Source organism: Pan paniscus, chromosome 5 (genome assembly GCF_029289425.2).
Source record: "Pan paniscus chromosome 5, NHGRI_mPanPan1-v2.0_pri, whole genome shotgun sequence".
Classification (NCBI taxonomy): domain Eukaryota; kingdom Metazoa; phylum Chordata; class Mammalia; order Primates; family Hominidae; genus Pan; species Pan paniscus.
In genome coordinates, this window is record NC_073254.2 from 29,396,497 (window position 1) to 29,540,675 (window position 144,179).

The following is a 144,179-nucleotide window of genomic DNA, read 5'->3' on the forward strand; positions in this document are numbered from 1 at the left end:
AGAGTGGGCAGCCAGATCCAAAAGAACTCCACTTGCTGAGCTGAAGGGTCTGGATTTTGTCTTGGAAATCAGGGCAAAGTTAGAGAAGGATTTTCAATACTGTTTATAAAATTATTTTCTAATTTATATTCATAAAGTTTGGGAGTACAATTAAGCACAAGGAGAAAATAAAATACACCTATAATCCCACCACCCCAAGATAACCATAATTAATATTTTGATGGTTTCCTTTCTGGTATTTTTCTATTTATAGAGATACATATCTAGGCAGAGAGAGAAAGGTTTTCAAACAATCGGACAGAGATTTTACCATATACTTTGTATGTTGCTTTTCTGGTTTATATCATAAGCATCTTCATGTCATTTGTTTCCAGATCTTTGTCTACAATTCTTATTGTATCACTGAGATAAATTCCCAAAAAGAAACACATCAGGCCAAAAGATAGAAACATATTAAGACTGAGAACACCGATATCAAAGGTTTAAGAGATAAAGCTGGATACATGGAAATGTATTTTATTTCCTTTATTTCTTGTTAACTCGCCTCTGTCTTCACTGGAGAACATAGGGAGAAATTCAAGCAAGTAACGGGTATTCCAGTTCATCCAGGGTCTGTCATGATGGCTTATGAGGTCATGACACAGACCCACAGGGATTGCACAGAAATGCTGAGACCGAACAGCATTGCAAAGATCATGTCAGGTAATACCTATGTGCCACATCCAAAACTTGGTCTGTCTTGACCCTCACTCAATTGGAGTATTCAGATCTCATTTTTTTCCTTCCCCTTGGAAACGATCCAAAAGTACAAGGCCTAGCATCAGATGACCTTTAAGACCCCTTCTCCTCCCGAAATTCTCTGATAGTTATCTCTGTGAATGTTCCTCACAAGTGAGCTACATTGTATTGGCAGCGCTTTCAACATAATGCTCCTTCCCCTAAGGCAGAGGGAAGAACCTATAAGCCTTCTATTGACATAACAGAAATTGCCCCAAATGCTCTTGAATTTATCTTTATTTGTGCTGCTGCCTATATATTACTTTCTCATGGGATACGGCTTGAATTATAGAAACAATCCACTCCTTCCTCCATTGGTTGCCAGCCCTTCCCCAGGGTCCCGGAATACTTCTTTTTGATGTTCATTCCTAATTTTAATCCAAGTGTTATGTTCTGTTGATAGTCCCTGGAGCCTACATCAGATATAATTCTCTCGCAACAGGAAGTTAGGTTCCGGTAATGTGACCAGCTCTGTTCGTTAGAACCCTTCTGACAACAAGCTCTCTCTCTTCGGTCTTCCTGACATGTGTTTATAATTACTTGGAGTTATCTCTATGGCAGCCTGAGTTGCCTTCCATCTGAAGTGGTCCTTGGGGTGGTGCTCATTAGGTTAGCCTGCTCCTGGGCTCTGTTGTTTTTTTAAAATCTGGCATCTCAGGAGGCAAAATGGTCTCATGAAAAGAAGAGCAAATCAGTATCAAAAGGTCTAGATTCTTGGCAAAGTTCTGCCAGTAACAATCTACATGACAGGGGAAAATTTGCTTCCCATCTACTCATCTCTCTGAGTTGTCATAAGGATAAAACAAAATAATACTCATCAAGACACAAAACAGCATGCACAGTTGCACAGATGAAGACGACATTTTATTGCTGCAATCTTGTTGATATGAAAAGGTGAGAAATACTGTAGTCCATAAAACAAGTGTATTCATTCACAAAATATTTATTAATCCTACCTGAGAAAACAACAGGCACTTGGAGAACAAAGAAAAATGGGATATAGTCGGTATACAGTCAAGGGTTCAGCCACCAGAAGGAAAACGGACACACAAACAAACACTTAGTCGCAGCGAATAGCACTGTAATGGACTTATATAATCGATGTGGGAGCACAGAGGAGGAAGCAGCTAGCCCTGCCTAGGGAGGTCAACAAAACAACAGGCAACAGGTAATCTTCCAACAGAATCTTGAAGGATAGAAAAGGCCCAGGCAGATGCATCAGGAAAGAAAACATCACTTATAAAATCTCCACAGCAAGTACAGAAAACCAAAAGTCCATCAGCGTGCAGGAGTACCGTGGGTGTGTCAGGAAATACTAAGTCTGGAAGCAAGGCCAGAGCCTTGTTCCCCAGCATGGGCTAATGCATTTGCCCTCTGGGCAAGACGGAGCCAGTGACATGCTTTAAGCATGGACGTATTAGTCATGGTCCAGTCAAGAAACATATGGCACATTGAAATTGGTAATTTAAGACAAGTTTTGTTTGTTTTTGGTTTTTTTGAGACACAGTCTCGCTCTGTTGCCCAGGCTGGAGTGCAATGGTGTAATCTCGGCTCACTACAATCTCCGCCTCCCAGGTTCAAGCGATTCTCCTGCCTCAGCCTCCCGAGTAGCTGGGATTACAGGTGCACACTGCCACACCCGGCTAATTTTTTATATTTTTAGTAGAGATGGGCTTTCACTGCGTTCCCCAGGCCCGTCTCGAACTCCTGAGCTCAGGCAATCCACCCACCTAGGCCTCCCAAAGTGCTAGCACTTTGTACAGGCGTGAGCCACCACACCAAGAAGAGTTTATAAAGGAATTATGTTTAAAGGTGTGGGCAAGGTAGGGAAACCACAGAGGGCACTGTTGCCATCCTTAGGTTTGGAAGGGTAAAGAAAGAAATGGGTACAAAAGCTTGGAGGAGAAAGACATGTGAAGAAGGCATCTGATGAAAGCTGTCAGCATCAGTTGAGAGATGCAGCCAGCCAGCAGGGACCCCCAGGGAAAACGTTAGGGAGGTAAATGCCCCCCCTTCACCGCTCCATCTTTCCCATCTCACCAATGCTCCCCATTGACCAAACCCAGCCAGAAGCCACAGGGCAATAGAGCTTTGGAAGAAGACGACAGAGTGGAGAAGGATGGGCCTGGAGGCACAAGGGAAAGCTACCGAGCACTAGGCAGGTAACACCAGATTACAACATCTGCCAGAAAGCAATGTGGAGAAAGGGAGCTGAAGAGAAGGCAGGGGAAATGTAAAGGCATAATCCAGGGGAGAAATGATGGGGATTCAATAAAGCAGTGGTGGTGGCAATGAAGGGTACGATGGACTCAGAGATTTAGAAGATACAATCTAAGGAACTTGGTGGCTACTCACTGGGATCTCACAAAAGTTATTTCTTGTGCATGTACAGCTCTCCAGGTGATAACTAAAACAACAAGGAAACAAGACGATTATGAGGGATACAGCCTGCCATTTTGGATGTTTGAGACTCACCTTCCTTGAAGCAGCTCTTCTGAGCGGTGGCACCGATCCTTGGATTTGGAAGCCACGAACCGTGCTGAATGTCTCAATAGTCATGATCTCAGGAGAAGCATGGCAACTCTAGTGAGTTTCATCATGGCCCCAAAAATATAGGTCCACATCCTGGAACCTGTATATGTGACCTTATTTGGGTAAATGGTCTTTACAGACGTAATTAAGAGATGAGATGAGATTACCCTGGATTATTGAGGTGGGCCCTAAATCCAGTGTCCATAAGTGTCTTTATGAGAGACAGAAGAAGGAGAAACAGAGAAGGTTATGTGAAGATGGAGGCTGAAAATAGAATAGTCTCAGGAACACGGGAGCCACCAGAAGCTGGAAAATGATGAAAGGATCCTCCCTCAGAACCTTTGGAGGGAGCGTGATTTCAGACTTCCAGCCTCCAGAACTGTGGCACAATAAATTTCTGTTGTTTAAGCCATCAGTTTTTAGTAATTTGTTATGGCAGCCCTAGGGAATTAATACAGCAATAAACAGCAACCAAGAAAAACCAAAAGCATATTCTGAGGGTCTATGTTATGGTCTGTAAGTAAATTGAGGCCAAACTTACACTTCATTCATTTTTTTTTCCCTGTGGCAAACCTGTCTGGTGAGCCGGGGTAGTGCCTGGCTAAAAAAGTCCATGTTTTAGGTTGACTAAAGCCAGATAGCAAAGTTTTAAAATTCCACATTTACATCCAGAGATGTGCACAACACTGTGTGGCACTCACAGCACAACCAGGCAAAATCAGTTACAACTACAGAAAATTTCTGAAGTTTGGCCAACACTCACCACCACCTGCCCCCAAAGTGATCTTGCTACCACCAGGTGAAACTCTTGCTCCTGTTCAGCATGCAGCCAGGCGTGTGCCTTTAACTTTAGCTGTCTCTCTCACAGGCACAGGTTAGCCCCAGAAGAAAAATGCAAGGACTAAACTTGCTTACTTGAGGTCATGTGTTCTAGATGCTGCAGTTGGCCCAAATAAAATAAAATCTGCATAAAAGACAGGTAGTCGTAGACACGTTGAAACATGCTTGAAGGTGATTCCAAATATGTTGATATCAGCATTGGCTTTGCCAACTAGGCTTTGTCCCTTTATGACAAATAACTTCAGAGACACCCTGGCATATCCGGGTATAAGAGTTTGGCAGAAAGGGTTTTAATTTGTTGCTTGGGTGTCTATGCTTGGGTGGTGTCATTGAACAAACCAGAGAACCCAGTAGGAAGAGCACATTTGATGAGGTGGAACAAAGAGGTGACGGCTGCCATCTTGGATTTGTCGTATTTAAAATGCATAAGGTTACCAAATATATCTGGAGCTTAGGAGTGAAATTTAAGTGAACAACCCAGGTAATTGTTGTTTTCCCCTGTAAAAGCAGAAATTGTTTACATCTTTTTGATGAATTTCTTTCTAAATATCATTGCATAGAACCTGATTTCACTTCTGTATAGCTCAGGGCTTGCTCCTTCTTACCAAAAGCAAGATTTCCATTTGAATACACCTTGCTTCCAAGTTGCCCACTGACCCCACTCTTAACTCCCAGAGTACCCCCTTGGTAGTCTAAACCTGTAAAGGTAATTCCATCCTCCTTATTAGAGTTGAAGATTGGCCGTGTCACCCAGTTCTAGGCAACAAGATGGGATGGCTAAGAGGCTTCTAGGAAGGAGGTACGTTGCTTTTCCGGAAGAAGTACTAGAAACCAGCTCTCTCTCACTCACTGGCACTCTCTGGACACAGATAAGGGAGCACTAGCATTAATGTGCTGGCAACCATTCTATGCTCAGAAAGACAGCAAGCCCCAGGAGCGAGTGAACACTCATAGGCAGAGATAGAGGTAACCTGGGGGCTTACCAGCATCAATAAACCACTGGCCTCTCCTCTCCTGAGCCAACAAGTGTCCTTATCACTTAGGAAAGTTTTTACATTTTCTATGAATTGCCAGTGTAAGCACCCTAACCCATACTGGTTTCTTCTGAAACCACATTACCTGAGACCTTTTCTGGTGAGGATTCTGTCACTGGTCAGTTGTCATTTCTCAGTGACAAATGAGACCACATGCACTAAAGCCCGTAGCCCAATACTTAGCACTCACTAGATGCTCAATAGATGTTAGTTCCTGTCACTTTGTCTTGCTTCTCAGCTTTGATCACTTGCTCTCCCAGATCTTCACCACTGCTTCAATGTTTTGTACACTAATGGCCAGGTCCCAGCAGGCCTCCAGATGGCTCAATGGTTAGAAGTCTCACTGCCTAGGAAGTACTGGAACTGGGAACTCCATGATCCGCAAACACCAGCAAATGAGACACGTTGTTTATTAGACTGCTACCATGGCTAGTCACATCATGGGGGTTCTCACTTTTCCCAGGATTAGCATGAACACCAACACCCAGTAAAATCTGGATTTCAATCATCCAGAGCCAGTTGAAAATGTTTCACTCCTGAGTCATCATTGGCAGTAATCAGTTGTCACATAGCAGATGTTCAAAATAGACTGATTAATAAAGAATTCTGATTATTAGATGATAGTAATAGTGAGAGGAGAGTGAGATGAGAGTGGGCTCATGGTATTGCTAAAGAAGGCCAAGAATGTTGACCAGTAACTTCTCTTGAAAACAGAGCTACTGTACTTCCCCACTTCGTCTCCCTAAATGGCCTCGTTCCAGGATTGGGCCCATCAGAAATTGAGAAAGAAAGGAGAGAAGGGGGAAGGAAAGAGAAAGAAGGAAGGTGCATAAAAAGAGTTGTGTCTCAAAGTTTCCTGAGCTACAACACTGCCCTAGAATGATCTGTTCTCTAAGGTGTCCTAAGAAATCCTCCCCAAATGGTTGTGGTTTTGTCTTTTTGCTTTGTTGTTTCGCGTTCATTCTGATTTGATTGTGAGATACATGAATCTTACAGTAACCTCATGAAACACTTGTGGAGACCTTGGGATATTGTGAAAACATTCTGAGAGCGCTAGCCTGAGAACGCTAGCCTGGGTGGACCACTCCCTCCCGCCTCACCAGTGACTCACTTGGTGACTCAGTGCTTGTCACGCAGAGATCCACTGGGCCCATGTGCAGCTCACCTTCCTCCGCCTACCTTGAGGAAAACTAGGGACTCATTAGACAAAGTGTTCAAACTGTTTTCTGTTCCTCCAGGCATAAGTTATATGTATACAAGGCATTATCATCTCCCACACATTAAGGAGCAGTGGAAATCGGAAGTGGGGAATAGGAGGCTGGGGGCATTGGAGGGGGAATCTTACTTTCACAAAGATGTTAATTGAATGTTACCAGCAAAGCAAAGACCTAGAAATTTCATAAAATAGAAAAGATTCTGATTATTGTTTTCATTATCAAAATTTCTAATTTCTTGAGGACTTTAAAAAAAAAGAAGGCGGCCAGGGGCAGTGCCTCACACCTGTAAACCCAGCACTTTGGGAGGCCAAGGAGGGAGGATTGCTTGAGCCCAGGAGTTTGAGACCAGCTTGGCCAACATGGCGAAACCCCATCTCTACTAAAAATGCAAAAATTAGCCGGGCGTGGTGGCATGTGCCTGTAAACACAGCTACTCGGGAGACTGAGGCAGGAGAATTGCTTGAACCCAGGAGGTGGAGGTTGCAGTGAGCCAAGATCGTGCCACTGCACTCCAGTCTGGGCAACAGAGAGAGACTCTATCTCAAAAAAAAAAAAAAAAAAAAAAAAATTTAACCATACGCAGTGGTGCATGCCTGTAGTCCCAGTACGGGGGATGCTGAGGCAGAAGGATCCCTTGAGCCGGGGAAGTTGAGGCTGCAGTGAGCCATGATCATGCCACTGTATTCCAGTCTGGGCGAGGGAGAGAGAGAGAGAAAGTCTTAATGTGCCAGTGCAAACTTCCATTTCACATATATTAAATCCCTTTTTTACCCTAAAAGACTGTAAAATATCCTGTAATATTTAAATATTTGCACTTTTATTTCTCTCCCATATAATCACCTCAACTTCAGTTTATGCAAATATGTGAAATCTTCAAACATAATAGGAAGCCAAGTTGCTCACAGAAAGGAAACCTATGACAACCTTCATTACTGCATGCCAAAAATGTCAGGCCAATCTACTAATTTACTAGAACCAAGATAAAACCAGCTCAGCCAGCCAGCGCTCAGGAGTTCCCTCTCAAACATATGCAGGGTTAACAAAATATTGAGCCTACACTCATTTGGAAAATGAGCATGTGTTTTTTTTTTTTTTTTTTAAGCAGAGGCTGCTTGCTGACCCAGCCTTCCAGTCAAACAGCTAAAACTCAGCTTGTCCTGTTTCCCTTGAGCTCTGAGTTCTAAAGTCCCCTAGTTTCAATACATTTTGCCAGAAATAACTTTAAGGATCTCCTGAACAGGCACCAAAGCTCTTGTAACAATGTAGTCACTTTAAATTAACAACCTAACTTAAAATAACTAAACCTGATTTTTGTTCGTGATCAAAATTTATATTGGAACACCTCCACAGAGGTCAAATTTAACGTATTCACTGACAAACAAGACAAGCAGGGAGGGCATTTACTGACAACCAAGAATTGGAACAGGATGTCAAAAGCAAGGCTGTTTCTGAAAAGAAAATATTAATAGTTTATTTACATTGCCAATCACTGTGGGTTGAACCTAACCCTTAATTAGGCAAAACAACCAATGGGTAAATCCTCCTCTCCCAAAAGTTTTTCTTTTCCTGAAAGTTCCTGTTAGAAAGCAGCAACCTAGAGGAAAAAGATCTTTAAAAAGGAAAAAGATTATGTGTGTGCCGAAACCTGGAAACAACCAAAATGTCCTTCAATAGGTAAATGGTGGCTCATCCATACTATGAAATACTACTCAGCAATAAAAAGGAGTGAATTATTGATACACAAAATAACTTGGGTAGAATTCAAGGGCATTATGCTGAATTTTATAAAGCCAGTCTCAATGTATCATATACTATACAATACCAATTAGATAGCATTCTCCAAATGACAAATTATAGACTGCAGAACAGATTAATGGTTGCCATGGGGCTAGGAATGGTGAGCAGAATATGATTATAAAGGGGTTACAATGAGGGAGATCTTTGCGGTGATTAAATAGTTCTGTATCTTGTTGCATCTACACATGCAATAAAATGGCATAGAACTATGCACATGCATTGTACCAATGTCAATTTCCTGACTCAGATACAGGACAACAATTATGTAAGATGTGATCATTGGGGGAAACTGGGTGAAGGGCACACAGGACCACTCCACACTATTTTTGCTATCATTGCAACTTTTTGCAAATCTATCATTTATTCAAAATTAAAAAGTCAGGAGAAAGCAAGCAAAAAAGGATGAGGGAGGAAGTAACAGAAAGAAAGAAAGAAAAATAAACAACTTGGGATAGATACTGACAACTCCAGAGATGAAAGATGACAGGAAAGTTTGGAGGAGGGGACAGCAGGGTAAATATTAAAGGTTACAGTCAGGCAAGCTGACAACCAGAAACTGTTTGGATTGTAAATTGTAAATGAACTCAGTGGACAGAGAAGGGGAAAGATCATTGAACTGTTACCCCTGAATGACAAGGATAGAAGTGAAGCACTGTGAGCCCAAGACATGGAGTAAATGTGGCAGGAGCAGCTCCAGGAAAGCCCGGTGGGGACGGAAGAGAAAAGGAGGGGGCAGATGTAGTAGCTGATGCTTCCTAGGATGTGACATGCATCAAGCGAGAGAAGGGATGACTGGGGGAAATGTCCGACCTAGGAAGAAATACTGAGAAAAAAAGACATGCCATAGAAATCAGTAAGCTGAGGAAGAAGAGGCAAAATTCTTGGGCGTGAGCAGAATTACTGATAAAATAATGACATGATAAAAGAATATCACAGGCAGGGGAGTTGGAAGGAGAAAAGAACTCACTCAGATTTGGAAAGTGACAAAACAAAACAAAACAGTTCTTCAGGGAAGAAAAATAATGAGCAGCAAAATACAAAACACAATGACCTCTGGAAAGGTGTTCCCTGCACAGGTCTAGAAACTCAACAACAGACATCCTGAATTTTCCAGATGCATTTAACAAATATCTTTGAAATATCCCAATACATATCAAGTCTACATCAAGCCTGATTTTCACATCAAAAGACCCCCATGATCATAATGAGCACTATTAATGCACAAATTACATGAAGCTGCAGGAAGCTGAAGTGCCAAAAGGGAGCAAAACGCTGATAAGCCAACTTTTGAGCAAACATCTTGAATTCCCCCAGGGATACGGACCACCAGGATCACCAAACTCTGGTGTCCCCATGAGAATAAGCAATCAATAATATTAAAACCTTAAAATTTAGGTAGTAATTCTAACATCTTAGAATCTGGATTTTAATGTATTTATTTATTTGAGACAGGGTCTCACGCTGTGCCCAGGCTGGAGTGCAATGGCGTGATCTTGGCTAACTGCAACCTCCACCTCCCCTACTCAAGCAATCCTCCCACCTCAGCCTACCGAGTAGCTAAGACTACAAGCTTGTGCCACCATGAACAGCAGATTTTTGTAGAGATGGGGTTTTGTCATGTTGCCCAGACTGGTCTCGAACTCCTAGGCTAGAGGGATTCGCCTGCCTCAGCCTCCCGAAGTGCTGGGATTTCAGGCATGAGCCACAGCGCCCAGCCAGAATCTGAGATTCAGTGTGGGCATAAAGGAATTGTTATCACACAGTGACAGCCCAAGTTCATGGTCTTTACAAGAAATACTGTGAAACCCCCAAGAGGGTAGCCCCTACATAAAGAGAAGGAATAAAGATGGCTGGCCACTCCTCACAGATGGAGAAGTTAAAAAAACAAAATCCCAGTTTCTCTCTCAGCTACTGGGTAAATAGCCATTCAGAATGCTTTGGAAACATTCACTTAAAAATGGGAGAAGAATTGATGTCATTCTGAAAATGTGGTTAGACAAGAATTCAATTATCTCCACTGCCACCAAACCCAACCTCCAAGCTTGGATAAGAAGATAGCAAATATTCTAAAAATTAAGAAACCCAAAGCATATGGTAAACTTTGCAAGATATCATTCCCCAATGAATTATGTTCTTGTGGTAATACAAAAACATCTCATTTTTCTTAGCAGTTGTTTCATGAATGCCTTGCAAAAGAAAGTGTGAGTTTTTAGGGGGAATCCTCTGCTAAACCATAGTGAATGCTGGGCTTCCAGGTCTGTGGGTGGGCTGGTGCCAATGACTGAGAGAGGTGAGAAGTGAAATTTTTCTGCAAAAGAACCATGGCTGAAGGGGAAGATTTCTCTAAAACAGAGAATTTGAGAAGCTACTTGGTGGAAGATTTTAAAGACCCAAAGAACAACAGCTGAGAATAGAATTAGGGAGGGACTTCTCATGGTGATTTGGGAAATTAAACTCTGAGCATCACGAGGTGTAAATCCCCTCTTCGGTCTTCCTTATAAAATGTTCAGTAAAGTTTGCATTCTCACTTTTTGAGAGTGAACTTCCTTTGAGAGAAAAACACAGAAGTATAGAGCCCTGCTTCAAGTTTGGCACAAGGGCAAAAGCATAGTTGTACAGTGACCCTTTTATTAAATATTAATTATTTGAGAAGAACCTGAGGAAAACCAAGCACAAAGGAAGAGGGAGGGGAAGGGAGGTGGTGAGATGATTACCTTCTTCTTTTACTAAAATTTAGAATAGTTGAGTCACTTACTCTTTCCTGGTTTCCAAACAGGCTCTGTGGAGACGTGTGAGAGCCTAAGGTTTATTACTCGGGTGTCAGCTCATTCATTCCCCACCGCAAACCTCAAGTAGCTTTTAGTATCACAAAGATCATTCTCAGCTCTAATATCTTTTTCCCTTCTCAGTATCTCGAAAGCCTCCTCATCCTCCTCAGAAACAAATCTAGGTGTCTTTAAAAAGATAATATGTTATTTTCTTTGCTCTGTTGCTGCTTCTTCCTGTGGTTATCATCTGATTATAGTTCTTTCCATAAAATGTTACGCTTAACTCTTTTACCAAATCGCCAGATAATCTCATTGCTACTACCTGAAATAGTTTTTTTCCAGAAGGGTTGGCCATTGTAGGAAGTGAAAAATTGATGTGAGTTCATATATTTATCCCTTTGCAATTACACTCTATCACCGAGGTAGACTAAATCTTCATTTTCCTTTATCCCCAATCCAGACTGTAAGTTTCTTTTTATTTCAAATAGCAAAATAGAATTCAGCACACACAACTGACAGCAATGGATGGGTAGATGTCTGTGTTAGTCTCATTAGCATGCACTTCTGTGAGACTGAAGGAGCAGTTTGCAGAGCCCCTTTTCACAGGGAGCCTGGGCAGCCTTCAGACGTGGAACCAGAACTCGTCTTGGAGCAAGAAAGACCTGTCCTCCAATCCTGGCTCTGCCCTTGCCACTCAACACTCTTGACAAAGTTTCCTAACTGCTTGAAAAGTCATTAAAACAAGGATAAAGTTTTCCTTACAGATAACAGGAATGGAAGTTCAAGGCATACAGTGGAGGCTGAATTCCAGGTTGTTCCTTAACCCCAACCACCCAAAGATTAATTGATCAGAAAGAAGTTTTAATGACTCCCTACTTTCCCAGCCAATCTGCTTTCTAATTCACTTTTCTCAACGCTGTCCTCTCTCTGCCGTTAATCTGCCCTCTTGTTTGTTCTACACCCTCACCCACAGAGTGTATAATTATCCTCCCAGTTTTCGGAAGAAATGGCACCACAATACTTGCTATAATAGCCATGGTTGTTTGAAGTCCCTGAACAACTGGACAGCAAGTTGTTGATGTGATTGGAGGAGGAAGAATGACAGTGTTAGGTGATGTTCAGTGCAGGACAGTGACCCATTAGGGTAGATGGCTGATTTTTCCCCAGTTAGTAAAACGGATTTGTATCCTTCATGTTTTCTCCCACAACACCTCCAAGATAGTCTTACTAAAATATCCTTCCTCATGCTCTTCCTGCTCAAAAATTTGTCAGTCATCCAACCCACAAATGCCTATTGATTGTTACTGCCATACCGTCCCTCAGTTGTCAATCAAGATGCTGTTTGCTTTATCCCAGCAATAAAGGACTAGGGTACATGCTATGCCCACAAGCCTCCTGCCTTGTCAGAAAGCTTTGTTTTCCAGCCTCTCCAGCCTTCTCCTGTGACGCACACAGCCTTCTCCTGTGACGCGGAAGCTCCCATTACAAGAAGCCATCATAAAAGGTTGGAGGTAAAACTACTGGAAACAATCTTTTTTTAAATGCCATTTTGCTTTTCTGTAGTCCTTGAGCCAGGCTTTTGTGCTAGCACCACGGTCTCTCTCTGGCCTGTGGCCATTCCTCTCCTCTACTGTTTTCTCACCAAGTCTGACACTGTTTTGCATCTCCCACAGCTGTGAACACAGCACTCTGCAAATACTTTGGTTCAGTGTAGACATATTGTCTTGATTTGATTTCTCCTAGGATCTCAGTAGCTTTGTTGGCTGAATTCTTAGGCCTTTGAGTCACCTGATGGGTAGGGCTGGCAGATTTAGCAAATAAAAATACAGGACGCCCAGTTAAAGTTGAATCTCAGATAGACGATGAATAATTTTTATATGTCCTATACAATATTTAGTAAATATATGCAAACAATTCATTTTTTATCTGAAATTCAAATATAACAGTATACTCTATACTTATCTGGAAAGCTTACTGGTATGTCACCCAAAACCAACCAAGAGATTAATCTCTATGTTTAGTTAGTGACTTCTAGGCAACAGAGATGACCTCTGTGTGGCAAAACTCTGATAATCCCTGATTACGAGAGAGAAGGGGAAGAGTGAATATGGGAACTCTGGCAACAGCATATTCAAATCGTCTGTCTGGCAAAAAAAGGGCTTTGCCCCATTCTACTGAGTCAAGGTGGCTGATTGCATTTCAAGGGATGGGGCAAGTCGGGGGGGCCATGGAGGCCTGGAGCGAGGAATTGTTGCAAAGCAGTGGTATGCAATAACTGCTGCCCTTCTAAGAAAGTGAATTCTTGCCAGGCCTAGTGTCTCGTGCCCGTAATCCCAGCACTTTGGGAGGCCGAGGTGGGCGGATCACGAGGCCAGGAGATCAAGACTATCCTGGCTAACATGGTGAAACCCCGTCTCTACTAAAAATACAAAAAATTAGCCGGGCTTGGTGGCAGGCTCCTGTAGTCCCAGCTACCACTCAGGAGGCTGAGGCAGGAGCATGGCGTGAACCCGGGAGGCGGAGCTTGCAGTGAGCCAAGATCGCGCCACTGCACTCCAGCCTGGGTGACAGAGCGAGACTCCGTCTCAAAAAAAAAAAGAAAAAGAAAGAAAGAAAGTGAATTCCCCCACAAGGGTCCCCACCAACCCTGCCTTGTAAACGTGTTCTAAATCAAGGCTGAATAGAGGTGGAAAGTGTGGTCAGGTATGCGTCTTGGAAAGTCATCCCTGCCCACTAAGCCACTCCAGTCTGTAGAGTCACAGTCTTGAATATTTTTGGACAACAGAAAAATAAACACCCATGCCCAGAAGTCAGGAGCATCCCCAGGGATTTGGGCAACTCCCACATTATCCAACCAAGAGAGTTGGCAGCATATTTTCTACCCAGAGAATGAGGGTACTTTTTCCTTTGTAATATGATTTCTTGGCTGAAGAGGAACTATTAGGCACCCTGAGATGCTCTGTAGAAATGCAAGATGATATTGTATTGTATTAATGTCACTTAATGGTAGCTGTCAATGATGGTGATGGAATAAATATGGAAAAGGAAATTACTGTAATTGATTGACAGTCTGGAATCTTCCATATTCGACCTAATGAGAGAAACCTATGAGCAGCAGCTTCCAGTGCAGGCTATTAATGCAAATCATATGCACCGTACTGGCATGCTGAATTATGCAATGCCATGTGAATGTCTAATCCATTTCACCAGACTTGTCTTTATCCAGAAAAAATATATATATATTTCGCTGACATGCTGATTAGTATATTAGGAGAGTTTAAGAAGTTTGGTGCTAAAGTAGGTGCCATCGTAGTGTTATTAATTTAGTTCTGAACAAGACAAACAGCTCTGTGCAGCCATCAAAATCACTACACAGGTCTACAAGATAACTTTGTCAAGACTGATAGGAATTTACAGAAAAGTCTTGTGATATGTGGAAGGAATTAGCAAATAGATAAGAGCACACAATTTTTCTAGAAAACCACTGTCAAGGACTCGGTACCCATGCACAACCAGACACGTGCCAAGACATCTACCATGCCTGCACAGTTCTGTTTTGCAGTGGTTCCGAAACTTGTGGAAAGTTCTAATAGAACCAGATGTAAAAAGTCAAGGGAATAACAGGTAAAAATAAGATTTAGGCCCTGCTTTGGGGACCCCATGGAGATGTAAGTACTGGCCAGATATCATCTTCAAGAAGAGCAAAACACTCCCTGTGGGAATATGCTTTATATGGGAAGAAGTCTTTGTGATAGAAAAATAAGTTGCCAATTACCCACTAATTACTCATCCCCAAAACTCACAGCTTTGAGAAGTCCATGGCCCTAACTAAGCCTTCACTCTCTGTACATATCAATACTTAAAATTTGGACCACTAGAGGAAGTGACTAGAATTCTAACTATGTGTCCCCCAGCTCCTAGGAGTAAGCTCTGACCTGGCTGCTCAGAGGTACCACAAATGTCCCCAGATTGGCAAGCACTGGACTGAAAGACAGAGAAAGAGAAGGTGTCATGCACTGCAATTTCCCACTAATGGTCTACAGAAAGTCCTAAGTTGGTGCAGATTTTTTTTGTTTGTTTGTTTTTGAGACGGAGTATCTCTCTTGTTGCCCAGGCTGGAATGCAATGGTGCAATCTCACTCCGCCTCTTAAGTTCAAGTGATTCTCCTGCCTCATCCTCCCAAGTGGCTGGAATTACAGGCATCCACCACCACACCCAGCTAATTTTTGTATTTTTAGTATAAATGGGGTTTCACTATGTTGGCCAGGCTTGCCTTGAACCCCTGACCTCAGGTGATCCACCCGCTTCAGCCTCCCAAAGTGCCGGGATTATAGGCATGAGCCACCGCACCCAGCCAGAGATGAATTTTTTATTTAATTCCACACAAATGTTTTGAACACCTTTTATGTGCCAGGTGCTGTGCTAGACCCTGGATATACAAGCTTACATTCTAACGGAAGAGGCAGTAGGAGATGATAATTACAGGAGGATGTGAAGAGTGTCACAAAAGAGGAAAAAGCACAGGTATATAAGGGGGACTGAAGTAGCCTGGAGGCTCGGGAAGCTGTCGTTGAGGAAGAAGTCCTTAAGCCAGGACTCCACAGATACTGAATTTTTAAATTGATAAATATAACAAGAATTGTATATTTTTATGGTGTACAACATGATGTTTTCACATATGCATACACTGGCATTCCAACTAGCTAAATCAAGCTAATTAACATATCCAATATCTCACATACCTATCATTTGTTGTAATACGAACATTTAAAATCTATCTTAGCAATTTTCAAGTATATAATACATTATTATTAACTATAGTCACTATGTTGTACAATTAATCTCCTGAGCTTATTCTATCTAACTAAAATTTTATATTCTTTGACCAGCATCTCTACAACCCTGGCCCATCCACCAGGCCAGCCTCTGCCAACCACCATTCTACTCTCTGCTTCTGTGAGTTCAGCTTTCTGAGATTCCACACATAAGTGAGATCACACAGTATTTGTCTTTCTCTGCCTGGCTTGTTTCACTTAGCATAATCTCCTCCGGGTCCATTTATTTGTTGCAAATAACAGGATTTCCTTCTTTTTTAATGGCTGAATAATATTCCATTTTATATATGTAAAGCATTTCATTATATGTAGTATCATGGAATATTCTTTATTTATGTGACATATATATGCATATACATACATATTGCATTTTCCTTATCCATTCATTCATGGATGGACGTTTGAGTTGTTTCCATATCTCGGCTAGCGTGAACAGTGCTGCAGTGAACCTGAGGGTGCAGAGATCTCCCTAACATACTAATTTCATTTATTTTAGCTGTATACCCAGATGCAGGATTGCTGGATCATAGGGTAGTCCTATTTTTAATTTTTTGAGGAAATTTCACACTGTTTTCCATAATGACTATGCTAGAGAGTGGGGTGCATTTTCATTTTAATAATCGTGTAGTAATACAAATGTGTATTAGGAAAAATATATACTCGACAAACTTATGATTTCATTGTCATTATATATACTGACATAAATTTTCCCTTTTAATTAATTAACTTATTTATTGAAGACATGGTCTTACTCTGTCCCCCAGGCTGAGTGCAGTGCTATGATCACAGCTCACTGTGGCCTTGAACTCTTGGGCTCAAGCGATCCTCTCGCCTCAGCCTCTCAAGTAGTTCGAACTGCAAGGGTGTGCCACCATGCCTGGCTTTTTTTTTTTTTTTTTTTTTTTTTTTTTTTTTTTTTTTTTTTTTTTTTTTTAGAGACAGGGGTCTCACTATGTTGCCCAGGCTGGTTTTGAACTCCTGAACTCAAGAAAATCCTCACTTTGGCCTCCCAAAGTGCTGGGATTACAGGCATGAGCCACTGTGCCCAGTCAAATTTTCCCTTTTTAAATAAACCAACTTAATTTTTAAAGTGAGTTAACACAATATTAAGCAAACAACAGTGGAATTAGTCCTCACATATACTGCAGACTGTGAATTTGGTGGTGAGTGACGTTTCGGAAACCCATATGAGGGAGAGGTGGCAGGGAGGTGAAGAGGGGCTGCCCCGAGGACAGGGCCCTGCAGGGAGAGTTGAAATAACAAAACTAAGACAGAGAAAGTCGACTCAGAAAGTTCCTCCATGAGCTCTCACATATATTGGATTCTTCCTTCACCATCACCAGTCCCCTGTGGTGTAACGTATTCTCGTCGAATTTTCTATAGAATAATTGAGGCCCTCACGAGGTTAACTAAAACACTAAGGTCACCCAGCAAGTTAGCAGCGCAAAGAGAATTAACAAAACGGCCGCCCTCGCCCAGTTGCGAACATCGGCATCTCTCACCTCCGAAGTTCCGAGGGTGCCGCAAGATGGAAAATGAAACTTTCTGTAAAGCAAACTGAGTAAAATAGAGGACTTCGGAGGAAAAAATAAGGGCTGCGGCTGGCTTGGAAAACATTACATTGTTTTCATTACCGTATGTACTTTGAGATGACCCAATTTGAAGATGCTTGAAGAAGCTTGCTGAATATATGTTCTGTCTCTTTTCCTCTTTCCAAATAAGGCTACATTCACAGGTGCTTGCAACTTCAGCAACTTGTGATGGGGCAGACACAGTTCAACCCATAATACACAATACAGAATGTGGATTTTATTCTAAATGTAATCTCTTGGAGAATTTTAAGCAGGTGAATGATATGATCTGATTTCTGCTTTTTAAAGGTCACTCAGGGCCGGGCGCAGTGGCTCACGCCTGTAATCCCAGCACTTTGGGAGGCTGAGGTGGGCAGATCACGAGGTCAGGAGATCGAGACCAGCCTGGCCAACATGGTGAAACCCCATCTCTACTGAAAATACAAAAAACAACTAGCCAGGCGTGGTGGCCTGTGGTCTCAGCTACTCGGGAGGCTGAGGCAGGAGAATGGCGTGAACCCGGGAGGCGAGCTTGCAGTGAGCCGAGATCGCACCACTGCTCTCCAGCCTGGGCAACAGAGCAAGACTCTGTCTCAAAAAAAAAAAAAAAACAAAAAAAAACAAGGTCACTCAGGTTGCTGTGTGGAGAATGGATTATTAGGGCCAAAACCAGAGGCAGGGACACCAGTTAGTGCAAAAATTCGGGCAGGAGATGCTGGTGGCTTGGAAGAAGGTGTTCTGGTAACTGTAACCGGGTATATGCAGCACTTAGTCAGGTGGGGCCTCTCAAAGAATTGAACCAGGAAATGAGCTAACACTCAATCCAGAGAACTCCTAGTCCCTAAAAAGCCAGGTTGGCCACACTGGAGAGTCCACATCCTATCTAGCACAATGTCCGGCTCTTGCAAAGACAAGAAAGGGCGTTCCATAAAAGATGAATGAGTCCTTCTCAACATCAACTTTGTAGTTGAGTTTTCCACCTGGCCCCCAATTATCCAGATAACTTATTAAAAGAAAACTTGTCATCCATGAGTTTCTCTACACCAAGGGAAGATGGTTCCATTTCCCAGTCTCCACCATCGTAGGGATAATGAGTTCCATAAGCCTATCCCTGTTGTATGAGAAGGAGAGGGTACTCGACCCAGAGCTCTTCCAGGAATCCTTACACTGGCTGCATTCTCAGTCTGGGAAGGCCAATTGTGTTCAATCCATTGCCCTGGCTAGTGCTTCCTCAGCCCTGCCACCACGATTCACCAATTCCTTCTTTGTCCCTGCCCTGCCTCTTGCCCCATCTCTTTCCTTCCTCTGTCCCTGACCCCCAAGGCTCTCCTAGGCTTCCAGCTTCAGAGCTCATGATTCACTCACTCACTCAGCATTTACATGAGAGCACCTACTGTGTGCCAGGCTCTGCTCTAGATCCTGGGCATCCGGGCACCATGCTTGCTCTCATGAAGCTTATATTCTAGTCAGAAGAGACAAGCAAATAGAAGAATCAGTTTGGCCAGGTACAGTGGCTCAGGCCTGTAATCCTAGCACTTTGGGAGGCCAAGGCGGATGGATCACCTGAGGTCAGGAGTTTGAGACCAGCCTGGCCAATGTGGCAAAACCCCATCTTTACTAAAAATACAAAAATTACCTGGGCGTAGTGGTGGGCGCCTATAATCCCAGCTACTTGGGAGGCTGAGGCAGGAGAATTTCTCGAACCCAGGGGGCGGAGGTGGCAGTGAGCCAAGATCACACCACTTCACTCCAGCCTGGGTGGAAGAGCAAAACTCCGTCTCAAAAACAAAACAAAACAAAACAAAAGAAGAATCGATTTAAAAACATCAAATAGTGATAGTGCTCTCTATGCAGGAGTATTTAAAAACAAAACAAAACACTAATGTGAAAGAAAGTGAACAAGTGAGTACAGTCTGAGAAAGCCTCTCTGAGAAGATCATGTTTGTCAGGCTATCTAAACCATGTGAAGAGTAAGCGAACAGCAGTCCAGGTAGATGAATAGCTCGTGCAAAGGCCCTGGGGTAGGGTGAAAGGGAAGGTTCACAGAGCTGAATGAAGGCCAGTGTGCAGTAATACTCAATGGGGCTTCAGTCACAATATGATGTGTGACTGTTCCATGCACTTGGGGATTTGTAGCATCCCTGGCCTCCCTCCCACTAAATGCTGGTCAAGCCCCTAGTCCTAACTACTGAAAACTAGACACATACACTTTTTCCAGTGGCATTTGGGCAGCTGTAATGCTGCCCTAGTCAAGAAGCACAGCAGGCAGGAATGAGCACAGTTTAAGGGGGACAAAGAGGAAGGTGGGCCTGCATCACACCAGCCTTTGTAGGCAGGTGTATTATTTTCCTAGGACTACTGTAATGAAGTACCACAAATTGGGTGGCTGAGATAACACAACTTTATTAACTCACCATTCTGCAGACTGGAAGTCTAAAATCAAGATGTCAGCATTTCTAGTTCCTTCTGAGGTCTGCAAGGGAGGATCTGTCCCATGCCTTTCTTCTAACTTCTCGTGGGCTCAAGCATTTTGCTTTGTAGACACTGTGCTCCCTGTGCCTTCACATTGTCTTCCCTCTGTACATGTCTGTCTCTGGGTCTAAATTGCCTTTTTCATAAGGGCATCAGTCATATTGGTTTAGGGCCCACCTACCAACCCCATCTTACCTTAATCATCTGCAAAGAACCTATTTCCAAATAAGGTTACATTCACAGGTACTTGGGACTTCAGCATCTTTTGGGCGAGACACAGTTCAACCCATAATACAGGATATGGGATTTGGATTTTATTCTAAATATAATCTCTTGGAGAATTTTAAGGAGGTGAGTGATATGATCTGATTTCTGTTTTTAAAAGGTCGCTCAGGTTGCTGTGTGGAGAATGGATTATTGGCGGCAAGACCAGAAGCAGGGATACCAGTTAATGCAAAAATTCAGGCAGGAGATGCTGGTGGCTTGGAAGAAGGTGTCCTGGTAACTGTGGTCAGGTATATTCAGCACTTAGGCAGGTGGGGCCTCTCAAAGAACTGAAGAAGTAGGCTAACACATCCAATGCTCTGCTAGGGAAAGCTGTCTGGGGACAGCCCACCCAAGTACAAACTGTGGGACCTGAAGGCAGGCAGCCTTCAAGTAGAGACCAGAAGATGACCTAGACAAGTTTCTGAGTGCAGAGGACAGAATTAGGAGATCTTCCAAGTGCCCTTCCAACTGCAGGGGTATATAGTGCTAACAATATCCACACTGTAAGTCAAGACAAGAATCTGCCTCTGCCATGTTGGGCAACTCAGGCCGAGCATTTACATGAGAGGGCAATGGCCTCGTTACCTCACTCTTGCTCCATCCCTCTCTCCAGCTGACAATGGCATACACCAGGGCCACACACTGCCACTTCCTTTTCAGAGCTGTACCAATACACATCCCTTCCAATCAATTAATATTTCCATCTCAGTGAACAAGAACAAGTTAACACGCTGACAGTGTGGGCTACCTTCCAGGGTTTGTCTGCTGACAGATTAAAAAGTATGTCAACATGGCTTGATATTAACAAATATTGCAAAGCAGGAGCCTTTGTTTGTTTTGTTTTGTTTTGTTTTCCTAGTTTATTGGTAGTGCTGGTGAACCCACGCCTGCATTCATCCAAAGGTAGACCGACCAGGTGATGTCAGCCCAGCCAAGACCTCAGTATGTGAAAGTGCTGCTGAACTGCAGCAGCCAGTCAGTTGCTCACTCCTGCTGGGTGAATCAGCCAGGAGAAGAGCAGCCAGCGAGTAGGTGTGCAGCTTCTTTATTATGCAATTGGAGGGGATGACATGGTTGTCATAAGATGCACTTTTAAGTGACTGAGTTTTCAATATCGAAGGTGAAAGCAATAGAAGATTTTTGCAACTTTTAAAGAAAAGGTTTTTTTTTTTAATGGTGTCTTTTACTTTTTTAAATAAAGCACTAACTCTGAACCTTTTCTCACTCTCCATCCTCTCTGGCTGCCTGCTCACAAATAGTGATTAAGGGCTGTCTGACATCCAAGGTCACTGGACTGGCAGGGATACAGAGCCCCTCTAGAAGACGGTTTGCCAACTATGGCCCAACCACTCCATTCCAGCCCACCATCTGCTTCTGTGCACCCCATGAGCAAAGCCTGGCTTTCACATTTTTAAATGGTTAAAAAAAAATCAAAAACGCCATATTTCATAACACACGACTCACATTTCATCACACATGAAAATTAAAATTACGGGAAATTCAAGTTTCAACATCCATAAAGAAAGGTGTATTGAAACATGGCCACGCTCATTTGTTTACATATTATCTATGACCGCTTTCATGAAATAACAGCAAGGTTGAACAGTTTTCAGAGACTGTGTGGCCTATAAAGTCTAAAATGTTGACTGATTCTTTAGAGGAAAAAGTTTGATGACTCCTACTATAGAGTTTGAGGAAGAAGCATACTGGATCCTGTTATTTGGTCTCTATGCATTTTCTTTTTTCTTTTTTTTTTTTTTCTTTTTTTTTTTCTTGAGATGGAGTCTTGCTCTGTCACCCAGGCTGGAGTGTAGTGGTGCGATCTCGGCTCACTGCAACCTTCACCTCCCGGATTCAAGCAATTCTCCCTGCCTTAGCCTCCCGAGTAGCTGGGATTACAGGCGTGCACCACAACGCCCAGCTCATTTTTATGTATTTAATTGAGAGGGGGTTTTGCCATGTTGGCCAGGCTGGTCTCAAACTCCTGACCTCAGGTGATCCACCTGCCTTGGCCTCCCAAAGTGTTGGGATTACAGGTGTGAGCCACTGCATCTGGCCTCTAGGCATTTTCAATTACTCTCCTAACTGTTTTAGATTACTTTTATTCATTTAAAAATCTACATTGAGCTCCTAACTAGGCAGGCAACATGCTGGGTCCTGGAGGTACAACTGAGAACAATGAGGGACAGTCCCTGTTCTCAGAGCTGAAAGTCCAGTAGAAGAGCAGGTGTTCATCACACCATGCAAATGCAGTCTACCAAAAAACAATAACCTTGGCAAGTGTTCAGACGGGAGGTCCATAGAGCTATAAAAGCACAACATAGGTGAATTGACCTCCTGTTCTGGGATATCAAGGAAGATATGCCAAAGTGTAGATTAATGATTGATCTGGAATTTGTAGGAAATGTTGAAGCTAGGAAGGGAAGAAGGAAGACAAGGAGTATTTCAATTTCTTGACCATATCCTTCTTACTTTCTTCCAGTCCTTACTGTACTGGGATGGGGTGAAACACAGAAAAGGAAGGGAACAAGGATGAGGCAAAGGTGGAGGGTTAGGTAGGATCCAAGCTATGCAGATAAGAATGGTGGGAAGTTGTGCAAGATGTTCTCAGCAGCACTATGCCATTAGCAAAACTCTGGAAGCAACCAAAAGACCAGAGGAGAATCGATAAATAAAAACTGTTGTATTCACACAATGGAATATTAAAAAGCAGTGAAAGCAAATCCACTACAACCACATGCAACAACATGGGTGAGTCTTAGCAACACGTTATGAAATAAACAAAGCAGGTCCCAGTAGATAACACATAATACGACAAACTTTTCAAAAATTTAAAGGTAACTAAAATTTAACAAGACATATTTTAGGAATATACTACTGTAATAAAACCATGTTTCAATAAAGCAAAGAAATAGTCAAGTACAAGGCTTAGAGTTGTGAGTTGACAGTGTTAGGGGTTGGGGAGCAGCACTCAGGTAGATAAATGTTGTTAATGTTCCATTTTTTGTGGGCAATAGATTCATAGGTATTTATTATACTAAAAATTCGAGGCCAGGCATGGTGGCTCACACTTGTATTATAATATCAGCACTTTAGGAGGCTAGGGCAAGAGCACTGCTTGAGCCCAGGCTTCAGTGAGCTAGGACTGCACCACTACACTCCACCTTGGGCGTCAGAGCAAAACCCTGTCTCGAGAAAAAAACAAAAAATCAAAATAGCCATGAGCCTGATGTAACTATTACACATTGTATGCCGGTATCAAAACATCTCATGTATCTCATAAATATACAAACCTACTAGGTACTCACAAAAATTAAAAATTAAAAAAAAATGAAAACAAAACAAAATGGCTGTGAGATGATATGGCAATTTATAACAGAGGGTGGCATGTTCAACATGCTCATTTGCAGTTCAACATAATCTCTCTGGCTGAATTCTGGAGAATTCTTTGGAATGGGGCAAGAGTGGAAGCAGGTAGCCCCGTGAAGAGGCTACTGTCAATGTACAGCCAGAGATGAGGGAGGCTTAGACTTGGGGAAGGTGGCAGAGGCAGAGAGAATCGCACCTTTGCTCAGACTGACTTGCTATCCATGCTTACATTTAGGGCATCGGTATTAAAGAAACATCAACTCAACACTCTATTAAGTAGATGCTAGGAAATAAAATGAATCAGGTGGGAGCTAAATGATGAGAACTTATGAACACAAAGAAGGGAACAGCAGACACTGGGGCCTACTGGAGGGGGGAAGGTGGGAGGAGGGAGAGGAGCAGAGAAGGTAACTATTGGGTACTGGGCTTAATACCTGGATGATGAAATAATATGTACAACAAACCCCCATGACATGTGTTTACCTATGTAACAAACCTTTACGTGTGCCCCCGAACATAAAATAAAAATTAAACTGTAAAAAAAAAGGAAATTAATCAGGACAGTGCCTTTGACAATAGATTTCCAAGTCATCCCATTAGAAAAGGTGTTATCAGGTGAATCAACATAGACTCCATCTGAATGATGATTTGGAGACAATCTGAGCATTATCATCCAGGGTAGCTAGCATAAGAGAGCTCCAGAAAATCCTCTTATCTCCTAGAAAAGTAAGAGAAAAATCACAACAAAACTATAACTGGACAATGTCACCCCCATCCTCCCAGGGAGGTTTTCTCCCCTCACTTTTATTGTACCTGTCTTCTACCTCCACAAATGTACCTGTCTCCTACCTCCACAATTTACTACTTCTCTGAAGTAACAATTCTGGGAAACTGATTTCCCAACCGTCATGTTTAGTTTGGCCAACTGCTCACTCGTGACTGCAATTTTAGGTACAAGGGTCAAGGCTAAAGTCCGGCAAAGACGAGTGATGATTCTGTGACCCATTCTCACAGGAAGGCTTGGAGTCATTCATGGGTGGCTGCCGTCTTCTCTTCACTAGGCAGGCAGCTGGTGGTACGTCAGAAGGCAACTCGTTGTAGGCCTACCAGGTTCGGGCTGCTTGGTCTCTCACCAGTTCTCTACTATGAGGTTGCCCAGTGAAGTGAAGCTTAGGATTCGGGGCTGTTATCTTAGCTCCACCCTTACTAGCTAAGGGACCTTGGGGCGGGGTGGGGTGGGCCATGGACCTGTGTATCTGTGACAACACAGATGTAGGCACTCTGCAAATGTTAGTCACCATCCCCAGGAAGCAATCTCAAAACACCCCTCCTCCCTTCCATAGATGCTGCTGGGTTTCTCTGCATCATTATCAAATGGTCCAGTATAACTTCAACTTCTCTCCAACCAGTCTGATTTTCCCCACAGACACAGGACAGGAGAACAAGGAGCAGAAGCTGGCTGATGCTGTTCTTGGTGGTCATAGATCTTTTTGTCCACCCTCGTGGGCAGGCTTTATCCTCTGCAGTGCCCAGAGGCTTCTTTCTTTCATTTTCGGCTCTTTTTTTAAATCCAGTCGCTTGTTGGTTATCATACTTGCAAAACAAACAATTGGGGGGTGGAGGGGAAGAAGAAAAAACATAATGGGCCAACCACACTTTCCTCCATCACACCCCATCTCCTGAGCCAACAGGTCTACTTGTCTTCTTCCAGTTCCCTTCCCCAAGAAATAACAATGCATGACATTATTTACAAAATGAGTTTCACAGTTCCAAGTTTTGAAGCCTTTCAACTGAGTTTTCCGACTCTGGGGATATTAGATAAGAATCTGCTGTCAAATGATATGAATAATAATAATGATAATCTTTTACAAGGGCTGTGAAACCCCTAAAGAACAACAGATTTTTAATTCTGAGAAATCCAGAGGGTGGCTCTCTCAGACAGCCTCACACAGGGGAGCTCCGATGGCACTGGGGGTCGGGGCGGAGGCAGGATGCTCACCCAAGAGCATCCTCAGCATGCATTCACATGCCCAGTGGACTTGGGAATTATGCACTCCAGTAACCCTGACGAGATCACAGTTCACTCATTTACATTGCATATTGAACAGACTTGCCCCGAGTAACAGATAAACATATTTACATGGATTATGAGTCATAGCCCTGAAGAGCTGGAAAAGGTCTAGAAATCATCAAACCAAACTTGCTCATGTTACAGAAAAGGACACTGAGGCCTGGAGACCGCAAGTTACTGGTCCAGTCACACTCAGTAGCAGGGCTGGGGCTCAGATATTGCTTTCCAAGTGCCCAGTGTCTCTGAACTTTAGTGGAATTATTCTGTTATCTTACAACAGACAGAAAAGCAGTGAGGAAAACAAGATGGAGAAAAATGAAATTGAAACAGAGAAAAGGATGGAAGAGATAGTGACAGAAATTACAGGAGAGACTGTCTGCCCCATCCATCTTTATCTTTCTCTGTATCTGCTTGATCTCATTCTTTTCTGTAACCTGTCTCTACCCTGTCTCCCACAGGCTGGCTCGTAAAACAGCACAGCATTATTTAGTTTATTCCAAATACAGTTGATCCTCAAACAACATGGGTTTGGGCTACAGAGTCCACTTATTCATGGATTTGTTTCTGCCTCTGCCACCCCTGAGACAGCAAAACCAATCCCTCCTCTCCCTCCTCCTCCTCAGCCAACTCAACCTGAAGACAATGAGGGTAAAGATCTTGATGATGATCCACTTCCATTTAATGAATAGTAAACATATTTTCTCTAATTTTTTTTTCTTTTTTTTTTTTTAAATGGAGTCTCAAATAGGTACACTTGTGGAGTACATTGTGGAGGTAGGAGACAGGTACACAGGCTGGAATGCAATGGCGCATCTCGGCTCACTACAACCTCTACCTCCTGGGTTCAAGCGATTCTCCTGCCTCAGCTTCCTGAGTAGCTGGGATTACAGGAATATACCACCACATCTGGCTAATTTTTGTATTTTTAGTAAAGACAGAGTTTCACCATATGGGTCAGGCTGGTCTCAAACTCCTGATCTCAGGTAATCCACCTGCCTTGGCCTCCCAGAGTGCTGGGATTAAAGGCATGAGCCACCGTTCCTGGCCTCTATCATTTCCTTAATGACATTTTTTCTCTAGCTAACTTTATTGTAAGAATACCATATATAATACACATATAACATACAAAATATGTGTTGATCAATTGTTCCTATTATCCACAAAATTTCTGGTCAACAGTAGACTATTAGTAGTTAAGTTTGGGGGAGATCAGATTTTCCACCACACAAAGAGTCAGCACCCCAACCCCCTAGTGGTTCAAGGTCAACTGCACTTTTAAAGAGGGGCTGCAATGAGTAGAACATTAGTGGGGTTGAGAAGAGTCAGGGCAAATTTTTCAGTATCTTTGCACCATGCCCACCCAGGCCCATTCCCCCACCACTGCCAGTGAGGATGTGAGACCTGATCATTTAGGCCTAAAAGTGCAGCTCACAAGCATCATCTGGCACTGACAAAAAGACAGAGTCATGGCCGGGAGTGGTGGCTCACACATGTAATACCAGAGGTTTGAGAGGCTGAGGCGGGAGGATTGCTTGAGGCCAGGAGTTCAAGACCAGCCTCGGTAACATAATGAGATCCCTGTCCAAACAAAAAGTTTAAAAATTAGCCAGCTGTGGTGGTACATGCCTGTAGTCCCACCTACTCAGGAGGCTGAGGTGGAAGGATCACGTGAACTCAGGAGTTAGAGGTTGCAGAGACCTATGATCCTGCCACTGCACTCCAGCCTGGGCCACAGAGTGAAGCCCTGTCTCAATAAATAAATACATAAATAGATTCTTGGGTACCGCCCCAAACCTAAGGGATCAGAACCTGCCTGTTAACAAGATGCCTAGATGACTCGTATGCACATTGAAGTGTGAAGCAATGATGTGGAGGACATTAGAAATGGCTCTTCACCTACATGCCTCTTTCAGCCACAAACTTGCTTCCAGGCCCCGGGAAGAAGACAGCTCAGAGATTTCAAAGATTGAGTAAAATGTACAGTCTTTAAAATGCTAAAATCTGGCCAGGCATGGTGACTCACGCCTGTAATCCCAGCACTTTGGGAGGCTGAGGTGGGTGGATCATTTGAGGTCAGGAGATCGAGACCAGCCTGATCAACATGGTGAAACCCTGCCTCTGCTAAAAGTACAAACATTAGCCAGTGGTGGTGGTGGGCACCTGTAATCCCAGCTACTTGGGACAGTGAGGCAGGAGAATTGCTTGAACCTGGGAGGTGGAGGCTGCAGTGAGCTGAGATCATGCCACTGCATTCCAGCCTAGGCGACAGAGCAAGACTCCATCTCAAAAAAAAAAAAAAAGCTAAAATCCATCCTGGGATATATGTCAGGAACAGAGAAATCCATTGAAAATAGGATGCCCCACAGCACTCCAGTGTGGTTTGGCCTTTCCTCTTCAGGCCAGGTGTCATCCTGTGACAAAGTCTCAAGAATCCCTATGACAAGTGGAGTTTTGAGAAATCTGAAGGGATGTAGATTTCCAATATTTCCAGCCACTCCTGAATCAGAAAAGTATAAAGAGCAGAAAATATTTAATATTTTGAACTTGCCCAATTATGAGGCAAAGCTCATCTGTTTCCATCCCTTGCTGGAAAAGGGGAACTGCGGTGGGGTGGTGTAGGAAGATGTGGCTAGTCCTGCTGCTTCAAAGAGGCAACTTTGCAGCCAAGGTTTTCTAATGAGGAGCCTGGTGGCAAAATCAAAATAAAAAATTAGCAAGAGAAAATTTTCAGTTGTCAGTTCCACTTAGGGAGTAACAGACAAAGAATAAAAAGCATCGTATGGAAAAACAGTTCCAACATTGAAGCTGGTGAGGGAATATTGACTTATATCCTTATTTTTCCCAAGTGCCATGTCATCCCATGTGTCACACTGATACCAATGAGGATTTCTTGTTACATAATCCCTTTGCCAACATCAGGAAATAGTCCTGCCTTTGATCTAAACAGATGTGATCTTGAGAGTTACCCTCCTTACAAATCTCCAGTTAGGCTACTCGAAATAAGATTTCTGAAAGGGGAGAGAAGAGGAGAAAAGTACACATCAACATAGAATGAGTAAGCTTAAAAAAAAAAAAAAAAAAAAAAAGAGCAAATTCTACAATGTGCATCCTATGAATAGACACTGCCAATATGTGATGTATATAAAGCATTCTACACCCTTCAGAGGTTTTACGTAATCTGCAGATTTTGCCAATCATGTTCATATTTATAGCCACATGCAACTCTTCGTGACACAAAAGCTAAAACAAAGGCCAAAACTTCTACCCTGTAGAATCTGAATTCTGTTGCTTTCCACCTTCTGTCTACACACACATACATACAAACACACACGCACACACAAGCCATTACCATAATACAGCCCTCCCATGCCCATCACAACCGTGGAACATCATGTTGTTATTCAACGAAGACCTCCACGCAAAGGTCTCAGCCACCAAGAATGAAAGCGAGCCTCACTCCCACATCGGATTGCCCTTGTCATATGGAGAGAAGATGTGCAACTTGGCTTCTGAATTGGAAATGCTCAGGGAAAAAAAAAAAAAAAGACTTCAGGATCTCAGCAAAACTCCGAAGTTACCACCTCACTCATTCAACACGATCATAAAATAACACACGTGTGTATACTTTCATGCCCCCATATGCTTTCTAGGCCTTCAAAAGATATTTTTCTCTATTTTTATTGAACTTTGAATGCAGCCCCGCAACAATGAAACTCTGAGCCTGTTCCAATCTGCTTTATATTTGAGCTGGCTCTGAGCAAGACAAGTAAATTGTAGTTCAGTTCCATCCTGCTATAAAAATCAGCAAACCTGAGCTCTGTTTTCTTCTCGTCATGGGCAGGTTGTTCATAGCCAGGACCCAGTTCAAATAACTTGAGATATTTTGCCTCTTCACAAAAAGTTGGGGGGCTGGGACACAGAGGAAAAAAAATCCTTTAAATCAGTCATAAGCCCTCCGAAATGGAAGGCACTGAGAGGAAGGGAGTGTTTGGCTCACTGCCATTTTGCAAATGTGTTTTCAAAACCAATTACGATGCAGTGATCAAGCAGTATATCTGTTCCTACACCAAAATCCTTAGACCAATCAGCGGGGTGGGGCTTTCTTGGACTCCCTGGTTCTTGGGAATGGGGGAACAGTTCTCTGTAGAAGCCTCTTGATATAAGAAAGGATTTCTTTTTCAAAAGGACATCTTTTATTCCTCCATCTGTTTCCTCTCACAGTACAATTTGGGGTCAACTCAGGTCTTAGAACTTTTCGAGGGATAATTTGGCACTTTCTTTCCATAAATGTGAATATGTCAACTGCAAAGGGCTTACTTTTCCTGCCTCTTTCACCACAGAGAAGTACGGGGTGAAGGGAACACTCCCCAACTTGCCTCTATCTGAGGATATGTTATCAATAGACAGGGAGTGAATGACTTTTGAAGGGCAAAAAAAGGACACCCCCAAAGAAAAAGGTGGTAATTGAATTTGTTTTCAAAAACTGCAAATCCCTGTATCTGCTTAAAGCAAATGAGGCGCTAATGCTGCAAAGACCATTGTTCCTCTCAGGCAGTATCTCCCCAAGTGGAAGAAGACTGGACAGCCTTTGACATAGCCACTGTGTCTCTTCAAATGGTGAGCTTTGTCTCCTCAAGTTCAAACTACTGGGATGCAGCATGGAGTCAGTGGACACTCAGTGACAAATGGCTTACAAGTTTTATAGGAATCCAAGAAAAAAGGAGGAGAAAGCAAAAACAAAGCAACTTTTTTTCTTTTTCTTTCTTTTGAGATACTGTTTTACTCTGTCACCCAGGCTGGAGTGCAGTGGCACGATCTTGGCTCACTGCAACCTCCCCCTCCCGGGGTCAAGCAATTCTTGTGCCTCAGCCTCCCCAGTAGCTGGGATTACAGGCATGCACTACCACACCCAGCTAATTTTTGTATTTTTAGTACAGACAGCGTTTCGTCATGTTTGCCAGGCTGGTCTGGAACTCCTGCCTGGCCTCAAGTGATCTGCCCACTTTGGACTCCCAAAGTGCTGGGATTACAGGCATAAGCCACTGCACCCAGTCAACAAAGAGATTTTTAATTCTGCTACTGAAAGACTAAACTGTCACTGCTCCTAAGCTTCTTGCCCTCTTCAGTGCGGTGAGCTCCCTGAATGTAGAGGTAATCAAGCTGATGGTGTGATGGCTGCCACAGAGTACAAGCCACGCAATCTCTATCACCACCATATCAGGTGCCCTGGCTACTTCCCCAGCATCAGGGATCCTCTCCTCCTCCCTCTCCGCATAACTCAAGAGTACAGGAACCAACACCCACTTCCAGTATAATCCAGTATTTTATTTTCAAATATAGTGCTAAAGAGAAATTGAAAATAAAATCGTTTACAATAAAATGACCCTTGTGAAAGAATAACTAATTTTATACAATGCTCTGTACCACCAGGGAAAGAAGAAGGGGAAATGAATACAAAAGAGAAATAAGAACTTGCTTAAATGGATAGGTAAGTTTTTCAGATGGTGTCAAGATAAATACCTTGATAAAATAAAAAGATTATATTTTTAAAATTAAAATATGAAAATTTTTCTAAAAATGAATACCAGGGCGGACGCGCTCATGCCTGTAATCCCAGCACTTTGGGAGGCCAAGGCAGAAGGATCGCTTGAGGCCAGGAGTTCGAGACCAACCTGGCCAATGTGGTGAAACCCCATCTCTAGTAAAATTACTAAAATTAGCTGGGCGTGGTGGTGCTCACCTGTAATCCCACCTACTTGGGGGGCTGAGGCATGAGAATTGCTTGAACTGGGGAGGCAGAGGTTGCAGTGAGCAGAGATCGCACCACTACACTCCAGCTTGGGCAACAGAGTTAGACTCTGCTCAAAAAAAAAAAAAAAAATTAATACTAGACATCATAATTAGATGTAACAGTTATTAATTTAAAAAGTTTTATTAAAACTTTTTTTAAGTTATAAGTGCAGTTTTTTTATTTTGGTAGTTGTTGCGGTTGGGTTTTTTGTTTGTTTTGGTTTTGGCAGATGCATTCTTATAGAATAGTAGAGCCCTGCTCTAGATTTCTTAAAAAGTACTTCTGTCTCTCTCCTCATTCAGCCCCAGGACTATCACACTCCCCACCAAGGAGGGGAGCATCACAAGGAAGGGAGTTGATATGGTGAGGCTGGCCCTGAACAGGAACGAGCAGCTGCTGGGAAGCTGGATGCTAAGACCCTCCCAGCCTACCAGGATGCTATGGGCAGAATGTTTGTGTCCTCCCACAATTCCTACGTTGAAGCATTAACCCCCATGATGGCATTTGGAGGTGGGGCTTTAAGAGGTAATTCGTTTTAAATGAGGCTGTAAGGGTGGGACCCTCAAGATGGGATCAGTGTCTGCTGTCGTCTGAATGTTGGTGTTCCCCCAGAATTTATATGTTGAAACTTAACCTTCAAGGTAATGGTATTAGAAGGTAGGGCCTTTGGGAGGTGATTGGATCAGAGGGGTGGAGGCTTCACAAATGGGATTAGTGTCCTTAAAAAAGAGGCTGTAGAGAAACTGCTTCCCCCTCATGTGAGGACGCAATAAGAAGACACCATCTTTGAAGCAGAAAGTAGCCCTCACCAGACACTGAATCTGTTGACACCTTGATCTTGGACTTCCCAGCCTGCAGAACTATAAGCAGTACATTTCTGTTGTTTATAAATTACCCAAGCTCAGGTATTTTGTTACAGCAGCCAAAACAGACTAGGACAGTACCCTTATAAGAAAAGGAAGGCAGAAATCTCCCCCTCTTTCCACGAGCACACACCAACAAAAGGCCATGTGAACACACGGTGAGAAGGCAGCTGTCTACAAACCAGGAAGAGAGCTCCCACCAGAACCCCACCATGCTGGCACCTTGATCTCAGACTTCCAGTCTCCAAAACTGGGAGAGATAAATTTCTGTGGTTTAAACCACCCCATCTGTGGTACTTTGTTAGGGCAGCCTGCACTGACTGAGACACAGGGTAAACCCCCATTTAACTCCATCCTTCCCCTCAAGGAGAGCAAGCTTGTCCCTCAGGTCACCTTCCTCCCGCTGCTAAAAATAATCCCACCTTAGCCAGGCCCAAGTGATCTTCACTTCTTTCCTTCCTTCCTTCCTTCTACAGATCATGGGACTAAGCTTCTGACTTCTGGAAGTCAGGGAGAAGATACAGAAACCAAACATATGTTTCTGCACACACCGGGCATGGGACATCCTCTCTTTCAAAGACCAACTAGAAAAATCTGACGGCTCCAGGAGGGTTTGCACCAACATCATTCCAGGGAGAGGTGTTCTGTCTGCTGCTTTCCAACTGTGATTGGCCTTGTCCAACATTCTCTCTCCAACATGCGCGCTGTGTCTGGTTTTTATAAATATCCTCTGGAAGGAGGTGAAAAGGTCATCCTGACTCACATCAGCAAAAGTAAGAGGGCATTGGTGGAGCTTGTCTCCATCAATGATATATTTTAGAAATCTCCTAGCAACAACAAGCCTCTTTGTTATTGAAGTGAAATGTTTTTGAAACATGAAGACACAAAAAATACACAAAGTCTGGGTACACCCAGACACCCAAAACTCTTGCACTCGGCAATGCAGTTATATTTTGCTGAAGTTAGTGTGGTAAGGGTCAGGAGGGCAGACAGCAGGACAGGGGCCAAACAGAGGTGCAATTTCCACACAAAGTTTACCTCTGCCTGTCCCTAAATACCCTATTTCCACTCCACCTGGAGATTTCAGCTGTGAACTATGCAAGGGTGAGAAGGTTTGGTTTTCCCAAGCTTTGCCAAGGTCAAAAGCATTATGAAGAATGTTATTGTAATTAAACGTCATGAAAGCATCATGGAGGATGCTGTTGTAATTAAACCAACAGTTCTCATCTCCCCCACATGCTGCAGTGGAACGTAAGTGTATTTAAAAAAAAAAAAAAAGAGCTGGGGGAATTGTGTAAAGGAGGAGGTTCAGAAAAGAGGAGAATTCCGGAGGAGAGTTAAGTACTAAGGAATGGGGGTGGGTGTAGCCCAGTCCAGCGGCCCTCCAAGGAAAGAAAGGAGCAGGCTTTCTGAAGAGATGGGGAGCCTGGGGGAAAGATAAAAAAGAAAAAAACAAAACAAACAAACAAAAAAAACAGTAGATTGGATCATCAGATGTTTCCTGAATGTACTCAGGAGGAGACCAAAGAGAAGGTGTAATTCCACATAGGCAGGAACATTTGCTGCATTCTTCCAGACAGAACCCAAGGGACACGGGGCCCCATGGGCTATGTCCTGCTGTCCACACAGGCTTTAAGAGTGTCCAGACAGGACATTCAGAGATGGCATTTCTCAGGTCAGAACCACTAAGAATTGCTGTTGTGTTGTGTAACAGAAAGGTGAAAACAGGGCAAAGAATTCGGCCGGGCGCGGTGGTTCACGCGTGTAATCCCAGCACTTTGGGAGGCCGAGGCGGGCGGATCACCTGAGGTCGGGAGTTTGAGATCAGCCTGATCAACATGCAGAAACCCCGTCTCTACTACAAATACAAAATTAGCCGGGCGTGGTAGCTACACGCCTGTAATCCCAGCTACTTGGGAGGCTGAGGCAAGAGAATCGCTTGAACCTGGGAGGCGGAGGTTGCGGTGAGCTGAGATCACGCCATTGCACTCCAGCCTGGGCAACAGAATGAAACTCTGTCTCAAAAAAAAAAAAAAAAAAAAAAAAAAAAAAAAAAATTCAAGGGCACAGACTGCGCCCTGCTGGCTCTACACCTACAGCATCTCGTCCTGCCCTTCCCGAGTCTGTGGCTCTTGGGAGTCTCATTCCCTCCTTTCCAGGGTGTGCTTCCCCCGTGGGTGGTCTCACGATGCAGTGTACACCCCGCATCGCGGAGTCCTCCAGTAGCTTCCCCTGTCCAGTCTCCTCCACCTCCTGCTTCCGCTCAAGACCTTCAGGAGTTCATACTTCCTGCCCTCTTCCCCATTCTAATTTTTTAAACCATGCTATGCAAACTATGCAAGGTCCCTTGTTTCTGCCTCAAAGACACGCCCCAGTTAAACATGGGGAGCACTCAGGGAATTCACTCTGCCTGCCTTTTGTGCCTGGAGTGAGTTATCCTCTGCTACTGTCCTAACCCATGGTGAATCCACCCACTAATCCGTGGAGAGGCTGGTGCCCACCTGCTTCCCTTATCCCAGACCCATCTCTCTTTGCTTCTGAAGATGACTTACTGGCCAGTTAGTTACACCATTCTTTAACATTAACCTTAGACGTGGAGAGCATTGGTGGATATAATTACACTTGATAGTTCTTGCCACAATATCGTCTTTGGTCCTTATGGGGGCCCTTTTCTTGTCTATTTGTTTTATCTATCCCCTTTGTCCCCATTTATAATCCTCATTAACTGCCCCCCCCCAAGTAATTATTCTAATGTATTTAACGTCCATCTTTTTGTATGTTTTCTTACATAATGTTTATTGCTCTTTGGTGTATGTGTATTTTTAGTTTGTGGAAATGATTTATGTTGCACATTTTTTCTGTTTTTTAATCAGCATTATGTTTTTTAAGAAAATCCACATTGCTATTGTATATTGAACCCATTGCTTCTTGTTACTGCAGAGTATTTCCATAGATGATGTATATCTACCATGTTTCACTTAGTAACTCTCCTGGTACTGTAACTCTCCATCAACATAAATATATCAACATATTAATATGAACATCCTTATATGTTTCTCCCTACAGACCAGCGTGAAAACTCTTTGGGATACGTATCTAGTTATGAAATAGCGGGGTCATGGTTTATGCAGGTATTTAATTTACCTGAGTAGTACCAGATTACTCATGAAAATGGCTACGTGTCAGTACTAGACTCTTACCCACAGTGCATGAGGAGCCCTAGATAAGACAAACCCCTTTCTCCATCGTCAATTGACATTACCCCGCTTTCTAATTGTTTCCTGTCTAAATTGGTATAAAGTGAATTCTAATTTGCATTTCTCTGGTTATTCCTATATATAAGCATTCCTTTATATTTATTGTCTTTTGGATTCTTTTCTAAAATGCCTGTTCATACCTTTTGTTCATTTTTCTATTAGAGCTACTTTTCAGGCTTTCTTTGAATATTCTACTTACTAACCCTTTGTCAGATTTAAACATTGCAAATAATCTTCTTCCACTCTGACATTTCTCTATGAATTTTGTCTATAATATCCTTCCATGAAATAAAATTCTTAATTATGATGTAAACAAATTTATCAATTTTTTTGCCTTCTGGTTTGTACTTCTGGAATTTTATTTAAGAAGTCCTTTCTTACCTTTCTGCTGAAGACATTCTCCTAATATTTTCTTTTATTAACTTTATAGCTTTAGTTCTTACCATCAGCAGACCTGTTCTCTAGAGTAAGCTTTTGATCTATCTGGAGGTAGAGTCTACTTTTGCATGCTGTGTAAAGTGGGGATCTCATTTTTACCTTTTCTGTGCAGAGCTTTTCTGGCAGTCATTCAAGCAATTTCCCAGTAATGTGTGGTGTCTCATCATTGTTTCTAATATGCTTTGGTCTGTCTTTGAGCTTCCTATCGTGTTCCATTGGTCTATATATATGTTAATGCATATGATTTGTATTACTATGGCTTTGTTGCAAGTTTTAATATCTCGATAAGTTCCCCTTTTTATTTTTGTTTTCTTTTTAAAATTGACTTACCAACCGGGCGCAGTGGCTCACGCCTGTAATCCCAGCACTTTGGGAGGCCGAGGCGGGCGGATCACCTGAGGTTGGGAGTTCGAGACCTGCCTTGACCAACATGGAGAAACCCCGTCTCTACTAAAAACACAAAAATTAGCCAGGCGTGGTGGCGCATGCCTGTAATCCCAGCTACTCAAGAGGTTTAGGCAAGAGAATCGCTTGAACCCGGGAGGCGGAGGTTGCGGTGAGCCGAGATCACGCCATTGCATTCCAGCCTGGGCAACAAAAGCAAAACTCCGTCTCAAAACAAACAAACAAAAAATTGACTTACCTATTTGTCAATCTTTATTCCTTCCAAAATTTCTGTAGTTCTTGGGGAAAAAAAATCCAACTAGACTTTTGATTTGAGAGTGCATTGAGATGATAAACTAATTTGGGAAGAGCTGCAATCTTTATAACATTGAATTATTCATCCAAGGACACAATATTTATTGATATCATGTTCTATGCCTCCTATAAGTTTTAAAATATTTTTCCAGAGAAGTCTGATATAATCTTGATCAAAGAAATTCCTAAATATTATATAGTTTTTGTTACTATTAGGGAAGTTATTTTTTATTATGTATTCTGGATAATTTTATTGTAAAAAGAGCAGTATGGCAGAGCAGGAACTGAAATTTTCATTTTGTCTAAGTTAATTATTCCTTCCCGCTAACAAGAGAAGAAGGTCTTCCTGAGCTGAGCTCTGCCAGGAGAAGAAAAGTTGACTTTTCTCCCTGCCTTTCCCCTTCCTTCAGTCAGTGATCCCCACCTAAACTTCAATGTTTAAAACCATTCCTGGCCGGGCGCGGTGACTCACGGCTGTAATCCCAGCACTTTCGGAGGCCGAGACAGGCGGATCACCTGAGGTCGTGAGTTCGAAACCAGCCTGACCAACATGGAGAAACCCCCATCTCTACTAAAAATACAAAAAATTAGCCAGGCATGGTGGTGCATGCCTGTAATCCCAGCTACTCGGGAGACTGAGGCAGGAGAATCACTTGAACCTGGGAGGCAGAAGTTGCAATGAGCAAGATCACACCATTGCACTCCAGCCTGGGCAACAAGAGTGAGACTCCGTCTCAAAAACAAACACAAAAACAAAACAAAACAACAACATAAAACCATTCCTGATTGAGAACCGTTAGGTTAGAAACATAACATCAAACTGTAAAATTTACAGTGACATTCAGCTGGATTTTAAAAACCAACTGCTTCATTCATATTTCTCACTCTCACTTCGATTTCCCCCCTTTTATTCCATAGTCCTTTTTACTAAGTCTCAGTGCATGGAGTACCCTCTCCTGCCCTCTGCAAATTCCACCCCTCTTAACCAGGAAAGGAGTTCTGCACCTTGGATTCCCACTTGCTTCTTACAAATGCCTCAACTTTGGTGGGACTGAGTGGAGGTTTGAGGCATGAGCAGAGTAGGGATGAGCTCCAGTTCTGTAAATGAAAACAACATTGGGTGCCCAATTCCAATTTAATATCTTAATTTACTCTAAGAGCACTCTGGCTAACTCCCAACTGGTTTATTTGGAAATTGCAAAGAACACCTTGCCAAGTCAAGCATTAATTTCCCCTGGAAACACCACAATGTAATCTCATGTGAAGAAAGAATATCCCTAGAGTCTCTGTGACTTTGACCTTCCCCCTTTCATGAGCTGTGGCATGATAGTATGACGGAGCTGTTTACTCTTTCCTGGGCCTGATACATCCTGTGACAGTCATCACACTAGCTATAAGTGACTCTCTTTCTGCCATCTCCAGCTCTCATTAAGTTTTTTTCTGGTTTGTTTTGTATAGATGCCAAAAAGTCTTTGAATAGATAGGGTGAGTGTGAAGAAGCAAGGACTGTTTATCCTACCAGGATCCCTTTCCTGACCCTTGGATCACAATTGAAACTTGTGATTGTCTTAGTCCATTTTCTGCTGCTATTAAAATATACCACAAACTGCATAATTTACAAAGAAAATAGACTTATTTCTCAGAGTTCTTAAGACTGGTAAGTCCAAGAGCATGGTGCTGACATCTGGTAGGGATCATTCTATTGTGAAAAGCATCACATGATGAACAAGCATATGAGATGGGAGAGAGGAAATCAGGCCAAGCTCATCCTTTTCTCCGGAGCCACTCCCACAATAACTAACCCAGTCTTATGATACCTGCACCAACCCACTGATGAAGACAGAGCCCTCATGAGCGAATCACCTCTTAGAGACCTCACCTCCCAATAATGTTACATTGACAACTAAATTTCAACAAGAGTTTTGACAGGGACATTCAAACCACAGCAGTGATCCAAACCTTTCTTTCTCCCTGCCAGTCCAAGATCAACCTAAAAAAGACTACCTGTCCTGTAGATACATTTCGTTGGGTTTAGAGAGCTGGTGGTGGGAGTACAAACCACTGCACAGTCCGAGTTATCAAAATGAGGTTTAGTTGTAGGGGAAGTGGATTGTTGACAGTCTTATCAAATTCCCAGGCATTTGCCTGTAAAATGAGATCACTCTAAACCTGGAGAACATTTCACTTGCAGAAGACATTACTCCCCCATTCATTTGTAACTATTTTGTGTCCTGTGCCTTCTATTGGAACTTTTCTCCCTGCCTTTCCCCTTCCTTCAATCAGTGATTCCCACCTAACCTTCAATATTCAAAACCATTCCTGATTGAGAACCACTGTTAGAAACACAACATCAAACTGTAAAATTTACAGTGACATTCAGCTGGATTTTAAAAACCAACTCCTTCAGGGCCCTTTCTATGTCCCTGTTTTCACAACAGAATTTATCACTTTCTTCCCTAAATCTCTGTGTGGTGTTCCTGGGCAAACACATCCATCATACCCAATTAGGCAAAAACAGACAAGAAAATCCAATTCTCTCCTCTTTCCTTCCTCCTTTATACTGAACTGCGACTAAAAGCAGCACTCACTATTAGTGATACTAATTTGGTACTTAATTATCCTCAGGCTTCTGTCTTCCCCTAAATCTGTTCACCCTTTACCTCTGCACTTTGTCACCAATAACTGACTGTAAGCTCCATATGAAAGACCCGTACCTGGGCCAGGCGCAGTGGCTCACGCCTGTAATCCCAGCACTTTGGGAGGCCGAGGCGGGTGGATCACCTGAGGTCGGGAGTTTGAGACCAGCCTGACCAACATGGAGAAACCCCATCTCTACTAAAAATACAAAATTAGCCGGGCATGGTGGTGCATGCCTGTAATCCCAGCTACTCAGAAGGCTGAGGCAGGGGAATCGCTTGAACCCGGAGGCGGAGGCTGCGGTGAGCCGAGATCGTGCCACTGCACTCCAGCCTGGGCAACAAGGGCAAAATTCCATCTAAAAAAAGAAAAAAAGAAAGACCTATACCTGCTCGATTCCTCCTGGTCTCTCCCGACACAGTGGTACAGACTTAATAGCTCTCAGTACCTATTGGGGTGAACTAACTAGCTGACTCCACTTCTGAAACTTCCATACAGATCTGGGGTGTGACGGCAAACCTCCACTTCAAACCTGGTTTCTTGAGCAAGCCATTTTATTTATGGACAGGACACCAGGGGCACAGTGAGTGTTTACATGTGTATTTTAAGTCAGCATGACTGTGCGATTCCTGTATCTCCTGGGTGTTGCCTTTTCTCTTTAAAGACGGCATTCCTGCTTCACATTTTACTGTCACGTAAGACATACTCTAGCCTCTATAATGGGTGCCGAGAAGTGGATATTGTAGCCCCAAGGGTTTTTAAGCCCCCTGATGAACACATCATTACGCATTCACAACGGTAAGGTGCATTGTTAGGTTTTCAGCAGCCTGCAAGAGAGACCCTGCTGAGCAGGATGGAGAAAGTTGCGGCAATTAATTGGTAGAGTTGAATTGTTAACATTCTCTCAGTGTTCCCAGCACAGGGCTCTTGACTAGCTTGCTGGAGAAAATAACTGGGGGTGGGAGAGAATGAAGGGTAGAGTAGAGGAGAAACAAACTCTCATTAAAACCCCAATCAAGCCATTTTAGCACTTTTTTTTTCCACAAGGCATTTCCTTTGAATCTAGAATGTTATACTTGTTGAACACTATTATCATAACAAATCGCTGCTCTTTCCTAAAACTTGAAATTATTTGCTTTCCTTGGGAGATTTTTGTGTAGGGTGTGTATTGGGAAGCTCATATGCTGGATTCCCAAGAGGATATATGTTTGCACTACAGTCTCTGACAATATGCAATTCTGTACAGGTACACACATATGTAGGTATATTGTGATACCAAGACAAGTGTGCTATAACAGAACAGGGACTCCTATCATAACATGTTCCAAGTTGTGTCCATTTCTTTCTCCTCTTTGGGGTATTGGGCTGAAAGAGAAATGGGTATTTCTCAAAAATGATCTGGCGAGTGCTCAGAAAACCTTTTCACATATAAAGGTTGCTGTCATAGTGGACGCTGGTGACAGTGCGTGCACAGGTCTTCTTTCCAGAGCTCCCTTCCACTCCTGCCTTGGTCACAGGGAGCTCCCGGTAGCCATGCCTGTTCAACATGGCCCCATACTCCGAGCCATGTTGACTGGGACCAGAGTGAGCACCAGACGCGTGCCAGACCAGTGAGAATCTCAAATTCCAGACCCCAGGACTTTGGAATAGGAAGAGGTAGACACTAAGGTGTGTGTTTTCTATCAGGTAGACTGAGGGGCAGATAAAGTCAGCCAGCTAAGAGAAGAAAGGAGAATAATACAAAAACAGATAGAAAAGGGAGATGGAGAGAGAGTGCTGCCTGCGTGCCCAATGGAGCATCCTGTCTCTAGGGCTGACCTGTCCAGCTGACGTCCGCATTCATGGATTAAGGACCTTTCCGCTGATGTTCAGGAATGAAAAAGAAAAGCCAGGAAAGAAAATCCCCACTGAGAATCCTAAGAAGTAAATCTTCACCTTGAAGAGAAACATTCCTATGCCTCCTACATTATTTCTACCTCCTCCAGCAGCAAATTTCTAGCAACAAAACGTATCATCAAACACATCTTATTCAGGGACAAGTGTCAGTGTGTTGTTGTCATGATTAAATTTGACTCATAGGTACTCAAAGATTTCATGTGCTATATATTTATCTACTGTTATTGAGAAACTTGGAGGAAAAGACTAACTCTGTGTACAAACTCAATGCATCCCTAAATATCGATATTTTGTAGAGGTGGGGTAATTTTTATGGCATTGAAAGAACTGCCTACCCCCAAACATCCCCTACCCTTCCTAGTCAACGTGTTGCTATTTATAAATTCCATTGTTATAGTCATTCTTCTATATTAATGAGTCCTCTGTTTTCAAAAATTTCCTTTTAAGACGTAAATATCATGTAGAAGATTTTACACACTAAACCCTTAACACAATAGCATGAATTCACTCATCAGATTAGTTAGTTGGTATTTTAAAAGCCTGAGGATCAAGGTTAACAGATGGTAATCTTTAATGGGCAAGAAAACAGATTTCTCTCACGTTGGAGAGAATTACTGGGTCTCTGCTGTATGTGTGAGGGTCTATTGGTGCCGCATAGTGAACACGACCCTATTCCTCCCTCAAGAAGCTCAAAGTTAAGTGGAACTGGGGCAGCCAGATGTATAATAACTGCAATACCTTGCAGTATCTGCACTAATTGAGCTGTGTACTTCATACAGTAGTAGCATGTGGATGGCACAAGGGGAAGGGTATGGAGTTTCATAGATGAGATGCAGCTTAAGCTGGGCCTTGAGCATGGGGAAAAGTCCATGAAGTGGATGTTCCTTCCAGGCAGAGACACCAGCCTGGGCACACAGGTGGCACGCTAAGGGGAACTGCAATATAGGATTTGATGTGGCTTTCCATCAAACAGAAGGGAGGAGGGCCTGGAAGGATTGAATTAAATTGTTATTGGGACTGGATCATAAAGGCCTTGCTATGGTTTGAATGTTTGTCTTCTCTGAAATTCATATTGAAACTTAATCCCCAATGTAACAGTATTAAGAGGCGGGGACTTTAAGAGATGATTGGATCATGAGACCTCCCAATCTTGGACTTCCCAGATTCTAGGACTGTAAGAAATAAACCTCTTTGCTTTAGAAATTACACAGTCTCAAGCATTCTGTGATAGCAACAGAAAATGAACTAAGACATGCTCTTGACACATATCAAGATATTATGTTTTTTAAAAAATACAATCCTTGGAAGCTTTGCTAACTAACAGGCTACCTGCTGGCCAAGATCAAATACACAGAGCCAATAGGAACTACCAAGGAGGTTGCTTCTGAATTCTCACAAAGAGTGTAAGCAGAAGCCTGCCCAAGGGAAAACCAATATGGCTCTTTCTCTCAGCCTTTCTGAGACCTGGTCCCTGAGCCCCAGGGTGACAAATGCTTTCTCAAGAGTATTCCTTTATTTTGTTTTGATGATTTACAGGGCTTATCAAAAATGTGCATGACTTCCTATTTACAACACTTGTAACCCTATCTCCAAAACAGACTGACATTTAGATAGTTTTAAGATTAATACTTAAAGATTTCTCTGCATTTAAACTCTACTCATTAACTCATTCAGGCATGCTAAGGTCCACATGTGTGCAATGCTATCTATGCCTATGTCTCGAAACACAGCAAAATTTATGTTAGTTAAGGTAAAAAGCTCCCTGGTTTTGCTCATAATCAAAGGATCATTTAGGGCCATTCCAAATCAATCTCTGTCATGCATTTTTAAAAATAAAAAAAATCAAAGGATTTTTTTTTAAAGCAAGGGACACCATAAACAAAGCGAACAAACAACATATTGGAAGAAGATATCTGCAATGTGAAAACTGACAAGGGACTACGACCTAGAATACATACAAGGAACTCCTGCCAGCCTACAAGATTGGGGCAGCCATTCTGGAAAGAATCTGGCAGCACTCAGCCAACATAAGGATGGACGTATACTATGACCCAGCAATCCTGTCCCTGAGACACAGGGCATCCCTGTATGCCGCTAATTCCTAGGGATTCTCCCATAAGTCAAGGGAACATGTATAAGGATGTTCATGGCAGCACTTGTGTAATGGGGAGTTGGAGGCAGTCCAGGGCCTCATCACTGCAGAAGCAGATGAGACAGCAGAGGAGCACAGGCTGGAGTACTATACAGCAGCGAGAAGACACCACCTCCTCCCCACACGTAGCAACACACATCACGACAACAGGCTGGGCAGAAAAACTGAGAAGCAGGAGGAGGTTGTTTGTGTACCATGTTCGTAAATGCAAAACACGTTTACAATACATCTTACAAGAATACAGGCAAATAAAATACTACAAACAAACGTGTTAAACTGGTTACCTACAAAGAGGACAAAAATAGGGGTGCGGATGAGAATAAAAGCAAAGCCTGAAAACAAAGGAGGGCCTTGAAGAAATCAAAGGTTAGAGTGTGCTGTGGCCTGGACTTCTGCATCTGAGGGTTAAAAACAAACACAACAGGAACAGGGAAGCCACTAGCCATAAGGTCCTTGAGAGAAGGGTGCAATGAGCTCCTCTCTAAATCCCTAACAGGACCCAGTACTCTGTCCCATCTTTAGGCAATGCCTACTTTTTGAACAATGGATATTTGATTGGTCAATATTTAACAAATGCATGAATAAGAGGAACAATTAATCTAACAGAGGGTGGCCAGGACACATGGAGTCATTCTCCATAAACAAATAATCACAGATGCCCTCTTGGGTGCCAGGCACCCTGATAGATCCTGCGAGTGAAATAAGAGATGAGAGACAGTCTCTTTCCTCTTGGATGTAGGCTGAGGAAGGGCAATGGCTGAGTCAAGAGGCAATTATGACACACACTGTTGACGGCAGTGACACAGATAAGAACAGGGCGCCCAGAGACCCTGACGTGGGGCTCCTAACCTGACTGTTCAGGAAGAGCATCCCAGAAGAGACTGATGCCCAAAAGAAAAGAAGTTACACAAGTAAGGAGGAGGAAGGGAATGGAGCATAAGAGGCAAGAAAAACTGCATGTGCAGTGGAGCCTGGGTCTGAATGTCGCTGTCGTAGCTCTGACGCCTGCTGCAGGCGGGCCCATCTTCCCAGCCTTCAGATACAACATAGCGGTTACTTTAACAGGTGGAGCCATACCACATTCTTAGTGTTCTCAAGCCGACTTTATCAAACAAAAACTGATCCCTGGGTAAGGGAAAAAAAAACAAAACGACCTTTTTCAGAGCAAGCAAATGTGCACATCCAAGTGGATGGTGCCTAGAGCAGTGTAACAGGAGTCAAGTACTTACCATTGTCCTGCAAAATCATTTCAGTGCAACGTGAGAGGAATATAGTATTCTGAAAGGAAAGGCTTTTAGCTAGCCGAGCTGGTTCAGGTTTCCACAGTTTTCCTTTGATCCCATGATTCTAATTCTTCAGTTGTTTATCAGCACGGATGCTCACAGCTGATACACTTGACAAGTCTCTCTGGAAAATGTTATCACGTGTGTAGAGCTTTGGATTCGAACTGGCTTGATGAACTGAAACTAAATCATTAGAAATACCAGTGCTGGCCGAGCGCAGTGGCTCACACCTGTAATCCCAACACTTTGGGAGGCCGTGGCAGGCTGACCATTCAGGAGATGGAGACCATCTTGCTTAATATGGTGCAACCCCATCTCTACTAAAAATGAGTCCAGAATTGGTGGGTTCTTAGTCTCACTGACTTCTAGAATAAAGCCGCGGACCCTCGCAGTGAGCGTTACAGTTCTTAAAGGCGGCGTGGCCAGAGTTTGTTCCTTCTGACGTTCGGATGCGTTCGGAGTTTCTTCCTTTAGGCGGGTTCATGGTCTCGCGGGATCAGGAGTGAAGCTGCAGACCTTCACGGTGAGTGTTACAGCTTTTAAAGTGGCGCGTCTGGAGTTGTTCGTTCCTCATGGTGGGTTCATCATCTACACTGGCCTCAGGAGTGAAGCTGTAGACCTTTGCGGTGCGTGTTACAGCTCATAAACGCAGTGTGGACCCAAACAACGAGCAGCAGCAAGATTTCTTACAAAGAGCAAAAGAAGAAAGCTTCGAAAGCTTCCACACAGTGGAAAGGCCTGCAAACAGGTGGCCACTTCTGGCGCTGGCAGCCTGCTTTTATTCTCTTACCTGGCCCCACCCACATCCTGCTGATTGGTCCATTTTACAGATAGCTGATTGGTCCGTTTTGACAGGGTGCTGATTGGTGCATTTACAATCCCTGAGCTAGACACAAAAGTTCTCCATGTCCCTCCCCTCCATGTCCCCACTAGATTAGCTAGATACAGAGTGTCCATTGGTGTATTTACAAACCCTGAGCTAGACACAGAGTGCTGATTGGTGCATTTACAAACCTTGAGCTAGATACAGAGTGTCGATTGGTGCATTCACAATCCCTTAGCTAGACATAAAGATTCTCCAAGTCCCCGCCAGACTCAGGAACCCAGCTGGCTTCACCCAGTGGATCCCACACCAGGGCCGCAGGTGGAGCTGCCTGCTAGTCCCGCGCCGTGCGCCCGCACTCTTCGGCCCTTGGGTGGTCGATGGGACTGGGCGCCGTGGAGCAGGGGGCGGCGCTCGTCGGGGAGGCTCTGGCTGCGCAGGAGCCCAGGGAGGTGGGCGGGGGGAGGCTCAGGCATGGCGGGCTGCAGGTCCCGAGCCCTGCCCCGCGGGGAGGCAGCTAAGGCTCCGCGAGAAATCGAGCACAACAGCTGCTGGCCCAGGTGCTAAGCCCCTCACTGCCCGGGGCTTGCGGGCCGGCCGGCTTGCCGTTCCGAGTGCGGGGCCACTGAGTCCACGCCCACCCGGAACTCGCGCCGGCCGGCAAGCACCTGGCGCAGCGTCGGTTCCTGCCCGCGCCTCTCCCTCCACACCTCCCTGCAAGCTGAGGGAGCCGGCTCCTGCCTTGGCCAGCCCACAAAGGGGCTCCCACAGTGCAGCGGTGGGCCGAAGGGCTCCTCAAGCGCGGCCAGAGTAGGCGCCAAGGCCGAGGAGGCGCGGAGAGCGAGGGAGGGCTGCAAGGGCTGCCGGCACGCTGTCACCTCTCAAAAATACAAAAAAAAAATTAACCGGGCGTGGTGGCGGGCGCCTGCAGTCCCAACTAATCGGGAGGCCGAAGCAGGAGAATGGCGTGAACCCAGGAGAGGAGCTTGCAGTGAGCCGAGATCGCGCCACTGCACTCCAGCCTGGGCGACAGAGAGAGACTCCGTCTCAAAAAAACAAAAAAAAGAAACAAAAGAAAAGAAAAAAGAAATGCCAGTGCTAGAAAGAATGCACAAGATCATCTATTTCAGGCGGTCTCAAACTTGAGCCTGCAACAGCATTCCCTAAAGGGCTGGTTAAAACTACACAGATAGCTAGACTTCACCCAGCGTGGCCCATTCAGTAGGTCTCTGTTGGGGTTTAAGAATTTTGCATTTCTAACAACTTCCCTGAGAATGCTGTTCCAGAGACCACACTTTGAGAACTACTCTAATTTTACTGATGAAGATATTGAAACCCAGAGCATGTTAGTGATTCATGTAAGATCGCACAAATTCTAGGTGACCAAACCCAAGTCTTAGGAGAATGTGGTGGTTGGGAAATAAAAAGCTATGAAGATTTTTTAACTAAAGCCCTTGGTATTAGTGCATCTTATCTGGTTTTTACAACTATCTGCCTTCTCTTTCCACCCAAGCCTGAGAAGTACTGCCAATTATGGTGTGGGGTTGTAACAGCAGCAGAGGAGGTGGGGGCGGGCACGGAGCATCCACAAAGCCCTGGATGTTCTTGCCGGTCTTAACACCCTATCTCCAAGCTCTCTGCACAGTTTTCAGGGCATAAGTCAGAACTGTGAGAACTAGCAAGGACTCAGCGAGAGCTTCTTACCCGTGCTTCACGACATATTAAAAGGCAAAAACGTGTTCCTGCAGATCAACCCGGAAGAGCCTGCTGCTTACCGGCTGGCGCCCAGTACCTACACGGCAATAGCTGCCGCAGCCTGACAAATTCGTTGAAACTCTCTGAAACACAAAGGAATCACCGCCAGCCTCCCTCTCCCATTGTAACCCTGCCATTGTGCAGGTTATAGTCTGGGAGAATGATGGCCACAGCAATTGTAGGACTTTCAATGCTTTAAACAAATGGGGGAAGGGAGGAGAACTAAACAAAACTAAACAAAAGCAACCACAGGCCTGTTTACCAGAGAGAAGTCTTAATGGGTTGCAAGAGAAAGAGCAGGAAGTCTGTGCTTTCACTCTCATTTGTCTGCTCAGTGGTGAAGAGCCTGGAATGGACAAAGATTTGGGCTTGCCACCCTTGTTTTGTTGTTCAACCCTCCCTCTTTTTTATGAGGAAATTGATGGAGGAAGCCAAGTAAGTCATCAGTGGGGGCCCTTGCCATCATCAATGTCAGTTATTGAGTTGAGGGCGCATTGTTTAGGCATTAAGAATTCAGAGGCCAAGTTTCTCTATCATATCTAGGGCCCTGAAAGCTATGGACGACTCACACTATTAACTGATATTTGTTGTTTAGAGCAATCTAATCATTACAAGATACTTTTTGGATGGACTGTCTCATGATGTATTATTACAAAAATGGAAATGTCCTGCTTTGCAAGAAGCATAATTCTGAATGCCACCAAAAAATAGCGATAATCTTTCTGCCCATTGAACAGTTTTGTTCAATGAAGTGTCACAATTACACCACAGCTGTTAAACAAGTTGTGTTACTAGTTCTAAATTTGCTTCCATTCTCTTTAGAGCTACATAGGTATGTGATTTTTTTTCTCCTCTGGAGATTTTTGATCATGGTGTGACTTAAAGGGAGGGTTTATGCATTTTATTCCAATGAATCCTAGTTTTAGTTAACTAGCTGGTAGTTGAACAAGTCATATAATAACAATTTTCTTTCATCTTAATGCAGATTTTAAATAAAATATTCATAGCCTTTTTTTTTTTTAATATATACAGAGTTTCACTCTGTCACCCAAGCTGGAGTGCAGTGGCACTATCAGAGCTCACTGCAGCTCAACCTCCCATGCCAAAACAATCCTCCCACTTCAACCTCCTGAGTAGCTGGAACTACCAGCATGCACCACCACACATGCCTAATTTTTCTTTTAAATTTTTTGTAGAGACAGGGTCTCACTATGTTGCCCAGGCTGTTCTCAAACTCCTGGGCTCAAGCGATCCTCCCAAAGTGCTGAGGTTATAGGCGTGATACACCATGCCCGACCCACATAGCATATTATTTAAAACAATTATCTACTTAATTTTGAGAGCAAATTACTAACAGACAATCATAGCCATCTGACCACCAGCCTGAGCTACAGCTCATCTGACCTCCTATGGCCACAACTGAAAAGGCTGAAGGAATCAGCCAGAACTCCATCTACTCAACCCACAAAGGTCTTGTTTAGAAAGGTGTTACAAGCTAGGGCTTCCAAGGTTGGGAAGCGCAAATTCTCTTTATGTTGCCTTTAATTTTTTCTTAATAACCTAGTTCAGATTTTTGAAAAGTAGAGGCTCCCAGAACAGCAGAACACACCACGCTGAGCTAGCACCTCGTGCTGTGCTATAAAGAGAGTTAACACCTCCCTCCAAAACTAAGTCCACTCTTGTGGTTTGCATCATTTCCCCTGCCCTCCCCACACCCAACTCCACACAGGTGCAACTCTGATGTAGTTTTAGGGTTCCCAGAGTCATCACCTCACCATCTAAGACTTGTGTTAAAATGCTCCCTGTAAAATTCTTTACACGTTGGTTTTTTAATTGCAGAAATGCCTGATTTACTCCCAAAGAATGTTTGAAGATCCTCAGGGCTGTGCAAAGATCCATCATTATCAACAATTGCTAAGGCAGCTTAACCCTTATGTAAAATATTATGCATACAAATGGCTTTATTTTGAACCAGTTCACACTATTAAAACTTGAGTCTGGTACAGGCTTCATCCCAAGGCTGTGCTCAATAACAGCACAGTAGCAAACACCTTGGCTATGTGTCTTCCTGTTTGGTTGGCTCATTTTATATCTTTGCACGTTTAAAAAGGCAATGGGAGTGCTAATTAAAATGCAATCATGCAGATAAATTATATCATGTTCCTAAAAGGTAAAATGAAAACCCTTTTTATTTCAAAATCCTTGTGATACCCAAGGCAAAACACACAGTGATCCTGAAAACAGAGAAAACCTTTCATGATTATTGCATGTTTAAAACCCAGATTTATTTCTAGATTTGTTTGCATATTGTTTATGGAATGTATAACACTTTAATTGTGAGTAATTTCTTGGGAGAGTCAAGACTTAGGGCTTTTAGTGCAAATGTTCAAGTTTCGGTAACTCTGAGTAATTTGTATTTTCTGCATTCTAGCTGTCAAATGGGGAGTACAATGCGTATCTTAAAGCCTACTCCAGTTCAGGGGTGAGGACAACCTCAAAACCCATGGTCAAGGTTCACTCAGCAGATTCTTTATTGTACCTACAGGTTACCAGCTCTCAGGGGAACTCTCCTGCCAGCAACCAAAGATCAAAGTCATCATGCTGACATCCAGCAAACTGTTTTATCTCTCTGAGCCTCAGTTTCTTTCCCTGTAAAATAAGCCTCAGTAAGGCATTGCTGACTGCTTTGGGGATTAGACGCCCATTTGAGAATTTGCTGAAAGCCATTTACACTGTTCCCCTAGAAACAGCGGACGGGCACATCCTCACAAAACTGAGCACATGAATCCACTGATCCTCTGATGCACATCCAGGGACCTCAAGTTAGAACTCCAGGTCCCTTCCAGCACAGACATTCCATGTCTTCACCCAAGACCCAGTTCTCAGCTCTAGCCTGCCCCCTTTACTCACACTGCAAAATTGATCTTTGCAAAAAAAATAAATAAAAGCATATAAAAATGAGTCAGTGTGAGGATGTTCTGCTGTGGATACCATTTACAGCCCAGGATAACACGAAACCATATAAGCAACACAACTAATTTGGAATCATTGAAAGTATGAGACAGTCAAAGAGTAGTTTACCCACTCCCTCCTTTTAAAAGCCATGTACTTCATTGTAAGCCTTCACTTCAAGGTCACTGTCTCTCCCATAGATTTTTACTACCTTACAGTTTCCAGTCCCAGGCTCAGATATGCTCATAACCTACTTTGGTGTTATGGAGGAGGAAACCTGTTTGAAGCGCTTAGTTTTTACCTTTCAGCTTTGATCTACATCCCTGCAGAAGTTCTAAAGTGTCACCCTGAACTCTCCTTCCCCCTATCTCCAGGTCAGTTCTAGGACAGCATTTCTCATGGAATGTACCACAAAACAGTGTGATCCGTGGCCAAATGGATCTGGGAAATTCTGTACCTTGGAGATTCCCAAAGCATTTTATCATATTAAAGGTTCTGAGAAGGCCTTCATAAAGAAACCAATTTAACTTTGTTTTACCCAATGTTATAAAAACCGATGTGGGTCAGGCACTGTGGCTCATGCCTATAATCCCAGCACTTTGCGGGGCCAACGTGGGCGGATTCCCTGAGCTCAGGAGTTCGAGACTAGCCTGGGCAACATGAAGAAACCCTGTATCTACAAAAACTACAAGAAAAATGAGTCAGGCTTGGTGGTGTATGCCTGTGGTCCCAGCTACTTGGGAGGCTGAGGTGGAAGGATCACTACAGCCTGTGAGGTGGAGGTTGCAGTGAGCTGAGATGGTGCCATTGCACTCCAGCCTGGGTGACAGAGCAGAACCCCATCAAGAAAAAAAAAAAAAAAAAAAAAAACCTATGTGATCAAAGAATAATTTTCCTTTCCTATCCCATTTTTAGACCAGACTTAGAGAAATTCAACAATCTAGTCTCTCCTATGTTCTCAGCCAATGGACTCTCAATGAGCTTAATCTAGATTCTCTGTTGACCAGGTTCATTTGTCATTCCTTTTATCTAAACATCATTTTGTTCAAAGACCTCTTAGGTCTTTCCCAGCTTTGCTCACTGGTGCTGTCAAGCCACCTGGGTCCATTTCCTCTACTAGCAGTTCATATCCACACTCCCTTTTGGAACTTACAATGTACATTTGCATATAAAAAGACAGTCACCATCTTGTCCCCCATTGTCTTCCCTTCAAACGTGTTTAAATAGAATCTTAACAATTTGGAACTGAGAGGGCCCTGAGAGATCACCCAAACATTCTTCTAACTTCATAAAGAGAACATAAAGAGAACAGACCTGCAAGGTTAAGTGACTTGACAGAAATACGGCCTGAGCTCAGATTTTTTGATCCCCAGTCCAGTGGTCCTAGGAAGTGGTTCAAGCTTCCCAGTGGCATATGAGATGATTCATCCCAGAGAGTAAATTTAGTAATTTACAATGGGGAATGAGATGTGTCTCACACAAGACTAGTTATCTACATGGTGATCTACCCAAAGATAAAATCACACTCAGATGCTTTTTGGTAAAGGGGGGCTTAGAGATTAGGAGTTGGATTTTCTTAAGGGATTGATGTGCTGGAAAGAGCACTGGCCTGGGAGTTAGGAGGCTGATTTTAATTCTAATTCTCCCATTAACCAGCTGCAAGTTCTTCATGTCACTGGGCCTCATCAGCTAGACGGCAGCAAATTAGACAATTACCTTTAAGTCCCTCCTAGCCCCACATTTAAGCTTCTGTGATTCTAAAGTCTTGGAATTGCTCTGTCTTTATGTTTTCAGTATCCCTTTTATGTTTTAACACACAAACCTTTAGCCTTTGGTCGAGGGTCTTTTCAATCCATAATCACCTAGTTTTGGGAATAGAGTCATTTTTGTCCTATCATGAGCATTAGGTAAATTCCAGATTCTTAAATAAAGTGTTCTTAAACACACACACACACACACACACACAAACCAGGTATCCACAGCTGTTGATTAGATCTTCCTCATCCCCTCCTGGAATCTCTGAATTAATATAGCTCCCCCCTACTCACCATTATCTATTCATTCTGTCTCCATGGAAAGGCCCAGAGTGCTCAGGGAAGGCAGAGCCATGTTGCATGTGAAATCTAGACGAGTCCATTTGGTAGTCTCCACAGCTTCCTGCAACACCAAATCACAGTGTCATTAGCTTCAGATTGTTATGACAGGGTCTCTTAATTCAAGTCTGTGATAGTGCTTTTAAATCACAACATCTATTAAGTGGTTTCATTTATTTAAAGAATGTCCACTGCCCCCAGGGCCTCTGGGCATGGGTACAAAACACTGCTATCAAGAGGAGTCCACGGCAGCTCTCAGTAATCAACTAGCTGTTCATTATCACACTTTCACCGGTAACACTAAGTACATCAACAAGGATGAACTATCAGAAACATATGATTCTTGTTCACACTTACATAAAATAGTGACAGTGCTGTTAGTAATTAGTTACCAGATCCTCAATTGCTTTGTTCTTTGGCATTAGTAATATGCCACTTGAAGTTTTACACCAAATTAACATTACCCACATTCAACTGTTTCAAAGCCCTTTGAAAATGTGCTATCCTTCTTTACACACAAAGACGACACGCCTGACAGTAACACGTGCATTTGAATCATTTGCTTCCAGCCTTAAGTTAAGAGTGTATAGAGACATCTATTTCCACCTGACCCATTTTGGAACAGGATCATTTTATTCTGATGTTATTAGCCGGAGTTAAGAGATTTGTCCACCATTACGAAAAATTATTTCACTATACGAAGCTAACTCACCTGTCTCGGGAATAAGTTTATTAACATGTAACCCTGTCAAACCATCAGCCTAACAGATTAAGATGAGGGAAAGCAAATTCTGAATATAACCAAGGCACTTACTCAACTAGGACTCAGCCTGGTTCCAAGCTCAGCTCATAGACAGAAACGTAATGCCAGAATTTGGGGGATAATATTAAATAATTTTGTAATCAATGCTAAGTCCCTTAAATTCCGTTTCTATTTTTCTATTTGTAGAAAGCAAATGATATCTGTTGATATCTAAATTTCTTATGAAAATGAATGAGGTAGCAATTACATGAATTACTTCCATTTTTAAGAGAAAGTGCTTCTGGAATGAAGAGGATTAGTGGAGACTAGGCAGGATCCCAAAACCGGGCTCCAAATTCTGTTCCAAAAATGTGGGTGACTACACTGTTAAAAGAAACAAAAGCTGGATCTAATTCCATTGGAAGTAACTACCCTCACTTTTGCCTTATAAATGACCCTGTAGAAAATGTTTACATAATACCTAGGGATTTATTTTTTGTTTTCCACTGACACTATAAATCAAATGTTTTCCATTGACATTGTAACTAGAAAATTGGATCTAAATCTTCTCACTGGTTAACACAGCCTTGTAAGATCTGGAGTCACGTAGCTTAATTTCCAAATCCATCTGAAACCCCCAGAACTTTGACTACCCATTTCCAATTGAAATATGAATGTGTCAATTAGCTATCTGGCTGAGACAGGACACATTGAATTCCAAAGCTCCAGATTTTGACATAGGATTAAATGCTTTCAATGCTATAAATGCATATCCTAGAATTACATTTAATCTTTTTCTTTTCTGTATTTTGAAGTAATTAAGTGTTAGGTTGTTGTTGTTATTGTCATTGAATGTGTTGTCTTTTATGTATGGAAATTCTCCTGACTCAACAACAGAAAAACATGCTTCTGTGGTTTTCTCTTAGTAGAAACTCCATTGCATTGCTCACCATTTCACCGAATTCCTCTTCCAACCATATGGAGCATGACTGGTCTGATTAAAGGGGCCCCTCTGTTTAACTGGAAGAATTTCAGTGAGAGGGTTTGCATTCAGTAACATGAAAGAAATTTAAATTTATGATCTTTGATTCTTATTATCATGGCCTAATAAACAGAACTAACTATCTAAGATATTATAGGAATGTAATCAAACATTTATTGGGGAAATATAACCTTAAATATTTGCTTAAAGAATGTATTCTACATTCTAATAAGTTTTTACTATGTTGGCAAACAGAAAAGAATTACAGGATTGGGAACAAATGTTTTGTTCCTGCAAGTAATTATTTTGCTTGAAACAAAATGCTCAACTTTTTTTTCCTTTCCACAACGTGAATTCTTCGATCCTTTTGTATAAAAGGCTTAGATGATCTGTTGTCTCTAACCAGAATGACTGCATATGTTCAATAATATATCAGTTTCATCATCCGCCATAGAATAGGCACATATGACAATAAATCATTTTGGGAACTTCCTGAATCTCTGCCAAGTTGTAGACAATAAAAGATCCTGCTTGTAAAGGCAGCTATAAAAGTTAATTTCATACAGGTTCCCCAGCACACATGCTACGGTTCAGTTCCAAACAGATGTGAGCTTGGAACAGCAGTGGAAAAGAGCAAGAAGCATTTTTGCTAACTTTCCGTATCAGGAGATCCAAATACTTCATGTTTTGTGCAACCTTTGGTCATTAACACATTGCAGCAGGTATGAAAAATGAATTATTCAAGCTTTTCTAATGCCTAAGATGCTATTGTTTCCAGTCTAAAGTATCCCTCCACATTGAAAAGATTAGCCACCAAGCCAGACATGCAGAAACCAAGAAAATCCTCACTGAACAAAATAACAAAGACAACAGCAGACATTTGGAGCTTCACTTTGAGAGAATTCTCTTGAAACAGGAACTTTCATTTATTTCCTTCCTTGCTTTGGACTGCAGATGTCCTAGCAGATAGCTGCAGAGAGTTAGCCACTCCACTCACCCATGTCGTCGCCAGGAAGAGGAGATTTGGAGGAAAGAAGGTTAGACTTCAGCAACATCAACACAGTTACGTGAATGGGTTTAAAATGTCCGTTTTTCAAGGATCGCACTTAGTCCTTGGTCACAAAGGTCACTAGAAACTCTTTCCCTACCCCTGCCAAGGACCAGTGTTTACCTTTATTTATTCCTAAGATTCCCATGATTTTAGGCTAAAACCATGTTTCTCCTGATTTCAAACAATAGTCAGGTTCTCAGCAAGTCACATGTTCATCTGAAGTTTTGCAATTGGAACCATTCTCTATGCATCAGCAGAGCTTCATGTTAAAGATTCTCTGGAATTGATTTGCAACAAGAATGATCAATCCTTCAGTTTATCTTTTGCTGGAGTGGGGATTTTCTTAATGTGATAAAGACAGGCTCTCTTTACGGAAGCCCTGCTGATCTTGAGAGTGCAGAGCACAACTGGTATCCGAGACCTTGTAGGACAATTAAGTGCCCAGAGATGAATGAGGGCATCGTTAACATTTTAATCATACACCTGAAATTAATTAAAGCCAACCTAGGGATTGAGGTGCTCCAGGCCAGAAAAAAAGTGGAATGATGATGTTATGTTGTAGGTATGTACATTATCACATCTTACGCTGGCAGAATGTTTTAAAATTACAAATGGCACTTATTTCCATTTATTAGTTCATATGAACATCAACTCAGCCGTATAAATGTGTGAGGGATTCTTATTTTGAGGAAAGAGAGGCTCAGTGATATTAAGTGACAGGCTCAGGCCATTCCTTCTGCTATAACAAAATGACTTTAGACTGGGTAATATATAAATAATAGAAATTTATTTTTCACAGTTCTGGAAGCTGAAAAGTCTTAAATCAAGATACCAGCAGATTTCATATCTAATAAGGGCTTGTTTCTATTTCCAAGAAGAAGACATCTTCTGTCTGTGTCCTCATGCAGCAGAAGAAGCTAAAGGATAAGAAGGGACAAACTCACTCCCTCAAGCCCTTTTATAAGGGGCACTAATCCCATTCCTGAGGGCAGATTCCTCGTGGCCTAATCACCTCCCAGTGGTTCCACATCTTAATACAATCACCTTGGGGTTCAGCTTCCAACACAGAAATTTTAGAGGGACACTGACTGTTGACCCTTAAACAACATGGTTTTGAACCATGAGGGTCCACTTACAGGCAGGTTTCCTTCTGCTTCTGCCACCACTGAGACCGCAAGACCACCACCCCCACTCCTCCTCCTCAGCCAACTCAACATCAACATGATGAAGACAAAGACCCTTATGATGATCCACTTCCATTTCATGAATAGTAAATATAGTTTCTCTTCTTTATGATTTTCTTAATGACATTTTCTTTGCTCTGGTTTATTTTATTGTAGGAATATAGTATATAATACACATAACATACTAAGTATGTGTTAATTGACTGTTTATGTTGTTGGTAAGGCTTCTGGTCAACAGTAGGCTGTTAGTAATTAAGTTTCAGGGGAATTGAAAGTTCCACACAGGCCGGGCGCAGTGGTTCATGCCTGTAATCCTAGCACATTGGGAGGCTGAGGCGAGAGGACTGCTTGAGCTCAGGAGTTGGAGACCAGCCAGGGCAACATGGCAGAAACCTCATCTCCACTAAAGGTATTTTTAAAATTAGCCGAATGTGGTAGTGCACACCTGTAGTCCCAGCTACTCGAGAGGCTGAGGCAAGAGAATCATCTGAGCCGGGTGGGGCATGGGGGGTGGTCGAGGTTGCAATGAGCTGTGATCACACTACTGCTCTCCAGCCTGGGTGATAGAGCAAGCCCTTGTTAAAAAAAAAACAAAAAGTTCCTATGCAGATTTTTCTCTCCATAGGGGTGGGAGTCAGTGCTCCTAACTCCCACACTGTTCAAGGGTCTAATGGCATATTAAAACCATACCAGGGATAACCCTAAAAAAGGACAAAGGAGACAAAGGCCACAATCCCAAGGGCACAGCCCTGAAAAGGCAGTAGGCCAGGAGTCGCTGCACAGCCCAGAGCACCACTTGCACAGTGTCCAGGATCTTTGCCCACAGGGATGTCCGCATGGAAGACATGGGAAATGAGGTTCTTCTGACAGCTCGGCCGCTGACCACCTGTGGTCTTGGAAAATCACTTTAATTCTTGGGCTTCCCTTGTCTCATCTTTAAAAGTGAGGAGGGTGGACTATAAAATGAACCCTAAAGCCCCTTAAGATTTGACCTTCTACATAACTGCTCTGGGTGGAGATAGTGGAGATGAGCTGCATGTATTAGCAAAAGACAGTAGGAAATGTGCTTTGGGAGCCTTGGGCTGATAGTCCGCCTGCCCCTTAGTGATGTGTTATCACAAGTACTTTGCTTTTTCAAAAAATAGGGCCAGGTGTGATGGCTCACACCTGTAACCCCAGCACTTTGGGAGGCCACAGGCAGGCAGATCACTGGAGTCCAGGAGTTTGAGACCAGCCTGGGCAACATGGCAAGATCAAGTCTCTACAAAAAAATACAAAAATTAGCCAAGAGTGGTGGCCCATACCTGTGGTCCCAGCTACTAGGGAGGCTGAGGTGAGTGAGACCCCGTCTCAAAAAAAAAAAAAAAAGAAAAGAAAAGAAAGAAGAGAAAAAGAAATAGGCACACATGTGTCAAGCCATAAGCAGGGTAAGCTCAGAGCCAGAGGGTATTTGTCCTTGAACTAGGATGGGAGACAGAACAAAACAGAACCCGGTGCTGGCCATCAAAGAGCAGAGAGCAGAGCAGTGAGAAATGAGGTCAGCCTCACTGGCCTCTGCACAACTCTCAGTTGGTTCCTCCTGGGGTTGGCTTTCAGATTATTGTTTGGTTTTCTCCGAACCAGGAGCATGTGGTTTTGCCTCACCAAGAAGGTCAGAAACTAAATACCCGGACTGTGACTAGCCTGGTCCTTGCCTGAGGAACTAAGCCTGTCATCGTGTCTCTCTCCAGATTCCTCCAACGTCTACGTTTGACCAACTGGACTCGTGCCACAAGCAGGAACGGACCTCACATCCCATCCTGTTGCTAGTGTTCTTCCCTCCCTCCCCCATTTTGCAATTCAGAACACAGCGGGTCTTCATTGGCAGTCTGTCAGTGGGTATTAAAGGTCCCAACGGTTTAAAGTGTACTCTGCGGCATTCAACAGAAGTAGGACTGGATTGACGTCCAGATGCTAAAAGGAGAACGATTCCTTCATTTAGCATCCCATGAAAACCACAGTCCTATGTTTACAATAACTAGAACATCTATAGCAAGTAACAATTTCTTTCTATCATTGTCTGTTGTCATCAGAACAGACCAATTTATAAGATCACAGAGCTAATTTTGTTTTATTTTACTTAATGGGTCTGCTCTTTGCAAACCAACTGAGTATTCTATAAAATAATAAATGGTACCATAGTGGCAGGAAGAGTTCTCTTCCAGCTCCCAAAGCACAGCTTTCTACCTGGCAGGATATGGATCACTGGTTTTCAGTCCATATTACTTCCTAGAAGGTGTGGGCTGCAAAGGAGTTATGCTTTATGTATTCCAGTGTTTGAAACACAGCTCTTTTAGCCCACAGAAGAGTACTCTGTATTGAGACACTCCTCTGGCAGGGTCTTCACATCTTCGCAGACCAACCTTGTGAGGTAGAAATCTAGCAATGGACTTTCCATTTGACAGAGGAAGAAACTGACAGAGAGAAGAGAGGAGCTGTTTGTCCAGGCCATGTTTGTCCAGAAACACATGCCTGGCTTTCAGACTCGTTTTGTTCCATATCACCAGCTCTGGGTGTCAGCGGTAAAAGCTGTCTAAAGCAAGGGCCCTTGATAGTCAACATGGATCTCCTTCCATCTTGGAAATATTTTTGGCATCCTGGTAGATAACCTAATAATGCCCTTGGCAGCTCCTCCAAGCAAGTTAACTTTGGTAACATGTTAACCAATGTTATAACCTTGCCATCTAAATAGAAGATTTCCACAAGTTAGCCTCTCTTCAAGGGAGAAGGAAGAAGTCATAAACGGGTACAATTGTCCAAAAATTCCCCCTGGCATTTTCACCATCACTGGCCAGAGATTGTTCTTCCCAATTATAAAATGTACTTTAATACCAAAACAATTGCCTAAGTCTTATGCCTTGGGAAAGAAAATGAACCAGGAAGACATCTCTAAAGACAATTCCAAATGTTTTAGAGAACTGTTATATTGAAAGGAGCATGGGAACAGATTTTTATAGTCCCAGTCCAACCATCGCAATTATTTTTTAGTTTCATACCCTGAATAGTTGATCTTCAAAATGCCCAAGTTGATACCAGGCCATTCAAAGCTGTTTAAAAGTAAGCTGACACTTGAGGAATAACAGTCACAGTCATAATACAATCTAACATCTCTACAATGCTTGAGAGTTGACCGTGTATCTTTCCATTTATCATATTTAATCCCCACAACTTCTCTAAATTGGCCTCTCTTATCCTCATTTTGTAAATTAACAAGTGTGGCCAAAAATGGCCAGAAATGGTGTTCCTGTCCCAGTTTTCTAAATTGAAATCTAAAAGCTTCTTTCATGATACCAAAAATAAATCTCAGCCGTGCCAGTTCTATTTACAACATATATTGGGGAATCTTAAATCAAAAAAAAAAAAAGAATAACTTTACATTGCCATAATTGTGTATGGACTGATCTTGAAAATGGGTAAAACATTATCATACAAATCAACAGGATTAAGTACTCAACACCATTATTTGGCAGCTGAGCTTTGAGACCTTGCACAATGCTGTGCCCATCTTAGAATGTTTTCCCAAAAACCAACCAAAATTATTCCTGTTCTCTGGGGCAGAAATCTTTTGGCTCTCCCATGGCTTGCCTGTATATTTCAGGAGATTTCATCATCTCATCTCATCTCAGTCTCTCATATGCCCCCAGGGGAGGAGACTTCAAATTCTGGGTAGAGTTCTACACTGTCAACATCTATAGGGTACAGGTGATTCGTAAAACAGTGTTCAGCAGCCACAGTCTATTCCCTGAAACTTCCTTGCAAAAGAACAAATCACCCCCCCACTGACCACCAAGTGAATGCAATTTAGAGCTGCATGTTATGGGCCTAGGGGAAAAGGCCAGGTATAGACTTGACCTGGAGAGAACAAAGATAAAGATGTTTGGGCAGCAATTGATGTTAATTGTTTGTCTCCTCAATTAGAATTTTAATCTTTCTTCACTGGTTGTTTTTCCCAACTCTTAAGACAGTATCTGGCAAATAATCAGGATTAAATGAATGTGTGTTAGAAGAGAAGGAAAGAAGAGAAGCATAGAGAGACAAAGGCTAGGGAAAAAAAGGAAGAGAGGGTATGGATGGAAGGAAGGAAGGAAGAAAGGAAGGAAGGAAAGGAGGAAGGGAGGAAAAAAGGAGAGGAGGGAGCACAGGACAGAGGGAGAGGAGGAAAAAGGGAGGGAAGGGTTGGGGGAGGGAGGAAGGGAGGGACAGGGCTTATTTTTCTAAGGCTGCCTCCAGGAAAACAGAGCAGGGATAAGTAGGTTCAAGTTGGTAAGCTTTTAAATCTTCTTATCACAATGTGCTGCTTCCCCACCTCCCTCCTCCTGTAGAGTCAGCACATCCAGCCTAGAAGCAAGAGTCTCCTCCTACATTATAAACAAGAGTGTCTGCCTAGGAGGGAATGTCTTCATCATAGAAAAAAATGCACCCTCTCCCACTGTGTCTAACTTCCTCCAGGTTTCCTCCCTTGGCCCCAGGAGCCCAAACAGCCTTGGACCTGCATCCCTGAGGGAGGTCTTCCAGCCTCACTGGGAGTCCAGCCTTTCTGTCCAGCCCATTAGCTGCACCATGGAGCCCAAGTGTGGCTCATCTTTCTAGCCTTGGCTTTGCTCGTGCTCCACAAGCAAATGGATGGGTCAGCCCAGAATATCCAGCCTGCTTCCTGCAGAAGCCATGTTTTCTCTCATATCCCAAACCTTCGTCAGGTGGGTTCTGTTTCCAGTTTATAATGGGCCCCCTCCCCAACATTCTCAGCCTCCTCACACAGCTTCTAAAGGGCTAGGGGTATCATGTTCTCCAGCTCCACAGACACCTGTTGCTTGCCCTCAGCTCCTGACTCCCCAATTCACAGGGTCAGTACCACTTAAAGATGTATTCAGTGCAGAGAGAAGGGAATTTCTCCTGTGCTGTTAGTTGCCTCAGCTTAGTCCCCAGCTCCTCTGGCTTGTTTGGTTACTGCCCTGTGTTTAGATCAGAGCTAAAATTTTGGGGTTTTTTAGCTACTTCTGAAGGACTGCTCCCAGGCTGTGAGTATTGATGGGTAACCACAGGGAATGCCTTCAGAGGTTCTTCCACTTACTTACAAGGACTACGCTAATCCCTTTTTTTAGGAATTGGGGAGTGAGGGAAGGAAGGAAGGAAGGAAGGAGGGAGGACATTAGCATTACAAGGACAATGCTACTCCCTTTTTTAACATTACAAGGACAATGACCTCACAAGAACAATGCTAAGCCCTTGTTCTTAGGAAGGAGGGAGGGAAGGAAGGCAGGAAGGTAGGAAGGCAGAAAGGAAGGGAGGGAGAGAGGGAGGAAAGAAGGGAAGGAAGGAAGGAAGGAAGAAGAGAGGGTGGGAGGGAGGGAGGGAGGAAGGGAAGGAAGGAAAGAAGGAAGAAGAGAGGGTGGGAGGGAGGGAGGGAGGAAGGGAGGAAGGAAGTTGGCTTCACTAAGCAACTTTTACAAACTAGACCCAGCCCAAAGTGCTTTACCTCTAACACCTCTTTTATTCTCAGGATCAATTCTGTAATGAGGTGCATATTATCATCCATATTTTACAGAAGAGAAAACTGAGATTCAGAGCAGTTAAGTAAAGTGATCATGATCACACAGCTAATAAATGGTCGAGGTGGTACCCCAAACCATAGACATCTGATCCTTTGGACAGTTCTAGATTTTCCTCCCACTACCTCCTCCTCCTGGATTGCTGTCTTAATCCCTATACTATGGTATCTACCTTTCTGGGATATCTAAGAATTTATTAACAAGTGTACTTTTTCTGCCTCTATTGGCTTTATGGAGAAGGAGTATCTTTTATGTAAAAATGAAATATAAATGTTTGTCTCATAAAAATAAAAAACTCCACTTTTTCATGAAATCACAGAAATTGTCAATGAGAGCTGTCTTGTCAAAGTAAACAAAACTACTACACCCACAGAGAGCAAAACAGAAAAGCTGGCTCCACTCAAGATTTATTTTGCAACTGATTCAGATTAAGGGGAGGCTCTTAGGGAATTTTACTTTAGGAACTATATCAGAGGCTGTAATACCCATTCTCCCCATCTCTAACAATGGAACTCCCACATTGTACTTGGGCACAGCCCTTCAGATGAAGACTACATTTCCCAGGATCCCTTGCAGCTTGGTGTGGCCATGTGATCAAGTTATAGCCAATGAGATGTGAGCAGAAGGATAAATACCACTTCTAGGTCACAGCCCTGGGAAACAACACAAACCTATGGTTCTGGCTTTTTTCCTCCTTCCTGCTGGCTGCAGCTGTAGCTGCTTCCTTGGACCCAGCCCCAGCCTGCTGACCTCTGCACACTGTTACATAAGAGAAAAGGAAACTTCAATCCTATTTACATCACTATAATTCAAGATCTTTCTTTTTTTAATACCTTATCTTTAAGGAAAAGATAAGCCTGTGCCCTAACAAATACAGGGGCTCAGGACTTCCACCTTACAGTACAACTGACAAGGAACATATTTAAATTGTGATTTATTCAAGTCTCATGTTCATTTGAGTTTTTAATTATATGTCGATCGATTTACCAATCAGTTAATATTTTTGGTCATCTGCTCCATTCAAGGCACTCTACTTGGCACTAAGATAAACAGACAGTCCCTGACTTACGATGTTCAACTTAACGATTTTATGATGTTATGATGGTGCGAAACTCGTATGCATTCAGTAGAAGCCGTATTTCAAGTACCCACACAACCATTCTGTTTTTCACTTTCAGTACAGTATTCAATAAATTATATGATGTTTTCAAGACTTGTTTATAAAATAGGCTTTGCATTAGAGGTGTCTGCCTAGCTGCAGGTTCATGTAAGTGTTCTGAGCATGTTTCAGGTAGGCTACGCTAAGCTATGATGTTCAGTAGATGAGGTGCACTTAATGCATTTTCAACCTACAATATTTTCAAGTTATGATGGCTTTTTTGGGACCTTACTCCATTGTAAGTCAAGGAGCATCTGCGTATGACGTTATCCAGCCCTTAAGAACTTCATCCTCAAGCCAGGAAGACCAAACGGACACAAAAATACTTCAGAGCAGTGCTGTACATTATTAACCTCCACACAAGAGGCACCAATGGCGAGCATGGTGGAGCTATGCAACTTAAACCTTCATGAATAACACCATTCCAGGGTCAAGGGGTCTCCCAATTTGAAATAAGATTTTGTGGTGTTTGAATCTGTTTTTCCTTTCCCAAATCACTTATTTTCCCTCTGCTTCAAATTCTCCAGTTATGGATGGTCCCAGGCTGATTATCAATGTCTTCTTCCTTTTGACTTTATGACTTGGGCTCCCAGCGCCTCCAATATGTCTTCCTGTTTCTGGTCCTAGAGGACATGGAAGTGGTCCCAGTCCATTGCATATTTTGTTTTTAAGTCATGCACTGTTAATATTGGAGATAATCTCTCAGTACCTCTGTTCCTGCTGCCCATATAACAAATCTCTGTGTGTTGTCCTATTGGCCCATGTTGTGCCTCATGCTGAGTGACTCAAGAGCCAGAGAAAAGTGGCTATGTAAATTGGCCTGGACGTCCAGGCACCAAAGCTAGAAAAGGAAAGGACAAGCAGGCCTGAACAAAATCAGGAGATGGATTGATGAAGAGAGGAGTAATATACATGGATTTTCATTCCATGTCATAGACATACAAATCTGGAGCTGGATCTTTAAACTAATCAATTGTTTCATTGTTCGCTAAAGGGGAGGGTAATGTCTGTCCACAATATTGGCCAACATTAAATAAAACACACACACAAGAAATCGAGTTTCATCTGTCACTTTGGATTAGTTACCTCTCCAAGACAGGCATGTGGGGGAACTGGAAACGTTTCTTTTTTTTTTTTTTTTTTTTTTTGCAATAGAGTCTCATTCTGTCGCCCAGGCTGGAGTGCAGGAGCCTGATCACAGCTCACTGTAACATCCGTCTCCCGAGTTCAAGCGATCCTCCCACCTCAGCCTCCTGAGTAGCTGGGATTATAGGCACGCACCACCATGACTGGCTAATTTTTGTGTTTTTAGTAGAGACAGGGTTTTGCCATGTTGTTCAGGCAGGCCTTGAACTCCTGGCCCCAAGTGATTCACCCGCCTCAGCCTCCCAAAGTGCTGGGATTACAGGCGTGAGCCACTGAGCCCGGCCAGAACTGGAGACATTTCTAAATGTTATGTGAAATTGAGAGTGGTCTCCATCTAGCTATGAGGGAACCACATGTGATACAGAGAAAAGAGAATTTGATTTTGTGTTAGAGGAGCTTCTCCACTACTTACTAGCAGTGTAACTCATCGGGCGACAGTATTTTCATGTCTAAAAATGGACTAGCAATGCAGGAGTGCCCTGTAAATTACTGAGAAATGAAAGTGCCTGGTACACTGCTTGACCCAGAGTAACTAATCATGAATTGCTAACTCAATCAGAAATGGACTTTTTTAAATGCTAACATCTGTTCTAAAATGAAAAGAAGAACCTAGAGTGACACGGAGAGAAGGGCTGACAGAATGTGATATGCAAAGACTAAGAAAATGATGCCTGGGCAGAAACCTACCTCTGCTAAAAAGAAGGGATTTCAGAAAACATGAGAAAACTGGCAAAGCCACAGCATGAAGTGACAGAGAAATGTGTACGGATGCTCTGAAGCCAGAGAGGATCTCCAAGGACATGAACCCAGGAAAGGAAAAGAATAATTCATTGAATTCCTCTAGGAGCAGGACAACGGAGCAGTCTTAGCCTAACAGAGACTGGACGGTGCATAGGGATTATTTTCAGCCACAGATGAGGGAGGGGACTTGCAGAACTTCAAGGAAATCTATGAAGGGGAACTGGAGAGTGATACAAAAGCCTGAGTTAAATTGCATAAAGAATAGTTTGCAATTCTACATACCTATCATTTGCCAGATAGTTGCAGAGTTGGCCCCAGGAGATTTCCATATGTTGTGCTAAAATTGCACTGGAGGCTGACTGAGCATTTGTGGCTTTTCAGAGATGCCAGTTTTGGTGAGGGGGTTGGGGGTTGCTGGGGGCAGTCACCTGCATCGTGCAAGGATAGAAATGAATGATATCATCCCCAGGGCACAGAAAGCAGAGCTGTGGGGGCCTCTGGGTCGTGTCCCTCCCCGCTGCCACTCCTGCACACCTGTGCTAGCAAACACTCCAGATTCTGCTCTCTGGGCCCACCCGGAGCCTGTGCTGTTCCTTGACTTGTAAATTTTAAAACCTTTTCTTTCTTTTTTTTTTGATATAGAGTCTCGCTCTGTCATCCAGGCTGGAGTGCAGTGGCACAATCTTGGCTCGCTGCAACCTCCACCTCCCCAGTTCAAGTGATTCTCCTGCCTCAGCCTCCCGAGTAGCTGGAACTACAGGCATGTACCACCATGCCCAGCTAATTTTTTTTTTTTTTTTTGTATTTTCAGTGGAGGCAGGGTTTCACCATGTTAGCCATCTCCTGCCCTCATGATCTGCCCACCTTGGCCTCCCAAAGTGCTGGGATTACAGGCATGAGCCACCGCTCCCGGCCCTAAAACATTTTCTTTTGCAGAGTGAAAGAGCAAGTCATCTGGAGTCCACCAGCCCTTCCCTCACTTGTGTACAGCAGTTTGGTCACTGCAGAAACATCCACCCTGGCTGGTGGGTAAATATCCCATAAGACAGAAAAATGACTTCCTCCAAGGTACTCCTGATAATTAGACAAGACAGTGGAGAAATTCCTTCCCTGAGCCCCTGATTTCAAGGCCATGGCTACATCCATGATAAGGTATGTTTCTGCTTTGCTTTCTCCAGAGAATCAGGGAGAAATCCCACTCCATCCCACCACTTCAGCCCCCGGCTCGTGAGCAGAGCTGGGTGGTGGTACCTTCTCCATCCCCACGCCTGGGGCACAGGGAAGAGCAAGGAAATTCTCAGAACAATGCAGCATAAGACATGATTTCTCCATGGGTCCCAACCTTCCCTTTCATGGGTCTCCAGTCCTGCCTCCCATTCTGCACTCTGCACCACCATCTTTGCAGAGCCATCCCTAAGTCACACGCACCGTGGAAGAGAGGAGACAGGGTAACAGCACTGTGCCTGCCACCTGACCACAAGCCCAGGCAAAACTGTGGTTTGACCCACATGGGGCGGGCAGATGGCTCTGTTAATGCCTGTGCTTCCCTCGGACCGCTCCAAGCCCTAAGGCATGAGAGGGAGGATCTGTCAGCACAGGCAGCTCATCCACCCGGCTCTCACCACCCAGTTTCAGCAGGACTGAAAGACCACGGTGCACTTTTGCTTCCCTGGACACTCAAAAAGCTCAGTGATGTTTATTTTCCTTTGCTCAGTCTCCTCTTTTCACCACCAGGACAGTGTGAAGTCAAAAATCTGTGCTCAGCACAAGACACAGCAGAGAAAGAGGAAGAAACTGGCACAAAATATTTTCTCCAGCATGCTGCCTGGGGAGCCTGGCCTTGACTTCGACATGTGCTGGAGGTGTGGTGTCCAAAGTAAACCTTTTGAACTGTTTTTTTGGAACCTCCAAAAAGACCTCACACATCAAAGGGGATCTGATCCCCCATGAGGTGCATAGCAGGCATCGTTAAGCATTTTGCATGAATCAAACACCTTCTGAAAAAGAAAGGAAGCCCAAACTCAAAGCACATGGCCAGCCCGTGGCCCCGACCACAGGCAGCCTCGAGCACATGCTCACCACATGGCTTCGCCTGGTTGGGTGGAATCAAACCCTGCAGAGGCACAGGGGCTTCTCCATCACAGGAGCCGCTCTCTGTGCACTCCCAGGCTGGGATACAATGGGGCTGCTTGTTGGAGCAGCCTCATGACCCCGGCCTAGGCCCGCCTCAGGGGAGCCCAGGCAAACTCTGACTCCAGTCACAAGGGGAGCCCTGCTGGGCAGCCCCACCCCAAACGCCGAGGCAGGATGCAATCTGGGGCTGAATACAGAGTCCAGTGTGAGTCCTTGGCACAACGCCCAGAAAGCCACGCAGCAGCGATGGGCTTGGTGGAGAATTCCAGGCTCTGAAAGAAAGCAGAGCAGGGAACAGAGCCGGAGCCTTGAGCCTCTTCTGTCATCTTCCCTCCTGGAATTCATTCGGCTTACCACAGGAAGCTGCAGCCATGGGCAGAGCATGAGCTCAAACTTCAGAGGCCATGGTTGCCCAGACAGTCCCAGAAACTGATGACACGTGCTTCTCTTGACCTGCCTGAGGAGGAAGGAGCTTTCAGGCCCTTTCCCAACAGCTATGCTACCTGCACAGCGGCAGCCATCCTTTGAGGGCAGAAGGAAGGGATTTAGAAATCACTTGTGCCCTCTCAATAACCTTCAAAGTGCCCGGGAGACACCAACCCTCAGATTTCACTGGAGGTACACACAGCAGTTTTTAAAACAAGATTCTGGGCCGGGCGCGGTGGCTCACACCTGTAATCCCAGCACTTTAGGAGGCCAAGGTGGATGGATCATGAGGTCAGGAGATTGAGACCATCCTGGCCAACATGGTGCAACCCCATCTCTACTGAAGTACAAAAAATTAGCCAGGCATGGTGGCGTGCACCTGTAGTCCCAGCTATTTGGGAGGCTGAGGCAGGGGAACTGCTTGAACCCAGGAGGCGGAGGTTGCAGTGAGCCAAGATCAAGCCACTATACTCCAGCCTGGGTGACACAGTGAGACTCTAAAATTAAAACTTAAAATTAAAATGAAAAAAAAGGTGCTATCATTCCTGACAATTGCCTTTTTAAAAGTCATCTTCTCTGGTTAGCAAAGTTCTAGGTTCAGGAAAAGAAAAGTGTTTAAAACCACTAATGCAACCTGATTGGTAAGAGTTTTAATTAGCAGTTCCAAAACTGTGCACATTCTGAGCTTTTAATTAATATGCACAATTTCCGTTGCATTTTACTTCAATAAGAGCTATATAAAACCAGTGAGTGGGTGACATTCCATTCAAAAAAGAACTAGAAGAAGAAGGGGGCAGGAGAGTTGAATTTGGAGGAACAGAGAAGGCAAATGAGTCTCATAATTCTCTAAATTATGCCTTTATAAATAAACATTGTCACCTACACATCTCATTGGAAGCCCTTCAGCTCATGCCCAATCAACCCCTGGAATCATTTTAACACACTGACAGCCTGAACTGTGGGCCCAGACGCTGGGGATACCAGCCAGATAATCCTCCCCTCATTCCACAAATACGGACTGAGGATGCTACATGCCAGGTACAGGCAGGTACCAAAGATGCCAAGGTGAGAGAGTTGGTCCCCACCCTCCAAGGAGCTCATAGTTTTATAGATGATCACATAAGGAGAAAAACAAAAGCTCTATGTCTAGACCACAGACACCTCAGGGGCAGAAACACTGTCTCATTTATTCTTGTACTGCCGTCATCTAGCCAGGGTCTAAGCAGAGTAGGCAATTATTAAATGTCTGTTGAATGAATACAGGGTGAAAAATGTGTGCCTCCACACATACAGTGGTGCAGCAAAGCAGGGCAGGATCAACCCTGCTTGGTGGGGTAGACCCAGATGACAGTTTCCTGGCATGCTGAAGCAAGGCCACACCAGTAGTTATCCATGGCATCTGTTCTAACTGCTCAGAACCCAATCAGACAGGTTGTTAAATATTTTTATTATCATCTACCTGGAGAAAGGTGAGATCCCAGAGCTGTATCTTAAAGACAAAATGAGAGTCTCTTAAAGTTGGGAAGGACATTCTGAACACAAGGACCAGTGCAGACAACATCAAGGAGACCTGAGCTTTGCCACCCAAGTTGGGGATTGGGAAGAGGGAGGTGGGATCCTGCAGAGCCTCATCTCCTGTGCAGGGTTGCTTAGACTTTATCCTGAAGGCCATGAGGGGTCAGCACAAGGCTTTCATCAGGAAGAGCCTTGAACACTCTGATGGAAAAAGAGACAGGTCTAGGAAAAGAAACATTTGGAGGCTTTAGAAATGGGCAAGTAAAAAAATGTCAGAGTCAGAGGTAAGACATGGGCAGAAGGGATGCATGAATACAGGGATAATTGGGAGGCAGGCTCTCTTTACACAAGATGCAGGAATGTATTGGAAGCAGAGGATAAGAGAAGAGAGCTTGGGCAATGGGGGAGGCTGGGTTCCACTAACATGATAGGAAGCTAACCCGGGTAATGGGGCAAGGGAAGTGATGAGCACTACATGGCAGGTGTTGCTTTTGCCGGGAGAGAGGGAGCCCCCCCGGGGTAGGCCCTAGGGTTCTCGAGCTCAGGCAGATCTGTCTGGGATTTGCATGGGGTGTCTTCCACAATCTCATGAAAACACACATCACACACACACACACACACACACACACACACCCCTTCCAGAGATTTCAGAATGTGGCATTCCCCTGATAAGAACACTTCCATGTTTGATGAAAACCTGATGCTAGTTCAGAAGACGCCACGGAAAACAGTGCACAATTAGAAGGCAGTGATGACACCGATGAGTTAGAGTTCTGATAAAGCTGACTCCAGGAAGACTGCCAAATAGGGAGAAACGCTCAAGCTTCATTTTTCATATATGTTCTGAAGAGTTCAGAAAGAAGCCCTGGTGCTCTCAATAACCTCAAGGAACCTTTTCCCCCTTTAAAGAGGAAAAGAAATTTTAAAAGCAACCTCCTTAGAACGTACCATCAAAGCCTTAGCCTGTGCTCGTTGCTCAGTCTAAACCACCCGCAGGCTTCCAAAACAGTGGTGGTCCCACCAGACATCTACCTGTTGAATTCTAAACAAGAAATCCTGAATGATCGATAGATGGATTGCCTTACTAGCTCCTTCCCTTCAGATATTTTTCTTGTGGTCCTGGCTTCCCCAAGAGACTAGAAATTCTTAGTATACCTTCACCTCAATCAATCTACCCTGGATTCAATGAATCCATTTCTATCTGGTGCACCCTGTAATTTCCAGGTGGAGAATAAAGCCCCCCAAAATATTCAAACCTATATGGTTGTAATACAGCCAAAGGGACCTTCAAGATCAACTTGATCTTCCACTTGACCTGCCTGTGAATTAAGTCAGTCCTGATAGTCTCATTTTACTACCTGGCTGGGGCATGGAGAGAATAAGCAAGTCGTGTTACCAAAACACCAGGGGTTTGGTCTAGGGCCTGCTGCTCACCGCACAGAAAGCCAGTCGCTGACATCATGAGTATTGCCAGGAAGAAGGCTTTAATCAGGTGCTGCCAACGAAGAGATGGGAGCTCAGTCTCAAATCCGTCTCCCTGACCCTCTGAAACTGGGAGTTTATATAGCAGGAAGAAAGGTAACAATGTTTAACAAAACAGAAGGAAGCAATCACGATAAATGAGGAGTCTGGCATTTCACTGTCTGGATGGGAGAATCTGGTGAGTTTCAGTTATTTGATACTTTTTGAGAGGTCTAGGGATCCTTTCCCAAGGAAGAAACTCAGATAAAACAAATGTAAGTTTCAAACTTTAAGACCAGAAAGTTCAATTTCTATGTTTATCCAAAAACACCTTTCTATGGGACTCTTGGGTGGGTTTCAGTAGCACCAGACAATGCCGCAAATTGGCTGTAAGAGCTCAGCCTCAGCATAAGGGCTCCAGTTAGGATGGTCAGGAATCCCTGCCACTTAGAGAAATGAATTCTAGCTATCCCTGTGAAGGGGGCAGTCTGTGTATTACTTTGCCAACTATTAAACTCCCTTCAGTTCAAATACAAGGTGGACACTTAAGCCAGCCCAGGCAAGCTGTCCTGGAAAAGGTGCACACTGAGGGGTTCACAGGCTTCTTAGCTCAGCAAGATCTTGTGTCTTACAAACATAGTTGGTACTTGTTACGTGAGGTAGTTCTGTTCTACCCAGAACACTGAATTAGTGAATACTGAACCATTGCTCCTAGGGAAAATACAGGTTAGGTTGCTGTGAGCATTTAATTAGAACATTCTTACCAACTGAGCAATGTATGACCTTTTATATGTGTGTTTCTGTTTAAAGACACCTTATTTAACATATATTGTTGATTCATGAACATCGAACACATGCTCAGCAGCACTATAACTCATGCCTAAAGGAAGGTTACCCAACACACGCGTCTTCTCTGTAGGGCATATCACAGCCTTCTGGCACTTAGGGACACTAGACAGCTCTTCAGAACCACACATGGAGGCCACGTTAAACAGGAAAATGACCACAAAAAGCATGGAAATGTGAAAAATGCAGCACCAAATAAATCATAGGAAAAACACGTGTTTACAGGATGAAAGCTGAAACACGAAGGCAGAGTGAGGTCTTGTTGCACCTTGGCTGGGAACATGCCCACTGGGCAACTGAAAATTGTCCCCACTCTGAGCATGTCTGTAAATGACTGTGAACACACCAAGAGTATTGATTCGGAGACTGCGAATACATATCAGCAAGTAGGCAAATTTGCAAATACACAACCGGTGAATAATGAGGATGGACTCTAGGTTGTACTGTAACTCCTTTCTGGAACCCAGCTATTCTGTGGACAATCTAAACTAGATGCTTAAATACATTACTGCTTAAGAGAGCACATCTTCAAGGTCACTCAAGCCACTTTCATTCTGGGAGATGTTAGTATATGTATCTATATGAGCTGTATATGATATATATAGATATATAATATATATTATATATGATACATATAGATATGATACATATGATATATAGCATATACATGATATATGCTATATATATCAAAAATATATACATATAGATATACAGTTTGTTTTTTGTTTGTTTTTGAGACAGGGTCTTGCTCTGCTGCCCAGGCTGGAGTGCAATGACGCGATCACAGTTCACTGCAGCCTTGACCTCCCCAGGCTCAAATGATCCTCCCACCTCAGCCTCCTGGGTAGCTGGGACTACAGGTGTGTGCCACCACACCCAGGTATTGTTTGTATTTTTTGTAGAGATAGGGTCTCACCATGGATGTTAGTATATTTTTAAAAACAAAAATTAAAAAGAAGAAATGTCCAACAGGCTTATTTAAAATGCAGTATGTTTTAAGTGCTTACATTTGACACATTAATGCTTTTAACTCACAACGTGAATATAGTGCAACGTACTGGGTACTAATCACAAGATAATTAAAAGATTTTTAAAATATTAATTCATAGATCATTACAGGCAGTGTGGTCTGACGGAGGAACACAAGTTTTGCATGATGACAGCCGTCTTTTACTCCATCTGCTTGTTTTCCTGTCTGTAATCCCATGTGAAGAGAATCCCAGTGTCTACATCTGAGGCCCTTTGTGAACACGTGGCTGCGGCCATCTGATCCTCCCTGTCCTCCCTGCGACAGACTCACAAAGGAAGGATGATCAAGGTCTCCTCCAGTAGTTGAACTCCCTTCTCAAGTTCATGATGCAGCTAAAGGAACCCATTGTTTTATCCGCTGGGTGAATGGAAACAGAGGCCTTCAGAAGGAAAGAGCCCAGGGCGCAGGAAAGGAGCAGGTTCCACAAAAGCCTGGTTTGAGACTGTCCTTTCCCAGGCTGCGCGATCCACCGCAGGTTACTGTCTGTCTCTAGGCCTCAGTTTCCTCCACTGTAGTTTGAAGATGCTTTAGACCAGGAAGGAACTGGCAAACGTTATCTGGAAAGGTCCTATTGTATTTTAGGCTTTGTGGACCAAGAGGCAAAAACAAGGGTATTTGTAGGTACTTATACAACAGGAAAGAAAATACATTTCCACAAGATTTTTCAACTATTTAAAAATATAATAAAAACTGGCTGGGCACAGTGACTCACACCTGTAATCCCAGCACATTAGGAGGCCAAGGTAGGTAGATCCCTCAAGGCCAGGAGTTCAAGACCAGCCTGACCAACATACCAAAACCACTATCTCTACTAAAAATACTAAAATTATCTGAGTGTGGTGGCAGATGCCTATAGTCCCAGCTACTCATGAGGCTGAAGCAGGAGAATCACTGGAACCTGGGAAGCGGAGGTTGCAGTGAGCCGAGAGTGTGCCACTGCACTCCAGCCTGGGCAACAGAGTGAGTGAGACTTGGTCTAAAACAAAAACAAAAATCCAAAAATGTAATTAAAAAAAACCATTGTTCCCTCATGGGCCACACAAAAAGAGGCAGCCAGCTGGCTTTGGCTCCTGGGATGTAGCTGCCGACCCAGCTGCAGCGCAGACCAGCACCGTCCAGCAGCCCCTTCCATAACGATGGAAATGCTTCTGTCTGCACCGTGACCACTGCGCAGTTGAAATGTAGTTAGTGTGACTGAAGAACTGAATTTTTCATGTTATTTCATTTCAATTAATTTAAACTGAAATAGGCACATGTGGCTAGTGTCTAATCACAGCTTTAAACCTGTCCACTTCCTCTAGCCCTCATAGATTATGTTTCTACAGTTTACTGCCTTCAAGAGCTTCTGTCTTACGAAATTGGCAAACATAGACAAGTTTTGAAGATTTTGTTTTCGTTGATTCCTTTGGCCTGCATTTATTTTCTTCTTTTCTAGTTTTCTATAATATTCCCAGCCTGCCTGTTTCGTTGTAATGCTAAATTCCTAACTGTGCAGAGACAGATGCCCCAAGGAGCCACAACAAACTGAAACTGGTACTACAGGGTTTTTAATTTTTTTTCTTTTAGAGACAGGATCTCGTTCTGTTACCCAGACTGGAGTGCAGTGGCCTGATCATGGCTCAGTGTAGCCTCTACCTTCTAGGCTCAAGCAATCCTCCCACCTCAGCCTCCTGAGTAGCTGGGACTACAGGCATGCACTACTATGCCCAGCTAACTTTTTTATTTTTTATAGAGACAGGGTCGCACTACATTGCCCAGGCTGGTCTTGAACTTTAGGCATCTAGCAGTCCTCCCATCTTGACCTCTCAAAGGGCCAGGCATGAGCCACCATGTCCAGGAGGATATTTTAAATTTGAAGAAAACACACAACACTCAACATTATCAGATGGTGCATGAACTACCAGTTCAATCTACTTCTAGCTCAGATCTATCCAACCATTCGCATAGCACTACTAGCCCACAGCTTGATCACTAGCTAGTGCTTCATTCCTTTCAATGACATCATACCTTTGCGATGTCGACTTTTCAACAGTTGCAGTGATAAAAAGCCAGAAGTGCCTGAAAACCAACATAGAACATTGAACAGTGTCCAATCTGATGCCTAAATTCCTTAAAGCATGACTTTTATCCCTTTCTTTCTTGCTCCCTCAAAAACTGTAACTCTCTATTTTTCTAATCTACGGAGTTCAACAACTTGCTTTACAAAAATTCCAATACCAGTTAGTCCAGACAAGAACTAAGTGACGTTTCCCTGCCAAAATCTGGCTAAGGTAAGATTATGAAAAAACCTTACGGAAGTACTTGTCAAATGTAAACGGGGCTTCCCTAACTCACCATCAGGAGTATCTTTGTTTATTTTTAGTATCTTCAGAGGAGGTTTTTATTTTACTTTATTTATTTCTTTCTTTATTAAGAGCCAGGGTCTCACTTTGTTACCCAGGCTGGAGTGCAGTGTCAAGATCATAGCTCACTGCAGCCTGGGCTCAAGCAATCCTCCACACTCAGCATCCCGAGTAGCTGGGACCACAGGCGTGCACCCAGCTAATTTTTTTGTATTTTTTGTAGAGATGGGGTCCCCTTATGTGGCCCAGGCTGGTCTCGAACTCCTGGGCTCAAGCAATCCACCTGCCTTGGCCTCCCAAAGTGTGGGATTACAGGCATGAGCCACCACACCGGGCAATTTATTTCTGCTTTTTGAAAAAATGGGAAGAAGCATGGTTTTGATATTTGATCAAAGGTCTCCCAACTAGGGAATAAGAGTCCATTATATATGATCATCCCTCCCAGTCAACCAGCAGCCCTTTCTCCCCATACCTGCAGTCACAGGAAGTTTAAGGAGTGACCTGTGATCTTTATGATGTTCCTTTCAACTCCCAGGGTGCTCTGGCGTCTGGCTGCTCCCTGCATAGAGAACCATTAACATTTTTTCCATTTTGATCATGGAGAAAAGCTGGGAAGCACAGCAAGTGCCCACAGGAATAAAATATACAGTCTGTGCCTTGCTTTTTCCTCTGTGTCACCTAGAACCGGAGATCCAGGCTGGAAGCTGCGCAAGGGGCCACCCCGTCCATTCCTCTGCCGATGATCAAAGCAGCTCAAGGGCTTTGTCCAGCTTCATGGGGAAATCTCTACAATAGGGCTGCCATTGCCTCCGACCCCCATCTCAAAGAGTGGGCCACAGACAAACACACTCCACCACTGGGTCAGTTTCCTGGAGGTTCTGGCTTTCAACCTATCATTTTCCTTGGCTGAGATTTAGCCCATTTTCTTTTTTCTTTTCTTTTCTTTTCTTTTTTAGTTAGCTTCTTCTGTATCATCCTGGGGGGAAATCTCTCTTTTCCACTAAAAACAAAAGAAGGCCATAGGATCCATTTTTCTAAAAGCAAAAACTCCAGTCCTGTTAAAATGTCTTTGAATTCTGGCAACACCCAATGATGGGCTGATGTTGGTAGAGGAGGTATAAATATTTCTCTTATATCAAAACAAAGTGTTTATATTAAAAAAAAAAAAGACAACTAGATGACTTTCTTATCCTGAGATGTAATGATTCTGTGGACATCTCTGAGGGATTTCTCAGGCTGTCTTTGCTATGTGACTGTTGTTGAATTTTCTAATTTGTTGCACTTTCCCTACCTGCATCTGGCTCAATTCAGAGAACCCACTATGGGTCCAGCAATATTCTAGGTGCTAGAGATATGAAGACAAGCAAGCCCCAGTCCTTGTCCTCAAGTAACTCAAAGAAGAGGTAAGAAACAGATGCGTAAAAGATAACTCTAAGTGTTGCCCAAAAATGTAGCCAAAGAGTCAGGGAACTCTAAAGAGAGAATCCTGAAGGTTAATCACAGCTATTCAGGCGCATCAGGTACAGTGAAAGAGCTTATCCGGCAGAGGAAAGCACGAACACAGGGTGGACACATGTGATGCATTCCAGAATGAGCAAAGGGTAGGGTTTCTCAGGGTCTTAGCTTGTCTCTCAGTTCCAGGCTTCCCCTCCAATCCATTCTGTACTTTAAGCCACAGCAATGTTTCTCAACTCAGTTCTCCTAAAACCCTTTGGTAGCTGCTTTCAGCATGCTTTAGAAAGCTCCACAGTCTGGCTACCTCTTCCCTCTCCAGCCTCATTTAACCACCCATCCAGTCCTTTGTAGCCACCCTCTGTTCCCACCACCAAGCCTAGCCAACTTCACTTGGTTCTCCAGGACTTAACTTGAGGTGACCTCCAATGAGAAGTCTTTCCCAACTCCCAAGGCTGGGTTACATATTTCTCCTAAGTGTCCCCTAAGTATCATCAGACTACATTGTAATAGCCTATTTATTTGTCTATTGTCCCCACAGGAATGTCAGTGACATAAGAGTAGGAACTCAATGAATATTTGTGAAAGAGGGAGAGAAAGGAAGGAAGGAAGGAAGGGAGGGAGGGAGGGAGAGAGGGAGGGAGGGAAGTAAGGAAGGAAGGAAGGAAGGAAGAAGGAGAGAAGGAAGAAGAGAAGGAAGGAAGAGAGGGAGGGAGGGAGGGCTGGAGGGAGGGAGGGAAAGGGAAGGAACCGGGGAAAGGAATAGAATCCTGAGAGAATCTTAAATGTGAGAAATGAACTGAGAAAGAACTAGTAAAAGATCTGGGAAACAGTAATGAAAAACAGAGGAGCAAAGGGGTGGTATCATTTGAGCAAAGAAGAAAATAATTTTTAGTAGGAGGCTCTTCTCATTATAAGAGAAACACTCTAGAGAAATCAGGTACCAGTGATAAAAACTGAGTTTCTTTGCCCTTTTTTTGTACCATAGACCTCTTTAGTAGTCTAGTGAAGCCTATGGACCCCTTCTCAAAAGAATATTATTAAATATATAAAAGACAATACATACAGTAATAAATAAAACTACTTACAGTTACTGAAATATTAAAAGATCATACTATAGTCATATATGAGTTGCATTATTAATGCCTTAGGTAACAAGATCGATCAAGAGGTCCACAAAACAATGTAATTTCTCAGTAGTGATGAAGGAAAACAGCGCTTTAAGATACCTGCAATACAACCGTAATGTGATATGGAAATATCTGTAGATATTATTGACACTACCATGGTTTGTTGCCTACATTCATAATTGAAGGAAATAGTAAATTTCAGTCAGAGGTTAGTGAAAATAAAGTATTTTCCCCATCCAAATTCCGAGCCCCCAGGTTAGGGGCCCCTCACCAAGTAACCAAATTGGCAATGAGGTCCTCATTGAGTTTTGCCAAAGCAGTTGCCGGCAAGTGGCAGAGGCAAAAACCAGAGCGAAATGATGAGAGAAAGGGAGGAGGGGAAAAGGAGGCCATGATTACAGGCTCCTCTTTCCAAGTGTTTTTGTGGCCAAATAAATGAAAAGGCTTGGAGTAGCTTGAAGGAGAAGAAATATCTAGGGGATATAGAAATAGAACATGCCATCTTCTTGTGACCCAAAAAGTAACGTCAGGAACGAGGCTAAATCACTGTTGGAAGTAGTTCCTGCCTCGTGCACAGAGGGCAATAGATCAGGCCAGGGAGTTACCAACACTGGTTTTAGCAACGCAGGGAGATGGCAAAGATCTGCCCAGCCTTGGAGTCAGAATTGCGGGAAAGAAGAGACAATGCCACAGGATTCTTTTTCTCTGAAAAATAACTCTCATTGTTTAGAGTAGGACAGGTAATGGCACCAGTCTGAGATCTCCACTCTTCATGCAGTGCTGATTGTAGAAAGGACCATAAAAAGAATTCTTCTAGTCGGTGGGGAAGACGGAATCTCCCAGAAACCTGCTCCAGACATAGCCTTTCTTGTACAGATGAGAGATGGACAAAGGGCAACAAAAGTTATTTAGCCTAGTATTGTTCTGGATCAAGATTGAGTACTATCAACAGCTAGCTTTTGATATCTGAAGGAACAGAACCTGAAAAAAAAATAGGGAGTGTGCATATAAGAGATATAAGAGAGAGATTTTAAAAAATGAGTAGCAAGACAGACCTAACTCATTAAACACAGAACCAAACCGAAATAAAAATAGAAAAAGTTACGGCTTCTTAATAACCATTGTTTTCTAGCCAAGGACATTTAAAAAAGGCTTCTAACATCTGACAGGCTGTGCAGCAGGAGCCTTCTGAGAGTTTGGAGGAAAGTGGACAGAAGGAAAGCTGTGTAGATATGCAAATACCCTATTCAAATCCAGGCTTCGTTTTCCTGCAACTGAGGGTAATTAAGTGGTTAGAGAACCGCCTGTGAACCTCCTCTTCTCCTCAGAAACAATCGAGGATTTGTTGGCTAGTTGACTTCATCCGGCCTAACCCAGACCAAGATAAATCCAATTAAACATCCACCGACACAAAAACCAGAGCTTGTGCGATACTGGGAGCGACTCACAGAGAGTCTGGGGGTGGGGGGAGCTGGAATTCTTGTGCAATGCTTTATACTCTGAGACGAGAACTCATAAGAGGTCTTTGGGCTCTGGCAGAAGCTAAAGGAAAAATTACACCATAATTGAACATTGATAATTGAACGTTGTTTATGATGTTCAATGTTCACTGATAATTGAGCATTGCTTATTGCTTTTCTGTGCAAGGAGTTCACAGCCCTTTACAGAAGGGACCTCCACCAGCCTCACCACACCTCTGTGCTCTCCACCAGCCAGACTGCGCTATCAGCCCACATTCCAACTCCAGAGCCAGTGAGTAAGGGGATTTGTTCAAGGTCACCCAGCAGATGGAGGCCGAGCCTTGGGTAACACTAACTCCTAACCTTGCATCTTATCGTTCATGGCACTGTTTATCTCAACCTGTGGGTTCCAAGGAAATCTCATAAAAGCAGTATTTTATGAGTATTCAAGAGTATTCAAGGTCATCCCTTGTGGGACCCACCTGGAATTCTCAAGAGGATCTCACACAGGGGTTAAGAAAGAAAGATCGTATTTTTCCAAACCTAACAGCTTGTGTTTCTAACACCCCACCTTCTAGCTGCACAGAATAAACCAAGGCTGGATTCCTGGAGACAATGTGGACTGAATGCCATGTATAAGCCGGAGAGTTCTGTGCTCTGAAGGAAGATGACACTCAGCTTTCGGGTAACCCCAGATCTCAGAAATCAAGTCTCCAGTGAAGCACAGGTACCCTTTGCTCCCAAGAGCTCCTGGCTGCAGTTTGAGGCTTGCTTTGGAGATTAATGGTCTCCTCACTCGGCCCTCTCCGCCTCATTTAGTAATCAGTGTATCCTGTGAAAACACAAACAAGTGAAGCTCCTGCTCTTAAGAGGTCAACCCAGAGAAGGGGAGATGAGGTCAGACTGCTCTCAGGCAGGGAAGTCAGGAGGACTTTTGCTCAGTCTTGGCACAGACGCTTCACATCCAGAACAGAACAGAGGGCCTCCATCAGGCAGCCGTGAACTCTGACCCACCTGCCCTCAGCAAATGTGCCTGGTGTGACAAAGTAACTATGTCATAAGGTTTGAGAAACAAATGTGTTCTGTTTATGCCTCTCCTGGTAAGAGGACAGATGGAGTGGGAGGAAAGGGGCAGGAGGTGAGCACAGGTGTCTCCAGGTATACTTACCTGGAGGTTCCACCCTCTGCAGTTTTCTCCCCTCCGTCTCTATTATTTATTTTATCTCAAAGTCAGCCAGAAGCCAGAACGTCTGGAGGATTTCACTTGGCTGCCATGAGACTGCCCGCGTACCCCCTCGCAGTTGCCCAGGACGTACAAGCACTGACAGTCACATGGCTTTTAAAAGGCACCTCCTGCATCTAGGGGCTTGCTTTTGCCTGGAGCCAAAGCCACTTTGATGATATAAAAACGCCCAGGAGGTCCTGTGGGTCAAGGTGTCAAATGGGATGGAAAGAAAGAACGAGAAGAGATGCTGCAGTCCAAACGAGCAGACCATGAGGTGCACCGCGACCATCAGCCGCGGGGCTGCAGCAAGCTATTTATGGCCACCCCCCATCCCCACGTAGTCGCTTTAGTACCAGTCACGCTGCATAGGGACCTTTCAGTCAATGAGGGACTGCATAAATGAAAGTGGTCCCATAGGATTCTAATATCATATTTTCACCTTTTCTATATTTAGATAAACAAGTACTTGCCACTGTGTTCCAGATGCCTACAGCATTCAGTATAGTAACCTGCTGTAAGGTTTGTAGCCTAGAGTGATAGGTACCATCTAGCCTGGGTATAGTAGGCTATGCCATCTAGGTTTGTGTAAGTTCACTCTGTGATGTTCTCACAATGCAGGAGGAAAGGGGCAGGAGGTGAGCACAGGTGTCTACAGGTGTACTTACCTGGCAATTCCACCTTCTATTGTCTGTAGCCTAGAAGCAATAGTCTATACCATCTAGCCTAGGTATAGTAGGTTATATCATCTACCTCGGTATAGTGGGCTATACCGTCTAGGTCTGTGTAAGTAGACTCTATGATGTTTGCACATTGACAAGATCACCAAACAACACAATTCTCTGAATGCATCCCTGTTGTTAAGCAACGCACAACCGTACTTAACATGTGCCATATAATCAAAGCAGCCAGAGAGAACCAACCCTATTTTCACCATCTGCTGTTGTGAAATAAAACGGTCACCTGGAAACGTCTACAATATGATGACTAAATATGCATTCTGGGACCCTTTCTACAAAGAAATGGGACGGGAACCTCCCACTCGGCCCTTGCCCTCCCAGAGGCACATTGCCCAGGGATTCCTTTGTCTCCTTGGGGCCTTGCCAAGTCTGATGTGCCAGTCACCAATCTAGGCCAAGTTCACACTTATCTCTCCACTCCTACTGAGGTGAAAGGGCCCTGGTGAAGAAACAGTCAGGCACACAGCTCTGCTCCCAATCCAAGACACGTGTTCAGCAGAAAGCTCTCTGCTGTACTCTGGTCGCTTGACCCCTGCCCACCCCCAGCACCCTGCCCTGGGAGCTCCAGTGCTTTCTCCAAACCTGACACTTGCCTCCAGCTCCAGTCTGAGCTTCTCCCTCTGCTGACCATGCCCATCTTGTCACGGTTCCTCCCCAGAAGCACAGAAGACTTTCTCATCTCTCAGGACAGCCAGCCCTCCTCTTAGGCATTAGATCCCAAGGGAATTCCCTTCCATGACCATTCCTTCTCTGCATCTGTATCCCAGCCCTTGCTAGAGCCGCGGCCCTTCTGCTCTCTTCATCTCAGGCATGGGCATGGGGGGAATGCCCTCTGAGCTGCTTCCCTCCTTCCTTCTCAGACAACCTTTGGCTCAAGTCATTTCTACCCATCCCTTTCCTCACACTCCTGCCTTCCTTACCCTCAGGCAATCCGGCCCACACCTCCTCGCATTCCTGGAGCTGCAAGCTCTCAATTGTCAGCAGTAATCTTTGGCCACATCCAGTGATAATCTTTTCTCACTTTTCATTTCACAATTTGGTAACACCCATCAGCACCTCCACCCCTCGAATGTCACCAACTTTATTTCTATGGCATTGCCCTCATGGGTTTATTCCTACCTGGGTATTTCCCTTCTGCCTCCTTTACTGCTCCTCTTCTAAAGGCAGGAGCAGAATGATCCATCTCCAAGGCTCATATTAATCCTCAGCTTTGTATTTTTCTCTTCATTCTCCTGCTCTGAGATACCCCATTGGTCCTCACTGCTGATAGAACAAAGTTCATTATCCCGGCCTTTAAGGCCATTATCATTGCACATGACCCTGCCAGCCAGCTCTACCTCCCACTTTTCCCTTCTACTCCAGCCAGACTGCTTGTCTCCAGCCCGGACCACAGATGTGAATGTTTTTGTCAACTCCAAGGCTCTACCTGGGCCACGTCCCTTCTACTTCCCTCCTCTCTACTCAAATCCTACTCCCGTTCCAAAGTCTAGCTAAACTCTCATCTTTTCCCCACTTGAATTATTAATGCACAGAAAACAGAGAAGGTGTCTCATACTCTTGCATATCCCATCAGTTTATGGTATACATATGGAAGCCAAACGTATAAAAACTCGTTCAGCCAAACATACACAAACTCATTTAGTACATATCTACTTAATCTATGCATCCTTTTGTCTTGACCATCACAGCAACAAGCACAATGTGATACAATTCTGTTCAATTATTGCTTACTTTGCAAACATTGGTAATTATAGTGTCTATTGTCATACATTATGGTTTTTATCTCATCGATTTAGGTGTACAAATTTCATACTAAATAGACCCATTTGTTTCCTGCTACTTGTTGGCAGGGATTGGGGTAAACTGTCATAGCTCGTAGCAGTGTGTCACACTTGGCCTGAAGCAAACGACTTATGCTGTGGTTTATCTGAGATGACATTAGGCAGGCTTTGCCTTTTTTTTTTTTTTTTTTTTTTTTTTGAGATGGGAGTTTTGCTCTTATCGCCCAGGCTAGAGTGCAATGGCGTGATCTCGGCTAACTGCAACCTCGGCCTCCTGGGTTCAAGCAGTTCTCCAGCCTCAGCCTCCTGAGTAGCTGGGATTACAGGTGCCTGCCACCACACCCGGCTAATTTTCATATTTTTAGTAGAGATGGGGTTTTGCCATGTTGGCCAGGCTGGTCTGGAACTCCTGACCTCAAGTGATCTGCCCACCTTGGCCTCCCAGAGGACTAAGATTACAGGCATGAGCCACCACACCCGGGGTTATTTAGAGCTTTCCATTATGCATAGCTAAGCCTACTCTTACCTGTCACACCTATCCAAGAGTCAAAACTTATCATTCAGTTCATAACTTCTAGAAACTTCAAACCAAAATCCTGCCAATATCTGTGTATGCTGCTCTGCTCCAAAAGACCATGTATGTGCCAATTCCCGTCTTTGTAAATGAAATGAATCCACGGCTCTTTTTAACAGAACAGGTTAAAATTGTACTTTTGTCATTCCCCATCTCTATTCTTCTTTTGTGAGTTTCTCCATTCAGATGAACAGGAGGCTGAGCAGTGCCATGGAACCTGCAGGCAACGTGGAGTAAGAGAAGCCCAAGTTGACACTCATCTCTGCCCTTTGTCAGCCATGTGACCCTGAGTAAATGACCTCTTGTGTTCAAAACGTGGGGTAATTTCCATTTTAATCATCAAAACCCCACTGGGGGCTGGGCACAGTGACTCACGCCTCTAATCCCAGCACTTTGGAAGGCTGAGGCGGGCGGATCACTTGAGGTCAGGAGTTTGAAAGCAGGCTGACCAACATAGTGAAACCCCGTCTCTACTAAAAATACAAAAATTAGCCAGGCGTGGTGGTGTGTGCTTGTAATCCCAGCTACTCGAGAGGCTGAGGCAGGAGACTCATTTGAACCCAGGAGGCAAGGGTTGCAGTGAGCCAAGATCACATCACTGCACCCCAGCCTGGGTGACAGAGTGAGACTCTATCTAAAACAAAACAAAACAAAACAAAACAAACAAACAAAAAACCCTATTGGGGTTACTGTGAGAATTAAGTGATAGGAATATGTTTTTAAAAGCCTAGCCAGGGTCTGATGTGTGGTGGGGGTTCAATAAATGCTTAGGACATCTAAAATAAAAAGAATATTGAAGCAGAGCATTGTGGCTCATACCTGTAATCCCAGCACTTTGGGAGGCTGAGGTGGAAGGATCACTTGAGCCTGGGAGTTCAAGGCTGCAGTGAGCCATGATCGCACCATTGCACACTGGCCTGGGCAATAGAGTGAGACACTGTCTCAAAATTAAAAAAAAAAAAGACCACAGAACATACATCTCCCAAGTGACTAATTTCTAATCAAATAATTAACAATTTCCTTTTTTAGGCAGAGAGAATTGTGCCCCTCACACATGTCAGGGTCTTTTGTACATCTGGATACTGAGGCTGTTAGCCTTGCAACCTGAGGGCCATGAGGTCCAGCTCTCTCATAGGCAGTAAAGACTCATGGAGAGCTCAAGACAAGAGCCATCATTTGGTACAAGTTCAAGAGTGTGGAAGATCGCCTGCAAAGATGACCACCAATCATCCTCTCAACGTCATGCACATGTGAGCGAGCATGCCATGCGAGAGACGGACTCGTTCCCCTCCGCTTGCATCTTGCTTTGACCAGTAGAACACAGTAGAGTCTCATCGTGTGACTTACAGGTCTAGGTAAGAGGCCTTGCTAGTTCTCTTTTCTCTCTGAGAAACCAGCCACCAAGTAAAAAGCTTAGGCTAGATTACTTACCAAATGATGACAGAATGCCTGGAGACAGGTCACACGGAGGAGAACCAAGGTCTCCCACTGACAGCCAACACTCGACCCCAGACCATGACAGACCCTCCCCCAGCCAACTCTCAGATCGACAAACAAGTGGCTCCAGCTCACAGCAGGAGAAGCAGAGCCTCCTACCTGATCACAGAAGTATGAGAAGTAACAAAACATTGTTGTTTTAAGTCCCTAAGCTTGGGGATGGCTTGTTACACAGCTTGTTACACTGATACAAAAAACAGTGTTACCCCCCATGGTTCTCAGACACAGGACACAGGATCCACCATGTCAATGCCTCCCTCCAGGAGACACCCAAGCCTCGACCACAATCAGGGAAGACGCCTACCTGTATTTTCAGCTTCTGCTTGAAGATGCTTACTTAGCCCTGGGTACCCATCCTCTTTGAGCTAACTGCTTTAGGCTCTCCTTTGAGCTTGTTTTTATTATTAGTTTCTATCTTGTATATTAACTTTAAAAGAGCAAAGAAGAAATAACTTGCAGGGAAGAGCCATGAAGATAACCCAAGCCCCAACAGAGGAGCCTGGATGGATTTCCTCACCATTAATTGGCTCTGCCAATTCACTATAGTTAAATTCCCATTTTCCACTCCTAAGTGAATTTCTTATTACTAAACTCTGTAGTAAAAATAATAATAGCTCACATTTATTGCATTCTTAACATGTGTAAGGCACTGTGCCAAGCGTTTCAGAAGTATGGTATCATTTAATTTTTTAAACAACTAAATGAAGCACATCCGATTCATTCATTTATCAAATATTAATCAGCCAGGCACCGTTCCAGGTACTGAAGATACATAAATAAACAACATTGACAGAGACCCTGCTCTCGTGGCGCTTGCATTCCATGTTGGAGACAGGCAGGAAATGCATAGTGTGTAGGAAGGTGAGAAATTCAAACGACAGAAGACATACAGGAGAATAAAAGCCTTCCAAATCAGGTGACATTTGAGCAGGGAGTGAGGGTGTCAGCCTTGGGGATGGATATATGGGAAGAACACTCCAGGCAAGTACCATTTCCTGAGCCAGGAACACTCTTACTGTGTTCTAGGAGCAGCAAAGAGGTCCAAATGGCTGGATCAAGAATGTTTAGTGGTGAGGCCAGACAGGTACCAAGGAGCCGGATTAAGGAGGGCCCCCTATGCCACGGTAAGGACTCTGGCTTTATTCAGAATGAGCTGGGAAGGCACGGGAGACTTTCCATCTCACCTTTTTAAAAAATTACTCTGGGCCAGTGGCGGTGGCTCATGCCTGTACTTCCAGCAATTTGGGAGGCCAAGATTGTTGATTGCTTGAGCTCAGGAGTTTGAGACCAGCCTGGGCAACATGGTGAGACCCCATCTCTATAAAAAATACAAAAAAAAATTAGCCGGGCTTGGTGGCGCATGCCTGTGGTCCCAGCTACTGGGGAGGCTGAGGCGGGAGGATTGCTTGAGCCCAGGAGGTTGAGGCCACGGTGAGCCGAGATCGAGCCACTGCACTCCAGCTTGGGTGACAGAGTGAGAGCCTGTCTCAAAAATAAATAAATAAAAATAAAATCACTCCGGCTACTGTATAGCAGGGAAGGGAGACCTCTTCAGAGACTAATGCAATAATCAAGGTGAAATACAAGGGTGACTTGGACCAACGTGGTAGCCCAGGAAGTAGGGAGAAGCTGCAAACTTCCTGAAATCTCTGGAAGGCAGGGCTGCCCAGATTTGCGGTGTTTGGGATATGGAAGTAGGAGAGAGAGAGAGAGCTCTATTGTGTTAGCATCTTTATGCCCGTTTTACAAATTTGTAAGTGAAAGGCAGAGTAACTTGCCCAAGAGGATACAGCCAATAAATGCAGAGCCACATCTCAAATCAGGATTGGTTTGATCCAAGAGCTCATCCTCTTCCCCACACTGCCCTACTGCCTCATGTTTAAAACCCCTAAGCCGCCTAAGTTGGAAATTCCATGGGTCAAACTGTCCCAATTCTACTCTGCCCTCTCCACACATAAGATAGAAATAAGCCAAATCCCTGTGTCATTCAGCAGATTGCTGAAGTAGCGCCATGCCCCTGTGACTTGAATGACCTCTCCTCTGCACGGGAAATACAGGACCCAAAGCCATACTGAGGGATGCGGACAAGCGCTTGGCCCAGCCACAGCAGGCTGCACCAATTACCAGGGATTGCCTAAAATCTGGGCAAAGGCTTTTCTCTCTGGCTAGGTTGCCAAACAATTCCTCGTATCTGATTACCTAAAGAGAGCAGAATAACAATTCGTAAAACCATCACAGAGGAGACTTAAGAAACAGCTCGTTTTTAAGTGTTAAAGTGGCCTTATCATAACCTGCCACTCAGTAATATTAAATTTGATATTGGAAATGAAGTTTTCCACTAACAATTTCCACGAATGGAAGAGCTCTGATTCTCTTATTCTGCCTGGAATTTTTCTTGCTGGGGAGCTTTCGCAATGTGATGCAGCAGTAATACAAGTGTGTGTGCGCGGCTGCTTTTTGGAAGAGGTGTGTGTGTACAAAGGCCTTTGCACACGAAAAAAGTCCCGGTCATGACCCTGATGCACTAGGTTTGGAATTTTTTTTTTTATTCGTGTAAAGCCTCATTAACATTCTCCAACATAAAATATTTTTAATAAGAGCCAAGTTCCCTTCCCCCACTTTCAAATTTCCTGTCACCAAAGTTGAAAACAAAAGGGCCTTCTATGAATCTCTCTCCCTTGCTTTCTTTCCCTCTCCTTCCTCTCTCTCTCCTCTTTCCAAAGCAGAGGACTCCAAAATTTTCAGCTGCAAAGCCTTGGAGACCCCAGAGATTCAACTGTTAAGAACACTGATTTCCGACTGAGGACTCACATGCAAAGGGAGTGAAGGATAACTGACATCACAATTTATTGCCCCCAAAACAACCTTCTCAACTCCAAGCAAAACCATAATTATGGGTGAGAAAGACACTCCCTGTTAACTGGCTGTGAAAGAGTGATTTACAATGCATTCTTCCTCACAGTGGAAGGCCTCTTGGCAGTCACAAATACAGGTTTTGTGTATTCAGAAGCAAAGCTCAGAGGAGCAGAAGAGAGTAAAAAGGACATTCTGCACGGGAAGTGTGCCGCTTTCCACCGCATTTATCCCATAAAGTCCCAGCACTAAGAGCTCTTGGAAAATTCCCCATTAGGAAAACAAACTTGCACCATGATCAGGACAAAGACTGAGCCCTTTTTTTTTCTTTCTTTCTTTTTTTCTCTTAAGTAGTTTCCTATCTATTGAAATCTGCTAGTTGGTTTATAGTTTATGGGAAGACAGCAGTGGCACAAATGAGGAAAATGCTAATACAATTTTAAGTTATAGAACCACATGGACCAGCCCAGCATGGTGGCTCACGCCTGTAATCCCAGCATTTTGGGAGGCCGAGGTGGGCAGATCACCTGAGGTCTGGAGTTTGAGACCAGCCTGGCCAACATGATGAAATCCCGCCTCTACTAAAAATACAAAAACTAGCCAGGTGTGGAAGTGCATGCCTGTAATCCCAGCTACTCGGGAGGCTGAGGTGGGAGAATCGCTTGAACCCAGAAGGTGGAGGTTGCAGTGAGCCAAGATTGTGCCATTGCACTCCAGCCTGGGCAACAGAGCAAGACTCTGTCTCAAAATAAATAAATAAATAAATAAATAAATAGAACAACATAGACCTAACCTTGCCAGAGATAGACAATTTAAAGTGGTATTAAATTCTTGTATCTGAGAGAACTGTCAAGCGTTAAACCTAAAACAGCACTGTAAGACAAGCAGGCGTCTAAGAATATGCTTTCCTAACATGACCAGGAAGAGAGGCTCAATAGAGACATGGCAGGAGACTTTAGAAAATGAAAAAGGCAGGAGAAAGTAAAAGAGTCCAAAGAAAGGAAAACCGATCCCAGGGACCGGAGCTTCAGAGGAACCGCCTAGAAAGAAACTGCCTGCCAGCAGGAAGCCTTCTTTCCTAGAATCCCCGCCCAAGGCAGCATATTTCCAGAAGGTACTGGGTCAAGAACCCAGTGAGCTTCCCCCCAAACCTTAAGAGGTTCTTACATATGTATCTTAATATTTCCAATCAAAGCAGGTGCCCCCAGTGCAGAAGCACAGCATTCCATTTCCTTCTAAGACAGACATGATCTCCAGATAGAATCGGCCTTTGCAAATTCCTTCCAGAGCATTGGGAATTAGTCCATTTTGTGACTATTGGGAAACGGTCCTATATTAAGGGAGAAATGGGTATGGATTACAATTTTCTGCCCTGAGTTGTCTTTAGGAGGCATGAATGGGTATACCCAGAGAGGAGGAAAAGGATGGGATTTAGAACAAAATGAAACTTAGGATTCAAACACAGTCTGTCTCTGAGCAAGAAACTTAAACCCTGAGCCTTATCTGTTCCATAGGGTTGAAATAATTATATTGAGGACCTGCTGTGGATATGACATGAGGTGCCTGGCGCCAGATCACCACTAAGTTGGTGTTCAGTGCCAGGGAGGTAGGTGTGGGCCCCTCCTATGCTGCAATACCAGAGTTAATTGCCCTAAACTCAGACACGTGACTCCGCAGTAAACAGAGCTAAGGAGTGGTTGGCTATGTTGGCTGTGCTGAGGCTTAGAATGAGAAGAAAATAAACTATGGAAAAGAAATAGATGGTCCCGTGTCAAGATCTGATTAAACAGGAGAAAAGGAGGGTGACAGCAACTCTCAGCCCATCAGCACCCCAACCAGAGCCTTGGATCATGGAGAGGGCTGTCAGGCACAGGACAGGATGCCCAGTGACCTTTGAATTTCTAGTGAGCAAGGAATAATTATTCTAGTATAAGTATGTCCCAAAAATTGCATGGGCAACCTTTTACTAGAAATTTTATTTGCTGTTCATCTGAAATTCAAACATAACTGGGCATCCCACATTTTTATTTGCTAAATCCTTCAACCCTGATCACCATTGCTTTGATCCACCAAAAGCAATGCAGAACGAGAGCCAGAAAAGTGTTTGAAAAGCCAGCAAAGAGAATTTCAGGGAGCCCATCATTTACTTTGCCGCCATTGACTCCAGAATGTCCTCCCGTGCCTATTCCTAGACAGATCAAGCGGCTGGGACAGAGAGAGTGGAAAAGAACCCAAATATGGGGAAAAACAGAGGTGGGTTTGGAATAAAGACAAAGAGGAAGGAAAGAAGAGAAAGGAAAAGCAAGAAAGAGCAGGAAGAAGGGAGAAAGAGCAGGACAGAAGGAACTCAGGCAGGCAGACGCAAAGACCTCCTCAGCTAGTTTGAAAAGATAATCTGAGCTTGCAATGCGTCATAGACTATGTTCTTATAAGAATAGATATGAAACTCATTTCCTGCCACCAGGTGCTGGGGAAAAAGTCTATCATTCACTGCTCCTTTCCAGAACACAGGGAGTGAAGGAGCAAGGTTTCATCATCATTGCAGCAACTGCTAAGCCTCTCAGGGCACTGGGACACCGCTTAGGTTCCACGACAAGAGGCTGGGCTTTCTGCACTCAAATGGCCGCTCCTCTCTAGACACCTTATTGCATTTCCACAATCGCTACGTCTCTTCCCATCTGGGGAAATAAGTCCACCATGGCCTTCTCCCGCCTCATTGGGTCCTAGGTGGATCCTCTCGTAATCCAAGATGTAAATCACACCTGTGAGTTGTCAGCAGTGATTTCTCTTTCCCCAAAGCCTGTACTGCAGGCTAAGCCAGGGAGGTTGTGGGAGGTGCAGAAAATAAATTGGGGCAATGGGATCTTCCCTCAGGAGTCCACAGGCATGGGTTGAATGGACACAGAAGAAGGCCTGAATCCTTCAAAGAGCAAAGTGCAAATGAATACAAGACAGAGTCGATCTGAAAAAAACACACCCTCTAGGTCACAGGGAGTATTCAGCCATTCGTGGCATTTTCAGACTTTCCCCACTTAATAAATATAAAGGAAGCTAGACTCACGACTTGCGCAGGACAAAGGAATCCCATGGCCCCAGTTGCAAGCAAAACAGTGGTTTGAAGCCATGAAGAAAACACCAATTCTTGAATTTCCTCCTTCTTGCTGTGGGAAATGTATAGCTGATGAAGCCCATTCCCTTGTCCACAACCCACACACATCATGGAGCAGAAAACGCCAGTCTGAAAGTCAAAGGAAGAAGGTAGGGGAGGAAATTGCAAGGTCAAAGTGACTGCCTCGGGAAGTCTGATTACTCAACATGTTTAAAGCATTATTAGACGGTCTGGAAGTTGTAGACACAGAATGGGGGGGAGGGGGTCCAAGGAGCTGCAGAAAAAGGAGGGGCTGTAAACTTGAGAGTCCCTCCTGGAGTTTTACTGCACTGCCTGCAACACTCCGGGGTGCAAATTAAGAGAGAGCAAATGGGCAAGGAATCAGCCAGCCACATACAAAAGGAAACGAGTGTGGCGTAGAGGTTAATTGTGGCCGTCAGAGATGAGTGGGTACATGGGGAGATTCATTTAAAATTAACGAGGCATTGGTTGCAATTTATAGGTCTTCCTAGGTAGGAAAATCACATGCCAAAGGGGCAGGAATGGAATGGCTCCACAGAAGTGTTTCCTGACCAACCCTTAAGCCAAATGGACAGGCATTGGGTCTCCGCATCAGAGAAGCACAAAGATCTGTGGATTCCAAGAGCCAAGGACAGGAGAGGGGACCCATCCATATGCATGGGCTGGAGCCAATCCAGAAGAGGCCACAGCAGTCCTGGGGAGAGGCCAGGCCATGAGGCCCCGAGGATCTACATGCTTGAAGCTGAACCATTTGCTCTCCTTGCTTGAGACCCCAGTGTGACAAAGACCTCAATGACAGCTGTGTTTGATCTTCTCCTTCTTAATATTGCCACCTTCAGAGTCAGAAACAGTGTGAATAACTCACCCAGGCAGTGCCAATAACTGCTTGGCATGGATGCTTCTAGATAGGCACAGATGCTTCTAGAATCTTACTTGGGATGTGGGTGGGGGTGTCTCTGTCAGGATGATCCTGATTCAGAAAACTTAGGCTAGGAGTTGCCTCCTCTGGGAAGGCTTTCCTAAATAAGAGAGAGACCCATTTTCTCTCTCTTATGCCCCAGGTATAAAGAGTTGCTCCCCACTTTGTGAATTTCGTTCATATTCCTATCTCATTTGCTTGAATTTTTTTTTTTTACTACTGTTTGATTCAAGAGTCAGAACTTTGTCTTATTTTTTCTTTATACCCACCACATAGCATAATGAAAGCTCCATAAAGTTATCCATAGGTAAAGGAATGAAAAGACAGAGCAAATTTCTAATTCTGGTAACTAACCAGAGATGAAGATAAAACAAAACAAAACAAAACAAAAATATGGAGGGGAGGGGGATAATTCAGGAGGAAAAAAAAATGCACATGTCCCAAAACTTTAAGCTAAGAAGGAAAGAGGCTGGGTGCATTGGCTCACGCCTGTAATCCCAGCACTTTGGGAGGCTGAGGCAGGAGGATCACCTGAGGTCAGGAGTTCAAGACCAGCCTGGCCAACATGGTGAAACCCTGTCTCTAGTAAAAATACAAAAATTAGCTGGGTGTAGTGGCGGGTACCTGTAATCCCAGCTACTGGGGAGGCTGAGGCAGGAGAATCACTTGAACCTGGGAGGCGGAGGCTGCAGTGAGCCGAGATCACGCCATTGCACTCCATCCTGGGCAACAAGAGTGAAACTCTATCTCAAAAAAATAAAATAATATAAAATAAAATAAGAAGGAAAGAGAGTGTGGTAATGGACAAGCCATCCAGCAATATTCTCCACTGAACTGGAACCGTGAGACTGCTAGCACTGGGCTGGGAAATTAGGACAGAAAAGAAATTGAAATAAGGAGACAAAGCACTTATCTCTTAAGGTATCAAAATTTCCCGCTGCTAGAAAATAGAGACTCATAAGACCATCAGGAACCAGAAACCATGCAAATAGCCACGGTCTCATCTAGCTCCCATTTGTTCCTAATGCCAAGATGTCTAAAATTATAACTAACTGTCTACCAGTTGATTTCTCATCAAACCCACCTGGTGAAGAAACCCGAAATAATGGAAGAAGAATCAACCAACAGCTCCTCCTTTTCCTCTCTAAAGAAAAGAACTTGCAGTGTTCAGGTAATACTCACAATTGAGAGAGGAGGAAATGAGTTATTCTGACCAGACGTCAGGATTCAAAGTAATAAACTACAGACTCAAGGGGGGGGCTGCATTCCAAGCAGCATACTGGTCAACCCTTTCTTCCCCTAAAGAACATACCCACTAGCCAGCATGCCTTCTTCCTCTTTATTCAATTGTCTTTCCACCTGCATAAAAATGTACACATTTTGAGCCTCCAGGGTAGGGAAAGTGTCTTCCATTTCTTTCATAGGCAGGAAAATCACACACCAAAGGGACAAGAGATAGGGTAAACTCCCCTATCTCTTAATAAAAGTTAGCATCATGGTAGGTGTTTCAGGCTGCATGACCAAAGACATGATGTGTACTGGGGAAGACAAGCAGTTTAGGGTTGTCATTCTGAGGGTAAAGCTGAAAAGAATGACAGGAATTGGATGAGAAGACCACAGGGGCCACACAAGAGGCTGTGTCTTCACTCTAAGATACGGGAGCCATTAAGAAGGATCAGCAGGAGGGCATGAGGCCTTATCTCAGAGGATGACTCCTTTGGGGGTAGATTTGGGGGCCATGGTAAGAGGACCAGCAAGGGCTGAGGAGACCCTGAGCTGCGTGGGCCCTGCAGCAGAAGGGAGGAGGAGAGAGGCAAATGTGTTGTGTGACAGGCACTGTCTAAGCCTGCAGGGGGGACAAAGATGAATCAGGCAGTTTCTTCCTTTAGGCTCTAGGGATGGTCAGTGTATTAGTCCATTTTCACATTGTTAGAGGGTAACTTATAAAGAAAAAGAGGTTTAATGACTCCCATTTCCACATGGCTGGGGGACCTCACAATCATGGCAGAAGACCAAGGAAGAGCAGAGGGACTTCTTACATGCCGGTGAACAAGAAGAGGATGTGTGCAGGGAAACATCTCCCTATAAATCCATCAGATCTTGTGAGACTTACTCTCTATCACGAGAACAGCAGCACGGGAAAGACCTGCCCCCATGATCCAATTACCTCCCACTGGGTCCCTCCCATGACACATGGGAACTGTGGGAGCTACAATTGGAGATGAGATTTGGGTGGGGACACAGCCAAACCATATCAGACAGACTGTGAGTTGCCTGTAGATCCAAGTGCCAGCATCACTGATATGATCTTGGTTGACTCCGAGGGCAGACTCTCCTTGTAGATAAAGGTGGCACTTTCTCCTCCTTAAGTAAATCAATGTTCCCGTGTCAGCCATGTTGGGCCACAGAGAGTGAGTGGGCTTGGAGGGCAGGACCATCGTGGAGCCCACTGAAGGAGCATGGTGAGTTATCCATGCATATGCAGAGAAGCAGGGAGAGGAAACGTGGAAGTCTGCTGAAAGCTGGGCAGGGAACTGAAGCTGGGTACAGGGGCTGTTAGCCCTGACAGAACCCACTGCTGGGGTGAAAAAAACCCACGTGAGTGTATGACCTGGAAAATTCTGTGACAGAGGGAAAGAGAGATCAACAGCGTGGCAGTAACAGAGCTGGTTCCTGTGTCAGGTGTGACAGGATCCTACCGGGATGAGTGTGGGGAACAAGTTAGCACTCATCAGGGATACCCAGAAACTATAGAGGAAACCTTAAAGACAGATTGAATTTCTTCCCATTTGGACATCATGGGGCTCTCAGAGTGATTGTGGTTTGAACATTACCAAAAAATGTGAACTTATTTTCATCCCTAAACTGGCAAAGTAGGGTATTCCAGCTCCCCTAGATTTTATCCGTGTAAATGTTCTGTGTTCTAAGGACAGACTCTACTAATACACATGAGTAAATGTTTTTTGTTTGTGGAGTGAGAGGGAGCAAGATTAACCTGAACTCAGAGAAATATTTCCAACTGGGAGCCCCAGCAGAGGCTCTTTGTTCACTCTGACCCCTGAGATCAACAAAACAGTCTCTGCTGAAGCGACAATTTCCACATTCAAATTGCCAGAGAAAACTAAACTCAGAAGCTAAGAGCTCCACTTGATTCACTTGAGCGTATTAAAAATCCCTCCTCCCCCACTCGATTTCTCGTGGCTTTATTATATACGATCAAGTGAGCTTGAATGAAACTGTCTCCAAGTCCTCATTTTTATTTCATACTGACAATATTATTTTTATCAAGCTCATATTTCAAGAAGCTTTATTCTACTCTGACTTTCCTGAACCAGGGGAAATTATCTTGTTCCTTCCCTTGGGTTTGAAAGAAAACCTTTCCATAACTAATGTTTATCAGCAGCACAATTTCTTTTGCAAAAAATTGAAACCTTCTTGACATAAAAAGGAAAAGAATACCAAGACTGAGATGATAGAAAGACACCAAGAAAAGCTTAAGGGGAGTCCACGTTTCCAGAAGCTCTGCCCTCTCTATTTTTTCCTGGGAATACTGACCAATGGATCTGGAGAATAGGCCCCTGGCTGGATTCCTATAGGGCCAGGTTTTAACTGTTTCACTTCTGGAACATGGGAAGATCTCTGATAAACGGCAGGGCAGCCTGAGCAGGAAGGGGTGGGCGGAGAGGCAGCGTTCTCCAATAAAACAGAGCCAGTAGGATATATACATATACACAGAGAGAAACAGAGACAGAGATTGTGATTTATTTATTTATTTATTTTTGGAGACAGGGTCTCACTCTGTCACCCAGGCTGGAGTGCAGTGGCACAGTCATAGCTCACTGCAGCCTCGATCTCCTGGACTCAAGCAATTCTCCCACCTCAGCCTCCCAAATAGCTGAAACTACAGGTGTGCACTCCCACACTTGGTTAATTCTTTTCATTCTTTTTGTAGAGACAGGGTCTTGCCATGTTGGCCAGGCTGGTCTTACACTCTTGGCCTCAAGTGATTCTCCCACCTTGGCCTCCCAAAGTGCTGGGATTACAGGTGTAAGCCACCATGCCTGGCTAGAGATTGAGATTTTAAGGAGCTGGCTCATGCTAGTATACAGACTAGCTAGTCCGAAATCCACAGGGCAGACCAGCAGGCTAGAAACTCTTGCAAGATTTGCTGCAGTCTTGAGGCAGAATTCCTTCTTCTCTGGGAAACCTCATTTTTTGCCCTTAATGCCTTCAACAATTGCATGAAACCCACCAGCATTATCAAGGGTAATCTCCTTTACATAAAGTCAACTGGTAGGAAATACTAACCACATCTATAAAACACCTTTACAGCAACAGCTAGATGAGTCTTGACTAAATAACTGGATACGATAGCCTAGCTAGGTTGACACATAAAACTAACTGTCACAATGAGGGAGTAGGAAAGAGAGGGCAGGCTCACTCGGGATTTAATGCAGCTGCTATTCGCCACCCCATATAGGATTATTTTAATATTTTAAATAGTAGCCCTGGTCTTCTCTCTAAATGGGGTTTCTATAAAAGCTTGTCACCCTTTGTAATTATAGCTACAATTTCCTTTCCTGGTTCTGTAGAGCAGCCTAACAAGAGTTACTGGTGGGAGGAATCAGGACAGAAAGTGGGCACCCACAACGGGTCTCCAGGAACAGCTCCTAAGAGCAGCTGCCCTGCAGTGACGTCAGTGGACCATTCCAAAAGTCTTTGGTCTTCATGGCAAAATCCTGCCCCCAGAATCCATACTCACTCCCAAGTCATTTGGGGGAAACTGCCACCAACACCCTAAGAGGAAAAGCCAATTTACTATCATCATAGGAACAACAGCTATTTATGGAGAATCTGCCAAGCAATATCTCATGAAACCGTCACACTAAAATTTAAAAGGTAACTTACATCCAAGATGAAAAAACTGAAGCTTCCAAAGATCAAGTAGTTAGTCCATCACCATCCACACAGTAAACGGGAGAGCTGGAACTTAAACCCAGCTCTCAGCAATGTTCAAATCAAAATCCATGCTTTTTGCATAAAGTTATGGAAGCCAATCGATGTGATAACTGGAAGTTGGTGTGGGGATTTGGGTTCCTCTAGTCTAGGTAGATGGTAAAAGTTGCCCAATGTTAAAGACAGGCTGTTTCAACAAGAGTAGAGTAGTTTTCACTGTTGGTAGTTCATCTCATAACTAAACCTCACACATTATTGGTGGAGTTAATTCTCCAGAAGATCTATGAATTCTTGGTTTTATTTTGGTCCTGCCAAGCTCATAGGTTTCCTTTCAGTTTCATGAGTCTAAGGCTGAAGTTTATAATAGAATGCAAAGTATGGTTGACACTTGCTATTAACAATGCGGTACATAACTAAAAATTTATGAGTATGTTTTGCTGCTGTATTATTCTGAATGGCAAGCATCCTCCTTGCCCCCAAAGCAATAATACTTTGATTGTGAACCATTTCCCTTACCAAATATACTCCTTCCCACAGAGAACTGCTACCATGGAAATCTATGCAATAGACTCATTTTTGTGGCATTGCATATCAAACTTGACAACATAATTTTGACATTTGGTAAAAATACATCTTTGTCTACATCTTCATAAGAAGACTTGCTTAAGAGTATTTTTCTCAAATGTTCCTACAGTACATATTTCATGCTGACATCAAAAATGGGGGGGAAAATGTTGTCTTATTTTTGGTTTTGCTTTATGTGTTTTGGACACCCAAAGAAAAAGTTTTCACACAGTTAAAAAGGTACCTAAAGTCAAGTTGTGATGAAAAACTGATTTGCAAGTCCACTTCGTATTCATAATGATCAACTCAGTAATAATGACCCATCTCCCTCTTGCAATATCCCTAACCATGTATGTTCCTTGGCATACTCCCTGAAGCCAAACCCCTTTGGAAAGATTACTCGGCATTGGATTCATGGGAAACAAATTGGACTTATTTCACTCCAAGATATTGGAACCACACATAATAAAATAATGCCAAATTATGCTTGGAACTAGGATATGCTTGGTTCCGATTTCTTGTGACAAAATAGTTCCAGATTACAACCGAAGTGTACAATGTGGAATAAATCCTTCCTTATTTTTAGATATTATAATAACTCTAGCATTGCATTAGTTGCAAAAAAAAAAATAGTTCTTAACTTTATGCTGGGCTCTCACTGTATTACTATTTTTTAAAGGGTAAGATTTTGTATAAAAGAGTGTCATAGACACCATCCAAAGGTGTTTATCTATTGAGGTCACAAAAAGGCCTTATTATGAAATGGTTTCACAGCTAATTACAAAGCTTGAAAGCTAGGCAGTGTTTCTTAGTAGAGCTTCTCTGAATTCTTTTTAAACATCTATTGAACTTAGTTATTTTTGTTTTGTTTTGTTTTGTTTTGCTTTGTTTTAAGAGAGGGTCTCTCTCTGTCACCCAGGCTGGAGTGCAGTGGTGTCATCATAGTTCACTGCAGCCTCGAACTCCTGGGCTCAAGCAATCGTCCCATCTCAGCCTCCCAAGTAGCTAGGATTGCAAGCATTTGCCACCATGACCAGCTAATTTTTTATCTTTTTTGTTGTTGTTGTTGTTGTTGTTGTTGTTGAGATGGAGTTTCACTCTGTCACCCAGGCTGGAGTGCAGTAGCATGATCTCAGCTCACTGCAACCTCCACCTCCTGGGTTCAAGCAATTATCCTGCCTCAGCCTCCCGAGTAGCTGGGATTACAGGCATGCCCAGCTAATTTTTGTATTTTTAGTAGAGATGGGTTTTCACCATGTTGGCCAGGCTGGTCTCGAACTCCTGACCTCAAGTGATCCACCCACCTTGACCTCCCAAAGTGCTAGGATTACAGGCATGAGCCACCATCCTTGGACAATTTTTTTTTCCTTCGTAGAGAAATGTTAACAGCTTACTATTGACAAAATAATCTATCACTTTACTCTCTACCCAAATGGAAATTGCCTCAAGGTTACTTCTGTTTTAATCCCATATATGAAGAAAAATAGAGAGGGGAGACCTCCTTTCAGGCATGTAGGTGAACTACTAATGCCTCAGGAAAGTCCATTTCAATCTGTTATTTTTCAAAACGTCTATCATTGAAGGTATAGCTATGTTAGTTTCTATATCCTGATTCACTCTCTTGTATTCTTTGTCATTATTTTGAGCTCCAACAAAAGGCTAAATAGAAGTGATATCCTCCATGTGTTTATGCCAAAATATTGGCAGAGGGGTTCCTTTGACTGGTACCTGTCTTAGGAGCGATGAGGGAGTACTCTAGCTTATAACACATCTTTCTGTTTATCAGCTCCTTGATCCATCCATCAATCCATCTTATTTTCTTGGTGGATTTCAAAATAAATTGCAGACTTACCTCTGAACATATCAGCATGCATAGCATCAACAGAATTCAATGCAACAAAGAATTTGAGCGGGGAGTGACATGATCAAATTCAGATGTGGGAAAGAACCCAATGCCAGTAGGGAAGATGACAGGCATGAGAAAGGCTTAGAGGCGGGGAACAGGTTGGGGGCCATTGCAAAGGGTTCAGATAGAAGATGAGGGCCTGGACCAGGGCGAGGATGGAACAGGGAGAGAGAAAGGGACAAACAGATAGGAGAATTGACAGCTCTTGATAACTGATTAGACATGGCAGGGGCAGGATGAGGGAGGGAGAGGAATTCACAGTAACTTCCAAATTTCTACCTTGAACAACAGGTAAAATGTGAGGCTGTACATTTAGTTAGGAACTGACTTTAGGTAGTGAAACATATAGGGGGGAGGGTGTAAGATGAATTTTGGATATAATTTTGGGGTACTCATGAGACATCCAGATATAAACTATGGGATAGAGAGATCTCAAATAGAGATACACATTGGAGATTCAGCAGCATTTACAGGGCATAAAAAGTTTTTGTCTAGAGAGGGAGAGTTTGTGATCAGGGCCAAAAACAGCTTAAAGCAGTGCCTGGATTTAAAGGGCAGGTAGGGAAAAGGTACCGATAAAAGAAACTTGAGAAAAAGCAGTTGGTGAGGAAGGAGGAGAACAGGGAAGAATGGGGTCTTGGAAACAAAGGAAGGAAACAGTTTCAAGAAGAGGAACTTGTCAACAGTACAAAATGCTGAGAAGGCAAGAGAGGGGTGGGATTGAAAGGAGTCTATAGGATTTGGCAACTTGGAGGTGGATGGTGACCCTGGTGGAAAACAGTTTTCCTGGAGCTGGGAAAATGGAAGCCAAATTTCAGTGGGTTGAGGATTGAATGACAGATGAGGTCATGGAGACAGCACATGAAGACTAATGGTTCTAGAAACCTGGCTATGAGAGGAAGGAGAGAGGTACAGTGTACATATTACAGGAGGATGCAGGGTCATGGAAGAATTTGCCTTAAGAGTGGAGCACCTGGATTATACATAAATTAATACCTGTACTAATAAGTTGACACCTAAAATGCATTGCTTTATGTTGACAGTTTTCATTGTGTGGATGTGTGATCTCCCTGGTTAGACATGCACTTCTATAAACATATGGGTCATGTACTGACTGCACGCATGGTCATATAGAAAGTAAGAGCTTGAACATGACGGAGATGTCTTACTACATCTTTACATCTTACGGTTGAAGAATCTAAAGCCAAGAAAGAGTGAGTAGCTCAACATCAACCACAGAGTTAGTTAATAAAGATCCCCCCCAGCACCCTTCACAAAGCATTTTACAGTAAGGAGAAAGGTTTTGGTTTTCAACACAGTTGTATGAAAATTCCAACCCTACCACTTCAAAGGTATCATTCCTTATCAGTAGATTTCCTTTGTGTGTAATGGGGTTATCTGGATAAAACAAAACCGATCTCCACTTTTACCACCAAATTGGGATTGATGTGTGAGTACAAAATTTTAGGGCAATGTAGTTTTCAATTTCTCTCACTTTTCTACTTTTGCTTCTTTCTGCCCTAGTTAATCGAAAAAGGGAGTTATTTGCATGTTGCTGGAGGGAGACTATTTCTAATTGTTCTGGCCTATTAATAGCAGATGTATAGCAAAGCTTCCAAAGAAACACATGCCTTCAGGACCTCACAGAGTTTCAAGAGTAGTATTCTATGGGTTCATTTTGGATTTCAGGTGATTAATGGATGTGGACCAAACCTTTAACCTTTTCAATTGTCTGCTCCTGCTTCTCCAGCTCCCTTTCCAAGTTCCTTTAATTAGCTAAACTTAAAGCCCTTTTGAATCACCTAATGTCACACAAAAGTACTTGCCCTAGGCAGAGAAAGAGAAGTAACCCAGTTTCGGGGCAACTGATTTATTACATGCAGGGAAACCTCTTGTTAGTTTTCCAAAAGTTATCTCTTCTCTTGTTATTTGGAAAGCACAGCAGTTTTCCACTTTATTCTCCACTGATGGAAAACAGATTTGTCTGAAGCCTAGAAGAAGCTCCATTTGCACTGGCGTTTCTTTTATTATTATTTTTTTTTCTTGGTAGACCACTACAATCATTGGCTGTGCACGCCTATATTGGACTTGGCTACTGCACCATACTGCACTTGCAAAAATGTTCTTTTCTAGACATGGCAAGAAAAGCCTCTATAAGCTGAACTAATACCATCTGCCTCTCCAAAATGCCTTAATTGTATTGGCAAAAGGAGCACTTCTTATTTTTTAAAGCCTACTGTAACTGGATTGTTAGAGCAGTACCATTAAAAGGATAATGACGGTGTTACCCTCAAATAGATTTTCTTAAAATAATTGCTTTTCCTTACCGAGTGCTGGCACGGCACTCATGAAATTCTGATGGGGTCAGCGGGTTCTTTGATGTTGCCCACCAGAAGATTGTCTCTTTCCGATCCACTCTCTCTCCTTTTGTTTTTTCCTCATCTACACTCACGTTGGTTTTATTTAGCTACTTGTTGTTTTTGCACCTGAATCAAGCCAATTTTTTTTTTAATGATATAAACAGGTAGCTTTCTCATTGGGCCAGTGTTTGCTGCTTCTTAATTTTGTCTTGATGGAAATCTTTTTATTGTAGGAGTCAAACATTGACTATGAGAGTGTCACCATCTCAGAAATTGACAGGTTGACCATGAAATCACAGGTCTGCATATTCTGCTTCTTATCTTGGGTTATCCTAAGAAGTTGGCAATGACTGGCATGAATGGGGGTATCTGACCCCTGCTAGGAGGGAGTGGACCCCAGGCTCCTCAGGCTGCCTGCCAGGGCTGTTACTCTGGAGCTGGAGAGGGAAATGAGAAGCCTGGTTTGTATGAGGCTTGATTGAGGCTGTGGATATGAAGCAACAGGGAAGCGAAGCCCATGTCTCTGATAAAAGAAGACACTAGAAAGGGAGGTCTGAAACATTAAGCTAAAGTTGTCTGGCAGAGAACTGCAGAGAAGCAAGACAGAGAAAAGTAGAGAGCTTAAAGAGATTTCCGGAGACGAATGTATGCAGATAGAGAGGATTTTATAGCCACCCATTGCCCTTACTCTGGGCAAGGAGAAAGCTGTTTCAAGAGTCAATTTATACAGGAGAAAAATAGGAGTACATATTCATTGTTTTATTTTATGCCCAACTCAAACTGAGGCAGCCTATAAACTAACATAGAATAGACTTAATCTCTGTGCCAACACTGTAGCTCAGTAATGGTATACATACAGTCAGAAAGTGGAAAGCATTAGCTTAATTTTGTTGACGTCGGGCTTCAGTTTAGCTAATGCCATTGAATTGACAGACCACCTCTTCAAACCTATCTAAAGTTATTAAACTAATGGTTTCTATAATGTAATATAAAGTTATTCCCTCCTCTCCGTTTAGAATGATATTCTAAATACAGGATGGAGTCTCTGAACACTTGGTTTCTCCCTAAGTGATGCATGGAGGACGGATGAAGGAAAATTGAAACACTTTTCTGCTATGTTACCTTTTCAACCCATTTGTTTACAATTTATCGACCACTTATGAGTTACAAAGAAAATACACCACGATTTATTGCTTGGAAAGATGATGCAGAGAATTTGAGAGACAATCACTAATAAATTGATGGAGAAGTGCTTTGTTAATATAGAGTGCTATTGAAATGCATAATGAGGAATGGCCTCTCCAAGGACACTCGCCCAAGAAGAGGCTAGAACTCTGGATGCTCACTCTTCATCTAACAGATCCTGGCATACAAAGCCTGAATACAGCATGTCTTTAACCCCACTTAGGTATTGCCAGAAGGAGTCTGTCTCCACTTCTTTCTACCCAGTAGTCTGCATTCAGTTAAGAAAGTACAACAAGAAACAGGGCAGTGCTTCTCAAGGTTTCGTGTACAACAAATCACCTATAATCTTGTTAAAAAGAGAGTTGTGGGCCAGACGTGGTGGCTCACGCCTGTAATCCCAGCACTTTGGGAGGCCGAGGCAGGAGGATCACGAGGTCAGGAAATCGAGACCATCCTGGCTAACACGGTGAAACCCCGTCTCTACTAAAAATACAAAAAAAAAAAATTAGCCGGGTGTGGTGGCAGGCGCCTGTAGTCCCAGCTACTTTGGAGGCTGAGTCAGGAGAATGGTGTGAACCTGGGAGGCGGAGCTTGCAGTGAGCAGAGATTGCGCCACTGCACTCCAGCCTGGGCGACAGACTGAGACTCCGTCTCAAAAAAAAAAAAAAAAAGAGTTGTGATTCAGTAAGTCTGGGGTGGGGCCTAAGATGTTGCATTACTGATAAGCTTTCAGGTGATGCCCGTGCTGCTGGTCTAAAATTTTGCTCCAACCTAGAGCATATGGAAAGATGCCTAGATTCCTGCAGTAAGCAGGATTTCAATATGCTGGCAAAGACCATCTCTCAAGGAAGTTAACGTTGTGTTTTTGGTTTGGGGTTTTGTTTGTTTTGTTTTGTTTTGTTCTGTTTTTAGTGTTTAAGACACAAATCAAGAGCTTCCAGTTCGGGGTGCCTAACAGGCAACAGGAGATGCAGAATTGGACTTGAGAGAAGAGAGTAGGGCTGTGGATGGTTTGGGGAACCATCAACAAAATGTGTAGATAATTCCATAGATAGACTCATAGACAAATAGATGAAATACATGGAAGAGACCTCAGACTTCTCAGTCCAGGGCACACTCTCATGTTGGTTCATGCAAAACTCCATTTTTGATTTTTAAAAAGAAATTCTTTAACTTATTTATTCATTCATTCCCTTTTATCTCCATCCTCCCCACTACAAGCCATTTTCTAATGTGTTTGATGCGTATCCTTCTATTTCGTTAATTTTTCTTATATATCATATTTCATGTGCACTTTTTAATTTTTTATTCAGGTATAACATGGATACAGTAAAGCAAAATAACCTTAAGTATGCAGCTTGTTGAATTTACATGTATGTATACACCTATGTAAATAGCACTCAAACCATGAGCTAGAATATTTTCTGCAGCTCTGTGTTTTTTTGTTTTTGTTTTCTTGAGGAGGAGTTTTGCTTTTGTTGCTCAGGCTGGAGTGCAATGGTGCGATCTTGGCTCACTGCAACCTCCGCTTCCCAAGTTCAAGCAATTCTCCTGCCTCGGCCTCCCGAGTAGCTGGGACTACAGGCACCCGCCACCACGTCTAGGTAATTTTTGTATTTTTTTTTTCTTCTAGTAGAGATGGGGTTTCATCATGTTGGCCTGGCTGGTCTTGAGATGGAGTTTGGCTCTGTTGCCCAGGCTGAAGTGCAGTGGTGCAATCTAGGCTCACTGCAACCTCTCTGCCTCCTGGGTTCAAGTGATTCTCCTGCCTCAGCCTCCCAAGTAGCTGGCGTTACAGGCATGCGTCATCACACCCAGCTAATTTTTCTATTTTTAGTAGAGATGAGGTTTCACCATGTTGGCCAAGCTGTTCTCAAACTCTTGACCTCAAGCAATCCGCCCACCTTGCCCTCCCAAAGTGCTAGGATTACAGGCGTGAGCCACCACACCCACACCCGACCCGCTGTGCATGTTTTTAATTTACGTAAGTGACATTGTGCAAAAGAGAGCATTATGTTTCTTACCTCATCCCACAGAACAATGTTTCCAAGGTTGATGTATGCTGCTGTGTTTACATGCTATTCATTCCAGTTGCTTCCGATTGCTTCATGGTGTCCCTATTATACATCTGCCACATTTCATTTGACATTCCTCAGTGAAGGATGTTCAAATTGCTTCCAACTCTCTTTTCCACAAATAACACTGGAATGAACATCCTCATTCATGTTCTTTTATAGACCCATGGGAGATTTTTTTTTCTGTGATTTATAAGTAGGAAAGTGAGTACTGAGTCATAGAGTGTACACATACTTATTTTAACTAAGAATTGCCAGATTGCCTTCCAGAAAGGCTCTACCCATCTGCACTCACAAATACTTTATTCTGTAGCCAAATTTATGTTTCCTTTTAATTTGCACTGTGTTAAGCTGGACTCAAGGCAACTAGGTTTTATTAGGGTTACATTTAGATTGTGCCTACGAATGGCAATTCATTCAACCTCTTAAAAACTCTTTACTGAGCACCCACGATACACTAGGTACTCTTCTGGGTGCTGGAAATATAGCTGTGAAGAAGATAAAATCTCAACCCACATAGAATTTATTTTCCAGTAATTAAAACCATCCAGTGGATAAGATCACTTAGGAAGAGAGAATAGAGTGAGTAGGAAACAAAACCAAGGATGGAATTCCAAAAAAAAAAAAAAGATTAAAGGGTTGAGAAACAATGGACATGGTGGCTATTGCCTGTAATCCCAACACTTTGGGAGGCCGAGACAGGAGGATCACTTGAGCACAGGAGTTCAAGACCAGCCTGGGCAACACAGTGAGACTTTGACAAAAAATGCAAAAAAGGCCAGGCATGGTGGCTCATGCCTGTAATCCCAGCACTTTGGGAGGCCGAGGCAGGCAGATCACCTGAAGTCAGGAGTTCGAGACCAGCCTGGCCAACATGATGAAACCCCGTCTCTACTAAAAATACAAAAAATTAGCTGGGTGTGGTGGCAGGCATCTGTAATCCCAGCTACTTGGGAGGCTGAGGCAGGAGAATCGCTTGAACCCAGAAGGTGGAGGTTGCACTGAGCCAAGATTGCACTACTGCACTCCAGCCTGGGTAACAAAAGCAAAACTCCATCCAAAAAAAAAAAAAAAAAATTTAGCAAGGCATGGTGGCATGTACCTTGTGGTCCTAGCTACTCAGGAGACTGAGGTGGGAGGATGGATTGAGCCCAGGAGGTAGAGGCTGCAGTGAGCCATGATCGTGCCCCTGCACTCCAGGCTGAGTGACAGAGTGGGATCCTGTCAAAAAAGAAAGAAAGAAAAGAAAAGGAAAGGAAGGAAAAGAAGGGATAGAGAGAAAAGGAGCCCTGTAGGGAGTCAAAAATATTGTTCTGAGAAGTATCAAGAAAACCAAGAAAAAGTGATGACAGAGGAACCAAAAAAGAGAGTTTCAAGGAACGTACACTCTTCAAGAGGGAATATAACTAAGAAGCTGTTGGTCACCAAAGAGGCTGTGGCACAGCCATTGGTGGAGAATGGGAGAATAATGGAGTAGTACACAGCCTGTGGTCCTCAGCCATGTTCACTCTGCCATGGTAGCAATGTCCCTAGACCAAGCCCATGCCCTCCACTTTTCTGAAAGCAATGGGACCCTCTTCTTTTCCCTTGGTCTGCATTCTTTTCTGAGAAAGTCCATCTTCACTTAGTGAACAGACCTGGCTCTTTCATGCCTCTAGACCAGATTATATCTTCTGAATTTTGGTGTAAATACCAGTTTGATCAGCAAAACTTTTTGCTGATTATTCCAAAGAGTGGGACTCTGGTCCTAACCAAAAATTTGGCCAATCAGTGTGAACATTACACAATTCATCTTTAGAATTAAAGAAGGTGGCCAGACACGGTGGCTCACGCCTGTAATCCCAGCACTTTGGGAGGCCGAGGCGGGTGGATCACGAGGTCAGGAGATCGAGACCATCCTGGCTAACATGGTGAAACCCCGTCTCTACTAAAAAATACAAAAAATTAGCCGGGCATGGTGGCACGCGCCTGTAGTCCCAGCTACTCGGGAGGCTGAGGCAGTAGAATGGTGTGAACCCGGGAGGAGGAGCTTGCAGTGAGCCGAGATCATGCCACTGCACTCCAGCCTGGGCGAGAACGAGACTCCGCCTCAAAAAAAAAAAAAAAAAAAAAAAAATAGAATTAAGGAAGGTGGAAGAATGGGGAATGAATAGATTTTTTTTTCTAGTCTGACAGTTGGAAAGACAGCTTCAGATGTTCAGATGTCGTATTATTGCTGCTATGCAATGACAGCAACTTTACCTTGGTCTCATTGCTTTCCCTCACCCCTTTTATCACCGTTTATCATGTACGGTTGTGGTTTTTTTTTTCCCCGCAAAATGTCTGTTCCATGTATTCAATCTTTCATAGTCTCACAATTCTTCAACACTGACTCAGGCGTGATCCTTATTACCCATGCTTGAGCCAGAGCTATAGCCTCAGGACAGGCTCTGCCTCCACTCCCGATCCCAAGCCTCCCCCGCCGGCTGCCCGCGCCCCCTCCGCAGAAGCATCAGTACTCTCCCACACCTCCCGGTGAATCCTGCATGTCAGATTCACACACCTTCACAACCTGACCCCACGCAGCCTGGGCCTTCAATTTCCCATTACTTCCCAACCACAATCCCGTGGTCCCGCTACACGGCCCCTCCCCACGCTCGGTGCCCTTTCTGCCCTTCATTCCTCTTTCCTGCCACGTAGCACATGCGCGGCGCCTCCTCAGTCTCCAGAGTTCATCCAGAGTCCCATAGCCTTGACTCCCACTGCCGTCTAAATTCATTCAACAGCAGTTCTCAGACTTTCTAGTTTGGGGACCCTTTTACATACTTAAAACCTATTGAGGACCTCAAAGGGCTTTCATTTGGTGAATTGTATCTGTCAGTTTTACCGTAATGTAAATTAAACTGATGAAGTTGTTAAAATATTTATTACATTGCTGAAAAACAAAAATAAAAACAAAAACAAAAACACTACATGTTATTTTTTAAAAACACACACATTTTGGCCGGGCGCAGTGGCTCACTCCTGTAATCCCAGCACTTTGGGAGGCCGAGATGGGTGAATCACTTGAGGTCTGGAGTTCGAGACCACCCTGGCCAACATGGCGAAACCCCGCCGCTACTAAAAATACAAAAATTAGCCAGGCGTGGTGGTGGGTGCCTGTAATCCCAGCTTCTCGGGAGGCTGAGGCATGAGAATTGCTTCAACCCGGGAGGCAGAGGTTGCAGTGAGCTGAGATCGCACCACTGTACTCCAGCCTGGCTGATAGAGTGAGACTTGGTCTCAACAAAACAAAACAAAACAAAAATACATTTTATGAAAAATAACCATATCTTCCAAAAGAAAAAAAAATAGCAACAACAGTGGTAATGCTTTATATTTTTGCAAATCTCTTTAATGTCTGGCTTAATAAAGACAGCTGGATTCTTCTATCTACTTCTTCATTCTATCTTTTGTGATATGCTGTTTTGGTTGAAGTAAATGAGGAAAACTCACTCGCGCAGCCTTGTGCTGGGTAAAGGGAAGAGAATTGTAATAGTCTTTTCAGATAATTGTGAAGATTCCTTTTTTATGTTAACCAAAACTGTGAAAGTGATAGTTTCTTGAAAGTTAGTTTCAGTGTAAAATCTGAAACCTTATCAGTAAACTGTTCATACTCTAGTATATTAAAATCCATTGGTCTATCTTGCACTGTAAATAGATTTTTATCTACTCGTGATTTTATACCATTAAGCACTGATCGTTTGTAAAATATTGATTCACTGAGTTATGCAGAACTTCCAAATGTTGACACATTTTGTTAAAGAAGACATATATATGTACATTTTTTAAAAATCCCATACATTTTGTATCAGCAACATTCTCATCAGATAAGTATTCAAATATTGAGAAACTGGCAAGTTCATGGTGGTAAATACAAGTTTTCCAAAATCACACTTTTTATTTGAAAGCTGGAACTTTCTAATTGGCAACAAAAATGTCCATTGCTTCCCTTGAAGTGATAGGTTCACTTTGTTCATTTCTAAGAAAATATTTGGCAAATACCCTAGGTTGGATAACTATAGCTTATCTGTCAATCATTGTGATAAGCAGAAAAACATGCACTACCACCTCTAACACCCCAAAGATGTATTCACTTCCCAATCCCTGGGACCTGTGCATGTTACCTTTTAAGGCCCAAGAAGTGATGAAGTTAAGGATCTTGAGAACAGGGGCTTATCCTGGATTAGCCAGGTGGGTCCTAAATCCAATGACAAGTCCCTTATAAGAGAGGCAGAAAGAGATTTGAGACACACAGAAGAGGAGAAGACACAGAGACACAAAGACGAGAAGATCATGTGAAGACGGAGGCAGAGACTGAAGTGATGCAGCCACAAGCCAAGGACCGCCAAAGCATGCCCATCACCACCAGAAGCCACAAGAGGAAAGGACAGATTCTACCCCAGGGCCTCAAGAGGGAGCAGGGCCCTCCCAGCACCTTGATTTTGGACTTGGGACCTCCAGAACTGTGAGGGAATAAATTTCTGTTATCTTAAAGCACCAAGGCTGTGGCCATTTGTTGCAGCAACCCTAGGAAATGAACATAGTCATTCTTTCGAATGAAAATTGATGTTCCATGAAAAAGGCTGCCAGTTCAGCTATCAATTCAGGCAGTCACACAAGGACTTGTCTCGAGATAGCCATTGTATTTCAATATGGAGTAGCAGTGCTTTATGCACGGTTCTCATTTCATCACCCAAAAGATTCAAAAGTTATGCACTCAAGAGTTGAGATTATAAATTAATAACTTGTAATGCTTCGGCCGGGCATGGTAGCTCACGCCTGTAATCCCAGCACTTTGGGAGGCCAAGGTGGGCGGATCACCTGAGGTCAGGCATTCCAGACCAGCCTCAACATGGAGAAACCCCATCTCCACTAAAAATACAAAATTAGCCGGGCGTGGTGGTGCATGCCTGTAATCCCAGCTACTTGGGAGGCTGAGGCAGGAGAATTGCTTGAACCTGGGAGGTGGAGGTTGCGGTGAGCTGAGATCGCGCCATTGCATTCCAGCCTGGGCAACAAGAGCGAAACTCCGTCTCAAAAAATAACTAAATGAATAAAAAATAACTTGTAATGCTTTATCAGGGACACTCTGAATTGAAACTGGTATTTCTTAGCCTACAACTGAGTGGCAGTAAAGAATAATACCAGGACTGGTGGTACGGTGGGCGCCACTGACTCGGTTCCTGCTGAGGTACCACAGTTTTACCTACCCTCACTTTTGCCCCATCAGTGCAAATAGCAACGCGACAAAAAAAAGGACACGTAACATTTTAGCATTATTATGAAAATTATTTCGACCTCAAAGATCAGCTGAAAGTGTCTCAAGGTCTCTAGGGCCTGCAGGCCACGTTTTGAAAGCTGCAGAAACAAAGAGAGCAAGACACTAATAGCAAAATGTAGGTGGTGGATATATAGTGTTAACTGTCCTTCTTTCTGAATTTTTCTGTATTTTTGAAAATTTTCATAGTGAAATATTGAGGGAAAAGTGTTATGTGTTTGTAAAAAAAAGAAAAAAATTATCGTTGGCTCACTCTGTGTTGCCTAAACTGAAGGGAAAAAGTTCCATCCTTGGCCGAAGGGAAACTCATATTTGGCTATCTTGAGTTCTGGCTCTAGGCTGTTCGTCCAGCCTCATCTCCTGTTCTCTAACCATATCATACACTTGGTGATCTGCAAATACCGGTCGGCTTAGAAGTATCCAAACTCGCCATAGTCTTCCCTGCCTCCGTACTTTTCTTGTGCTAGTCCCTAAACCAGAAGGCTATTCCCTCCCACTTCACCCCGCCAGGAAAAATTTAATTTAGGCTTCAAGTTTCAGCTCCAATACTTTCTCCCCTCAGACTGACTTCCAGGCTTCCACTCCTAGAGCCAGAATACACAGCAGAGGAGAAGGGCATCTGCCCAGGAAACCAACCAACATGAGATGCTGAAACATCAATGGCATAAATTAAACAGATGATGCCACTTAACTCAGGTTCCCACAGTCAACTCTTTCTGTAACAGGTGACATGTAAATTAATAATGACTGTTGAAGTCAACAATGTTCCAACATGAAATCATTCTACTTCCTCACTGGCCTATCTCTCATCATAAGTATTTTTGCCCTGGACATGAAAGATTGCTCTAAAGCACGACAGGCCATTTCTGAGACAGTTGCCTGAAGTCATAGTTGGAAGTTGGAAAAGACGCTTAAACAAAACAACTCATGGTAGGGCAGTAGTTACTAGGAAAGCATGGGTCATATTACCATATAAATCTTAACTACTTTAATATGCCTCCCCAAAAGTTGTCTGCTTCAAAAATTGCAATTTCCAAAAGGTTAAACTGGGCAGGGTGCAGTGGTTCATGCCTGTAATCCCAGCACTTTGGGAGGCCGAGGCGGGGAGATTGTTTGAAGTCAGGAGTTCAAGACCAGCCTGGCCAACATGGTGAGACCTCATCTTTACTAAAAATATAAAAATTAGCTGGCCATGGTGGCGGGTGGCTGTAGTTCCAGCTACTCAGGAGGCTGAGGCAGGAGAATTGCTTGAACCTAGGAGGCGGAGATTGCAGTGAGCAGAGATCACACCACAGCACTCCAGCCTGGGTGACAGAGTGAGACTCCTTCTCCAAAAAAAAAAAAAAAAAAAAAAAAAAAGGTTAAACTGCTTATGTATATTCAGTGTCTGTCATAAATTCCCTATTAAAATCAAGAAGAAGAAGGTACATAAGTTTTCTTAATAGAAAATCCTTTTCTCTACATTAAAATTGATTATATGTTGAACATACATTTAAAGAATATCAGTTTGAGGAATGTCAAATTACGTCTGCCTAGGATGCCCATGTGTTTTTGGCCAGTCCAGACTTCTCCTAGCCCTGAATTTCTCCATTCTTCCAACACAGCATGATGTTATTGTCAATTATTTGGATTTATATCTCCACATTTGACTTCAAGCTCCTTGAAGGCAGACACTATCTGTTTATCTTTCTAACCCAGGGGCTAACCCAGTTCCTGGTACCTAGAACATGCTCAATAATTGTTAATTAAGTGAATTCATGATGATGGGTGAGGCTCATGTACATTTCAAAATTCACACACCCATCATACAAATTCCACATACAGCACCTGCATTGCTAACAGGAACAGGGCTCCCTAGGAGTGAGCCCAGCTCCTCTAGTGATCCACCTAATCAATCAAGTGTTTATTGAAAGACAAACACCAGCAACTCACCAGCCTGAAATCTGAATGCTGGGGAATGCAGAACAAAAGCAGGTCCCTGCCCTTCTGGAGTGAATAATGCAAACTCTACAGACACCCATGAAACAATTCAAGAAAGATTAAGTGTGTGGAGCTCCATAAAACAAAAGCTGGCAGAGGCCCTCCAGGGGACTCAGAATTTGAATGTAGGATGCTGAAGAAACCTGTTCCTCCCTTTATCACACAACAATTGAATGCAGACAATGGAGTCAGGGAACCAGAGGCCCAGATTTCTAAGTATAGGCTCATAGGCCATGCAATATATGATGAAAAAAAAACCTAGTTAACAAGAGTGGAAAGAATTCTAAAAGACATCTATAAATGTACAGTGCATCCAAATGTCCATTTGAGGACAAAAACATAAGTTTTTGAATCCTTTTCTGAGTAGCCCATGGCCAATCAATTGTTTTTCAGATCCTAAGGTAAATTGACCATTTATCACACCCAGAAGAGATTCATAATAATAGCCACCATTTATTGAACCACTTTATATTTGTGATCCAGTTTATTCCTCATATCATCTCTAAGCATTTAGCCCTTAGACCTAGCACCCAGGGTCCCTGCTCCATGATCCCTGCTCTCTCAGCCCCATTCCAGCTCCCCTATAGCCCTGGGGCAAGAGGCCAAAGCATGGGGCCACCTGGAGCCCACGCTATATCCACTTCTAGAACAGTTGCCAGATGGAGCAAATGCAGGATGCCCAGTTAAATTTGAATTTCAGATCAATGGTGAATCATTTTTTCAGTGTATGTCCCAAACTTAGTTTCAGATGTCTCAGAATAGCCAGTTCTTACCCATTCGTCATGACTGGACCAAATGCCACTCCCTCAGTACCCTCCTTTGCTCCCCACCCACACCCCAAGGTGGAAGCAGTCACCGCCTGCTCTGAGCCCCCATTGCATCTCATCTCTACCTCTTCTAAGTGGCTTTTCCTTTTCTTTGCTACCCTAGCCTGTGGCTCACCTTCTCTGCTAGACAGAAGCTCTGCAGCCCTAGCGACCTGTTTTTTATTTTATTTTATTTTATTTTATTTTTCAGACAGAGTCTCACTCTGTTGCCCAGGCTGGAGTGCAGTGGTGCAATCTCAGCTCACTGCAACCTCTGCCTCCTGGGTTCAAGCGATTCTCCTGCCTCAGCCTCCTGAGTAGCTGGAATTACAGATGTGCACCACCATGCCCGGCTAATTTTTAGTAGAGGTGCAGTTTCACCATGTTGCCCAGGCTGGTGTCGAACTCCTGACCTCATGATCCACCCACCTCGGCCTCTCGGAGTGCTGGGATCACAGGCGTGAGCCACCGCGCCTGGCCTAGCGACCTGTTTTAGGAGCATGCTCTCCAATCACATCCTCCACTAAGGCACGTGAGCTTTGTCTGTTAAAACTTCAACCTTTCTCTTTGCTGGGTTCACATCAAGCTAAAGTGGGGTCCAGGCATGGGAAAGTGGGGACTCCCTGCTACATGACCCACTTTCCCTTGGTGTCACTGAGGAGCACACGAAGGGCTCCTCCTTCCGTCGTCCGTGCAGGATGGCTTTTCAGACAGCATCATAGAGGAAACTGAGGCAAACACCCAGGGAGCTGCTTATCATCTACTCTCTTCCCCTCCTCCTGAAAGATAAAATTAGCTCTCACTGAGGACCATCTATCTCATACAAATCTCTCCCATTTTGCTCTCTAAAACGTATGTTAAAGATCAAAATATTGAAGACAACAAGGATCTTAAATGTTAAGATGTTAGAGTACTTACGAATCAATAAGAAAAAGCAAAACAGCCCCAGTGGGTAGGGCATAATCCATACCGGTCACAAGACGTACAAATAGGGCAAAGGGCATTGAAAGAAAGCCCAGCCTCATTACTATTCAAATAAATGGCAATTATTTTTTCTTTAAAACAGCAAAAAAATAAATAAATAAACATTGAAGACCTGGTTTTGACAAGAGTGCATTGAAACACACTAGCATGTGCTGCCACAGGAAGTGCAAACTAGAATGAAGTCTCCGAAGAGAAGTTTGTCAGTTCATTTCCAGAGCCTTGAAGACATTCATATTTTCTGACTTAACAACTCCATTTGTAAAAATTTCTCATGAGAACACATCAGATAGGGACTCGAGATTTTTCACTGCTGTGCTATTTAAAAAAGAATTTTAAAAGTGTGATGTAAATAAATGCCCAACGATATGGGGATGACTAAATAAAATTAAGAATTTTATAAAAGACAAATTGTTGACTGGGTGCAGTGGCTCACGCCTGTAATCCCAGCACTTTGGGAGGCCGAGGCGGGTGGATCACAAGGTCAGGAGATCGAGACCATCCTGGCTAACACAGTGAAACCCCGTCTCTACTAAAAATACAAAAAATTAGCCGGGCGAGGTGGCAGGAGCCTGTAGTCCCAGCTACTCGGGAGGCTGAGGCAGGAGAATGGCATGAATCCGGGAGGCGGAGCTTGCAGTGAGCCGAGATAGTGCCACTGCACTCCCGCCTGGGCGAAAGAGCGAGACTCCATCTCAAAAAAAAAAAAAAAAAAAGGCAAATTACGGTGGTCATTCAAAATCAGATTTTTAAATAAGTATTGCTGACATAAGAAAATACTTGTAGGGCTGGGCATGGTGGCTCACGCCTGTAATCCCAGCTCTTTGGGAGGCCGAGGCGGGTGGATCACAAGGTCAGGAGATCGAGACCATCCTGGCTAACACAGTGAAACCCCGTCTCTACTAAAAATACAAAAAATTAGCCGGGCGAGGTGGCAGGAGCCTGTAGTCCCAGCTACTCGGGAGGCTGAGGCAGGAGAATGGCATGAATCCGGGAGGCGGAGCTTGCAGTGAGCCGAGATAGTGCCACTGCACTCCCGCCTGGGCGAAAGAGCGAGACTCCATCTCAAAAAAAAAAAAAAAAAAAGGCAAATTACGGTGGTCATTCAAAATCAGATTTTTAAATAAGTATTGCTGACATAAGAAAATACTTGTAGGGCTGGGCATGGTGGCTCACACCTGTAATCCCAGCTCTTTGGGAGGCCGATGGAGGTGGATCACCTGAGGTCAGGAGTTCGAGAACAGCATGGCCAACATGGCGAAACCCTGTCTCTACTAAAAACACAAAAATTAGCCAGGTGTGATGGCGGGCACCTGTAATCCCAGCTATTCGGGAGACTGAGGCAAGAGAATCACTTGAACCTGGGAGGCAGAGGCTGCAGTGAGCCAAGACTGCGCCACTGCACTCCAACCTGGGTGATAGAGCGAGACTCTGTCTCAAAGAAGAAGAAAATACTTGTATTGACTGGGAAAGGCTAGGTTATGCTGCAGTAACAACTTCAAAATCTCAGCAGTGTTGCACGACAAAAATATGTCTCTTGTTTACATTACACATTGAAATGACATGAAGCAGGCAGGGATGGAAGGAGGCTCTCTCCGTATAATCACCCAGTGACCCAAACTCTCTGATGGGCACCTGACAGCCCTCTCAGTTGTCTCAGCCAGAATAGACAGCACTGCAGAGTCCTGCACAGGCAGTTAAATGTCCAGCCCAAAAGTTAACACCCCTCGCTTTGGCTGACAGCCCATTGGCCAGAACTAGTCTCATAGCTCCACCTACTTGCAAGGTGGGCGAGAAAAATGTAATCCTACTATGCACTCAGGCGGACAAGTCAGATATAGGGGAATGCTAAACGTTTCTGCTCATATACTTAATGATAAATAGTAAGAAAGAAGGGTGGGAGGCCAGGTGAGGTGGCTCAAGCCTGTAATCCCAGCACTTTGGAAGGCCAAGGGGGGCAGATCATGAGGTCAGGAGATTGAGACCATCCTGGACAACATGGTGAAACCCCATTTCTACTAAAATACAAAAAATTAGCCGGGCTTGGTGGCACACACCTGTAGTCCCAGCTACTCTGGAGGCTGAGGCAGGAGAATCACTTGGAACCAAGGAGGTGGAGGTTGCAGTGAGCTGAGATCAGACCACTGCACTCCAGCCTGGGCTACAGAGTGAGACTCCATCACAAAAAAAAAAAAAAAAAAAAAAAGTGGAATACAAAATTGCATATTCAACACAATACAATTTTAGAGAAGAATATATGATACTTTCACATTCGTATATATAAGTGAAGTCCTTTATAATAAGATAGGGATCTGGGTTGTGAAATTATGAATGGTTCTTATTTTCCTCTTCAAACATTTTTGAATTTTCTAAATTTTCTACCAAAAAAACACATTAATTTCTATAATAAAGGAAAAACAAACTTTATGTTTCAGTATTAATCATGCTGTCCTATGTTTTCTTGCCTTTGGAAAACAAATTTTTCTTCTCCCTTGTTCAGAAAATTCCTTCTAAGACAGCTTGCTCTTGGTACCACTACTAAGAAGCTTAGTGGCACTGGCTCACTTAGTGTGGACCCAGCTTCGTCTACAAAATGGGAATACTACTACTTGCTCTTCTACCCATAAGAGGCTAAATAAGACCTAACTAATAAGTGTGTATTCAAAGAAAGACATTTGCACCTGGGGAAGAAATGTGCTCATTAGACACAAACCATTGCGATACTTCCCTCAGAACTGGTAATTAAATGGTGCCGCTCTACCCATGAGATTAGATAATATCTAGCTGCCATTTAGCCAAAAGATATGCTCAAATCACTCGATTATTATTCCCTAAGAAAATACAAACCTTCCCAAATAGTTCAGCCTTAGAAGAAGAAACACTCAGAATATTCATTCTTGAGTGAATAGATTGTACTCTTGGCTACCAACTTCACTAATAGATACCAAGTATCTATTCAGTCTTCCTCTGAATCCTCATGGCTGGCTTAGCCTGTGGCAGACCACCAACCCTAAGTTATTGGACACCTTGTTTCAAGTACCGATTTCCAGGACCAGGGTCTACTTCCCCTCCAAGGGCAGAAACGCTCTGAACTCCTCTTTTTGTATCCCTTTGCCATCTAGCTCAGAACTGCTTGATAAATGTTGCTGATTGCACCTGAACCCCGTAGGAGAACAAGTAAGTTATAGGCATGATCCTGGTCCCTTCCTCAAAACACACCTGATCCAAGACCTCTGTGCTCACGCCAGGCACTCAAAGCCTATGGGCTGACAACTCCCAGCTAAAAAGACACACGGATTAGAAATGGGAACAGCATAGAGCTTGACCCACAGGTGCCCAATTGAGATTCCATTATTTAAAAAAAAAAAAAAAGAAAAAGAAAATGGGCCAGGCACAGTGGCTTATGCCTGTAATCCCAGCATTTTGGGAAGCCGAGGCGGATGGATCACGAGGTCAGGAGATTGAAACCGAAACCAGCCTGGGCAGCATCATGAAACCCAGTCTCTACTAAAAATACAAAAATTAGCCAGGCATAGGGGTGCGCGCCTGTAGTCCCAGCTACTCGGGAGGCTGAGGCAGGAAAATCACTTGAATCCGGGAGGAGGAGGTTGTGGTAAGCCAAGATCGCGCCACTGCACTCCAGCCTGGGTGACAGAGTGAGACTCCGTCTCAAAAAAATAAAAATAAAAAATTACACACTGTATCTACTCAAGGAGAAAAGACTTACTTTCACAAGGCTGTCAGATTATGCACATCTTTCAGTGGACGGTGAAAAGCAAACACGACTGCAGGAAATCCCAGCGCATCAGGGACAGATGGAATGCTTGCATTTGGGATCTTCTTTTTATTTTCCATTATGCCCCACTAGCCAAAGGTCTCCATCGATGTGAGGAGAAATTAATTAGTGGCAGCATCACCGTTGCAGTATCGTTTAATTGCTGATATGACAGGGAAGGAGAAGGAAAATGAAGAAGTTGGGGAGGCAGATTATCACAAAACAGATAAAGTTGTAATGAATAGTGTCCTGCAATGTCGCTTATCCTGGAACAAAGTAAGAATAACGCATTTGCCTGTAACTAACTGATCCAAGGCCACATTCGCTGTACAACACAATACTTGCTTCCTCCACGTGGTCCCCACCTGGAAGGGGAACAGTGGAGAAAATTGCTAACGTGAGAGGGACATTGTGGGAGCCTCATAAGACACCATCTCCACAGGCCCAGGGACACAGAGCCCCCGGCCCTTGTGGGGTGACAGTCTACACAGTTTTACTAGTGCCTTTACATTGGCCTCAAGTTGTGCAAAATCATGCATTTTTGACACAAAAACAGTCCGACATTTAAAATCATTACCACCTCCCTTTGACTTCTTAGCTGCAAGTATGAGATTGAATCATACCATTTAGCCCTGTGATTTATGGATATCATAAATCGCATTGTGTTTGTAGTCCAGTAGTGTCTGTCACAGTGCTAAAAGACCAGTGCAACTGGCATCGTAGGAAGAGACAAAAACGAGACTGCTTATAAAGATATTTGGGATTAAATGGCTTGTTGGGAGCTGGAGGAAATGGTCCTAGCCACAACAAATCTTTCAACATTCCTCTCACTGGGATGGGGGTGTGAACTGTTACTGGTCTTCCTCCACCATCGTCTGATTCACTCTCCCCTGCCAACACTGGCACCATCCATCACCTCCTTCCGTGATAGGGACACAGATAGCACCACTTATAAAATCAACATCACTCTGTTTTGGCTCAGCATGAATTATTACTCTTCAAAGGTAGGAGAGAAAGCGGTGAAAGGGAGGACTGATTTATATTGCAGTTGCCCTCCTGGCACTATATGGGTTTGGGAAGATAATGGGGAAGAAATTCCGAGTTCTCTAAATTAAAGTTAATGAAGGAGCACGTTTTCAACTGTTTTATAGCCTCACATGGGTTACTATTCAACACTCAGGCCTCTCCACCACACATGTTGCTTTTTTGGCTTTTTTTTTTTTTTTGAGATGGAATTTTGCTCTTCTTGCCCAGGCTGGTGTGCAATGGCACAATCTCGGCTCACCACAACCTTCGCCTCCTGGGTTCAAGCGATTCTCCTGCCTCAGCCTCCCGAGTAGCTGGGATAACAGGCATGCGCCACCACGCCCCGCTAATTTTGTATTTTTAGTAGAGACGGGGTTTCTCCATGTTGGTCAGGCTTGTCTTGAACTCCCAACTTTGGGTGATCCACCCACCTTGGCCTCCCATAGTGCTGGGATTACAGGCGTGAGCCACCGCACCCAGCACTTTTTTGGCTTCTTATCTACATTACACCAACATCTACATTACACTCATAATCTACATCACATCAGTAACTTCCTGCTGGACCTCTGTAACTGTTGGCTTCATCCTAATGTTTAATAATTCAGGTATGGTCTGCTTGCTGTGTTTGTTTCTGAGGGCTGCCATAATAAAATACCGCAGACTGGTGGCCCGACACAGAAATGTAGTCTCTCACAGTTCTGGAAGCTGGAAGTCCAAGGTCGAGGTGTCAGCAGAGTTGGTGTCTCCTGGGGCCTCCCTCCTTGGCTTGCAGATGGCGTCTTCCACTGTGTCCTCACATGGTCTTCCCTCCGTGAATGTCTGTGTCCTCATCTCCTCTTTTTACATGAACACAGTCATGGTGGATTAAGGATCACCCATAGGACCTCACTGTAACTTAACTACCTCTTTAAAGATGAAATACGGCTCATGCCTGTAATCCCTGCCAAGGCGGCTGGATCACCTGAGATCAGGAGTTTGAGACCAACCTGACCAACATGGCGAAACCCCGTCTCAACTAAAAATACAAAAATTAGCCAGGCACGGTGGCAGGTACCTGTGATCCCAGCTACTCAGGAGGCTGAGACATGGAAATAGCTTGAACCCAGGAGGCGGAGGCTGCAGTGAGCTGAGATCGCGCCAATGCACTCCAGCTTGGGCAACTGACTAAGACTCCACCTCAAAAAAAAAAAAAAAAAAAAAAAAAAAGACAAACTACAGTCGCATTCTGAGGAACTGGAGATTAGTTAGGGCTTTAACATATGAATTTGGCGGGGGGGGAGGGACAAAATTCAGCTAAGAACCTGCTTTTCCTGAAGCATCACCAGATCAACATTACATACATGTGTGCACACACACGCACACACACATTTTACGTTCTTCTCTGACTTGCTCAGAATTTCCAATTCCAACTACTGTGTCGGGAGCCAGGGAGGGAAGAACTCCATATGTCCTGGCTCGGAACAGTCTCTCTGGGGTGACCCAATGTCTCCCAGTAAGTGCCCAGTTTTGCAGGGCATCTCCTCTCTCTCCAGGACTCAGCCTACCCACTTTCTGTAGGGGTAGAGATAAGCACTGGCATCCTCCCAGCAGTGGCAGGAAGGCCTCAGGCCTCGCTCTTGCTCCTTGCTGTGTCCCCTGCCTGCACCTGGGCATCGGCCTCTGTCCTCACTGCTGTTGTTGCTGAAGCACCAAGGCCAGTGTGACTCTGCGTCTCTTCTTTGAGTGGGGCATCACCCACTCATTGCTCCGGGGACCTTAGCCTTCCCGCCCGCTGACCGCCTGGTCCACCTGAGCTCTCCCTGGTCCCACAAGTGCCCCAGGGTCAGGCTTCATCTCCCTATTGATGCCAACTCCAGCAGCCACCTTCTAGCTGCGTATGCAGAAGACTCTGCCCTTCCCCCGGTGAAGTCCCTCAGTGGGCTCACCCAGCCCACACCTCAGCTACCGTCCACATCTCCCACCAAAACACAGTGTGGCATAAGCGTGGAACCACCGCGTAAGACTCTCTTCACTGACACGTCACATCCTCTTTTCTTCTCTGTGGGGAAGCCCCGCCTCAGCCTCGGGCACCATCACGGGGGTGTGTGTGGGGGGGTCTCCTTTCATTCTCTGAATGTGGAGTGGGAGCACCGCCCCTCAGTGTCAACTTCCTGCAACTTATCTGAGATGTGTTACCCGCATCTCACACGTCCCCCCACCGGCGCCCCCACTTCCACCCCCGCCTTCAGCAAGAGACTGGAACTCTGAGGAAGAAACTAAGAACACACCTATTCCCTTTCTCCTTCTCTCCTCAGTCCTTCCTCTCTCAACTAGAAGGGTTTTCCATGTCCAGCAGTACAGATAACTTCCTTATGTCAGATTCTCTGTTCTGCACATCATGGTGTAAGATAATAACACCCAGTGCTCAGACCTCCAGGGTCTACTTTTCACAGGCAGATGGAAACTTATTGGAATTTGGGAAATACTTTTCTTTCTTAGCAAAGCATGGACTGGAAGATTCTCTCACTTTGCACAAAACAATTCTAACATGAAACCCAAAGCTAAGCCAGGACTCTTTCTTCTGAGCAGCCTCCTCCTTCTCTCCCCCTGAATTGATGGATTCAGCTCCAGGACAACCTGATACAAAAGTACACAAACACACTGTAGCACTAGCAACTGTGAAACAAATATTCCAGTACATGGCAGGGCGTGGGGGCTCACACCTGTAATCCCAGCACTTTGGGAGGCCGAGGCAGGCAGATCACGAGGTCAGGAGTTTCAGACCAGTCTGGCCAACATAGTGAAACCCCGTCTCTACTAAAAATACAAAAAATTAGCTGGGCATGGTGGTGGGCGCCTGTAATTCCAGCTACTCGGGAGGCTGAGGCAGAAGAATCGCTTGAAGCCATGAGGCGGAGGTTGCAGATAGCGCCACTGCACTCCAGCCCAGGAGACAGTGTGAGACTCCGTCTCAAACAAACAAATATATATATATATATACCATTACATCCCCCAGAGTAGGTCAATTTGTAAAAGGGCATTTAATTTATCTGGTTAGCACTGTTTTCCTTAGATAGGCAATTGGGGAGGCAATGGAGAAAAATATCAAATGCATTCATTAATAATTCATTGGTAGGAGCCTCTCTCTGGTTCCTAACCAGAAAGCTTTCGTATCCAAAGAGCTAAGGCAATGACAATGACAGCAGTTATCTTCCCAGGAACATGGAGGCACCCACCATCCTTACTGTTTACTTATATATCTCATTTGGGATCTCATCACTAAGGGTTGTGAAAACTAGCAGAAGAAAACCCTCAGAAAACTTTCAGTATAAGAGGATTGAATTGGCTGGTTCCCTGACTCATTACAACAGAACGGAAAACGTGAATTCAAGGCAATATAAATGATGGCTCAGATGGAAACTAGAGTCAGGCTGCTTGGCTGCCTGTCTCGACTCTCCCTCTTCCTTTGTAACTCCAACCAAGTCACTAAATCTCCCTGTGTCTGTTTCCCCATCTATAAAATGGGAGTTATAAAAGGGCCTACCGCATGGTGGTGTTGGGAAACTAACAAGAATTAATTCACATAAAGTGCTAGACCTGTGTTTGACACACAGTAAATAGACTCTTAGTAAATGTTAGGTGTTATTATTACTATCAGGTTGTAGGAAAGTGGTTACTATGAATAATATTAATAGCTAAGATTTATGGAGTGCTTACAATGCTAAGCAATGTTATAAGTTCCTTCCATATGTAACAGCGGCAAAAAATTATTATTATAAAAATATTTTTAAAGCCCTTTTTTCCATCCTCTCTTATGTCTGCTCACCTCCACTTCCACTAGTAAAATTCTGACTTGATTCCCTTGGCATTTTCCCATATCCTCAGCTCACAGGCCTTAATTCACAGACTGGGGAAAAAATACTGTCAGCCTGAGAGGCAAGATTTATATTTGCAATGGGAAGAACCTCTGGCAGAAACAAACAAACAAAAATAGCTCAAAGCAAGCATGGCAGGTGAGCATGAGAAGTCTGCTGTTGGGATGAAGAGTGCACTGAGGAGGGTTTTTCAAGTATGCTCTGTTAGAAGTGAGGGGTGGGCAAGTTGAAGCCAAGAAATTTTCTAAAGCTTAGTATTTCTTAGGCATATGCTGTTGAAATTTTCTTAAGAAACCACAGTAAACACTTGACTTGCTTTCCACTAAGCTTCCTTGTGAATTTGTTCTTTTCTCTGGAAGTGACTTTAAGCTAAGACAGGACCACGTGGGACCTGACTTTATGCAGGTTATACACCCATTCTTTCATTTTATCCTCACCACAGTCCTAGGTGTTAGGAACTATTATTATCCCTCATTTGAAGAGAAAACTTGCCCATAGTCACACAGAAAGTACCGAGCCTGAATGTGAATCTAAGTAGTGTGACTTGGGAACCTGCACACTGACCACTGTGCTAACCCTTTTTGCCTACTTCTTAATAATCCATGCTTCCTAAATTATCCTTAGTAATTATTATCTAAGGAAACTAATGCCACGTTTCCTCCCACGTCATAAAAAGGTCTCCTTTCAATAAAAATAAAAATCAAGCTAAGTGCAAGTGGCACACACCTGTAATCCCAGCTACTGAGGAGGCTGAAGCAGGAGGATACTTGAGCCCAAGAGTTTGAGGCTGTGATGCACGATGATCACGCCTGTGAATAGCCACTGTACTCCAGCCTGGGTAATATATCAAAACCACCATTGCTAAAACAAACACATAAACGAAAAGAAAAATCAAAGTGTATACATTTGTTTGTTGTGAGTATATAACTTTAATAACATTTACGCTGTTTAAAATTCAAAAGGTACAAATACTGTTTATCAAAGTCTCCCACCTAACCTTGTCCCTCCAACCATCTGGTTCTCTTTCCCAGAGGCAAACAATGTTATCAGTTTCAATTATATATTTTCAGATAAAAGCATTACAAGCAAATGCATTTTTGCTCTCTCCTTTTTTAAATGCTAGCATTACATACTCAATATTGTCCACTTTGATTGCTTTCATTTATCAGCATCTTGGAAATCACTTCGCGTTGGCATGTAAGAAGCGTCCTCATTTTTTTTGTATAGCTAAAAAAATTCATTAAGATGCAGCAGCATTTATTTAACAAGTTCCCTAATTGTTGGACAATTAGAATATTTCTAACTTTGCCCTATTATAAATGATATGATGATAAATACCCTTGTACATAATGTCATTTTGCATATGCTAGTATATCCATAATATAAATTCCTAGAAACGGAAGTGCTGGGTCAAAGGCCATGTGCATATGTATTTTTAAATAGATGCTCCCAAATTGCCCTACATGGATTATTTTAAACAAAATACACTCCTACCAGCAATGTATGAGGTTGTGTATTTTCTCACACCCTCTCCAACACAGTGGATTACTAAACTTTTTGGTCTTTGCCCATCTGATAGATGAAAATGGAAAATCCATTACTTATCTTTCTCAGGATATGTGAGTTTGAACTATAGCTTGCTGTCCACAAACCTCTTTATTCGTTCATTTCAATAGTACAAGGCATTTAGTACATACAAGGCTCAGTCCTAGGCACCCCTTTGCCCTATAAAGCAGAAACTTTCTCTGAAATCATATGTGGCTTAAGATTCCTTCAGATGGCTGGGATTTGAGTAACTCCTGATCTCTTCACTGTGGAATAAGAGAATAGTTATTGGGGTTTTAGAAGAACAAATAACACTCCTGTCCCCATTCTCTTCCCAGCCCCCACCCAGCTTCAAGTGGGACCAATTAAAAGACTCAGAATCAGACAGATGGAGATCAAAATATCTGCTTTATTTCTGATAAAGCCGATTGGAGTCTGAAGCTTAGAGCTGGAAACAGATGGGTTTTCTAATATCTGCCCCCACCACAAAAGGAAACCATGATTAAACCCACATACCAGTCACAGCAGGCCTAGTCAAATGCAAGCTCCTCTGAAGCCAGGGCCACTTACCGTAGGGCCACAGAGGGGACTTGGTTTCCTGAGGACAGCCACACCCAGCAGGAACTTGCAGGAGGGAACCCTCAGTCCACCCAACCAGAGCAGCCACTGGGGAGGTGGAGACAAAAGGCCAGTAATGTCCCTCCCCAATAGCTTTCCCCTCCCCAAGCAAGGAGGCTCTCATCCCTCTAAGCAAATGTAAGGAGAGGGAGATAAGAAGGTTCTACTGGGCTGGGCGCGGTGGCTGTAATCACAGCACTTTGGGAGGCTGAAGTGTGCAGATCACTTGAGGTCAGGAGTTTGAGACCAGCCTGGCCAATGTGGTGAAACCCCATCTCTACTAAAACACAAAAAATTGGCCAGGTGTGGTGGTGGGCACCTGTAATCCCAGCTACTTGGGAGACTGAGTCAGGAGAATCACTTGAACCCAAGAGGCGGAGGTTGCAGTGAGCCAAGATTGTGCCATTGCACTCCAGCCTGGGCAACAAGAGCAAAACTCTATTTCAAAAAAAAAAAAAGGAATGCTCCACTGAGGTCTACCTTTGAAGGATAAAGTTATAAAGAAAATGGGACCTTTCTGGAAGGAAAAAAAATGTTAATCTAAGAAGAATAAAGCATTTATTTATTCATAAGCTTCCACCATATCTGTACAAAACTCTAGGAAATAGAAGTATCATAACTGATTTAACCGTTCCACAACTGTTGGGCAAATATATTTTAAGAGTTATCATTTAAATAATTCTATAAGGAACATCTTTATTTTGTTCTAATATGTTGGATGATTTTCTAGTAAGCATTCTCAGAAGTGGAATTATTGAATTAAACAATAGGAATATATTTATTTATTTACTCATTTATTTTTCTAGATGGGGTCTCACTTTGTAGCCCAGGCTTCGGCACAGTGGTACAATCATGGCTCACTGCAGCCTTGACCTCCTGGGCTCAAGTGATCCTCCCACCTCAGCCTTCCGAGTAGCTGAAACTACAGGTGTACGCCACCATGTCTGGCTAGTTGTTATGGTTTCTTTTTTTAGAGATGGGGTCTTGCTATGTTGCCCAGGCAGGTCTCAAATTCCTGAGCTCAAGCAAGCAGCCTGCCTTGGCCTCCCAAAGTGCTGGAATTACAGGCATGAGCCACCAAGCCCGGCCAATACTTTTATTTAAAAAAAAAAAAGGAATGTATTTATTCATTCATTCAACAAACAGAGATTAAGGATTTACTTCATGCCAGGCTCTGTGCTAGGATCTGGATGAATAAAACTCAGATCTCTCCTTGCATAGAATTGATATTGTAGAGGAGAGATAACCACATTAAATAAGCTGTCCTTAAGCTCTAACCGAACCTTGGAGAAAGGGCAGAGAAGGCTTTGCAGGGAGGGGGCCTTAAGTGCTGCTAGGAAGGATGAGCGAGGCAGGGCAGTGGGTCCCCTTGTGCATAATGCTATTTTGCAGACAGGGTTCGCAGGCAGGGCATGAGAGGAAAACCAGATCGAGGGAAAAATCAGGTGCAAAAGTAGGAAAGGGAGCCAGGCTGTTGTTTGGGGCATGGGAAATATTTCTGTGTGGATGGAGAACTGTGCAAAGGGGAGGAAGGAGCACAGGTAATGTGAGATGAGGCTGGGAAGATATTCTGAGCCAGATGAGAAGCTTGATCCTTAGGCCACGAGTCGGGGTGCTTGAGTGCTTTTTCAGCAAACTTGACATGATCCGATTTGCTTCAGAAAGATCATCCTGGCAGGAAATGAGGAGGATAGATTGGAAAAACAGAAACAGAGAGGAATTGAAGGCAAGAGTTAGCATGCTGTCCCAGGAGAAAGCAGTGACCCAGGAGACGACACAAAATTAGCACCAGGGAAAAGAAAAGCTAAGAGATGCAACAGACTTTTTTTTTTTTTTTTTTTTGACACGGAGTTTCGCTCTTGCGGCCCAGGCTGGAGTGCAATGGCTCGATCTCGGCTTGCTGCAACCTCCGCCTCCCAGGCTCAAGAGATTCTCCTGCCTCAGCCTCCAGAATAGCTGGAATTACAGGCCTGTACCACCACGTCCGGCTCATTTTGTATTTTTAGTAGAGAAGGGGTTTCACCATGTTGGTCTGGCTGGTCTCGAACTCCTGACCTCAGGTGATCCACCCGCCTTGGCCTCCCAAAGTGCTGAGACTACAGGTGTGAGCCACTGTGCCCGGCATCAACAGACATTTTGCAGGTAGAATGAATGGTCCAGGAACAGTGATTGACTAGACAATTGACTAGACATGGGGGGTGAGTGAGAGGTAGGCAAGGGCAAACGGTGTTCTGTCTGACAGTGGGGTTAAAACTGAGACTGCAAAGAAAACGGCAGGCAGACTTGGAGGGAGAAGAAAATGAATTCAGTTTGGGGCATGTTGTGATAGAGGTGCCTGAGAGATACCTAGTAGGATGTGTCCAGCAGGTGCCTGGAAGTAAGAGTGTGAGCTCCGGAGATAAGTCAGGGTGCAATCGGCTTGGTGGTTATCGGGATAGGACTGTAGGGGCAGTCTTGGGTATACTGTAAACACAGTCTGCTGAGAAAGCAATGAACCATTGCAGAGAAACGGAATGGTGCAGGAGAGCCAAACAGGCAATGAGTATCTGGAACAAAGATGAGCACAAGGCAGGAAATTTCAGCGGTGGGGGTGAGAGGGTGTGGGAGCTGAGGAAGAGGAAGAACCCTTCAGCTAACCATGGATGGGATAAAATTCTCCCCGCTCCTCAATGCCATACGCACCTTTAGAATGTTTAGGCAGTCTTCTCCCCCACGCTTGCTTGTCCTGTGATATTCACCTCCTCTGCAACTGACAATCACTCAGGAGAGAGCTCCAGCTTCCTCCTGCTTATGTCTCTGGAAGAAATTTCTCCTCCTTTGCCATAGAAAGAGGAGCAAGAGAGCAGGATATGTGTTTGGGAACACACTTTCCCCCAAAACTTACAAAAAGCTCCACATTTACCAGCATCAGAGGGAAATCTAATCTTTTTGTCTACGGGTTTCTCTCCTGCTCTATCTATCAGTGACCCCTGCCAGGATCCTTCTAGCCCACGCCATCTGCTCCCGTCAACAACCTGGCCACCCTCTATGCTCACCTTTCTTTAGCCATCAGATCTTGGCATAAGCTAATCCACATGCCTGGAACATCCTCGTTCCTTTCCATAAAATTTCAATTGATTTCTTCAAAATCATGCTTATGTCTTACCCAGTCTCTGATGTTTTCCTTCATTCTCCGAGTATGAACACAACACATGGCTCACATCCACCGTTCGTCGACAATAGATACATTATCTCTTTTTTTTTAAATAGAAATCATGTCATTTTTCATAATTATTCAGAAAAATAAGCAGATTTTTCTAGAAAACTATCTGCCTGTAAGCATCAATATTTTCTTTAATTCATTCAACTGACCAATATTTATGGAGCATTGACTTGTTATGTCCCATGACAGAGAATTTTAAAAAATGAAAGTCAATAAAGAGAAAGCATTCATTACATGGGCCAAGAAACTAACTTGGGCCTCCTTTAGGGGGTACAGAACTTATATGTGAACAACTCCCACTGCTTTGCTTGATAGATCTGGCTAAAGTAGATTAGCCCCTCCTTTGTCTTCTATCCTGTACAGAAAGGAATTAACAAAGTCGAAAATATTGTGTTGGACTCGACAGCATCATTTTGGACATTCTGGCTTAAAACAATTGCTCTTTCCCCCACCCCCTTTATTTTAAAAAATGAGAAAAGCCATATGTTTCTTGTGAAAAGTTGGGAAAAAATATTTCTAATCGCCATGGTCACACCATCCAAAAAGCAACCACCACTAACATTTGTGTATCTCTTTCCAGGGTTTTACCCAGCCATTTTTAGGGAGTTTTGCCTTAATAAAAATGTATTACATTGAACATAAAATGTTATAGCTTGCTCTTTTACAAGTTAATATGATAGTATAAACATTTTTTTAGTGAGCATTCTTTGTGGAACAATGTCTCTGTGCCAGGGTGAGCTGGGACATTTTTCTTTCCGTCTGCCTCCCCATCCTCCACCACATCTCTACAATCAAGGGAGAAATCCTGGGCCCTCACTCTTTCCTCACTTCTCCGGCCCCTCCCGCCCCATGCAGGGGAGCAGAGGAGCCTACATCATCCTCTGCTGTGACCACAGCAGCTTGAAAGAGCTAAAAAGTGGTAGACCCTTAGCAAATGACTTAGGCTGTGAAATTTTTAGGGCTGAAGAATGGATGAAGGGACAAGAACACCCTTATTTCTATAGAAAGGAGTTCAAGGGAGCAGAGTGTGGCAACAGGAAGTTCTAGACACTGAAACAGGAAGAAATGAAAGAAGTTGTGAAAAGAAACGTCCACTGATGTGGGGGGGCATTGATGTGTAATATCCTCTGACTAGTGAGGGGTGTCCATTTCCCTCCCTGGTCACATGCAAAAGGTGGCAAGAGCCTCTTGTAGCCCATGCTGTACAAGGTGAAAAGGAGCACCTCTCTGAAGGCTATAACCCAAAGGAAGACAACTATACTATGCTCCATCTCAAAGGCCCACAAGTTCCCACTTTCCATTTCCAGAGAATCCTTGGAGACAGATTCTGTGCGACAGAAAAGGGGCCTTTGGTGTGGGTTATATTTGTAATGCAGTGATACCTCCCAGGACTCCCAGTGACTGGGGAGGAAAGCACATCCCTCCTGCCTGTTCAGGGCATTGTTTCACCTTCATGCACCTAAGGAAGGTACAGGCTGCTTTTTGGAAGGGTGAAAGGTGGCCAGGTGCAGTGGCTCAGGCCTGTAATCCCAGCACTTTGGGAGGCCGAGACAGGCAGATCACATGAGGTCAGCAGTTCAAGACCAGCCTGGCCAACATGGTGAAACCCCATCTCTACTAAAAATACAAAAATTAACCGGGCGTGATGATGCATGCCTGTAATCCCAGCTACCCAGGAGGCTGAGGCAGGAGAATCGATTGAATCTGGGAGGCAGAGGTTGCAGTAAGCCAAGATCACTCCTGCACTCCAGCCTGGGTGACAGAGCAGGACTCCATCTCAAAAAGAAAAAAAAAAAAAGAAAAAAAGAAAGGTGAAGAGTACTTGCCCTGACACAAAATGGCAATGGCTGTAGAATACTACAAAATGGCCACAGACTACACAGTGAAACATCTGCTTGTTCGTCCTTAACGTCCAATGCAATGACTCCCTATCTTGTCTGTGCATTGGATCACCTGAGTAGCTTCCAAAACTACCGATGCCTGTGTGTCCTCCATTACCCACCCAACCCCCAGCTCACCCCATCTCCCCACCTCCCCCCACTCCCATGTCCAGGGATTATTATTTAATCCATTTTGTGAGTGGCCTGAGTTTAAAAATTAATGAAAGATATCTGGAGGATGCTAAAGCATGTCTGAAAAGTGTGGGAACCATTGCTTTTATGTGAGGTCCTCAGAAATTACTTCTCCTTGTAGGCAGTCTATTGCCATTGCCTGGGCCAGCTCACCTCCACAACGTTAATCTGGTATGTTCTGGAAAAGCTTTCTAGAATATATCCAAAATAAGAGGAAATGAATTCAGAACAATGCAAGCAAAATTTTTGAACTGTAGAATCCTAATTTTTTTTTTTTAATAAACTGTGTCTGCTCTGAGATCTCAGCTTTTTTCTGGATAGCTGAGCTGATTGAATAAGTGAACACCAGATAAGTGGAGTTTCATGTTTATACCTGTGATGGATCATGTGTTTATAATGCATATGCTTCTAGATATTTAGCCTAAAATTGATGCATTCAAACAAGAGTGTTTTTCCCTCTTCCTCTCTAACCTTCACCCAAATGGAGAGTTTAAGCCACTCGAGAGCAGGCATCGTATCTTGAATCTGTCACCATGTGACATCTTAAAGAGAAACTTTACATCCAGTGAGTTCCCAGTAAATGTTCAGAGTGTTCTTAACACTCTTGACCTAGCTAATGGGTCAAGAAGCAGCCACAGATCCTATGTGACAAGGCACTGCTTATGGAAGCAGGGCCTGGGGTCCTTCTTGGAGATACCAAGTGAAATCTCATCCCAATTAAATTGTTTCAGATGAGGACTATCACCTGTTCCCCGGGGAGTGCCCTATTACAGACCTAAAAGCAATGAGTTCATCGCTCAACAGTCATTTAGATGAGAAAACAATTATTTTCATCACTCTAAGCAGGAAGCTGCCCAGAGCCAGAACAGGTTCTCTGAGCATCCTTGAGAGACCTGGACCAGGGAGAGAGCTGGTCCTCACGGCTCCTGGCTGATGCAATCTGAGGACATTCCCCAGAAGACATACTCCTCACTTCTCAGTTTAAGAAAATAAATTAGAAGTTAAGAAAGCATCATCCTACTTTGACTTTAGAGACAGAAGACAGATCCAGCTCATAATACCTCAGTTCAGCATGTGGCAAAGGGCAGAGGCCCTGAGCTCATAGGTCCCACCATGGGGGAAGGATATTCTGTTGGTACCACTGCCACAGCACACAAGGAAAACCAAAGCATTCTTGCCCACTGCCTTGTCTTTTTTTTTTTAACCTTCTTTAAAAGCCTTTTTTCTCTTCTATCAGAGTCCTTCACAGTGACTCTAGAGTGATGTATTTAATGAACAGAACACAGAATCCAGTCTCGATGGGTTTCACATCGGCGTGCTACAAGGGATCCCCCAAAACTCTTTATCAAGAAATAACTTGGCTGGGCAAGGGGGCTCACGCCTGTAATCCCAGCACTTTGGGAGGCTGAGGTGGGCAGATCACCTGAGGTCAGTAGTTTGAGACTAGCCTGACCAACATGGAGAAACCCCATCTCTACTAAAAATACAAAATTAGCCGGGCATGGTGGCGCATGCCTGTAATCCCAGCTACTCAGGAGGCTGAGGCAGGAGAATCGCTTGAACCCAGGAGGTGGAGATTGCAGTGATTCGAGATCACGCCACTGCACTCCAGCCTGGGCAACAAGAGCAAAGCTTCGTCTCAAAAAAGAAAAAGAAAGAACTTAAAATGAACATTTAATGCATGTGCATTCATTTTGATCTTAAGTGAAATATATCATTGACACAGTTGGAGAGATAGATAAGTTGATGGGAGAGAGAATTGTGTTAAAAAAGGAACCAATAACAGGGTATTACAAGACTCCAGAGAATCACAAGTGTGGTGGCATCATGACACAAATTGCGCCTGTGGCCACCTTCTGTGTGTAGATGGTTCTGAGAGTCTTTTTTGTGGAAAGCAGCAGTCCTCTGGCCATTTTCCTTCCTGACCCCACTGTCCCCTAAGTCCTTTCTTACTGTGGCATTAGAGACCACTGTGTCCTCTGAATGTCCTTGATGTCCAGGACACTGCCCTCTCCAGGGCGTCTCCCCAGCTCCTTGGATGCTTCTCCCCTGTCCTGCTCAGGGCTGCATCATGCCCCAGTGCTGGGCTCCCCAGGCTCTGCCCTTGGCCCTTTTCTCAGACACCCTCCCCAGGGACCTCATACACTTCCATCGTGTCAACTGTTCTCTGCCAAGTGATGGTTTCCAGGTGTATTTCTCTCGCCCAGGTCCACATCCCGTTGTTTCCTGGACACAGACTGGCCATCGTAGAGATTCCTCAGACTTAACATGTACAAAACAAAATGCACCATCCTGGCCCCTAAATCTCCCTTACGTTCCGTGTCTTGCAACTATCATCTACCCTTTCAGCCAAGCCATAAACGAGTCCCTCCTCAAATCCTTCAACTCATTCCCTACATAAAAGATGGCTATTCCCAAGTTCCAGGCAGAAAGAAAGAGAAAGAGGGAAGACGCAATTAAGGCACCTCCAGCTGAGTAAGCCCCCTTTAAAAGTTTTCCGGAAGCCCAGCCCGTCATTTAGGCCATATCTCATTAGCCCCCTTGCAACGGTGTCTGGAAGACTTAGGTTTTTGACTGGGCCCTTTATTCCCCCCAGTAACACATGTCTATCCACAAAGAGAAAGGAGCCACCAAATGCCATTCTAGTGGCTATCAGAAAGGCAAGACAGAAATCAGGGGCACCCATTCTACTTTCTTAATAACTTTCAAGTTCATCTCCTAACGTACTTGGTTCAGGCCATCATTATTTTTCCGATGGGTTACTTCAATCACCTCTTTATCAAACATCTTGTCCATCACCTGTGCCCCTCAGCTGTTCTCCATACTGCTGCTCCATTCTGCCATCATTATATTTTGTAAATGTGAAAATGGTCTGGCCAGTCCTTGCATAAAATCTTTCAGAGGTTTTCCTTTCACCTTCAAGAAAAAGCCCAAACTGCTTTACAAGGCTTTGAGCCCTTCCTGATCTGGCTCAAAATCACTTCTGAGCCTTCTCTCTCCTCTCCTCTCCCAAGCTCCAGGTACTCTCATCATTCTTGTATCCCAGAACATCTCAGTCCTCTCAATGCCACCCCATCTTCATAAGTGCTGTCTCTCTGTCTGCAATGCAGATATTTTCATGTGTAATCAACGATTTAAGATTCAAGGAAGTGCCCCACAGCAAGACCACCTGTTCAGAGAGTGAAAAATAGTCAGCAAAATATGTTCTTTGTTACACATGTATAAATATCACTCTTTAAAACACAACAGGCCTGCCTCCTATGTCTCCAGAAATAACCTCAAGATACATATTATGGGAGACCAAAATATGCCACCCCAGACTATGAAGCATTGTTGTGCTGAAGGCAATCTAAAAGCTGATACAGGAAATTTCTCTGCTCTCTCTGTATTTACCAAAATGCAAAAGATATACTGCCTACCAGGGAGAAGACAACTTTGGGCCCTTATTGGCCTGGAGAGGAATCTACATTAACAAGCTTTACTAGTGAGCCTTTATCTGACAGTTATTTGCCCTCCTCCAAGTTGCCACCAGCCTCTAGAGACTCAAAGTTCTTTTCCTTTGTCTTGTTTTTAAAATTTTACTGTTCATTGTTAAAGTTGCTATACAAGCTGGAATCCAAAGCCACCTATTTGAGAGGCTCATTTTCTGGGTATGTGAAATACACGTTAATAAACTGTTTGTTTTTCAATTGTTAATCTGTCTTTTGTAACAGGGGTCCATTCCAACTAAGAAGTTATGAAGATTGGAGAAAAAAATGATTTTTCTTCCCCTACACTATCAAGGAAGAAAGAAAGGTGTGTGAGACTTTTACCCATCACTTCCTCAATAGTCTAATTAGTCCTATGAGCCCAAACTTCCACATGTCTAATAAAAGAAGAGAGAAAATACAACCTCTCACTTGAGAAGTCCACCTTGTCAGCCGAGGCACCCCTAGTTAGATGAAAGCAGACCAAGGAAAAAGTGAAGAATGATGAAATAAAAAGTGAATAATGATGAAAGAGAAGCGGTACCCTAGTTACATATCATCTCCTGCAAAATGTATTCACCAGCCTAGATTCAAACCTGACACATGGGGCTGGTGGGCAAGAACAGAGAGAACCAAGAAAAAACAAGAGGAGAGCTGAAGCTGAGGTGACGGTGCTCTTCCTAGTTTTTTCCAAATGAAGCCGCTAACCTGCAAACACAATTAAAAAAAAAAAATCAGTTACCGCTGGGTAGACATGGATGAAGGTAACATAAGGTGATGTGTTTATAATGCCCTGAGCACAGATCCTCTGGCTATTTGGAGACCCCTGTGCAAAAAGGTACCCTGAGTCTCTTTTGCCATCTGTCGACTGGCTCCTTCCTGGGAGCCTTCCCTGGGCCTTGTTCATGCCACTTCAATGTTGTCCTCTTCACTCTAAATAAATGCTACTGGCAGGGAGCTGGCCTATCACCCCACCTGGTACTAACACTTGGCTGCGTGTTTCAGCACACGTGTCACCAGGAATGAGGCTGGTAAATGAGTCAAGTGTCCTAGAGAGATAAATATAATAATCACCAAGGCTGTCCAATGAATGAAACTGCTAAGAACACACATCAGCTGTCTGTCAATTTATGTTACTGTTGCTCTGCAGGAAAATTCTTTTTAGAGATGTTAGCAGGAAAAAAAGAAAAAACTAAGCCTTTGGGGATCCTGGTTTTCCAGTGACACTTCCCCTTGACCAACTACTGATTCTTCACTCCATACCTTTAAAAGACAAAAAAAAAAAAAAAAAATCCATAGTTTAGGCACAAGTTGTTAAAGAGCAATATAAGACAGGTCGGGAAAATCCTAAAATTCTTCTCCACTGCAACCCAAAGCAATTTTTTGTGAGAAAGATTGGTTACATTATGAAGGGAAAATAAAATAAAGATTTGAAGAAAAAGGAGGTTGAGTCACAAAAAGCGCCAGCACCTTAACCGTCCTTGATATTTGCACAGCCTTTGCAATCATGCATGGCAGTAGTCATCTGGAGTACGTAAGAAACTGGCAATCAAGACCACAATACTTTGAAAAATCTGGGATAAGGGTTATCCTCAAAACACCGCCGAGCAGAGCTCACAGATATGTGGGTGCAGCCCCAGAACTGCCCATCCCTTTGTACAATTATTAAGGCCCAGTGATAGCTTGAAGTTGGCCAGCTTCAATTGGCCAAAGGTACTGGCTGTGTTATTGGCTTTCCATGCCTCTTTTCTTCTTATCACCTTTAGTTCTCCAATGTTCCTGGATAAATAACATCGCAGAGAAGTCCAGCATCTTTAAGAGCACTAGTGGGCTATTGCATTGTAGGGGAAAAAATATTTCTTTTGTCACCCTTCACTGGGTTCATGACTGAGGCCCCTGTACCAAAAGACAGATGAACAAAAGAAAAGCAAACAAATGTATGTATAGGTTTTACATGACATGGGAGCCTTCATAAGGAAAGGAAGATCCAAAGAAGCAAGGAAACCTGGTATTTATGATGCTAGGTTTGAGGAAGAAATGGACAGTTATGGAGAAGTGTGATTGAACAAAGGAGGTCTGACCTCATGGTAATAACTGTGGGGAAGTTAGGAAGGCCTGTTTGTTCAGATTCTTCCTGTGCCCGTCTTCAGAGATAGGGACATTCCTTTCCTCCAGGTACAAGGAGGGCACCTCTCAAATAACGAGGGTCTTATGACCTGCTTAGGTGAAGGTCAGAGAATCCGTCACAGGTTTTAGGACCTGCTTCAGGGGAGAAGGGCAGTGGGGAAGGTGAGAGTGACTTTCCTGCTTCTGCTGTTTTCTCAAATGGAAAGGTACCATGTTTTGTGGTAGTGTGTCCTGAGCCTCAGCATTATCTAGCACACAACTGGCTCATTTGACATCTCTTTAATTGTAATGATACGTTTATGCCTACAAAGGTAACTCTTCAGTCCATTGTTATTTGCTTGGAGGCTTTTTGCTTAGTAGTAAGGATTTGGATCCATCTTCATTAATCTTTGGATATGCCAAGGCCGTGCATGAAACTACAATAAAGAGAACTTGGAGTAAGTTACACGGCAGTCAGTGGTAGAGTTAATTATGCATGCAGCTAACAACAATTTTGGAACAAAACCAGGTATAAATAAATAAAATACAATAGATCTTGAATTTTTTCTCTCTTCTGCAAGCTATTCTCTGCTGCTCAGAGAGGAAGTTTTCTTGAAGTTCTCTAGAGATTGCATGTATTTGGGAGAAAAATACGAAGACAGAGAAAAGCTGTTACTTAACTTTCAAGTTTCTTAACTTTCAAGTTTCAGTTTTGTGTCTCACACACTTTTAACCCAATAAAGGTGAATGAGATGAATGCTACCATGCTGGGGTCCTTCCTGTGTCTGTTCGGAAGCTGAGGCACCTGTCGAGGCACCTGTGGAAGGCCACTGTCTCTTGATTCCTAGCTTAAAGCAGGCAGCCCAGTGGTGAGTGAAAGGCAGTGTAGGGGAAGACTAGACCCCATAGGTTCTTGGTTGGAAAGGACCCCTGTTACAAAAGACAAGAGAAAACAAGAGAAAAACAAACAGAAGTTTATTACCATGTATATGTCAGATATTACCATGTATATTTCATATATACCCAGAAAATGAGTAATTCTCAAAGAGGTGGCTTTGAATTCCAGCTTATATAGCATTTTCAACAACAAATAGTAAACTTTTTTCTTTTCTTTTTTGAGACAGGGTCTTGCTCTGTCACTCAGGCTGAAGTACAGAGACACAATCTAGCTCACTGCTGTCCCAACCTGCTGGACTCAAGTGATCCTCTCTCTTCAGCCTCCTGAGTAGCTGAGGCTACTGGCATGCACCCATCCTGATAGGTGTTTTTTATTTTTTAGGGATGGGGTCTTGCTATATTGCACAGGCCAGTCTTGAACCCTGGGTTCAGGCAATCCCTCCACCTCAGCCTCCTGAGTAATTGGGACTACAGGCGTGAACCACGATGCCTGCCTAATTTTTTTTTTTTTTGAGACAGGGTCTTGCTATGTTGCCCAGGCTAGTCTCAAACTCCTGACTTGAAGCCATACTCTCACCTCAGCCTCCCAAACTGTTGGGATTACACACATGAGCCATCGTGCTGGCTATGAAATTTGTAAAAAAGTGGCAAGACAAAAGCAAAGGATTTTGAATCTTTATGGGTGGTAACTTGGAGGGGGGCAAATAACTATCAGTCAAAGGCTCATTTGTAAAGCTTGTTAATGTAGATTCCTCTGGTTCCATCTCCAGGCCAATAAGAGTACAAAGTTGCCTTCAGTGGTTAACCTTTGTTCTCTCCGGGAGGAGGGGTGGCCAGGGTACCTTTTGTCTTTGTAAATCTATGTCCTGCTTTTAGGTAACCAGAGGGGAAGATGAGAGCTTTCCTGCATTTGCTTCTTACTGCCTTCAGCTCAACAACCCTTCAGATATTGGAGAAGCATAATCCAGTCCCCCCCAGCAGCTAACTGGAAGCAGAGAAAGTGCCTTGAATCATAATTTTTCTTCCTTTTCCCTACTCAGTGGCAAGCAACTGACCATTCTCTTAATCTCTGTGTCTCTCAGAAAGGTAATAATCTGCTCACTAAAACCTGTGGTTTTAGCTGCTGCTTTAAAGCAAATATTTCATGGATAACGGAAAAATGAGGAATTATGTTCACCACACATCGTCCTTGATTTTTCTCTGAAATTATGGGAAGGAGAGCAGATATGGCATCACATCTACATCATTCAAGAACTTTACGTATCTATTTGTTTTCTAGTATGAGCTGCACAAACTTCCCCAGAGAGCCACTTATTAATACTCCATTCGCCACAGAGAATACAAGCAAAGCAGGCCAAAGTTGCCATGTCTGATGCAACTTCTTTTAGGGTTGAACCAAGCGCTGATACCTCCAGGAGTCTCACAGTTCAAGCCACTGAAGAGGGCCCAGTGAGGAGAAAGCCCTTCCTTTTTGCCGCCAGCCTTGTATCTTTCCTTTGAAATCCCTGGGCCTTTCTTTCACTCGGCTGGCTGCTACTCATCACACTTAAATTAGAAAACCAAAGGAGAAGGGAGGGTATGGAACTTTTGTGCAGAAGGACCTACAACACTTGGGGGACAGATGGATGTTGGAAGAAAATAAACACATGCCTTTTTTTTTTTCTTGAAATTGGGTCTCGCTCAGCTGCCCAGGCTGGAGTGCAGTGGTGCCATCATGGCTCACTGCAGCCTTGACCTCCAAGGTACAGGTGATCCTCCCTGAGTAGCTGGGTCTATAGGCGTGCACCACCACACCCAGCTAATTTTTGCATGTTTCATTAAGATGGAGTTTTGCCATGTTGCCCAGCCTGGTCTGGAACTTCTGGCCTTAAGCAATCCACTCTCCTCTGCCTCCCAAAGTGCTGGGAAGACAGGTGCAAGCCTCCACACCCGGCTCACCCGCCCTCTTAAGCATGCATTTCTGAAGTTTGCAATTCTACCTCTGTGTCATTCCATCTGTTTGAGGCACTTTCTTTGAGTGGGGGCTGTAGAGGATGGGGAAAGAAGACTCAGGGACCATACCCAGGGATGGTAGTCTTAGCTCTTTGGAAATCGCCAGAGCTGATTTGCTGACTTGCACAATCCAAAGAGAAGCGTTTGATGATTTGTATCCCCATCTCCTCTGACATGACTGTGGGAAGTTACATAAAGACTTCTGAGATGACGGTGCTACCAATGTTTTCCACAAAAGCACTGGGTTTGGCCATAGTTATGCTGATAAAAAGGCTGAGACATGGAGAAATATCACCACTGTACAAAAGGTCATTTTATCCTTGACGTCCCCAGGCTTCCCAGTGAGAAAGAACAGCAGTAATCATTCATATTGAGTCTCGTTTTTACTCAGCTACATCTTACCAGGCCTTCTTGAAACTGACGTGGACTCTCAGCATGGAAAGTTCCAGACTTAGGGTTTGTTTTCAAAAGAAACCAGATCTGCAGGCTAAGTAATGAAGTGTTAGGCCACAAAATACATTACCTCCCAGGAAAGCCCCTTAAACTCAGGCAAAATTCTCTCTTTATTTACTCACAGTATTTCACCAGAACTTGAAATTGTTAAAAAGTCTCTAACCAATGACACCACAGGAATGGCCCTTGGACAAGTTCTTGGTCAACCTCTGACAAACAACAGGGTGGACAGAAAAGAAAAAAAATGCACAAACCTATTTGCCAGGCCAGGTGAATGATGAGGTTTTTGTCGTTGTTGTTTCCATGTATTTGGCAGATGGTTACACCGTCATTTCTCTTCCTTTTAAAAGCTAATTCCAAATTTTCTCTCTAGCATCCTATCACCTGAGGAAGCATGAAGACTTCAGGTGGGGGAGGAATTCAGCACCGATTGATTTTCCTTTCCAATTGGTTTTTTTAATGCAATTGATAATAACCAAAGACTTAAAAAGCCAAAAAGAAACTAATTTCAAAATGATCTCATCTTTCCACCTTGAAGACATATCACTTAATTGGAGACTCTCAAACAGAACCACACATCTGTTAACATTCCTGCATTTCCTCTATTGATTACCACAGGTCATTCCATTAATAGGAAATGGGCGAGCCAGGATATCACACTTTAATTTTTATATCATAATAGCTTGTGGTGAGGATTAAGAGGAGGCCCATTTAGGAAAGGAATCACCCCAGGAAGGGGCAATTAGGAAAAGAGCAAAAAAGAGTTATCTTGCTGACCTTATCTCTATTAATTATGGAAAGTTCTGTCTCTCTCTTCAATTTTTATTTTTCTTTTTTTATGGAGATGGGATCTTGCTATGTTGCTCAGCTGGTCTTGAACTCCTGGGCTCAAGCAGTCCTCCTGCCTCAGCCTCCCAAAGTGCTGAGATTATAGGCATGAGCCACCACGCCCAGCTTCTTTCTCTGTCTCCCCCAGTCTCTCTCTCTCTCTCTCTCCCCTCTCAAGAGCTAATAAAACTAGTAAACAGAAAAGCCAAAGAAACTTAGGCTGCTCATGAATATTCATCTGAGGAAGGCTTCTGTCAAGAAGGTGCATGATAAGAGCTGGATTCTTCCCCTCTTCACCTAGGTTGACCAAGAGGGACATGAAGGAGCCCGTGCAAGCTCAGCCTGGGCACCCACCCATGGAAGGACAGCAGCCTCCAGGGCAAGGTCAAGCAGGAGAGGCCCCAGTCAGATTTCGATATTGAGAAGTACAACCATTTTGTGCTGTTTAAAAATACGGATGTGTAAAACCAGAGCGTAGTCATTCTTTGACATGCTGTGTGATTTTCCTACACAAATCAGAGCTTTAAAAGCCTTGGAGGGGATAAATGGAATCACAGGGCGAGTACAACAGGATACGGTGAGTCATTTCAACTTCCTGCTAAACATGAACCCTACAAAAGCTTGATGTGTCTCAGATTTTTTGCTGGGGGTTTTCCTCCTCGATTCAACCTCAGGTTTCTATGGCTTGCTCCTTCCTTCTTTTTATTTCTTTCTATGCATCACATTTGTCCCAGATCCTTCTCGGTCTATAAATAACATCATTGTGTCATGCTGGACACTGGGTTTTAAATGTCAGCATCCTGTGCACAGCCTTACCCCATGAGATAATATGGTTTTTCTAACTGCATTCCTACAGCACTGAACTAACTGAGGTGTTCAGCTGCTAAAAATTTTCTTAAATGGTGACATTTTCATAACCCCAGTGTTAGGGGATGGGATTAAGTTAATGGATAGAATTTTCTAGAATTTTCTCAATGTTAGGCTTTTCTCCAGTAGACTTTTTTTTTTTAGGTTTGTAGTTCTTGTGACTTCTTAAACAATGAACAAAAAGAAAAATGAAAAAGGAATGAATGTTTCTCTTGATGCAAAGAGGCAAGAATAGGATTTTTTATATTTCTGAATTAAATTTATTCTGCTTCTGATCCTCACCTGCCTAGCTGGTAGGAAATTCAGTCTCAGTTATTATTGAGGCTTCCTTCCCCCGCCGTGGCATCATGAGTGCTATGTGGTACCAGGACTTGAATATGCGAGGAGGGAAGGAATGTACCAGGAGGTTGAGCTGTGGGGGCTGCCACTGTGGCCAACAGTCCCTCTCTCTCTGCTTCTGTTGAGCACTGGTTGCCTGGCAAGATCAGCACATCCTACTCTGAAAGAATTCAGGGAGCCCCCATGTAGCCACTGTGTCCACAGATACACCCATGGGACCCTCACCCTAACCCTACAGGCAACCTGCCACAATCCTCAGGAGGCACTTGGCACAAGAGGGACTGTCTGGGAGGAAAAACTTTTCCTCTACCCTCTTAGGTGCGGTGATTGGGGATGTGCAAACTAAACTGGCAAAAGATAGATGAGGACGAGAAAAAAAACAGATTATAATTGTATATGTACACACTGGAATTCACAAAGACTCAAGGAGTCTCAAAGGAGGTGGTTAGAATTCAGGGCTTATATGCTACCCTATTAGGGGAAGGGGAGGGGCAGAGGGGCACTTCTGGGAAAACAAATGACTTCTTAGAAATGGAGAAGAAATGGCACTTAGGGAAAACAAATGACTTTTTAGAAAGACAAATGTGCCCATAGGAGAATAAAAGGGAAAAATGATCTTTTTGTAACAATATCTGTTTGACTGTGGTACCAATTTCTCAATTCCAAGAAGAGAAGATTAGAATTGCTTCCAAGGAGGGGATTTATAAAAACTGAGTTCTTTTGGGAGGCTCTGCTTTTAGGTAGATAAGAGATTTCATGAACTCAAATGCCTTCAGCTCAAAGTAATTTTTTTATGCCACCTTGGCTTATTCTAGACCCCTTCAGGGCCCAGGACCTCCCATGTTTAGAGATCCCAAAGCCAGTCCTGCTCTTAATTTCATGGACTCCCCCACTCCTTACCCACCAACCCAATTCAATTTCTCAACTGTGAACATTTTCTTTCATCCCTTTCCTTTCCCAGAAGGCCCAGTGTAATCCTACTCAAAGGGCCTTTACAACAAATATCAGGTGGAGTTGTCTTCTGGGTACCAACAAGTCATGCTTTGGTCTTATAAGACAAGACTCAGTTTCTCAGGAATGAGGAAGGTGAAAATACAACAGGGAGAACAAAAATACATATCTCAATAAACTGCCTCTCAAAAATATCAATGGAATGACTTAAAAACATGACTGTACTTTGGATATATGTATTTTTCTATTGTAATGTTTCATTGCATGCCCGCACATACCTTTCAGTCTCAATCATTGTTGGGGCTTCTTTCCCACCTCCATGGCATTGTTAGAATTGCTGGTATAATTATTTTACATTTATGGCCAGGCACGGTGGCTCACACCTGTAATCCCAGCACTTTGGGAGGCCAAGGTGGGCGGCTCACCTGAGGTCAGGAGTTTGAGACCAGCCCGGCCAACATGGTGAAACCCCATCTCTACTAAAAGTACAAAAATTAGCCGGGCATGGTGATGCATGTCTGTAATCCCAGCTACTCAGGAGTCTGAGGCAGGAGAATCAGGAGGCAGAGGTTACAGTGAGCCAAGATCATGCCACTGCACTCCAGCCTGGGCAACAGAGTGAGACTCTGTCTCAAAAAAAAAAAAAAAAAAAATTTTTACATCTGTGATAGTCTGCCAAAAGCACCTGATTTTCAAGTTCTATATCCCCTGAACAAGTTGCAAACTACTGATATTGTATATGTGAAAATAACTTGTGCCCTGCCAAGCACATGGTGGGTGTGGAACAATGGCCTGTATATTCTGAATAATACCATCTGATTCAATGTGGGGGAGGGAAAAAAGAGAATGAAATGTGTCTTGGGGAAGAGGGGCCACTCGCCAAGAAAAGGTGTGATCATGGCCCCCTTAGAACTGAGATCAGAAGATTTATCAGAGTATGGAAAGATTGCCAGATGAAAAACAAGATGCCCAGTTAAATTTGAATTTCAGAGAAATAATCACATTTTAAAATATAAGTATATATTATATGATATTTGGGACATACTTATACTAAAAAACATTCATGGTTTATCTGGTCAAATCTAACTGAGTATCCTATATTTTCATTTGCTAAATCTGGCAACCCTAATCACAGGGCCCTTCTAAACTATCAGCTTAAACCACTGGTAACATGGATACTGCACCTGACAGCGCCGGATTTGAAAGGGTGCCCTAAAGTAGACACCAAGGTGGGTAGGTCGAATAATGTAGCACATCATGTCAACATTGCTGCTGGCCTCCAGGCCTGCATCACTTCTCTCTGCCGCAAGCTGGAGCTGGCACTGTTTTGGTAGCAATGGTTGCTGTGCCCTGGGCAGCAGGCAGCAAGGCATCCTGCAGGACCAGGGAGCCCTTGGCTGGGAACATTCTGTTTCCTTCACAGGTTCCTCTTCAGCCTCCAGTCCAAGGCCCAGTCTTGGGCCCCCGCTCTCCTTTCTTCACGCTTTCTCTAAGAGATCATTTTTCCAGGCTCACACTTTCTTTCAATCATCACCTCTAAGCGGATTTAGTCTCCAGGGGCTCAGGCAGCAGCCCCACTGTTGAGCTGCACTTGGGTTTCTCATCATGTTCTTAAACTCAAACAGGCAAAACAAAACTCACAACCCTCCCTCCTGACCAGCAGCCCCTCCTCGTGTCTTTGGGTAGCCCTGGTCTCTATTAGTCCAACCCCTGGTGGCATCTTTGACATCACTTTCTTTCCCTTCCCATAACAAATCAGTCTCCATAGTCTCAGCAGTTTTTGTTGTTATTGTTTATTTTATTTTCATGATACTGGCGCTCAATTACAATGCCCCCAAATCCAGGCTTTCTGTCTCCAAGTCTGTCTTGTTATTGTCATTCCCCTGCTGAAAAGTTTCCATGGCTTCCAGCTTCCTGCAAGGTTAAACAGAAACTTTTTTTCCTGTCTTTCATGGCCCTCCATAATAAAGGCCTGCTCTGCCTAGAAACTTCGGTTCCTACTATTTCCCAACACATTTCCTCTTTCACAGCAAGGCTCCCGACCTCTGTCTCAGGAATCCATCAATCCCATTTCCATCTCCACTGCCCCTTTCCCCATGGAGAATGTTCTTGCCTCCAGCTGTCTAAATCCTGCTCATCCTTTAGAGACAAGGGCAATTTCCTTTTATATTGTGGAGATTTCCTTGTCTAATCCAGCCTGCTGGGATCTCTTTCTACAGCCTTTACCTTACAACAAAGGACTGTAAGGATACAATCATGAAATTTTCTTTGATTAAAAGGATGGAGGAGGCTGCTCCCTTCACCAAGATCCTGACTTTTCTCTCTTTGCACAAGATTTTTGGTATCCTTTTGGGGTGGAGCAACTGAGTCAGGAGGAGGATTTTCCAGCTCCACAGGCAGAGTCCCCTCTGGACACAGACTTCCAGTATCTCCCAGCATCTGGTCTCCAAATCGGTGACACATATACTAAGCAAACGGCTTTGAGGAGCTCACTTTTCCCTCCAAAACGAAAACAATGAGAAAAATCTAAGTTGTATTGCATCATGATAAAAATGTTCCCCAGTGTTAATTTAATGCATAGGCAGTGCTTATGGTTCTTCTTGACCTTAGTGAAACTTTTTTTTTTTTTAAGGCTACTATTGTAGTAGATCTTTGGCACTGGTCAATGCTATGAGTCAACCCTTTGAGGAAGTTGTGGATCTTGGTTTGTGATTTATCCAGTGCTGCCTAGTTAATATCCTGACTTCTCCCAGCTCTGCTCGTCCAGCGGTTTCCATCAGT